The sequence below is a fragment of the Durio zibethinus genome, chromosome 28 (genome assembly GCF_047325235.1).
Source record: "Durio zibethinus cultivar Kanyao isolate XHJ-2024 chromosome 28, ASM4732523v1, whole genome shotgun sequence".
Lineage (NCBI taxonomy): Eukaryota > Viridiplantae > Streptophyta > Magnoliopsida > Malvales > Malvaceae > Durio > Durio zibethinus.
The window spans coordinates 4,453,480-4,563,705 of NC_143189.1; the positions used below are offsets into that span (position 1 = coordinate 4,453,480).

Consider the following 110,226-nt stretch of genomic DNA (forward strand, 5'->3'; position numbering starts at 1 on the left):
CGAAGTAAAGGTCCAGTCAGAAAAGATTCAACTAAAGATGGGGGATTGTTTACCAATCAATTATGCTTTTACCTTGTCTCAAAAGACATCTATCCTCATCAAACAAAATAATCTAAAGGATTTGGTAGATATATGGAAGAAGATGAGCCTATTAAGATAAGAGGAGTTTTGCCAGAGAGATAGGCACATAGCACACCTTCTTACAATAAATGTCGACAATCAACTAATTAGAGCTGTAGCGTAATTCTGGGATCCTGTATACAAGTGTTTCATCTTCAATGAAGTTGATATGACGTCAACCATTGAAGAATATTTGACTTTGTTGGGTTTGCACCTCAAGGCTCCTGACAAGATATATGTAAAAAAATATAAGTCAAGATTTTGTAAAGATTTGGCCCATCTCATAGGGATAGACAAAAAGATTATAGATTTTCATACAAAGAAGAAACAATAACATGTTTGCCTACCATGAAAGTTCTTTTATGATTTCCTAGTGCAACATGTCGATGAAGAACAAGGGTTAGACGTATTTGCCTTAGCCATATACAGAATGGTGATATTTTTAAAAGTTTTAGGTTATATTGAAATAACAGTGATTGACTTCTTTGAAAGTGTGATCAATGGTAATAACCTTTCAACTGTAATATTAGCAGAGACTGTCAGATCTTTGAGTTACTGTCACCAGAATGGAAGGCGTTTTATAGGCTATATACAGTTATTGTACTTATAGATGAAAAGTTACTTCAAGTGGAGAAAAAGTATTTTCTCAAAGCTTTATGTCCACAATCAAGCTCTGATCAAGAAATTCTGCATAAGTGGGTAGTCAGAACAAAAGTCTAAAAAAGAGTGGGTAGTTTTCTTACAAAAATTGATAAGTGCTGAAGTAAGATGGTTGGTCCTATGGATGAATCGTGAACCTATGCTATATCAATGTTGAGATAACACTGTGGTCCCATTTTTGGGTTTATGAGAGGCGATAAGTTATGCTTCACTCTAGTGAGGAGGTAGTTTGGGGTAGAACTATTTATTCCCATGACGCATAAGCTTCGTCAATTAGATTTTTCTTATAGTGAGCCAAAAGCATTTCAGAGGATAAATAAGATGATTAAAGCATGGAAAAACCCCCATAGAGTAAGTCCTGGACCATTCACTGATAAGGTCACTCAGCGGTACTTAGTTTGAAGAGTAAGATGAAGATAAAAAATGGTATTCACTTATGAAAGCTTTCAATCGCCAAAAAGAGAAAAGCTTCAAGAGACACCATTAAAATTGAAGCTTGCGACAAAAAAATTTGAGTATGAAAAAGATAGGCTAAAGCAAGAGATTTAGAAGCTTTAAAAGGAGAAAGATCAGTGAAAGGATAGAGCTAAAAAATAAGAAGCTAAAGTTTGCAAGATCACTAGAGAACGTGATACAGCTGTTGAAGACTTAGTGGAGCTGCACCAAGAACATAAAAGGTTATGTGTGAGGGTAAAAGCTAAAGAGATAATAATCGCTGAGCTGATAGATAAAAATAAGCATTTGAAGAAAGAATATGCTAAATTAGAGGAAAAAAATACCCAAGTATAGATAAATAATAACATGTTGAATAGCTACCTAAGTAAATTGAGACAAAAGTTGAATGAACAAGAAGACTACATTGCTGCATTGGTTAGAGAGCATAGAGAGTTATCATACCAAGTTTGGTGTGGTAAAAGGAAAAACCTAGGAAGACAAAAATGTATTGAGTACTTAACGACCCAAATTTATAAAGGGGTATGTAAGGCAAGAGAGATGGTAGGAGAGATAAATGTATTAAAACAAGTGGTGGCCCTAGTAAGAGAACATAAGCAATGTCTTTTGAACTTCATTGAAGAAGCTAGAGCCTAGTATGAACAGATCAAACGATTTTATGGTTATAACTCTAGGATGATAGATTTTATGTAAATGAAAGTTCTTTGAAATAAATGAAATATTTTTGTTGAACACTGTCTTAAAGTAAATGTTCTCTTCATGTATGCATTTTCATTCATTACATTCTCATTCAATACATTTAACAAAGTAACCATAAGATAGTCATATAAACTTACTAATTCTAAGATATGGTATTTAAAGTTCAAGGATAGCTCCATCCAGTAAGAACCCCATCTACCGATATAACACAAGAGCTAGAGCCAGACAAATAGAGTAAGAAAACTCTCATCGATTTAAGAAACTGAAAAAAGCACAGGAAAAGATTGAGAATGAGTTGAGTAGGATTTTCGATGCTCTTAACAAGTTGAACAAAAAAAATGGATAGAAGAGAATATAAACCAATAGGGCCTTTTATCACAAGAAGTAGTCGACCTTCTATATCCTCTAAGTTTTAGTCCACAACAAGCCCAGTCCATACAAGATATACCGTCACAGCAGTTCACATATCCCGTATACCTTGAAATGCCATCAGCTTCGAACTCAAAGCATAACCATAGCTATATGAACCCTGTCTTTACTGAAAAAATAGTAAAATTGATCCAAGTTTCTGATTTAGATGACTCGAAAAGAAAGAGAAAAAAAAGGCAAAAGTGATGGAATCTTAAAAAGATTCGAAGATTAGTACGCTTAAACAAAGGTTACGGACTGTAGAAAGAATTGAGTTTTATGGTTTTATCGATGTTGGTGGACTTTGCTTAGTCTCGGATGTAGTCATTTCAACAAAATTCACTAAAGAAAAAGGTAAATAAATCTTTTAAGGAATACGACTAGAGGTGGAAGGATATAATTTCTTAAGTGCAACCTTCTCTAACCGAAAAAAAAACTACAATATTGTTCGCCAGTACTCTGAAATCTTCCTATTATGAAAAGATGATAGGGAATGTAACCAAGAATTTTACCAACATGGTGATTTTAGGAGAAATTCTTGAGAATACCATCAAGAATGGTAAGTTAGAAGGAGGAAGGTGTTAAGTAAAAGAGCCCTAAAAAAAAAAGAGACTAAAGTTTAAGCTATGAGCTTTGATAGGCAACAAATTAGGAGTTATCAAACCCTATCCATCACAAAGATATCCTTCATATTATCCTGCTGTAAATAACATTTTCCCTTACCCATACCAACCAATCCTATAGTTATTTTATCCTCAAACATATCAACCTTCTTTTAGGTCTCAAAATACCACATACAGTCCTAATACTCAACCTACCTTTAGACCTTAGACCCGCCTAGCTAGCCTAATAGGTGGATTACGAGAGCAACAAAATACTTACGAAAAGCTTGTATTTGACCCAATTTTCATGACTTATTCAGAGTTATATAGTAGGCTTTATAATAGTCATCTGATTGCTCCTAGCAAATTAAAACCACTCAAGCTGCCTTACCCTAAGTGGTATGATCTCACAACCCATTATGATTATCACTACATGATTGCTAGTCATTTCACCAAAAATTACACTATCTTGAAACACAAAGTGCAACGGTTGAGTAAAGATGTGATGATTAACTTTGATATAGGAGAGGTAACTGCACCAAACGTTAGTGGCAATCATTTACCTAATCATAACATAAATGCCCTGAGTAAGGAACAAAAGCATCATCTGAAGAAAAAAATGATAGATATTAAGACACCTCTCAGTCAGCTGTTTGATGTTTTATGAAAAGCTGACATGATACAACCAATAAGTTCACACTGTTATCGTGGGGCATATATAGTAGGCACTAGTTATAAATATCATAGTGAGACAATTGGTCACTTTATCGAATCTTATGAGCAGTTTCATCAAGAGGTATAAAAGCTCTTGGATTTATATTAGATAAAAGTCTATGAAGAGGGAGAAGACTTAAAGAGTGTTAAAATATCTATGACTGATAAGCCTGCAAAGCTATTTTTAAAATCGATAATAATTCACTGTGGGAATAAGCCAAAGTCAGTCATAAATAAACTTATTCTCAGGCTGATAACTTTTAAAGTTTTGACTTCATTCCCATATAAAGATGATAAAGTTATACATTGAAAATATGGCTACGATACAGTAGTTCAGGAGTAAGAAGAGAATGCTTCTAAGATTGGCACTTCCAATATAACTGGTATAGGGGACATCACCTGAAATGAAAGATGCTACACTCTAAAAATACTGAAAAGGGTTAAAAAAAAGGTCAAGATAGGTGAAGAGCGAAATAACCCCGAAGTGAAACCTAAAAAGGATCGTCCTAAGTCAGTGTTAGAAAAATAAGCTTGTGAATTTCTAAAGCTGGTAAAACATAATGAATATTCAGTTGTTGAATAGTTAAACAAAATGCCAGCATGAATCTCATTATTATCATTGTTGTTAAACTCAGAACCACACAAAAATGCTCTGTTGAAGGTGTGAACCATTTAGCCAAGAACTCGATCATGCCAAATTATATATCATTCAGTGATGATAAGATTTTCCTATAGGAAAAGTGAAGTGCCAAGATTCTGCATATCACAGTCAAGTGCAAGAGCCATATCGTAGCCAATGTCCTTATTGATAATAACTCTGCTATCAATGTCATACCTATGTCAACTTTGGTAAGGCTATCTATCGACTACTCTTATATGAAGGACAGTCAAATGATTGTGTGAGCTTTTGATGATACCAGAAGAAAAGTATTAAGAGATATTAAGATGCCTTTACAAATTGGGTCGTGCACTTTTAATGTAAAATTTTAAGTGATGGATATATCTCCATTTTACAGTTATCTACTAAAAAAGTTATAGATTCACATAACAGGTGCTGTGCCCTCTACCCTACACCAAAAGATCAAGTTTAATGTAAAAGGTCAATTGGTAGTGATATTTGAAGAGAAAGACATGCTAGTGACCCAGTCATTGAATGCCCTATATGTGAAAACAGCTGAATATGTGATGGAATGCTCTTATCGATCTTTCGAGTTAGTCGATTCTATGGGTGAAGAACCTAAAAGTCAACTTTTTTCAAGATAGTGATGTACCAAGTCATCAATAAAGGTTGGTATCTAAGAGTAGGGTTGGGTAAGAACTTACAAGGAATAAAAGAGCCCCAAATAATGGTGAATAATAGTGAAAAGCTAGGCCTAGGCTATGAAGCAAAAGAATAGGAGATCAAGAGAAAACCAACAGGTAAAACAGTAAGACTAATGATCATTTCACACTTGTATGAGACTTTCAGGCCTGGAAGATTAATATACTTAAATGCAGAAGAAAGTATGGAAGAGGTTTTCGCCTAGTTAACCACTCATGCTATTAAACATGAAACGAGATTTGAACAAGAAGGATGGGTTCACCCTTGTCCGCCAAATTATGAGCTGAATAATGGAAGTTTCATTAAAATACCTTTTATCCTTGAGACTAATTCAATGTAATTGTACATCCTAATAGTTATTACCTAAGGCATTGAGGTGATTTTTTCTGTTTAGGCCATTTATTTTTTATTATTTTAATAAAAATTAGGAAGGATGTATTTTTATTCATTTTTTTATGCCTTCATTATTGCCATTTTTTCATTTTTTCAAACACATCTTGCCAACATATCCCATTTCATTCAATTTCAGGTCTTTAAATGAACAAGAAGATAATTATGATAACAATCAAAAGGTTAGTTTTGAGAATTCAATTAACACTGATGAACTTGACAATAAAGATATTTTAAAGAGTATGTTACACCTCCAGACCTAATGAGATTGATTAAATAAGAAAGTAAGCCAATTAAGCCTCATCAGGAGATAATTAACTTGGTGAATCTAAAAAATTAAGAGAATAAGAAAAAAGTCAGGATTGGCACTGCACTTTCATCGAGAGATAGGTAACGTTTGAAAGATCTACTTTAAGAATTCATAGATATATTTGCTTGATCTTATCAAGATATGTCAGGGCTGAGTACAGAGATAGTAAAGCACAAACTACCCCTAAAGCCTAAATGTAAGTCAGTCCAACAAAAACTAAGGTAAATGAAGCCTGAAATGCTACTAAAGATCAAATGAGAGGTGAAGAAGTAGTTTGATGCAGGTTTCTTACAAGTAACTAAGTATCCAAAGTGAGTAGCCAACATAGTACTAATTTTTTAAAAAAATAAAAAGGTATGAATGTGTGTAGACTATCATGATTTGAATAGGGCTGGCCCAAAAGATAATTTTTTTTTACCTCATATTAACACACTAGTAGATAACACAGCTAAGCATTCAATATTCCCTTTCGTGGATGGGTTCTCAAGGTATAATCAGATAAAAATAGCTATAGATGATATGAAAAAGACCATTTTCGTAACCATATGGAAGACCTTTTACCATAGAATCATGCTTTTTGGGTTAAAGAATGCTAAGACAGCATACCAAAGAGCTATAATGACACTTTTTTATGACATGATGCATAAAAAAATTGAGGTGTATGTAGACGATATGATTGTAAAATCTTATGAAAATGAAAATCATGTCACTAACCTCAAAAAGTTATTTAAGCGACTAAGAAAATTCTAACTCAAGTTGAACCCAGACAAGTGCACCTTCGGAGTAAAGTTAAGAAAGTTACTAGGCTTTGTGATCAGTGAAAGAGAGATTAAAGTCGATCCAGACAAAATACAAACCATTCAAAGTTTGTCACCTCTAAGTACATCAAAAAAAGTTCGAGATTTTTTGGAAAGGTTAAACTATATTTCGCAGTTCATATCTCAGCTTACTTATAAATGTGATTCTATTTTTAAGCTTCTTAAAATAACCCTGAAGAATATAACGAGGAATGTCAAGTGACTTTTGATAAAATTAAGCAATACTTGTCAAATCCTTCAGTGTTGGTGCCACCTATTCAGATAAAGCCTTAATTTTATAACTGATAATGTACGAAAATTCAATGGGATGTGTGCTGAGGTAGTAAAAAGAAAATGATCAAAAAGAGAGAGCTATTTAGTTTCTGAGTAAAAAATTCATTGAATATGAGTCCAAGTATTCTTTTTTGAAAAAAAATGTGTTGTGCATTAGCTTAGACTGCCAAAAGACTTAAACAATACATGTTTTATCACACCACTTAGCTTATAGCAAAACTAGATAATTAAATACATCTTTGAGAAGTTTTTTTTGTCTGAGAGAATTACTAGGTGGTAAGTAATACTCTTGAAATATGATATCATATATGTAAGCTAAAAGATAATAAAAAAAAAATGTTGTAGCTGAGTTTCTTACGGATCGTGCTACTAAAGAATATGAACTAATGAGATTGAAGTTTTTTGACAAAGATCTGATAACTATTTCCCAATTAGAGAAGGAGGAGCATGAATAAAGTGTTGAAAGATTTATTTTGATTAAGCTGCCAATGCCTTGAAACATGGAATTAGAGTAATTTTGATTTTTTTAGAAGAATAATACTACCCTATAACAACGATGTTAAATTTTAATTACATAAATAACATCAGAATATGATGTATGTGTCATGGGTTTACAAGCTATTATAGATAGAAAAGTTAAAGTATTAAAAGTGTTTGAAGATTCAGTTCTAGTTATATATCAATTGAAAAGAGAATGAGAGATGAGAGATTCAAAACTCGTTCTATATCATAAGTATATTTTAGAGTTGATAAAGTAATTTGAAGATATCTAGTTTGATCATTTACCTCGAGAGGAGAATCTGATTGTCGATGCCTTGGCTATTTTGGCTGTAATGATCTGAATTAGCGATAATACTGACATTCAACTTATCAAGTTAGATGTTAAGGATATGCTGGCTTATTGCTCTAATGTAAAAGAAGAGGAGGATAGGAAACCCTAGTTTTATGATATATTACAGTACATTAAGAACCAGCAATACCCAACCAAGTAACAGAGAACGATAAAAGAGTCATCCAAAGATTAGCTATGAGCTTTTTTCTAGATAAAAAAGTTTTGTATAAAAGGAGCCATGATCAAGTATTACTGAGATGTGTAAATAAGATAAAGGTAAAAAAATTCATTGAAGAGGTGCATGAGGAATATGTTGGGCATATGTCAATGGACATAGGATGGTAAAATAGATCATGAGAGCAGGGTACTATTGGTTGATAATAGAGAATGATTACATTGATTATGCTCAAAAATATCATAAATACCATATATATACTGATAAGATCCATGCTCTGCCATCTACTTTACATGTTCTGACACCATCTTAGCCATTCTCGATGTGAGGCATGGATGTTATTGGTCCTATTATCCCAAAGGCTTTTAATGGGCATAGGTTTATTTTCGTGATGATAGATTACTTCACGAAATGGGTAAAGGCAACATCATTTGCAAATGTAACACAATCTGTGATTTGTAAGTTCATAAAAAGAAAGATTATTTACAGATATGAACTTCTGAAGAGAATCATTTCAGATAATGTCAAGAATCTGAATAGCAAGATAATACAAGAAATATGTGCCCAATACAAGATCAAGCATCATAATTTAGTGCCATACCGTTCAAAATGAATGAGACAGTCGAGACAGCTAACAAGAATATAAAAAGAATTTTTGAGAAGATGATTGAGACCTATAAAGATTGGTATGAGAATTTACCATTTGCACTGCATGTATTCAAACGTCAGTGTGTACCTCTACTGGGGCAACTCCATTTTCTTTGGTTATGAGATGAAAGCTGTATTGCCATTAGAAGTAGAGATCCTATCCTTGAGGATTATAAAAGAAGTTAAACTAGAAAAGGCTGAATGGATTTGATAACGCTATAAACAGTTAAATTTTGTAGAAAAAAAATATTGATAGTGTTGTGCCATGGTCAACTATATCAAAAAAAAATGATAAGGGCTCATGATGAAAAATTTTAACCTCATTGTTTTTGAGAATGTGGGTTAGTTTTGAAAAGAATTCTTTCAAGTCAACACGATAATAGAAAAAAATAGACTCCGAATTGAGAATGGCCATATATGGTGAAATGGGCTTTCTCGGGTGGAACGTTGATACTAGCTGAGATGGATGGAAGTGATTTATCTCATCCTATAAATTTTGATGCTATGAAGAAGTACTATGCTTAAAAAAATGAAAGATAAAAAAATTTAAAAATTAAAAAAATAAAGAAAAAAAATTAAAAAAAGACTCATGACAAAAATCTCAAAAGGGCGATTTGAGTCAAAATGGGATTTATCTAAGTTGAAAACTTGAAAAGTTGCTTAGATAAAGAAAATACAGCATCTATTCTGAAAATTCATTGGCATGAAGGCTAGCATATTCTGAGGAACTCTAAGTTGTTAAAGGTATCAGGTGGTTGATTTTTTGAAAAAAACTTTCAAATGTGTTATCATGATTGTCCATTTGATCATTTTTGGGCATTGTCTCCCCATACCTATCCTTATAATTCTTTCTTAGCCAAAGTTTACCAGCATTTTTTGCTAATAAAAGACATTTTACTTCATTTTTTGTGTGTCCTTTCTGTTGACTATTTCCTAATCATTCCTATTCTTTTCTCCCTAATACCTTACAATGGAAGAAATGTGTGAAGGCATTCTTACTTTTTGATATTGAAATAATGATTGACAAATGAATAATAGCATGAAAGATTTCTACATTACATTGAAAGGGTTGAGAGTGATAAGGACAAATTTAAGATGTTCAGTTCCTGATAAATATATTAAATTTGAAAAGGAATTTCTTGCAGAAAGAATGTGAAAGAGATGATTGAGAGTTACACTAACTTGGTCTTTGAAGAATAATAGTTTCGAGGCCCAAGAAAAGAGCTCAAGAAATCTGAGTACCATAATTAAATAGGAATTAATTAGCCAGCATTTGCATAGCATGCATTGAATTTTGCATAGCATATACTGCATTTAGGAAAGTATAGTGCATAAAATCAAAAAAATTGAGGTATTCCAAGATCCCACATAGAGAAGACAGATGTGAAGACTTTTTGATGTAAAAGTTTCAAATTTGAGAAAAAACTTGTGAGGTAAGATTCTAATCCTTAAAAAAAAGATATCTCTCGATATCATGATCGATTTGTAATACCCTTGGGCATAATCTCCTGAAATTCCTTCAAACACGATTTTTTATTCCTCTAGACATGATTGTTAAGGAGCCTTATTTATTTTTTAAAAGTTGTTGAGCCTCTGATTAGAGGAGCTTTGTTTATTTTTCTCAAAGTTATGTTACCTCTATTTAGAGGAGCCATTTATTTTCTCAAAGTTATGGAGCCATTTATTTTGCCAAAGTTTTGTTGCCTCTATTTAGAATAGCTATTTATTTTCCCAAAGTTTTATTGCCTTTATTTAGAGGAGTTTTGTTTATTTTCAAAAGTCTTTGAGCCTCTTATTAAATGAGCTTTTATTTATTTTTCAAAAGCCATTAAGCCTCTGTTTATAGGAGCTTTGTTTATTTTCTCTAAAATCATTGAGCCTCTGTATAGAGGAGCAATTTATTTTTTGAAAGTCGTTCAACCTCTGTTTAGATGAGCTTTATTTATTTTTCAAAAGTCGTTAAGCCTCTGATCAGAGGAGCATTTATTTATTTTTTAAAAGTCATTGAGCCTCTGTTTAGAGGAGCTTTGTTTATTTTTTTCAAACGTTATTGAGTTTCTGTTTAGAGGAGCATTTTATTTTTCAAAATGATGTTGTCTCTGTTTAGATGAGCATTTATCATTGAGCCTTTGTTTAAAGAAACTTTGTTTACTTTTTCAACATAAAAAAAAAATAACACAAAAAGGTGCTAAGTTGATTGGGTTATCTACGTCTTTGCATAATTTTTGTTTCATAAAAAATACACAAAGAGGGGCAGTTGTAGACACTTCATTTTATCTGGGGGCCTACGTTTATTAATAAAAAAATAATAAAAAAATTTAAAAAAATGAAAAAAAAAGTTAAATTTAGGTTGGAATCTGGTTGTAGGGATTGAGTTGGGGATAAAGGTAAAGTTTAACATAAATTAGAATTCCTAGTCGAATGTGGATTCTTTAGCTTTTGATCCTATAAATAAAAACCCTAAGTGAGGTCAAAAGAACACACAGAAAGTATACGAAAGAGAAGAAAACAGAAGCAAAAAGGATTCTTGTGAGTTAGAAGCAATTTTAGAAATTTGTGAGAATTTTTCAAATTTTTTGGCTTTTTTTTTTTTAGAAAATTTTTGAAAAATCTAGATTTCGATGAATTTTTTGGCAAGATTCAAGTTTTTCGATAACTTTTCTAGCAAAAAAACCCAGTTTTCAATGATAAAACCCAGAAACCAGCAGGAATTCCATCAGAGTTCTTCATGGGTAGAGAGAGAGGGAGAAAAAATTGATGGAAAGAAAGAAGAAGGGGAGAAGCATCTAGCAAAAAAATGAAAGTCTTTGCCTTTTATACTATCGTAAAATGACGTCGTTTTGGGTGTTAATAAATTCAGGATCGATGCGTTTTACCAAGATCCGACTCGACCTGACCCTAACGTCAACCCACTTTTGACCCACGTCTGACCCAAGTGCCAGTCGACCCCTGAAGCCGAGCCGCACACTCTCGAACCGTCTTTTTAAGCCATTTTTCTTTCTGAAACTGAGTCGAATCTCAGTCGCTTAAGCCGAGCCACCTTAATGTTTTTTTTTCTATTTATTTATTTATTTTTAATATTATTATTATTATTATTATTATTATTATTATTATTGTTGTTGTTGTTGTTGTTATTATTTTTAAATTTGAATTATTTGGTATTCCTTAATTTTTTTATTTTTAGTTTTATTTTATTTTATTTTATTTTATTTTTCAATGATTTTCCTAAAATAAAATTCTCAAAAAAATATTTTTGAGGGAAAGTTGAAAATATCAATTTTTCTTGAAAATAAAAAGGTTTAAAAAAATATTTTTAGGGAAAAGTTGAAAGTATCAATTTTTCTTGAAAATAAAATTTTAAAAAACTATTTTTGGAGGAAAGTTAAAATTATCAATTTTCTTTGAAAACAAAAAGGTTTAAAAAATATATTTTTAGGGAAAAGTTGAAAGCATCAATTTTTCTTGAAAATAAATTTTTTAAAAAAGTATTTTAAGAAAAAGTTGAAAGTATCAATTTTTCTTAAAATAAAATTTCTAAAATAAAATTTTCAAAAAGAGATATTTTGAGGAAAAATTGAAAGTATCAATTTTCCTTAAAGTAAAATTTCTAAAATAAAATTTTCAAAAAAATACATTTTGGAAAAAAGTTGGAAGTACCAATTTTTCTTAAAAATAAAAATTATCAAGAAAAATATTTTAAGAAAAAGTTAAAAGTATCAATTTTTTTTTAAAATAAAAACTATAAATGCTTTAAGAAAAAGTTGAAAGTATCAAGTTTTCTTATACAAAAGCAATGAGTTTTTAAAATAAAAAAATAAAAAAAAAGATTTGTATCAAAAGCTGAATCATTATTCCTCTTTTTTATTTTTTCTCTTTTCTTGAAAATTTCTAATGTTAAATAATATGATGACACAGCCTCTGCAAGAAAAACAATAGTTTTCTTATATACTCTTGAGGTGGTGAGATTTTCTTAATTTTCTATCAAAAGTATTGGAGTCAATTAAGAATAATTTTTAATAATTAATTATTTGATAAATTTTTTAGGCTTAATGGATAATACGAAATCAAGTTGATACCATCTTTCGATGGGCGTTGTGAGGGTGCTATAGCCTTCCTCACACGTAACCGTACTCCCAAACTTTGTTCTGATTAATAAACACGAACCTATTCTTTTAGGGACTATAAGCTTAGTTGTTCCTTAAAAGGATAGATTCTTTAGGCGGCCAATTGCACCTAAATAAATAAAAAAGATTGGTGGTGACTCATTAAGTCAATGTCTAGCGATAAATCCTTAGATCTATTTGTTATGACAATATCATTTTCATATTTTATTTTGTATCGATTTTATCATATTATTTTATCGTATTTAAAATTATTAAATAGTAAAAATCCAAAATTACTTGCAAGTTGCCTTGTGTTTTTTACATTTTTCTCTTATTTCCTTTTTTTTACTATAGCAAAGATCAAATAACCTTCCTTTAATTTGTATATGTAGACATCAAATTTGTCCGACCTTGATTAAATTTACTAATAAGATAATATTATTATTAAATACAATAATAATACAAAAAAAGAAAAAAAAAAGATAAACAAAAAATACAAGAAAAGGAAAAAATAAAACAGGGGGTGCCTGGTGTCGTGCATAGCACCACTGGCACCACCCCCTACTAGGCCCTATGCCACCTACCCAGGCACAGGGCCACGACGAGAGCTCTATAAATGAGCTCCTGGTCGACCCCAAAAAAGACAGAGAGGAATGGGAGAAGATCTCGTAAAAAAAAAAGTTTCCAAAATAAAAAAAAATCTTTCTACCAAAGAAAAATCATTCAAACAAAAATCACAGTCCTTGTCGAATCGACGAGGAACCCAACCCCAAGCAAAACCTGTAAAAATAAAAAAAAAAAAAAATAGTTAGTTTTAGTTTTTTTTTTAAAATGGAGACCAAAACTTTAAACCCTGATCTACATCAATCGAGGCTATTTTTAATGAAAAATAGGTCAAATCCGATGAGAGGGGGTTGAAAGGAACGTTTTGGTGTTTTTTGAGTATTTTTTACGATTGACGGGTGACCACCGATGCCGACCGAAACAACGGACGGTGATCGACCGACGATTTAGAGAAAAGGGGTCTAAGAGTGTAGAGAGAGAGGCAGAAAAGGAAATGAGAGAAAAAAATTTTATTTTTATAGAAAGCTAAAAGCCAAAACGATATTGTTTCATTAAAGGGTTAAAATGTCATCATTTTAAGCCGAAGATCCGCGTGTTAGCCGGTGACCTTACCCAATGGCCCACTTCCATTTAACCTCTAACCGATCTAGTTGAATCAAACCAGACCAAGCCGGATCAACTCCAAATCACTGAACCGATTCAGACCGAGCCGGACCAGCCCCGAATCGCTAAACTCAACCAGACCGTCGAACCTCCCAGTCCGGTTCAGGTGATTTTTTTTTTATTTTTTTATTTTTTTAAATATTATTTTTGTTATTTTAAATTTTATTATTAATATTTATGCATATTAAAATGTTTAAATTTGCTAGAATAAATTTTGGTTATTTTATAATATTAATAAATAAGAATAAATAATGAAATATATAGTAAAAATTTGTGATAATATTATTTTTTTAAAAAATAAATCTTATAAAATAATACAAAAGTAATAGAAAAATAAGAAAAAAAAATTTTATCCGATAATAGGATTCTAAAAGTATTTCGAGTAGAGATGCTTTAAGAAAATCTCTAGGTGAGAAGATTTTTTTAAAATATTGTCTGTGTATTGAAATATTTATAAAAAATCTTCAACATAATAAAAATTTCTCTTTTTTTCATTTTTTAAATTAAAATAATGATAAAAAATTAATTAAAATTAATAAAATTTTTAAATAAAAAATAAAATGTGTGCATTAACATATTATCATTTGTATACATGACATAGTTTTTTGTAAAAAAATAAATTTGAACATCCAAAGATGAGATTTTAAGGTATTCCGAAAAACGATGCCTAAAAAAATCTTTATGTGAGAAAAAGTTCTTTCAATGTTACCAACGGACCAAAACATTTTAAGAATTATTTCAATAAAAATGTTCTAATTTATTTTTCTCGAATAAAATTTGAACAATAAACTTTTTAATATAGTTAAAAAAAACCAATTTTCAATAAATGAAAAAATAAAAAAAAATTATTTTTTAAACATCGAAAATGAGACTGTTTTTTATCAAAATCAAAGGATAACACTTAGTTAAGTGGTACCGTTTTTAAACGAGTGCTGTGAGAGTGTTAATCTTTCTCCATATATAACCAACTCTCGAATTTAAACTGTTTGCATACCATAAAATTATTTGTTTAATAAATTTTAATTAATTTTAAAATATTATTAAAATGATAAATTTTAATAGATGATCAATTATATTTAATAAAAAAAATCAATGACGATTTTGATTTTTTTTTTTTAAATTCGTCAAACGGCTCAAAAATTATTACAATAGTGTATATATATATATATATATATATAAAAGTTAATTTTGTAAGCCAACATGGTTTGGCTTGTCTCTATGATCAGCTAGTATATGCCAACATCGCTTTCGAAGTGCACCTTGCAAATGGGTATGGTTGGGCTTTTCACTTTTGTTGCATCTTTTGTTCTTTTGATTTTCCCTTCCTTTTCTAGCAATTTGAAGTCATAAAAACAAAACTTGCCCAAGTTTGTGGACTGTAGGACCCTTTCACTAGCTGGATTCCAGACTTCCAGCCACCCACACTCACTCGTCCGTACAATTAAAAATCATCTTCAAGTACTGCTTTCAGGTATATACATGTAAGTCATTTCATTTCATTCATTCTTCCTTTGGCAATCCCAAATGCATTACTAATACTAGCGTATTTAAGAAATCAAACAACAAATTGGTAAAATTGTTTTTCCGGATACTGTTAGGCCAAGCCTATATGAATTGTTGTTATTATCTATTAAACTAATTTCTGATGGAATCTCATATACTTATTTAAAAATATTCAAGAAACTCAATTGCAGTATAAATTTTTGAAAAAAAAAAGTGATCTGAGTTTTGCTGGCTAACAAATGTTTTTAAAGTATTTTTAAAATTAATTAATACATTATTTATAATAATAATAATTTTATATTAAATACAATAATTAATAATTTTATGAAAAATATTAATGTCATTAGACACTAATTAAAGTGATATTTAAAATTAATATATATATAAAATAATTTTTTAACAAATTGCAGTCCTTGATTGGATCATGCCCTTCATAGAAGATTGTGTAATGTTGCGAAAAAAGGATGGATCCTGCTGGAGAGCCTGGCAACTAGCAAGCCCTCTAGTGTTATGCTTTGCTTCCCTCCACTGCCCCCTATCCCTTCCCTCCACTGCACTCGCCCATTTGCTTTGCTTTGCTATGCTATGCTATGCTAGTTGCCTTTCCAATCCATTCCAGATCCATTCTGTGTATGTGACATGTCTTAAAAGCTGTTGTGGATCAGACATACAAAGACAAATGGGAAGGAATGACGTGGAAAATATCTTCCAAATGTAACACATGCAAATTCTATTAATTCGATTACCAATCAATTAATGATTCAATTGATTAAATTGATTAAAATCAAATTTTAAGTATACAAGAAGCACTACTTCACCACCAAACGTTGTGTTGTCTGGTGCAGGCTACTAGCCTTAAAATATTGCCAGTTTTGTCTTTCCATTTTTGGGAGCGTCGCCCTTGTCTCCTTATTTTTTCTCATTATTTTTCCTTTTTTTTTTCCCAAGTTTTTTTGTCTCGATATACAATATAGTATTGGTCTATTTAAAACAAAATGATTTGTCTCATCAAAAAAAAAAAATTTGGATCTTTTTGCTTGGAGAATTAAAAAATAAAAAATTTAATCGTTAAAATTAAACTTTTAATACTTTACAATAATTGAAAAGAAAAACGTTTGCTAATTAGGAAAGCATATTTCAAGCATATTTTGCTTGGGTAAACATGTTCTAATTGGATGATGTGAGAGGAAAGAGTGGATAGTTAGCCATTGGTAACAATATTTGAAAGAAAAGTGATCCAAATTCAATGTTTGAGAGACACTATAGAGCTCTTGATCCATCCAATATAAAACTTAGTTGAAGTTCATGCACCTTTTCAAATCTCTAGGAACACAAAATTTGTATATAAATCCCATTTTATATATATGGTTACTAAACAATTCTTCTCGTATAAACTATTGCATAATTGATCAAAGTGGAGTTGAATTTTAGATTTAGGTCAATTCATCCATGTAATTATAATTTTAAAATAATATTTAAATTTTTTATTTTAATACTTGTACTTTTTATTTTTAAACTAGGATTTTTTTGTGTTAATGACTTGATCATAAAACCCTAGTAACAATATTTTATAAGTTCCATGCTTATAAAATTATCATAATGTTTAATGGCATGATCAAATGGTACAATTTCATGAACCATGGGTAAAACTAGAGACAAGGCCTCTCACTGACTAATATTTTGCCATATTCAAGGGACAAAAACACAAAAAAAAAAAACTTTGCTTTTCTGAAATCTCCTCCAAGCAACTTGCAAATTGCAAGGGAAAAAAGAATAATAATAAGGTGATGTTGGCTATGTCTCCTACAATGTTGCAGTACAAATTAAGCAAAGGCACGTGATTTCGAGTACCTTCCAATCCAAAATCACGTGGGCATTTGAAACACCTAAATCTCTTTCCTTTTTAGGTGTTTCGACCACAGTCCTCTCTTGGCTTCGCTGCTTGTCAGATCAATCAACTTTCTCTCTTTTTCTCTTTCCTCAGTGCCAAATTTATCCAATGCTCAATATTAATATATACTTAATATAAAAAGCAAAACGGTCGGAGTCCTCAAATGTTTCAGAATCTTAGGAAGTGGTGCGCCCTTACGTGCATGTGTCACGAGTCGGAAGCTTATCTTTATTAATAGTATAATTTCAAAATTTATTGTTCAATATGCTTAAGTCAATATTTTTCAGACATTGTGCATTCTGTCACGCGATTCATTTAAGTTAAGACTTGCGTGTAAGCCGTGACATACCCAAAAAAAATTTTGCGTCAAAATACATAGAGCAAATTGCAGAAACAACAGGGGTGACTTTTGCATCATTTTAAAAGCCAAATTTGAACCTTTTTTTTTTTTGTTCAACTGAACCAAAAATAAAATTGGTAAGGAGTAGGCTTGATAAATTACTAACTTGACTTGACATAATCAATTCCTTGGCCCATTAGGAGGCCTACCTCATAACAAATGACAACACCAATTAATAATAAGGAAAATTTTCAAGAAACTTTAAGAGATAATGTTAATTAAACCTAAAATTTAGCCAGTTGGGTATCAAAGTGTTGTACAAATAGTGTATCTCAAAATAATACAACACATTTTATTACCGCTTCAACTAGGCTCAAGTTGGTCCAACTTTGATCTCTCGTTGAAAGGTATCATGAATCAAGAGATTTTTTTTTCTTTCAAATCTCAATTCCGATGACATTTTATTCTGTCACTTGAGTTGTATTTTATGATTCGTCTCCTATACAAGGTTGTCGCAGAAAGTCAATAACTGTAATAATAAATATTTAATTTTAATAATAAAAAAAATTTTTTTGTCAAAAAAAATTAAGAATAAGGGAAGTTATTTTATTTTATAAAATTTTAATCACTTTGGCTAATTTCTATTAGCTAATAATCTAAATTTAAACTTTAATGATTTTGATTATAAAAAACGTTGCCTTTAGAAACTAAACCTTCTGGATACATAAATCTGCAAAATATCTACTCCCTTCATCCAATCCCCACCGTCCATCAACCTTATCTATCACCCCCCCCAATCCCACCCTACCCCATACGTATGAAACACACTTATTTTTATTCCTTGTATTATAATGTTTATTTATCTATATACATTAGAAGAATAATTTAGCTTAAAAATTGAATAAATAAATAAATAGTACAAGAAACAAACAAACCATAAAAACTTAAATAAATGGACCGGTTTCTGGAGAGATCTTAGGCCTTGGCGTTGTTGGCAGAGGAAGGGGGACTCTTTCCTTTTCTTTTTCTCTCTGTTTTTCTTTTTTTTTTTTACCCTTTATTTTTCTCTTCAACGTTTCCCTTCACGGAAACATATGCTAAGGATTCCGTGTTGAAGCTCCATAAAAATGTGTCCTAATTCATGTTAGTCTTGTTTTGAAGTTTATATTATAGGTGGGTTTGGCTTGGTTTCAAGGTATTTTTTTTCCTTGGTTCCTGGTTTTAAGTTTTGTTGGTTTGGTTATAATTTGTCGACTAGACAAGGACTTTTGTTTTTGAGCTTAGTGTTGTTGGCTTTGGTTTTGAAGAATGGCAAATAGAGGAGAGAAAAACAATGATTTTTATGCAGTTTTGGGGTTGAATAAGGAATGCACTCCAACAGAGCTCAGGACTGCTTATAAGAAACTTGCCCTGGTTAGAATTTTAGCCATCCTTAAACTTTGAACCATCTTTTTTTTTAATTCTTGTTTTCCCTTTTTATCCCACAATTCAATCAACTTGGTTTACTTAAAATTAAGAAAAAAAAAAAAAAAAAGCTTTTGAAAGATCATGGCATTTTATTTGAATTGTTTCTGTTGTGGACTTAATGTATACTTATGCATTTTGAACCTGGATTTCATAATTGAGTTAAAACTCTTATCTGGGATTTATTCCGGTATTGAAATATGGCTTTTCCATAAGAAAGCAGGGAAAAGAGATATATTGGTTAATGAAGAAGGAAAATTGATTTAATTTCCATTTCCATAGCAGGGTAAGAAAAAGAAAAAATAGGTTGGAATTTTTCCTGGGAAAATTTGAACTTGAAGATTTGTTGTACTAAAAACAAGTTATTTTTTGTTTCATGAGACAGAGATGGCACCCTGATCGTTGCTCAGCTTCAGGAAATTCAAAGTTTGTGGAAGAAGCCAAGAAGAAATTCCAGGCTATTCAACAAGCCTATTCTGGTAAATTTCTATAACCTTATGGCATAAAGTTGATTTTATTTTTTTTTCTTTATTTTGGGGTATAAAGTTGATTTTTTTTTTTTTTTGGGTGGGTGGGAATTATTGGATTGACCATTCACGAGATGCTGCTTTTCTTTCACTCACTTCTTTTTCTGGCATGACAGTTCTGTCTGACGCAAACAAGAGGTTCCTGTACGACGTAGGAGCTTACGACAGTGATGATGACGAAAATGTATTTTTCTTTTTCTGCTCTGAAAGTCCTTTTTACTTTCCCTTTTACTTTCCTTTTAATCCCTTCCCATGATTTAAGTAGATGAGATTAAGGTTAATCAAAGCAAACTTGAAGACAAAATTATTTCCTTTTTGAATGGTTATTTGCAGGGCATGGGAGATTTTTTGAACGAAATGGCAGAGATGATGAGCCATACAAAATCTAGTGTAAGCTTCTGTCATTTGGATTCCATTGTTTTTCTTATCCAATTTCAGTCTCATTTTGAGTAAACTAAACAAACTGTAGTGCATGTCATAGGGTTAGGGTTGCTTTTGGATAATCCTAGGTATTAGCTGTTTTTAACCTTTATTTATGGCGTTGCTTCAGTTTTAGTTTGACAAAATAGACCGCCAATGGGCCAGTTAGAGGTCACGAGTCCAAAATAAAAGTGACTTTTTCAGTGTAGGCCCTTTTTTTTTTTTTTTTTGCTTTTTATGGCTGACACTTGATATGATCGTTTGTCTGGTTGGAATCCCATAAAATCTGTTGTAGTTTGGCCCATTTTAGGGATTAGCCAATGGTCTCCCTTCCCTGCTCTTTCCTACGGGAAGGACACTTGAAAGAAAGACTTGGTGTACCCTTGGAAAGTGGACTTGATTAATTATATTTGTATGTTCCAAGCATTCTTTTTATCATGTGTTTCAGGTGTCGGATATCGGATTCATATGAGAGGGAATTTACAAATAATAATCATTCCATTGCATATTTAAAGTAATGATGCCACTAGGTGCTATTTGATGGTCCTAGAGATTTCAATGTTTAGAGTGGTAATGCTCACCCCATGACATAATGAAAAGTTTATAATAGTGATTTGATGCTTTGGCTAAAGCTTAGTGAGAAATCTTAATCTTGGAGAAACAAAATATGACAATGATGAAGGTAAAAGATTGCAGATTCATGGGATAATACAATTTAAAGTTTGATCAAACTTGGTTATTTCAAAATGCCTAGGGCTGTAACACCAAGGAATTGATCAAATTTTTTTAGGAACTTGTTAAATATTGAGGATTGTAATAGTATTTTTTGACAAAGATTTTGTAATTTTGAACTAATAGGAAACTGGAGAGGAAAGCCTTGAGGAATTACAGGAATTGTTTGAAGAAATGTTCCAATCAGACTTTGATTCATTTGGGTCTAGTGGTCAGTCCACTATGTCCTGTTCTGCTTCATCTTCGTTTGCGCCTCATGGTGAAAGTTCTGGCTCCAACAAGCGGAATTCCTCTGATATGAGCTCTGGGGCGATGAGGCTGGAGAGTACTTATAGCTTCAATGTACAATTTCACGGTTTCTGTCTGGGGGTAAGTGCTATACTTTCTTGCATATTATCCAACTATATTCACTTAAATCTGTGAATTAGCATAATTAATCTTACTAATTTTTGGTTCAAAATATGTTGGAATTAATTTAGTTTACAAAACGTGCAGTTTGTTAATGCATGAGAAATAAACAGAATACAGATGTAATCTATTCTGTGCTTGAGTATATTGTGTGTTCTATTCATAAGCAGGATATGTTGTGTGATTTGGTACATAGAAACACATTACATAGCTTTAGTTCTCCATTTTGAGCTTTAGATTGGTATTTAAAAGCTCTAACATCTAGCCCAGTCTTCTGGTTAATCTTTGTCAAACTTTTGTGTCGAGGCATGTGTCATAAAATAACATTACCATTGAGGAAGCAAACAGTGGACTAGGCGTATGAGGTGTGGAGAAAGATGGTAAATGTTTGTATTTTGTTGTTTTTTTTTTTTTTTTAAATACTTGAAATTGTACTGATCAGTAGAACTAAAGGTTTAGCACTCTATTAATGGTTTACAGTATTAACTTATGCAATCTAAAGTATGCTCTGCCATTTTTTCCCCCACTATTCTTTCAAGTAAATGATGTAAAATTCTCATGGATGCTATTGTTTCTGATCGATGTTTTGAAGACAGGTGAGACACAACCAAGATATCAAGCAACAGAGAGAAGCCAGAGGAGGAATGCTAGGAATGGCCGGCGGTAGTAGTAGGCGGAGAAGTGGCAGGAAACAGAAGGTTTCATCTGGCCATGATGTTTCTTCCAAGGACTCTGGCATATCTGCTTCATCATTCACCAGTTTACTAATTGATTAATGCAAATTCAACCTTACCATTTTGGCCAACTTACCATATTGACTTGACCAATTAGGGAGACGACGGTGCATCCTGGGGCCAAGATGGAGCCTGTGGGTGAGATTTTGATGGCCATGGACAGTGCCAAAGGTACAAAATCACCACCACAAAGGAGGCCAAACTATCACAAGAAGATTAATTTGGATATTTTATTTTAGCATCGCGAAGAAACGAGGCAGCAATTACAGTTTCACCTTTGTTGTCATGGTCTGCCATGGTTTACCACTGTAGCTGTGGTAAGCATGTTAAATTTTCAATGTATTTTCATCTATAGCTTTGTTATGCTCTCTCTTAGTACTCTATATTGCTAATCTATGGGCTTCCCTTTTAGCCTAAGCTAAATTATTACTATATGCCAGCATATTTCGCCAATAAGATACATACTCTAATTCCAGCACAACAAAAAAATGGAAAGAAAAATGAAATCATGCTCCATGTTTGTGGTATTAAAACTGTTTCAATCAAGGACGAAATTTTGGGGTGCGGGATAGAAAACTTTCAAACCTTTTTTCTTTTTTATGCTTTTTCTTGTAAATTAGAAATAGCAAACAAGGAAACTGGAAACAGGGCAGTTCTTGCAGCTGCAACTGGAATGGTCAGCCGAGAATGTGTCAAAATCTTTCCTGTTTGCTCTTTGGTGTCCAAAAGTGAAGTGGCAATTTGGCTGGGTCCAACTTCATGTGGGTTTTGGACCTAGAAAAAGTTTTGTCAAATGCAGTGGTTAATGATTATATCCAACTTCAAGGCATACACCGCACGACTTTTAACCCGACCTCAATTCTCCCGCACCACATTTTGGTTTGATGAAGGAAAAGGAAGTCATGGGCCCCAAACCAGAAACCAACCTTGCAAGTTGCCAAAAAAAACTCCATGCCGAGTCCCAAGGTTCTACTTTTCTCCACATTTTCCATCACTTTCCAACTGCCATACAACTTGGGCAAATAGCATGGTTTCTGTCTGATTAGCACTACATATTATTTTAAAATTTTCAAACCAAGGGAACAAAAAAAAAATTGCTGGTCTCAATTCAAGGGGCTGTTTGATTCCATTTTAACGTGAAAAATGTTGTGGGGGGCAATAAGTTGAATGTTCATCAATCATCATATCTAACATTGAAGAATGGTTGAGACTTTTTGTTAAGTATTTTCTTTTTATGATCCAATAGGTTTCTGTCATTCAGTTGTAGAGATTTGTATGATAGGGATCAGATTGATTTTGGGTCAGGCGGTGCATTTTGAAATGCTTTACTACCAACTAGCCAGACTTGAATCTTGACCTAATCGAGTGTCTTGCAAAGGACATTATTATCTTCTGAAAACATGCTTTGTATGGAGGATTTTCAAGAACCCAATATCTAACCACTTTTTTTTTAGATATTTACCAAGTAAATTAATTTTTTTCTATAGCATATGTGAATCCATATATTGCTTTGAGTGATATGGTGGTAAACTATAAATTCTTTATAGATATATTATAATTGAAAAGAAGGTGTAGAATCAAAATGGTGGTTCTAACAAATTCAGACCTAAAAAATTGTTTCATGATTTAATAGAAAATACTATAGAACTCACATGGTCAATTGCTTTATTTTTTTTAACAAAAGAAATCATAATTTAAGAATAAAAAATTAGACGTATCATGATTAAATTTTATGATAAGTGACATTTTTTAATGTTGATTTCAAGAATCAATAAAATTAAATTCAAGATTGATATTCATGATTGTTGAGTGTTACTTTAATACTGTTTTGACATTTTCGAATTAGATTTTATGTTTTGTGAATGATTATTATTATAATTTATTTATTATTTCAAGAAGCACGTTACATTAAATATATTTTTTGTATTACTAAATTATTTTAAAAAGTTCAAGAAAACGACAAAAAAATACATCAATTTTTATATTAATTTGCCAAATATATATGACACCTTAATCAATTGAAACCATTTTTAGTTTGTAATCATTGAATGAAACCCTCATCCAAATTCCAATATACAAAAGCAATAGTTCTTGTTGCAAAGATTAAGACGTATGCTAAGTATAGGGTATCTAACCTATGTTCTTGTGCTAATGGTTTTGCCAAAGTAGCCCTACCAAGCAACAAATTTCAAGCTAAAATATTGTAGCATTATTGGCCATTGGAGAAAGTTATGATAATGATGGGAGCTAGTTGCTGTAAAATTTGGCAAAGTGGACAAATTGAGGAATAGTTGGGAAACAACAAATGTTTAAACAAAGTACAAGTTAATGTTAAGTTTTTTTTTTTTTTTTTTTTTGGGGGGGGGGGGGGAGTGCACATGATGTTAACCTTTGATTATTAGGGCCAACAAGTGGAGCATTTAAAGATAAAGCTGGTAAGGAGCAAGTTGAAATAGAATAATACTAGTAGAAAATCTGGTTAATTCCAGAAAAATCATTCTCCAAGCAGATGGTTTGGATTTAGTTTTATCATTGTCGACATGTTTCCCACTTGTGAAAAAAGAGACATTGGTAGTTTGGATACCCTGTTTTTCATGCAGAGGTTTGGTTCCTTACGAAATGACTCAATCTTTAATTTCATTATTATTTTTTTCATAACAGAGTTTTTGTGTGAATTAAATTTCATCACACTTTTAATATGATATAATTAAACTCATTACATCATCAATTGAATTTAAATATTAATTTCAATGAAATTTATTCAATATAAATTTTTTTATAAAATTTTTTTAATTATAATTATAATAAACTTTATTATTATTTTTAATCTTATCAAATTCATTCTCACCAAAAAAATCTTTCTTCTTTCATACAGGCAACATCCGGGGAAGGTCCAAACTGAAAACGTATAGCGCCCCCGTGAATGAAGGAGAGTAATGGACCTAAATGGGCAAATTGGATTTACATTCAAAATACAAAATGGGTTAACGACTGTCATTTTCTTTTGTGTCCTGTGGGTGAAAACTGGGCTTTCAAGGAGGTCACCAGCCAATGAACCAAGTTAAGCCTAATCTGTCAGGGGCATGCTGCGTGCCTACTTCAACTGCCCAAGCTCTTATCTGGGAGTTGGGGCAACAAATTTATGTCCCATGCTCAAGTACGGAATATTTTACATAGCAATTTAGATATAGAGATGGTATTTCATGTATTTATATTATATAAAATATTAAATTTTATATATTTATATTATATTTTATATAAAATTACGTATTATAATTTATATTGACATAATAATATGAAATATAATTTTTATATTTTGTTCAATCCATATATAATTATTATTACAGTTTTAAATTATGTTACCGTCATATCTTATATTTATATCATATTTATATCATATCATTATATTATATTTTAAATTATTAAGTCTATCTAAGTAGGATCTTTAAAGTTCACTCCTTTTGCCCCATTTTTTCTTTTGGCCAATCTTTTTGCCTGATTAATTGGTAGACTTATACCTATTTATAGCTCAGTAATAAAAATGAGAAGAGGAAAATACTTATTTGTACCAAAGTTACTTCTAGACTAAACAAGTAATAGAATCCAAAATATAATTTAATTAGTTCATACAATTAATTTTAAAAAATAATATTTTTATCCTTGAATAATGACTTTTTTGTATAAAAAATAAAATAAAAAAGTAGCAAATGTATACATTCTCTTATTAATAATTTATTATCTCCCTAAATTTATGTGAAGGGGCTAACAGGTCACAAATTTCTACTCAAAGTATATGTCATTTTTGTCATGTGCAAAGAGCCTTTGAAAAAAATACAACCACTAGTCAACAAGAAAGGGATTGTCTTCACATTCTTGCAAGAACATTAGCAACAATTTTCCTTCAACCACATTATGGTTGTATAATGAAAGTCAGTTAGTACATAATTCTGAACATTCCAAATATTGTTTTTATTGCAATAGTTACATCGTTAAAACAAATGTTTTTAATTGCTAGAGATCCAACAACACATTCATATTGTCTTTTAGCAAGGAAAGTAGATTAGATTTTAATTTTCAAATCTTGACATTATGAATAGGAGTAAATTAAAAGAATATTGAAAGAGAGTTAATTCTTACTATATCATGCAAAACCCAATTCTTTGAATCATTTAAAAAAAAAAACATAAGAAGAAAAATATATAAAATCTTGATTTTTTAAAATAAAAGAGTAACTAAAAGGAAAAGAAAACAAAAAGAAAGAAAAACAAGATGGTGTAATTGATAACCATTACTATCATCAAAGCTTACCACATTAAATTTTATTGTAGACAATTTCAAGCAAATTATATATAAGTCTATGACTTAAACATTAGTGTGCTTATTTCCCATATGGTAAATCATTGTTAAGAATGTATATGGATAGGGTTCGAGGAGGATAGAGTATTTTTTATCTCTGAAGTTTAATATTATATTCATCTATGTATTCATATTTATGGGTATTTAATAAGTACGAGTAATTTTTATATTTATAGTTTAAAAAAATAAAAAATTAGTTTTTTAGCTTTTTAATTTTTATATTGTATAATCTTTTATAAATATATATATTTAATAAAAGTATATTAATTTTAATTAATTAAAAATAATAATTTTATATTATTTAATAAAAATTTTTTATTAAAATATATAAATATATATGTAAAATATAAATATAGAATGAATATTATATTATCATCTTTATTTCTGTACTTAATAAAAATTTAAAATTTAATTTGTTTTATTTTTATATTTATAATGTAATATCTATTTTTATCTTCATTGAAATAAAATATTAATTTTTTTATTAGACAAGAATAAAATTCACATCCTCTGATTGAAGAAGGAAAGTGTTTGGGTGACCGTCTGCTGGGATCTGAACATAAATTTTTGAGCAATTATTGAAATTGCAAAGGGGACCATTTCTGATGATAAGTTGACACCCAATGAATTCAAGAATCAAACCAAAATTTATTGCCACAGTTCAATCACAATTTACAATGATTTTTTTTTTTTAACAGACAATTCACAATTTTAAGTACTGATAACAACTTTTACAAAGTTGTTTGTACTTTTTCTTCAATTCCCACTAAAATTTAGTACTAATTAATAGTTTTGCCAAACAAATATTTTATAATACTCCATGTAACTATATATAGCATATGTTTACTTGGGAAATGATTTAAGAAAGTGAGAATTTCTAATCATAATGGATGATGGATGACCTAACATTCGGTTCTAGTTAATAAAAAAAAAAACAGTCATTTTCCAAACAATGGGGTCTTTTTAATTCTTTGAACATTTAGACAAAACTAAGGTATAATATGATCCATTGGTTCATTGCTTGAATTTTGACAAAAAGAAAGAGAATTTTGAAAATTGTTGCAAGCTCCCAAAAGATAATATTTTTAAAGTTTATATTTGATATATTATAAGTAAATCAAATGATATCTCTTTATTAATAAATAAATATTAATTTTTAAAATAAATTTATAAAAAATTAATATTTTGTAAAAAACTTATTTGATGGTATCATTTGATTTATTTTATTAATAAAATAGTATTATTTAATTAATTGATAGTATATAAATTTTATATATTGATAATACATCCAATATAAGTTTATATTTTAATTAGATTTGATAATATAAAATTTAATATAGTGATATGATATGAAAATAATACGAATAAAAGACATAAAGATAATACTATTTAAAATTTTTAAAAAAATCATAAAGAGATTTAATAAAATAAAAAAAATTATATTTTATATTTTCGTGTCGACATAAATTATTATATGTGATTTTTGTGTAAAGTATAATAAAAATATAATATTTTATATTACACAATAATATAAATTATCATATCTAATTTTAATGCTATTAGTTAAACCAAAAGCAAAGTTAAAACCTACAAGCTAATGTTACTAAACCTAGAAATTAATATAAATATTAATCTGGTTTTTGATGCACAATCCTTTGCCACGGCCCACGAGACAGATAGAAAAAAAAAAAGGGTGTCCTACCGTCCTGCGCCTCGACATTCAGTGTTGGTGGATCTAGATTTGCTTCAATCTTATCCCTATTGACGTGTAAATAAATTTTAATTAAATCTATCAAAGTGGGAGCCATATGTTCCCCCACGCACTTGACCAAGTCCAAATGACTCCCACTTTTTAGCAAATGCCTCCCATTCCTTTTCCTATTCCTATTCCTATTCTTTTGGGGTTTCAGCTTCGAGGCTCACTTCATGTTTCTCCTCTCGGCCTAATTTTTTGCTTAAAAAATTTTGACTGGCCATTTCGATTTTACATTTTTGGGATTATTAATTGGGTTTGCTTGTTTATTCCACAATCAATTTCATTCAATTCTAATTTTAACAAGAATTGTTAGGATGCTATATTTAAAAAAAAAAATCGTAACTTATTAAAAATAAATATATATAATTATTAAATTTTAAAATTATTAAATATTTTTTAAATAATTATATGAATCAATTAAAATAAATTTTAAATTCAAAATGTTATACTTTTAGTAGATGAAAGTGATGACAAAATTATTAAATTATTGGTTGAAGTCTCAGGTTTAAACAAAAATAATATATTAAAATTCTTAAAACAAATTAACATCTTACTCATATGCATTGGTGGATCATATGTAAATATGAAGTGTCCAAGTGTACCTTAAATGAAAATTGAAAAATAAAAAAAAATTAAATGAAAAATATTTTTTGAACATTCAAAAAATATTTTAAATATATTTTCATTGATAAAATTAATAAATCTATCAACATATTTTTATATATTGTAAGTGGATATAAAAAAAATTCTAAATCAATTACTACTCATATCTATAGAATTTGATGAATTAAAGAATTCAAATATTTAAATTTATTTGCAACGATCATTAATTTCTCATGTACTAACAACAATTTTTTATGAAAATAATCTAAAATTAAATATAAATTATTATTATACTATGACAAAATATGACTATTTATCATATAATAATCTTACATTTAAGATCAGTGTTAAAGAATTAAAATCCAATGATAATAATCAAAATTATCAAGATGAATAAACTTATCCACTTAACCATTTTATTAATCTCTTGTTAATCATTTACTAATATATTAGTAGTTGATTTGAACACTTCATTCTTAAGACTAAGTTTTAGACTTTATCCCAATTTATCCATGTTTGTTTTGTTTGATGGCTCCAAATGGAGCCATATTAGCCGGAGCCATGCACCCCAAATTTAGCCATCAACTTCTCTCTTCTCAACCCTTCCTCTATAAAAACCCTAACCCATCATTTCTCTGAGGAAAAAAAAAAAACTCTTTCAACATATCCCCACCACCTCGCCAGATCTGCCCTTTTCCGTTTCGTTCCTTCCCCTCTCTTAGTAACAGTCGTTCTCGGCCGGGTCACAAAAGAACTATTGATTATACATCAAATAATTAATTAGTAATCTTTTGGTTGTTTGTTAGCGGCTTTTTAACGGGTGTTACGTTATAGAGAAGAGTTGTTCATATCGACCATGGGGTTCCTACACAAACTTTGGGACGAAACGCTTGCCGGGCCTATGCCGGAAACCGGCCTCGGAAAACTACGAAAGTATGATTCGTTTACAGCCACAAGATCATCGCCTGCTCCTCATGTTGTTGATGCTAAGATGATAACTAGGAGCATTACGATTCTTAAGAGTAACTCTGGTTTTAGGAACCAATCCGTGGAGCCGGGTTCGACTCCAGGTTCTCCTTCTGGGTCTAGCACTCCTGGGACACCTTTGTCACGTAAGTTCATTTTCGTGGTGGTCATTTAATTATCTGGTTTTCTTTGTTATTTTCTACTTTTGTATAGGAACAAAAGGTTGTTTTGGTTCTTTGATTAAAATGGGCTTGAAATGGCCAGATCTTAATTGGTACTTGTGTTAATGGTTGCAGCGGGGACACCGCGTGGGGATTTCAGGAGATGCACGAGAAGAAAATCGTCAGCTGAAGCACTTGAATCCGCTGAGTCTAGAAGTCCGACTGTTTACGATTGGTTCTCTCTCTTTTCCTCCATCCCTGCAAAAATTGATCTCACCCTTGAACTACTATGATCATTCAAATAAAGATTATAAAGAAAAACTTGGAACATGGCTTGAAATTAGGTGAATCTTGACTTAAAAGTATTTTCTTAGTAAAAAATTAGTCAATGATTTTCTAATAGACCCAAATATTATCAAAGAGAGAGCTACATACCTATGCTTGACTTGAGCCTGTCACTTAATTTGACAACATCTTCCCTAAGACTAATTGAGAAATGCAAAGGAAATAACTAAAAGTTTTGATGAGAAATGCAAATACTAAAATATTGGTACGTATTTAACTATGTTTTGTAATTTGTGTTGATATTGTAGGATTGTGATAAGTGCTTTGGATCGTTGAGAGAGGAAATTGGCGATTTTTCTTTTGAAGAATCAGTATACTGAAGAAGCTTTTGTACATATAGAGCAACTTTGGTGGAAATTTCATTATATATCTTATGCACACATATATATATATATATATATTGCTAATAAGTTGGTTACAACATTAAGATAGATTGGGTGATTGAATGAAGGATCGCAACCGATCGAGAAAGCATCACTGTTTCTTGGAGTTTCCTAGAGAGGAAAGACAGACGTAGGAGAGCTGTTTTGTGCATAAATCTTTCTTGTTCTAGCTTAGAGAATTTTTTCTCCCTTTCAAGTTTTTGTAAATATGATTTTCTGTTTTTTTTTTTTTTTTTTTGGTCTTGGCTTTGTTATGTACATATAGATCTGTGTACATCTGAATCCTCTTCTAATGAAACTTCTTAATTTGCAGCCTGAAAAACTTTACTTTACATTATTGGATTTTGCTGCCTACGTTCCTAAGTTTGTTTTCATTTTGAGCATTTTAACTCATCATTAACTGCATACTTTTCCTTGTATGTCTAGTCTCTTTCCCACTCTGCTATTGCCTGAATTGGGAAAGTGGGGGCAGGAAAAAACTGAACCAGTCACTGCCACCAGTCCTCCTCCTCTCCACTAGCTGGCTATGAGATAAATCTAAACGTGGGTCAGATTAGTGAGACTTTTGGACTTATAAGTTCCCTCATTTGTTTTTATGCAGAACTGTTAGATAAGCTGTCTCATCGTGCAATATAAAGTATATAAGCCCAGAAGAGTAGATCCAATTTGTAAAGGCACTTTTCCCACAAAATTTAACCATACAATCGACCCGAAAAACAACTTATCCTCTGTTCTGCTTTTCCTACGCCCAATTGACAGGCCAAACTGTCATTGTTTTAAATAGATTTGATAACTTATGTTATTATATGATGTAAAATATTATATTTATATTATTTTATATATAAAAATTATATATTATAATTTGTATTAATATGTAATATAATATTTACTTTTTATTTTTTAAAATTTATTTATAATTTTTTTAAAATTTAAAATTATATCATTATATCATATTTTAAATTATTAAATTTAATTTCAGTTCATATATAGTTTAGTTACTTTCAATTCATTTAGAACAATTGATCCCGATCTTTGCATCTCCAGCTAGGCAAGCTGATAAATAATGTTTTACTACTAGCAAGTAATTGATCGATATATATATCACATTGATATAATGAAATCAAACCTTTTGGTATAAGTGGGTGTACATAACATGTACTGTACCACAAATGGTTTGCATGAAGAGTTCCGTGGGAGAGGGGAAAAAGTTAAAATGAAATTTGTTTTGTTTTGTTGTATTTTATTTTTTAAATTTTTAATGTCATATATATTTATTTCAAGTCATTACTTCACGTGCATTTCATTTTTTACATTATAATATCACGTAAATGCCAGCTATCTCTGATAACCAAAGATATTTAATCCCTAATTAAGCTAATTAAAATATTTATGTAATTTTAAAACTATATGATTATAATTACGGCATTCATGTTAATAAACGTTAATTAAATTTAGTCTAACCAAGTAATGATTAATTGAATAATTATATCATTTCAAATAAAAATATTGAAATATTTTAAAATTCTGAATAAAAACTTTAAACAAAACTGTGATTTGTACGAAGGTAAAAGGAAATGCACGAATTTTTTGTACTTTAAAAGAAAGATGAGAGATGTTGAATTTGGAATTGACCAACAAAAGAGTAGATATTAGCTACTAGTAATTTGTGTACAAAAGGGTAATTTAGGTTCACGACTGGAAAGACAAGTGTACAATCGATAATTCAACACAATACGATGGCGTTTTCCGTCAATTTACAATTTTAAATAATCAGATAAAACAGGACGTTTCAACAACTAAGCCGGCAACCCGTTCACACCGGTGACGGGATCCCACATTTCCCCAATCAAATCCTTCCACCTCACCATCTGTTCTCCACGTGTCTCCTCGTCTATACATCTTTCACCGACGCCGTCATTACCCCCCTCTCCCCCACTTTCCCTCCCGTCAACCGGTAATAAAAAGCAAAGGAACCAAAAACCATAAACAAAAATACCCTAATTCCCTCTCCGTTGAAACCCTTTTTTTTTTTTTTTTCAAATTATCGAATTTTTTGGATCTCCATGGAGGAAGACGAAGAGATCCAATCGCACCCGTCCGCTGCAGCAACCGGATCTCCATCTGCGTCGTCACCGTCACCGACGTCCAACGGTCGTATAACCGTAACGGTAGCCGCCGGGCCTCCTTCCGATCCACCACCTCTAGAAGAGCCGCTACAACATGAAAACACGCTTACGCTGGCTCTTCCACCGCCGCAACAGCCGAAGAACATTGGCGGCGGTGGAGGCGGAAGAGAAGACTGCTGGAGCGAAGGCGGTACAGCGGTTTTAATCGACGCGTGGGGGGAGCGGTATTTGGAGCTGAGCCGTGGGAACTTAAAGCAGAAGCATTGGAAAGAAGTGGCGGATATCGTGAGTGGCAGAGAGGACTATACAAAAACTCCGAAAACGGATATTCAGTGTAAGAATCGAATCGATACGGTCAAGAAGAAGTATAAGTTAGAGAAAGCTAAGATTGCAGCTGGAGGTGGGCCGAGTAAGTGGGTCTTTTTTGAGAAATTGGATCAACTTATAGGACCCACGGCGAAATCCACGGCGAAGATATCTGTTAATGCTGCGGCCGTGGGTGGTGGTAGTGGTGGAAGTGCTGGCTTGTTGTCTAAACTACCCATGGCGATTCCAGTTGGGATCCGGTCCAGTTTGAATTCATTTAGAGTTTCTCAGGTTCAGGAAAGACAACAACAACAGCAAAAGCAACCTAGGACGGTTGTATTAAAGAATCAGAATAAGATGCAGCTTAGGAAACGGGGTCCGGTGGATATGGATTCCGAGGAGGAGGAGGATGATGAGGAGGAGGAGGAAGAAGCGGATTCGTTGGATAGTTTACCGCCACCTCCAACGGGGAAGAGGGCGAGGACTGTGGTTCACAAGGGTGTCAATTCAGGGGGGAAAGGAAGAAAATGGGGGAATTCAGTTAGGGAATTGACCCAGGCCATATTGAGGTTTGGGGAAGCGTATGAGCACGCGGAGAGTGCGAAGCTGCAACAGGTGGTGGAGATGGAGAAGCAGAGGATGGAATTTGCGAAGGAGCTGGAGTTGCAGAGGATGCAGTTTTTCATAAAGACCCAGATGGAGATTTCACAGTTGAAGCATGGGAGAAGAGGTGGTGGAATCTGGAATTCTAGTAATCATCATAGTAAAATTAATAATAGTAGTAATAATAATAACAACAACAACAACAATAGTGATAGTAGCAACTAAATTCAGTATGCTTGGAATTGGATTAGGGGTTAGATTTTATGTGTTTTCTTGGGTAAAGACCCTAGATTTGTATTGGAATTGGTAGTTTTCGAGTGTATTTCCATGCTTTCTTTATTGTACTTAATTTATCACAATTTAACTTGAACCAATGTTAAGATAGTCACTAGATGCTCAATTAGATTGTACCCAAAGAAGTTTCTCTTAAATTCATGTGAATGTAGTTGGATATTGTCACATCAAATCTGTTGATGGCTACATTGCTTGTGTGTGGTGAACCACTTGAAACTTGAAAGGATCAGTTTAATACTTATAATTTCAGGTCTATATATACTGTCACTCACAACTCTTAAGTTGCTTCCGAATTCTGGTTGCAAGGCATTGAATCTTCTGGTACCATCCGAGTAAATCTGGAGTAATATATGCTGGTTCAGACTTGGTTCATAAAAGGAACACTTGAGAGATTAGACATATTCAACAACTGTGGCATTCTGTGCCCTTTCATGCAGACATTTTTGGCTTCATATTTTGATATCGCTGGCACTGCTTTCCTGGTATGTTTGGTTTGTTAGTACACCAGAGGTTTTGGAATTGGTTAACACATTGGATGCAGAGATGTCTTAGTTGGAAGCAGCTCAAAGAACATATTCTCAGGTATTAATAGCCTTGATTTATAGCCTATAAGGGAAACTTTGCTTTGTTAATTTGATTCAGTTTAACTTATTTTACTGAATCTGGGAACTCTTAGGTTTCAGGGGGTGGGATATCAGCCTTCTGGCACATTAGGTGTGTTTTCTCTATCATGAATGATTTTTTTTTTAATGATTTTGTTGTTCTTTACTGTCACCAACGTAGAATCAAGTTTGTTTGTATTTGTGACTCCCTTATTTGTTACAAATTCTGCTTTAGATTCCATTAACACGCAACTTCAATATTTTTGTTTTACTATGTGCCTTGATGGTGGCAATAAAGCATCTTTTATTATGTGGAATTACGTTTGACAATCACTAGTTTTAGTATTTGTGTTAGATGACATGTTGCTGCTTTTTATTGCTTTTATTTATCGGGAAATATTAATGTATTTCTTACTTGAATCCTGGCATTGTGAAGTGAAGATTTCTTCTTATTATGGAAAATGATTATATCATGAACTAGTTCAAGTGTAGCATATCCCCAAATGCATTAACCATGTTGATGCAGCAAAATGCCTATGTTTATATATAATTATGTATGATTTGTCATAAATAGTAATGCATTTATGTGGCTTAGGAATCTCATTAAGAAGAAAATTATATGGTTGCTTATTGAAAAGTAGATTAGTAGCACACATTATGGTTTTGTTGAAAATGTGAATAGAATTTTATTAGGTGTGTATTAGTTGTTGGCGTTCATGTCAAGATTCTGCTTTGTCTATAATCTAGTAGGATTTAGCTGCTAGTATTCTGTTTTGCTGTTTGGGATCACTGTAACCATCTATGGGTCTTAATGTTTGTATGCTTAGTTATTTATTTGGTGAGAAATGTCAGGTATGAAGCTTCAGAATAATGGAAAAAAGCAACTACGATGTCAAAGAATTCCGAGTAGCTAAGATTACTTTGTAGGTAAAAGGTTTCTTTAGGGAGGGATGTCTCTTGAATTTAAAGACCATGACTTTGCTTACATAAAAGTTGCATCGCATTTGTTAATCGTGCAAATGGACAGAGTTGCTCTTGAGTGTCTGAAACGTTTCATGCTAAAGCAGATGTTATTCCTAAAATTGGATCTTCCATTTGCTTCATCGAGTAAACGTTCATGCTAAAATAGATGTTAAGACGATCAATTCACACAGGAAGGAGCTCTTAATGGCTATTGATGTATTTTCTTATTGCAGTTCAGCAGCACTTGGCTACGTCCCTTTACTAGTGCATTTGCTGCTGGTTTTAACTCTGACACCGTAACTGAACTCCAACAATTCGCAGATGATCTCCGTGCTCATTCCTTGAAGTAAGAACTCTAGAAATCCTTTTCATTGAGATACTGTATCACTGTCTGTGTCTGTCTGCCTCCTCTTGAGTCGGCTATTCTTCGCGTTAGCATGGTGCCTACGATTAAGTGGGCTTTGGTTGTGGGTAGGCACTAGTATTCCTGCAGCTGTACGTCTCCTATGGTAAATGCCACCTTTTGCAGTGATTTTGTACTGCCATGTCACTAGAGGTGAGACAGGAAGTTGTTTCATGAGTTTGGTGAGGCCTGGAATGGAAGCAATGAGTGCACAAAAAAAAGGATAAATTAAGCATAAGCTTAGTCTTAGAAAGAGATGAAGATGAAGATGAAGCTGGTCATAGGAAATGAGAACATGGATTATTAGTTCTAGATTTCACCCAAGATTGGTTAAGCTTTTCAATTGATGAGATGATGAAAATAAACAAGTATACCTGGCTTCCAATATTGTCCCGGGAATTTGAACTCTACCATGCTTGACAATTGTTTTCTTCAACGGCTAGAAACAGTCCATTTGGTGGAGAAAAACAACTCTGTTGTTCATCTAATGCAGTGACCATCTTTTGGTAATCTACAACTAGATTCTTTTGTTCAACACTTAATCCGTAATGCTGATGGATATAAACAAGAAACTTTTTTCAATTTGAAATTCATTTCTTCACTTTGCTTATCAAAATAAACAAGAAACTATTAGATAATGAAAATTTTACAAAGTAAATGAATCTAAGTATGTAAAAAATATTAGTCCATAAAAGTGAGAGACAGTGTAGTAGAAAAACAAAGCATATTCATCAAATTTGGATTTCATTTATTTGGTTGGGCAAAAACATTGTTTTTTAACGAAATATTATTAATTTTCTTATGCTATCTTCATATTTAACTTCATTTTATTTTTAATTATTTATTCATTTGTAGCAGAATAAAATGTAAACAGTACCTACATTGTTTTCAGTTCAATTTAGTCCACAATAATATCATCTTGAAATGAGAATTTTATTTTACAATGTTTTTTAACTCAATTATAATTTTAAAGTTTTAACCGTACGTAAAATCTGTGCACACACGCGTGCGCACACACACATATATATATATACAGATGCACGGCATTGATATGCAACACACACACACATATACAAACACACATATACAAATGTACGGCATTAACATGCAACACATATATATATATACACACACGCACGGCATTGACATGCAACTACTAAGGTTAAATCACTTAGGTAGAGTTGACCCAAGTGATAAAGAAAATTTTTTTTTTTTTTTTTTGTGATTCAAATTTGTTAGAATGTTGTGAGAAGATAATTTTTATGAATTTATTAAATTTAGTATAAATAAATCTACTTAAACTGATTCAAAAGAGAATATATTGGAAAAAACCCAACCACCTTTTGTTGCTAAATAAAAAAAAAAAAAACGAAAACAATCAAGTGCTTGAAAATGAATAAAAAAATTAGTAAATTATTAATCCATATTTTTTGTTTATATTTAGGAATGTCCATGGGTAGAGTATAAAGTGAATATAATTTTTTTATTTTAATATTCATATTTTTATTTTATGTTTGTTCCTGTATCCTAACCAACGAATTTTTCAAATCTATTCTCATTTCAATCCTCACAAGTAATGGTTATGAATAATTTTTATACTTATAATTTTTTCAAAAAATAAAAACTAACATAATTTTTTAAATTTTTTTATTTTTATCTTACATATTTATGTAATATTTTTATAAATATATATTAATATATATTAAATAAAAATATATTAGTTATAATTCAAAAATAGTAACTTGTATTATTTAGTTAAAATTTTATTTATTAAATATATATATGTAAGGTATGGTACTGCTATGAGATGGGTATTACATTTTTTTTTTCATCTTTGTACCCCATAAAAAAGCTTAAATCATCCCTATCTTCATTTATATTCGGATGAAAAATTAAAATTTTCATTTAATATAAGTAATATTGATATATCTATTTATATTGATATATTTTATTAAATATTAAAAAAATCAATATGACAGCAACTATCGAAGTGTCGGAGGCCATTACAAAATCCCAAACCTAAGTAGTTGTCGGAGGGATCTTACAAAGTGATGCCTCATGATTCAATCAGGACCCTCAAATTTTCAAATGATTTTAGATGGCCTACCCATTACCTGCATTTGATGGCTACTGATGGCGACCTCACCGAGCCTTCCTTCAACTCGTTGTTGAATCATAGCCGCTTGTTTTGCTTATCCTATGGCATGTTGTTTTGTTAAAGATTAATGTAACCATTCTTTGGTTAAATTAAACCCTTAATCTTAGAATCATATACATCCAAAAATTGTGGTATTTAATGTTTCATTGTCAATAATAATCTCTGTCAATTGGTACTAATCATACGTCCTTAATCATATGTTTGGTAGAAAACTAAAAGAATATAATCGCATGCCTTGTAAATGGTAAATTAAAGGTTGAGTAAGTAAGAATCAAATATTTTATTTGTAAAAATTAATCATTTCGAATGTATAATCTATAATAATTTATTTTATATTATTAAATACGGTATATTTTATCTTAATTTAAAAGATTAAATAATTTATTTATTTTTAAATTTTTTTGACAAAAAAAAATTTTTTATTTTAAAGATTAATTCGATTCCAACTGTAGTAGTTTCTTTTAATGAACATATTTATAAATTTAAATAAATTCTCCTTGTCAATATTCAATATGTCTTAATTCCAAAATAAAATAATCTCTTTTTATTTAAAATTTTCACAGCACCGAATACATATATTGTAATATAATGCAAAAAAATCATCTTATGAGAATACTTTTATCGTAAGAAAAAATTGTATAAAACAATTATATTATATCAGTATATATTTTTTTCATTTAAATCATATCAAGTAATCATATTATTAAAAAAATTAATCATTTATTATGCATTACATCTGATAATTAAATGATGAATATTATAAATAAATTATTCAATAATAAATAATTATTTTTTTTAATAATATAATTATCTGGTATGATTTGAATGGAAAAAATATATACCGACATGAGATAACTATTTCATGCAATCCTTTTTTTATTTGAACATATTATTATAAAGATAAAAATTATGGTAAGTACATTTAAACCTTAATCATATGGAGTAGAGTATAGTGCAATGCAGAATTAATTATATCTCACTTAACGAACAAACTAATAAGAAAAGGACATACAAAGTGACAAAAATTACTATTGGTACATGCCATGGAATCTATCTTTTACCCATTTCATAGTCACAAAAATATGGCTAATAGGTAAATTGAAAAAGACGTTACAATTATAAAAAAATTCTTGATTAAATAATTAAATTCACTTAAGTCATCATATATGAACTCTTTTTTGTTTATATAACATATGCTATAAATTTATACATACAAATATCATAAATTTTAATTATATTGTCAATAATTGTATAATTTATTAATAAAAATATTGAATTCTTAATTTTAATGATGAAAAATTAATTTTTTACGATTTAAAATACCAAAAAAAATTAATATATCAGTTTAATGATATACTCCAAATTATAGCTTGGCAACTTGAGTGCTTAAAAAAATCCCTGATTCTAGTAATTATTTGCTTGGCCAATTTTAATTATATTTGATATGTAAAGTCAACTTGATTTAGTGAATTTTTAACAATAACAAATTAAAATATTACAAGGAAAATAGAAACTATGAGTTCTGGTATAGTTTTTGTTTTTATAATATTTAATTCACAAAGAACTATAGAATCAAATCAGCATCATTCTAAGAATGGTTAAGTAACCAAGTTGCTTTAGACCAAATTATTTTTATGCATAGCCATGCAAATTATCGTATTTTGTAAAGTAAAGTTATATTTGATGCATAATATTATGATATAATAGAATAAGATAATATTATAAATAAAATTAGATTAAATAATATCATTATATTTTATGTTTGATATATGTAAGAATTATAATATGATAATTTATTTATTTGTTAAAATTATACTTTTTAAAAGTTTATATAATTTAAATTATTGATGTAAATTTTAATAATATAATTGAATATATAAATTTAATTTCATAAATTAAAAATAATCCTCTTTACTTTAAGAGGATTGAATAATTCTATATAAAAAATATATTAATATTCTTTACAGTATTTATCATTCTATTTAGATATAAATTAAATATGATATAAAATAATTATTATCTAATCTTACTAATAATTTTATACATTGAACATAATCTAAAGCGACAATCCTCCAAAGCTAAAATGTAATACTAAAAAATTATTCTTCTAATTATACATATATATATATATATATATTCAATGTAGTCTTAGGTTTAATGATGATCAAGATTCAATATTTGAGAGTTTTGTGATGTAGGATTTTTTTTTTAGGTAAAAAAATTTATATTAGTGGAAGTAAAGCAAGTTACTGACAAAAACAAATTTCCTCCAAAGGTTACACTTTGGGGTGTGAATTTTTTTTTAATTTTTTGACAACAAATATGAGAAAGAAAAAAGAAGAAACAAATACAAGAAAAAAAGTGAGAAAACAAAGAATCTCATGGTCCTACCAGAAGTTAGAATGTGGCCTTGGGATTCTTGATGTTGCTTTATAGTGACAAAAAATAAAAGCATGTGAGCTATGAATTTAATTTTTCAATTCATATTCCTTTACTTTGAGATTCTTTTAATTTATTTTTTTATTTTTTATTTATTTTTCAATCATTCAATAATAATCCCAAAGAGTGGAGTTGTTTAATTTTTTGGATGCATTTGCCTTGGGTTTCTCATGCTTTTATCATGATGTATAAGTTAAGGCCTTTAAAAATATGCTATATAATGATTTATAACACAGTTAAGGCTTAAAATTTAAAAAAAAAAAAAATTTAAAAGTAAAAATTACAAAGCTTACTTGATTATACTCTTCATTCCCTTTATTTGTGCTGCTTATTTTTCTTTCTTTTCAATCACCTATTACACTTTCATTGTTCATATTTAAACTTAAAACTATAGGGTTCTTTGAAAATTCTACATCACCTTATATATTAGATAATTAATTAATCACTTAATCTATAATTTGAAATGTTTAATCAAGTAGTGAAAATGAAAGATTTAAATGTTTAAAGTAGTTTGCATTTGATAACAAAATCTTATAATAATGCCTAAAGTATAATAAAATGGCTTTTTATTTAAATATACCATCAAAATTAAAAAAAAAATGAAATTAAGCTTTTGATTTTTTATTGCGTGTAAATAAAATTATAAAATTTTTAGTAATTATAATAAAAATATTTTAAAATGAATAAAAAATGATACAATTCAAATAACATAAAAACTAACATTTGTTTTATGATATTGTTGACAAATATGTGACAAGTCATAATTAGTCTTTTGTTATTTCAATTAAATTTTTTATTAAACAACTTAATTTATAAAAGAATGTAAAATTTGTTTAAATTGGACCTTTTCATTAATTTTAAAAGTTTGTGATTATAATTATGAAAAATAAAAAATTATTTTATCTACTCATAATAAAAGATGAAGAACTTAAATATTTGAGAATTCCATTTTTTTACTAAAATTTGAGAATATATTTAAAAATTAAGCCAAATAAAAGCATAACAAACATAACATTCACCAAATCAATATATTAGGAAATACTAATATTATTTTATAAGAAATTATTTGATATATTAATAAAAGAGCTTTTTAATTTTATAAGTGAGATTAATATAATAACACATATTTTATTTTAAAATAAATTTAAAAAATATGTATTATCTTATTAACTTTGCTATAAACGTTAAAAATTTAAACTACAATTTATTTGATAATTTTTTCTTTTATAAAGTGTTGGCAAAGTAATGAAATTGGCATTCAACAAAATGGGCGGGGACAAGTGTCAGAGGGTGAGTGGATCAAAGCACGCCAAAAAAGTTGAGGGCAATATGGTAAACTCAAAGAAAATAAAAGGGAAAATTATTTTTTATTGTTGATAAAACGGGGCAGTGCTTGAACCGCACGATACGTCCATTTTCCGCCTTTCCCTTTCAGTCTCATTTCCTAAACTTCTATTTTAAAAGAACCGTTAAAAATTTAGACAGTTGACCACACCTTAATCATTTTTGAAATGACCCAAATACCCCATCCCCTCTTTCAATCAATCACCCTTCCCTGGTTTATGGACAACTATATCCTTCATCGGTCCTCACTTAGAGAAGGTGTTACGCTTGTAAATTATGAGTTTTAGGTTGAAAGTGTGAATCCGATACAGTTGATATCAGATCCGAACTAACTGATAAAAAATTATAATGTAACGAAGACATTGTGTAATTGAATGAAAAAAAAATGATATCAGATTTATAAATCATAAGTCTTCCTTTATATATCTTTTGGGTTGAGAATGTAAATTCGTGACAACATATAAATTTATATTTTAAATTATTATTGTTATGAATTTATAATTTAACTTAATTTATTTATAAATTTATTTTTTAAAAATAATATTTAATATATTTAAAAGTAAAATTTTAATACTTTAATTTTTATTTTATCGTCATATTACAATATTATTTTTGTAATTTTTTTTAAGAGATCATTTTGTATAGTTGTCTTTATACTTGATAAATAAGTTTTTGAATATTATGGATGGTAGGTGGATTGTTTCTAAATTAAAGAAATTATGAGTACAAGAAAATTAAAATTCATGACCTCTATTTATCAAGTTCTACCAATAATTTTTTTTTTTAGCCAAGAACATAAGTTACTTTTGTTTGCAATATAAAAAAAATCTAGCTACCAAATTAAATAAATCTAAAACAATGCAATTAAAAGTAATAGTACCTAAGATTTTGAACACTTGTGCTTATTATCATGTTTTTAGTGATATAAGAAAAAAATTGTATGTGTTGTATTTATCTGAAATGCTGTTGAATGTATTATGCATACAAAAAATTAAATAATTTTAATAAATTGTATTTAACATTAATAAAGCTTATATGTAATTTCATATTTTTTTGTAAAATCTTCAATGACAATAAATATTGTATTTAAAATTAAATATTTGGGAAAATAAAATTGATATACAATCTGTAATAAGTAATTAAATTTAAATAATGGGTTTTTATTTATTCAAGTAATATAATAAGAAAAATTTAAAAATGTAATATAATCTAATTATTAAAAAATAAAGTTCAAATATTGTTAAAGAAAAGAATAAGAAATTCAAATATTGAAGCGCTAAAACTTAAAGGAGAAAATTGTAATTTCAAATGACAAATAATAAGCCCTTTTTTGTAAATAGACATCAGTAACGAAGCACAAAATACACGGAAACAACAAAAAGCTTTGTCCGAAAAAACTCATAATCTCTTTCTCAAGCCATGTCTGTGTCTCGCTCTACTGTATCTGTTTGGACAGAGAGAGCAGTGAAGAAAGAGAAAGCAAAGTCAATAGCCCTTAGAAAAAGAGAAGAAGAGATTGCCATTTGAGAAATGAGTAAAGCAAAAACCATCTTGTCATTTTGGGGTTTTCTTCAAACTTAAAACAATAAAATAGAATAAAAAATCCCCATAAAGTTAACTTCTTTAACTTGCTCAAGTAAAACTACAACAAAAAAGAAAGAAAAAAACCCAAATGCAGATACCCATTTGAGAGTTGATTCTCAGGATCCGATTCCCTATTTCAAGATCTCACCCTTTTTTTCTTCTTTGAGGTAACTCTTTGATTCTCAAACGATCCAACACTCCCATTTTCACTTCAAATATAGTTCAGTTCTTTCTCGAGGTTTTTTTTAGCATGCAATTTGTTTGCATTTTATGTTTTGATTAAATGGGTGGTTTTAATTTTGTTTTTTTTGTGCCTGCATTTTCATTTTGTTTATCTTGGGTTATGTGGACATGGTTTAGTTTATTTTAGCACTTGAAGTTGTTTCTTTTGGGTGGAACCAGATCTGGGTTGTATCTGATTTATCTATGAAGAATGGATATCTATGTTCGTGCCAATAGTTTATCTTTCCATGTGCATTTTTTGTTTTTCATCTGAGTTTTTAGATTGAGATCCATCCATTGTTTATTTTTGGTTAGTGTTAGGGGTCTAAAATTAGTATTTTTTTTCTTGCAGTTTTTGGGATTTCTAATCATCTTTATTCCAACTTTGTTATTGGTAGAATGTCGTTTTTAATTTAAATTGTGAATTATTAAGGTATTGGTTTCATTGTTGATTTGCACATTTAGGGTTAATAAGTTAAAATTTTAGTTGTAAGTGAAAGTTATTAGCTAATATAATCTTATTTGGGGTATTTTTTTTTTTTTAGTTTGTTATTCATTTATATCGATTTTCGATGTTTTTTACTCCAGAATCTGCATTGTTGCTTTGAGGTCATATGATTTGAAGTTATGCTGATTATGACACCAGACAGTGGCTTCTTGTTGTCTGAAGAAGTATATTTGCGTTGTGAAGTGTTAGACTAGAGAATTTTGAAAATATCATAGAGAGAAGATGAAATCCGACACACTTCTTGATTATGCTGTGTTCCAGTTGTCACCAAAGCGCTCTCGGTGAGGATATCATTCTATGACTTTTTCTATTGCTCCTAATTTTCTTTCTATTTATAACCATTGCTATTTTTCCCTACGGACAGATGTGAATTGTTTGTTTCCAGCAATGGAAACACAGAAAAGCTTGCTTCTGGGTTAGTAAAGCCATTTGTTTCTCATTTAAAGGTGGCAGAAGAACAGGTTACACTGTCACTTCAATCAATTAAGCTTGAAGTTGAAAAGTGTAAAAATGCCGAGACTTGGTTCACAAAAGGAACGCTTGAGAGGTTAGACACATGCAAAAACTGTGGCATTGCTTGCTGTTTCATGTGGGGATTCGGCTTCATATTTTGATATGATTGGCACTTGTTTCCAGGTTTGTGCGGTTTGTTAGTACACCAGAGGTTTTGGAATTGGTGAACACATTTGACGCAGAGATGTCTGAGTTGGAAGCAGCACGGAGAATATATTCTCAGGTATTAATGGCCTTCATCTGTAGCCTTTAGGGGAAGCTTTTCTTTTTGATATGATGCAGTTTTACTTTACAATTATACTGAATCTGGGAACCCTTCTGTTTCAGGGGGTGGCAGATCGGCCTTCTGGTGCATTAGGTGTGTTTTTTTATTTTCTATGATGAATGGGACTTTTAATGATTCTGTTTTTTCTTTTCTGTATCCAACATAGAATCAAGTTTGTTTGTATTTGTAAGTCCCTTATATGTTGCAAATTCTGCTCTAGATTCCGGAAATAAGAAGTATGCAACTTCAATTTTATTTTGTTACGAGCCTTGATGGAGGCAATGAAGTATTGTTTATCCTGTGGAATAAAGTTCGACAATCACTGGTTTTAGCATTTGTGATTGCTGACATATTACTGCTTGTTTTTGCTTTTATTTATCAGAAAATATTAATATATTTCTTACTTGGATCCCGGAAGATATTTTGAAGTTATATTGTGAAGTGAATTATGTAAAGTTACTATATCGTGAACTAGTTTAAAGTGTAGCTTATCACCAAATGCATTAACTATGAGGATACAGCAAAATGCCTGTGTTTATATATCTAAATAATATCTATCACATTCATTTATGTCGTAATTAGTAATGCATTTAAGTGGTTTAGGAATTTCATTAGGAAGAAAAGTATATGGTTGCGTAAAAAAAGTAGAATACATTTATGGTTTTGTTGAAGATGTGAATATTACTTTTTTAAGGCGCATATTTATGGAAATATGCATTAAAATGTTAATAATTTAAAACTGAGATTAGCTACAGCCTAGATATGAATATGTTATAAATGTTGTTGTACCATGAGATACATTCATGAAATGTGGTCGTTCTTTTGCATAGACTTTCTTGGAGTTTCTTTTACCTGATCAATACATTATATCCTTGTTGGAAAAATTATTTTTTGTGTTTGAGTCTCATATTATTGAAAAATATTATAGAAGGAAAAATTAAAAAAGAAAACATATTTTATTAGCGTTACAGGTCCCTATTTCTCAATGTTGATATGTACATAATGATGAATACTCATAACAGTACTTATGTTTGATGTGATTTTTAATGAAAAGAAATAATGATGTGCTTTATTAACTCTTAAGCATTTGTGTAAATTATTTGTTACTGCCTTCAAATTGAGAAAAAAATGTGGAAAAAAGAATAATAAACTAGAAGCAGGGATTTTCTCAAAAAAGAAGGAAAAAAAAAGAAAAGAAACAGTATTGTAGAAAAAGCCAAAGCTATCCTGATGCTTCTTTCTCCCTGTGCCTATTCCAAGGTAGAAATGGCTAGTTTTAGTTTAATTTTAGTTCATTTAGAAAGCTTAGAGAAGACTGATTGGATTTTAGTTGGTTCTTGATTTTTCCACCATCTAGCATTGCATTAGTTGTCAGTGGTCATGTCAAAATTCTGCTTACCTTTAATATAGTGGGATTGTAGCTGCCAAGTCTTCTGTTTTGCTGTTTGTGACTACTGTAACCATCATTGGGTGTTAATATTTGTATGTTTAGTTATTTATTTGGTTAGAAATATAAGGTATGAAGCGTGAGAACAATTAAAAAACCAACTGGGTTTTGAAAGAATTCCTTTTAGCTAAGATCAAGTTATAGGTGAAAGGTTTATTTAGAGAGGGATGTCTCCTGAATTTAAAGACCATGACTATGCTACATAACAGTTGCATTGCTTCTTCAACTTATGTTAATTTTAGCTGATTTGATGGCACATAATAGGTTTTTTTAGAGCTTGTGATATAAAGCGCCTTTGCCTAGCTAGTCTGGCTTCATTGTGAAGTAAGTGGACTATTATTTTGTATAAGAACAGTATGGTACTAAAAGCGCATACACGTTAGATGCCTTGGTTATGAGAGTTGTTGCTTGCATGCTGCAATTATGAGTCAGCTTATTATGGCTATTTGCTCAGTCTTAGGTGACTTTGTGTATGCAATTACAATTATTTTTTGGCAAGGTGAAATCAATAGCATAATTGGTTTAAGGAACGTATAGGGAGTAGCATAATTGGTTTAAGGAGCATATAGGGAGTTTTAGCTGTTGAATTGCCTAATCTTCAAGTGGTCTGTCGACATCCTTTATGTTTTTGTTTGAAATCTTTAGAAATGTAATTAAGGGGTCATGCTATTTTGTCTTTAGTGATTGATGGATAGGCTTCTCTTTTCTTCTAATTTTCATATTTTATAATGGACATTGCTTCTACAGAAGTTACAGAATTCATTTAATGAGTTATTGGTTTTCTTTTGGGTGATGTAGGAGCCTTCTAATATAGTTTGTTCTCAGTTGGTATAGTGTTGGCTTTGTTAGCTTTACAAGTTGTTTTGGTTTTGTCTCATGTTTCTGCACTTGAGATGATACTTTACAATTCACCTTGATTTAAATTATTATGGATGTTTCTGATACTTTCCATTAATCAGACACTTGATCTTGTGTTTGCTCTTACATTTGTCTATTTAAGGCGCCTATAAAAAGTAATTGAATTAGCGTTTCTGTTTTTTATACAACTGTTAACCATCATTCTTTTAGAGCTTGGTTGAGATGGGCGGTATTTGGGTTAAATCTCAAGTCTATAGTCTTGTTTGAGGAGTTTGTATCCCTGTTGCAAGTCATTGTTGAAAACTGACGGAGTTTTTGGATAATTTGTGATAGGTGGGGATGGTACTGGAATGACGGCAGCTGCTGATGCAACAAAGTAACTCTGTTTCCATTTTTAGCTTTTACATACCTGTGATGGTATAATTTGTTTGGTTAAATTGTGATCAATTTAAACTTGTGGATAACTGTGACATCAAGTACTCTTGCACGAACATGTTTTTGAAACTGTTAAGTTGATATCTGTTGAAACTTTATACCTCTAGACATTTTCCATGCTTTAGGCATGGTAGGGATTGTCAGTGAAGTTAATGATCAAAGATGGGCCCTCTGAAGATTGATGCATAATGACATGTTCAGGAATACAAAGCTGGCGTGCCTTTTCTGTTATTAGGAAGTTTGGAGTTGTCTTTGTAGAACTGCAGATAAACTATTGAAAAGATTAAGTTTCACTCTTCAGATGTGACCCGGTTGAGTAAAGCTTTGCTTAGGAAATATTGGTTTTAGCCATGCAGAAAATGGACAGTTAAAGAATATTGTCTGAGTTATTGCATCCAATAATCGTGGAAATAGACTGAAAGTTACTCTGAGTGTCTGTAAAGTTTCATACTAAAGCAGCTGTTATTGCTAAAATTGGATCTTCCATTTGCTTCACCAACTATGCTTTCTAATTTGATTGTTGTATGTCCAATTTACACAGGAAGGAGCTTTTAAGGGCTATTGATGTACGTCTTACTGCAGTCCAGCAGGACTTGGTGACAGCTTTTGCTCGTGCATCTGCTGCTGCTTTTAACCCTGACACTGTGTCTGAACTCCAACAATTTGCAGATCGGTTTGGTGCTCATCGCCTGAAGTAAGAACTCTATAAATCCTTTTCCATGAGATAATGTGACTCTCTGTCTGTTTGTCTGCCTCTTGAGTTGGCTATTCTTCATGTTAGTATGGTTGCCTATGTAAGTGGGTTTTGGTTAGGGTCAGACACTGGTTTCTCTAAAGCTGTATGTCTCTTATGGTAAACGCCACTTTTTGCAGTGATTTTGTACTGCATATTAAAGGTGAGATGGGAAGTTGTTTCTCGATTTTGGTTGAGCCTGGTATGAGAACAATGTGAGATGGGACAATGTTTCTTTTGGTTTGCTCTCGGCTTTCTTTGTTTTATCTTCAGGCTTTTGGTAAGTAAGAAGGAAAGTAGATGGAAAATTGTCCTATCTAATGGCTAGCATAAAATATAAGCTAGGCAATGGACAAACCTATCCATTAGATCAAACAATTTTGCGACTACCTCTCTTCATTTCCTTCGAAACATAGTGTAAAGGATTTGATGGTGTTCATCCATATTCCAATTAAGTGTAGAAATTGCACAAGGCACGAGCCCTTCCTCTGAGGACCAAAAAGGAGGGAAAAAAGCAATTTAAGGCAGAAGTAAATGTTGGTTCAAGGTTTTCTTCTATTAAACCATTTCACTACTCAATCTAAGTTGATATGTGTGTTTAGCAACAACCATGTCTGACATGGTAGATTCAATCTCTAAGATTTTTTTTTTTTTATAATTTTTTATTTTGGAGAGTCAAAAGTTGTAACCATACCATTTCGGGTGTTCAATAGGGTTTTTTTCTGGGTCATAGGTTTTCAATAAATATTTGACAACTAATGTTAGGATTAATAGAAGAGCTATAACTGACATAGGTCTTTATAAATGATTTTTTTTCCTTTTAAAGCATATATATTTTAAAACCATGTTTCATGGCAACATGGTTTTACTGTCCTTGTGGGGCTAGCTCAGCTACTAATCAGACATGTCAAGCTGTTTTGAGTTATAATCATTATTAGTAGGTTGGAGGTCTAAAAGTTGCCTGAAATCGTACTTAGTTAAAACATCATCTAACTGCTATGCTACTTTGAAAATGAAGTCTTACCATGTGCTTAGTAGCAGGCAACCTTCAGTGAATTTAGATGTCCTAAAATGACATCCCTTTGGTATATTTTTGTTCTATTTGATTTTCATCAACTGATCTAAATAGCCTGCTGCTCCATGTAGGTCTAATAAAAAATGATTGTCTTCCATTCCATTTGTTGGGCATGGAAGGTCCCTATGGTAGTAATGTTTATTACCAACAGATCCCAATGATTTCAGCTGTTGACAGTTAGAAAACTCGCCAAAATTATTTTTTTTCTTTTTGTTTTCTTCTGAATATTTGGTTCTGAGAGCATTCAGTTCCCCCTCAAAGTCGATTATTTTATGATGAGGTAAAGAACGGAAAATGTTCAAATTGTTAATAGGCAGCAAGCAGCAAGTAGATCTGAGGAATTCCCTCATAATTGTGGACGGTACTTTCATATTGGGACCCTTATGGTAACAAAGGGCAGGTCAAGTTTGCCTTGATATCATCACATGCTGCCTGATATTTGGCTATAATGTTTTGAAATTAAGTTTGTCAAATTGTCCTTACTGTTAAGGACAAGGTGGGTATCATAAATTAGTGAGATATGGCCTAATTCCCTCCACTTTGGAGGTAATTTAAATTAAAAAAAAATCCAGATCATTTGTGGATAATTTAGATTATAACTTACTGGTATGGCTGTTTCAGATTCCAACATGTTTGTACTTCTCATCTTTACTTTTCTATCAGTATTTTTTTTATTATTATTATTAAGAAAATGCTACTAATAATTATTCTCATGCGAGTTTTTAATACTTTTGCAGTGAGGCTTGCACCAAATTCATATCACTATGCCAGAGAAGGCCAGAACTGGTTAGCCGGTGGAAACCAGGTGTTGATGATCAAGTGGTCAGAGCCTCATGGGGATCTGACATGTCAATTGATGACCCCAATGAAGACCACATTGGGTCCAATGTTAACAGCAGGCCCTGCCAAACTTCCCAAAATAAACACCAAGAACAACTACAACCAAGCACTATGCAGACCCAGCACCATATAGACCAATCAAAGCCAGCCACATCTCAACAACCAAAGCCCTCAAGTACTACACAGCTACGTTCTCAAAATGAAAACAAGGAAGAAGAGAAGAAAGAGGAGGGGGTGACTGAGTCATCACCTAGCCAAATTAGTCAACCTACTAGGCGGCTTAGTGTGCAGGACAGGATCAATCTCTTTGAGAACAAACAGAAGGAGAGCTCAAGCTCTGGAGCCAAACCCATTACTATTGGAAAATCTGTAGAACTGAGAAGACTTTCATCTGATGTATCATCTGCGCCGGCAATTGAAAAAGCTGTGTTAAGAAGATGGAGCGGTGCAAGTGACATGAGCATTGACTTGGGTAATGACAAGAAGGATGGTAATACAGATAGCCCCTTGTGCACACCCTCCTCCTCATCTTCTGCGTCTCAAGGTAAAAGCAATGTGTTTCAAGGTTTATCCGAGGATAAAGAACAAAAAGATGAGAAGGGTTTGAGTGACAAGGTAAGTTTAGTTAAAGTTGAACCTAAGAGTGGTCCTGGTGGAGCTGCTGATGATACGTCAAATCAGGGAGAAGTGCAAGCACAGGTTGGTAATCTTTTGGGGATAGAAGAGGATGTTGGGTTGAAGGGGCGAATGAATTGGAAGGATCAATTGGGATCACAGAACTGCCAATATCAGTCTTTTACAGGTAAGTCAGAACAGGTTGAGATGGGCGATCAAGGGGCTTCTCAGGAGAAGGTTAACGGTTCCTTAACAGGAGAGAGGGGAGGTTCAGAGGTGCAGTCTCGAGTTTTTCCTGATAGAGCTGTGATTGTGGGGGTTAAAAATCAGCCCACTTCTCAGTTGCAGGTTGGAGTTTTTGCAGATGCAGTGGGGGATGCCACACCTGAGGGTGAATTAAAGAATAGAGTGGAGGCTCAAGGCAAAGACCAATTGGTAACACGATTGCATCTTAGGGCTCAAGGACACTCCAGAACGTTATCAGGGCAGTTTGAAGGTCGTATGGGACTAAAAACTAAGGAGGCTCAGTATAAAGGCAGTGAAGGTGAGCAGTTCACTCAGCCACAGGTGAGCTCTTTTACTGGGGGGGTTGAGGAAGTGGGAAAGAAAGACTTATCTTCATCTGAGAAGCAAATAGGGAAAGTCGAAGATTCTGGAGTCCCTAAAATGAAGTTTAAGAAACAGATTCCAGTAGGTTCTGAACAAAGCAAGAAGTCACAGGGTAGGAGGGATGATGAAGGTGGTTCTGTTTATGCAAGTAACAAGTCTCTTATTGGTAAAAAGGCTCCTGAGAGTGAAGAGAGTTTAAGTGCCCCAATGATGCCAGTAGATCAAACTCAGAGGATAAGGCAGTCAAGGGGAAACCAGGAGCTGAATGATGAGTTAAAAATGAAGGCAAACGAACTTGAAAAGCTTTTTGCTGAGCACAAACTTCGGGTTCCTGGTGATCAATTCAGTTCTGCAAGAAGAAGCAAGCCTGCTGATGTGCACATCGAACAGGAAGCAAGCTCACTATACAAGAAACCAGCGGTAGTAGATTTATCTCCTGCACAGATGCCTGACAAAAACTCATTTTCTGAACCAATGGGGAGTTTGAGTAATATGGCTAAATTTTGTACCCCTCCAACAAAGATGGTAGATAACCAGGACTATGTTGATAGTTTGAGGCGGAATTTCTCTGCCATCAGCTTTTCAGATGATTCTAGAGGAAAATTTTATGAGAGGTACATGCAAAAGAGAGATGCAAAGCTGAGGGAAGAAGGGGGTTCTAAAAGGGCTGAGAAGGAAGCCAAATTGAAGGCTATGCAGGATATCCTTGAGCAAAGTAGAGCTGAGATGAAGGCCAAATTTTCTGGTTCTGCTGATAGACAGGATTCCTTATCTATTGCTCGTCAACAAGCAGAGAAAGTGAGGTCATTCAATTTTCGATCACGGAGGGAGCAGGTATCTCCTATTGCAGTTATGTTTTTGGGAAATAAATGCTACAATTCATTACTGGTAGAATTAGGCCTTCATTTTTAAGTTCCGGGAATCTCAAAAACTTGTGATTGAATTATTTATTACTAATTTTTATAATGTTATGCATTTGGCAGCATCCAATGAGTTCAATTCAGAGTGAAGAAGATGATCTTTCTGATTTTCCAAAGCAGAAGTACTATGGACAGGATAGATCATATAATGAGGAATCTTTCGTCGATGGTTCTTCTAGGAGCTCCAACACTAAGAAGCTTTTGCCAAATAGAAATGTGTCTTTATCCACTCCTCGCACCACAGCAGCTGCAGTTCCCCGCTCAGCAGTCAAAGTTTCGAATCCTAGTTCTGGAAGGCGAAGAGTGCAATCTGAAAATCCTCTTGCACAATCTGTTCCCAACTTCTCTGACCTCAGAAAAGAAAATACAAAGCCCTTTTCTGCCGCTGGCAAGGTGGCCTGCCGTTCCCAGGTAAGAAACTATGCTCGGAGCAAGAGCACCAATGAAGAGATTGCTCTTGGTAAGGATGAACAGCCTCGATGGTGTCAGTCCCTTAGGAAGAGCTCTGCTTGTCCTGCAGAATTTTCAGATTTATCTGCCTTGAACTCTGATGGCATTGTTTTGACACCTTTGAAATTTGATAAAGAGCAGATGGAACAGAGCTACAATGAGAAATTTGTGAAGAATGTGGAAGCAGAGCCTTTCCTCAGGAAACGAAATGGTAAAGGTCCTGGTGCTGGAGTAAATATTGTAAAGTTCAAAGCATTGGAGGCATCTGAGACTCCAAAAGATAAAGAGTCCGATGAGCTAGCATTTGAAGCAGATGATCCCATGGATATGGCTAAAGAAGATGAAATGGATGAGCTTGAAACAACGGCAGTTGATGATTCTGCTAACTTCAAAAATGGAAGATCAAAACTGAGCCAGGAATCTGACAAGTTGGATAATTCTGGATCAGAGAATGGTGATTCCTTGAGGTCTCCTTCTCAGGTTGACCCCGCATCAGTTGCTGAGCTGCCTGCTGCAGTGCCCACTACATTCCATACTGCAGTATCCCTGCAGGATTCACCAGGAGAAAGTCCTGTGTCATGGAACTCACGCATGCATCATCCATATTCTTATCCTCATGAGAATTCAGATATTGATGTGTCCATGGATTCCCCCATTGGGAGCCCTGCATCTTGGAATTCTCACTCACTTGCTCTAACAGAGGTGGATGCTGCTCGAATGAGGAAGAAATGGGGAAGTGCTCAGAAACCTTTTCTTGTTGCTAATGCAACCCATAATCAGTCACGTAGGGATGTAGCAAAAGGGTTCAAAAGGTTGTTGAAATTTGGACGGAAAAGCCGTGGGGCAGACAGTTTGGTGGACTGGATCTCTGCTACAACTTCTGAAGGAGATGATGACACAGAGGATGGCAGAGATCCTGCCAATCGATCATCAGAAGACTTGAGGAAGTCAAGAATGGGATTTTCACAAGGTCACCCTTCTGATGATGGCTTCAATGAAGGCGAGTTTTTCAATGATCAGGGTAACTCCTATTTTTCCTTATATGTTAATTACCTTGTTCTTACTTGCTTAGAATGTTCGTTGACTATATTTTTTCCTTATCTGTTAATTCTTTTGAATATTCATTGATTGCATTCATGGTTCAATATTATTGTTCTAATAAAAAATTGTTCCTGACTTTCTACTTTCACTGAATATCTTCCCCTTCTTGTAGAGTTATAGGACATGCTTTTATGCTCTCTTCAACTATGGAAAAGTGTCTTGTTGATGAACACACATGTTGAACGGTTTAAGCTTATGAGAGTTTATTATAGAAGTTACTTTTTAAAACTGAGTTGGATTAAAACCAGTTTCAAGGTGTTTATTTCAGTCCTTACGGGGTCCATTTTCCAGTCATTAAGGAAAAGAAAAACCTATTTGCTTAAAGGATAGACCCTTGAATATTTTCTCCTGCTGTAGTTAGAATAAGAAACCTTAATGCCTATTGGTTGATTGCTAACTTATGTCAGTCAAGAAGGTTGTAATTGTTTTTAAGGAGAAAGTCACCTGGACACGAGAGGGAAAGGATAGTTTAAAAGTGGGCCTACTTCATGGAAACAAACTTAAGTGTACAGTTTTCAATGTTTATGATACATACATGCTAATATTTAAATTTATTTTTGCCTTGCTAATTTAACTTGATAATGCATGTTTCTTTTCTTTGTTGCAATTTCTTCCATTTCTTTTGTTGTATATGTGAACCTGATTTTAATATAGAGTCATCAATGGTCCCTTGCAGTTCAATCCTTACAAACTTCTATTCCAGCACCACCAGCAAACTTCAAATTAAGGGAAGATCATATGTCAGGAAGCTCCATAAAAGGTGACACCTTATTAATGTTAATCTAGTTATCTGACGCTTCTCTTTCTTGGAACTAATTTATGAAGGCATTATATTGAACAAGTGCTATCCTTTCGTAGATTGTTGTTAGAAACCTATCCCTTTCATGACCAAGTCTGGCTCTATTTGATGTCAAAGGACTTCCCTTGAAAGCAATAACTGCATCTTGAACCAAAATAGCATACTACATGAAAATTGCCTTTGTGGAATCCCAGTCTTTTCATTGAATTTTCATGTAACCTTTAGTTGCTATCCTATTCTTGCCTTAGAAAAACTGTAACCTAAAGCACATATGCAATGAAGCTAACGCCATTGCTAATTATTTGAAAACTTCTTTTGAGCAATATTTAAGGACTTCAGTACCATTGGACTAAGCCTCTACTAACATATTGGAGATTATGCATATTCAGAAGGAACTTTTAGTTTGTTCTTGTGTTGATTTCATGGTCTTTATTTGTAATGTTATACTTAAATCGGAATAATTTTTGCAGCACCACGATCATTCTTTTCACTTTCATCATTTCGAAGCAAGGGTAGCGACTCCAAGCCTAGATAAATTTCTTCTTGAGGAAATTCCAGGACAAGTGCTGGGAATCATCTTAAACAGTAGTTTAAAGGAACGTGTATAAGATACAGATGCTTGAGGTAGGCACTATACAGTGAACACTATCACATCTACAATGGGACTTGTAAATCTTCATGGAGTCATGAGGCCCTCATGATCTAGTGAGTAATTTTCTATAGTTGTGTCCTAGATATGTTGTATATTGCATTGAAGAAGAAATCGCCGATTGGCATAAAGTCAGTGTGATTTTGGTAGTTCAGAGGCATTCTTTTTGTCCTTTCATTTGCTCTTGCCATGTGATGTATATCAAATTGAACGCTTTGTTAAAACCAGAGTTATTGACAATGCGGAGTAAAAATAAACTACTTTTCATCCTAGTAGCAGTATGTATTATTCCTTTCTGGGTGATGAAATTCCCTTATCCTCTTTGCTTCTGCTACTATATATTTTTGGCCACATGCTCCTTGTGATCATTATTATCTACACCAAGGTTCATATGACTTACAGGTTACATCAATCCCACATTGATGGGACATTTTGTCTTGTTAAAGGTGCAGTTACTTTTAGAGCGATGTGATTTGCACTCCGATCTTTTTCTTTTCACGCTTATTTTCTCTCCTTCTAACTGAAAATTTAAAAATTTTAAACTCTAAAAAAATATAAAAATCAAGGTAAATTATTTTTTTTGTTTAATTTTATAAAATTTTATGTTAAAACATTTGGATGTGATCCAAAATTTTTTAAAATGAGTTTTTGAAAGTTTTTAAAAGTTTATCAGAATAGATTTCAAGAAAAATTTTCAAAAATAAATGAACGAAATGAATTGTGAAAAATAAAAAAATAAATAATTAATAAATATTTAAATAATTTTATTAAAAATTAAAATTTTGGAGGAGGGCGACTGTTTACACTTCAATACTATTAACATCAATTTTTTTTTCATACCTTAAATTAAAATATTAATTTATTAAAAAATCCAACCACTCCACACCTCCTCTCTTCTTTTTCACCAAAAACCTTAAAATATTTTAGGGATTAAGCTCCAAATCAAGATCCAATCACCCATTTAATGTTAGATAATTTAAAATTATAGGTAAATCATTTGTTTTTTTATTAATTTTTTATTTGATTTTATGTTTGATTTCAAAAAATTTAAAATTTTAAGTTTAGAGGTGTGATTTGGATAATAATTTAAGTATTTTGAAAAATTATTTTTAAAAATTATTGAAGGTTTCCTGAAATGAACGTTTAGAAATTTCTTTAACCTGTCTAAAATTTATTTTCAAAATCTTTCAAAATCTTTTAGATATTCACTTTTGAAAATCTTTGAGAATTTTTAGAATTTATCAATAGTTTTTTTATATTTATTTTCAAAATCCTTCAAAAAAATTTTAAAATGAATTTTCGACACACAATAAACTTCGACTATCAATAAAAATCAAATAACTTTTTAGTACACAAGAATTAACCCTATTATGTCATTAGTAATGAGGACCTCTAATCTTGCAGCTATCAAACATTGTTCGTTTATAACGTTTGTAACATTTTATTTTTCTGATAAATATGCATATAATAAGAATCGCTAAGTGTGAATTGGTTGCTGCACCATATGCAATGGAGCATGATTGTTTTATTGCACATGATGCAATACCCACTTGCACAAGTGCTCTTTACAATTAGCGATTCTTTTCAAATAAATATTTGTTAAAATTGATAAATATTTCAAACGTTATTAATTGGACAATATCTAACCAAAAAATTAAAGGATTTTATTATTGGATTTAAACATCTTATGTCGAAAAAATTATTCCATATCTGTTTGGATATTGCAGCAAGAAACATTCGATATTTTCGTGATAGACATTAATCAAGAGATCATAACAAAAAAATTGAAGTAAAAAATTATTTTTAAAAATATATTTTTGAATAATTAAATGTTTTTTGAAAATACATTTTTAAATAATTATAATATTTTTTAAAAATAAATTTTGATATAATTAAGAAGTTTTTAAAAATGAATTTTTGGTATATTAAAAAAGTTTTCGAAAATTCATTTTTATTAATTTAATGAGAATTGATGTAAAAATTAAAAAGATAATTAATTAATAAATATTTAAATAATCTTCTTATTAATTAAGTTTTTGCTGTGTATCGAGAGTTTTTTTTTGGATGCAAATAACATCTTTCCATATTCTCGGACTAGTAGAACCTTTATTATCTCTGTTTTTGGGACTAGTAGAAACTTTAGTCAGTGGAAAAGAACCTGTATAACAGGTTCCATATTCTTCCTAGTTCCTAGTCAGTTCTCATCGTAATCATCGCTCTTGTAACTGCTTTACTGAGATCTTGTATCCTCCTTTTGTCGTCCTCACTCCTCGCAGTATCATGGTTTTGCTCCATTTTGTAACCATACATCAGGTAGGACAGCGGGATAGAATCAAATATGTCGAGCCAACCAGAAAGGTAAAGATTTTTTACAATTTGATATAATTAATCAAGTCTTAGAGAGAGAGAGAGAGAGAGAGAGAGAGAGAAAGGATGTTTTGCATGAACCTTCTTGTATCCAGGTGGAAATTTGTTAAAATAAAAAAAAATCCAAATTGACGTTAGTCTGCTCAACAAAACAATTGTTGTTTATTGTATTTGATGAACTTCAGACAAATGGAGAAGCCTCCTTGTTTAGCATTGATTTCATTAGATAGGACATTGTATCAGATAGATAGGGACCTGTTCATTATGTAAGCCTTGTGACTGTATCCCCACAACTACAAGAAAAAAGTCAAACTCCCACTAAAGTCTTTGTCCGGAAAAGGATTTCTGACACGAAAAATGTCCTCAAAATACTTAAAAGACAGATTTGTGTTGAGGGTAATGATTAATTTTGAGTAGGAATTGAGATGGCACCCTTCCATGTCAAAGTTTCAAGCAGGATTGACAAAACCAAAAACCATAACCTTTCATTTTTTAAAAATAAATACGACCTTAATTTGTATAGCATGCCGGCCTGGCCTGGCCTGGCAGGGGTAAATCAGAAGCCACTATCATATGAGAATCCATTGTTGTATGACCCTTGAAACTTAATCAGTCTGGGTCGCCCGCAATTTTTGTCTTTCTGCCTGATCTTAAGTAAGCTATATGTTTGTAAGGAGAGCAAATACTTGATGATGATAGAAGACAAGCGGAATAAGCAAAGCTCGTTGACTCCTAGGACACACCATTGCTCCTCCAAAAGTAGAATCTTGTTTCGTTTCATGTTTGTCCGTAGTATTATATCCCTCGTTCTTCTTTCATGTTTCATCACCTTTTCTTAACACTTTAATTTCACATTTTCCAATATTCCATCTGACCCCTATCTTCAATCTCTTCCATGGCTGATTCCTCCTTTGAAATCGACTACTCCTCTTCCCTAAACTACCACCACCAACGCCATAACACGCTGGCTTCACCCTATGCCTCAAGTTCTTCCACGCCACTCCACTCTGCCCGAGTGTCCCGCCCCACTCCAAGGAGGCTCCATCAGCGCACTCCTGCCACGCCTTTTGCCATGGACGATGACATGTCATGGCAAAGTGAAGTTTCATGGCAGTTTGAGCCTTCTGGTTGGCATGACAGCCGCAATTTGGGTGCCACCCTTAGTCCTTGGGCGGCATCCAGCACCTCATCATTAAACAGGAGGGTATTTCGTCGACGCTCCGCTAGTGAATATTATCTTTCTCACACCTCCGGAAGGTTTAGAAGCTTTGCAAATCCGTTCTATGAGCTTTCACGTTATGGAGCTGTGCCTTCAGGAAGGCTTGAGCTTCAAAGCTATATTGCTAGAGATAATGACAGTTCATCACATCACCATCTGGGAGATCTTATTAAGTCTCATAACGAGATTTCAAGGCTGGCTACTATTAGAGAAGGGAGAAGTAGAAATGGTGCTAGTCCGTTGGCTGAACATGATGAGCTTAGCACTATAGATTATGACACTCCAGAAGATGTTGAGAGACAAATACGCCTATTAGGGACTGATCCTAACCTTCATACAGGCGCCGGTGCGAGTCGGTTTTCAGTTTCACAGGCTTATATGGATGCTGATCAGGACGTTAAGCTTGGAGGACATCATCATGGTCGTGGACTATCACATCAGAGTAGCCATGAGCATGGTAGGAGTCATTACACTAGGCACAATGTGGACAGTGATCTTGATTCAGTAATACTGCATAAGCTTGACGGTCATGGTGCTTGGCAATCAACTAGTCATCATTTTGGTGGTGATCATCGGTATGATGATCTTGGTGGGCATGATAATGAAGGGCATGGTCATGGATTATCACATCATAGTGTTCATAGTGACCTGGGTGAGCATCTTCAAATGAGACACAAGTTGGAAGGTCTTGACCATAAGTTGCATCAAGGGCATCATGATCGTGACACTTGGCAATCGGCAAGCCATCAATTCGGTGGTGATCACCTTTATGATGACTTTGTTCTGGCACCAGATTTCAATGAAGATGATAATGAAGAGGAAGAGGGTGGAGAGCCACCAAGGCCGGTTGGTTTGTTCAGTTTGTTCAAGTATTCAACAAAATGGGATGTGGTACTCGTGATTTTGGGTTGTTTAGGAGCCCTGATAAATGGGGGTTCACTTCCTTGGTATTCTTACCTTTTTGGTAAGTTTGTCAATAAGATTGCTAGAGAATCATTGAAAAGTGACAAAACCCGGATGATGAAGGATGTAGACAAGGTAAGAATTGAAACAAGAATTCTTACGTTATTAATACACAGCTTTTCTCGTTCAATTTTTCCAAATAGTATTAATGATCAACAATCGTTAGAAATTGAACATTCTTGTTTGTTGCTATCAATCGAAGATATAGTTAATATATAAACTCTTATGTTTTTCTTTTCCTCCTGCTATATATCTTCAGATATGTATACTTATGTCTGGCTTGGCTTTAATAGTGGCGGTTGGATCATACTTAGGTAATGACAACATAAACAGGCAGAACTTCTCTCTTCTTTGTATCTTCATAAGTATTAGAATGATTTTTCATCAACAAATGGCAGAAATTACCTGCTGGAGGCTAGTTGGGGAACGGTCAGCTCAACGAATTAGAACAAAGTACTTGAGAGCAATTTTGAGACAGGACATCAGCTTTTTTGACACAGAAGTAAGTACCGGTGACATTATGCATGGTATTTCAAGTGATGTTGCTCATATCCAGGAAGTTATGGGAGAGAAGGTTAGCCCTTGATTTAATTTGCATCTCAATTGCTTAGGACTCTATCTATTTCTTTTCCAGAGGGTGTTTCATTTGTCTGTAGACCCAGAAAATTCGACTTTGTCTTACAATGGAAACTAGAACTGATGATGTGTTCAATACTTGAATTGTAATTTGCAGATGGCACATTTCGTTCACCATGTATTCACCTTCATATGCGGCTATGCAGTTGGGTTTTCGCAGTCATGGAAAGTGTCACTGGTAGTTTTTGCAGTTACCCCACTAATGATGTTCTGCGGTATTGCTTATAAAGCTGTTTATGGTGGTCTCACGGCAATGGAAGAGGTAAGAAATATCACAGTCACTGGAAATGTTTTCTGTGTCAGCTTCTTTGTCATTGTTTTTATGAACATTTAAAGTGTTCATATTTTTGGACTGCAGGTTTCTTACAGCAGAGCTGGTACCATTGCAGAGCAAGCAATAAGTTCAATTAGAACAGTATTTTCTTTTGTTGCTGAGGACAATTTGGCTGCAAGATATGCTGAATTATTGGCAAACTCAGTGCCTCTTGGTGCAAAGATTGGCTTTGCTAAGGGTGCGGGAATGGGGGTTATTTATTTGGTCACATATTCAACATTGGCATTAGCTTTTTGGTATGGTTCAATCTTGGTTGCTAGAAAAGAGATTTCTGGCGGCGCAGCAATTGCCTGCTTCTTTGGTGTCAATGTGGGGGGAAGGTATCGTCCTCTCTCTCCATCGAGCACAATTACACCTGCAACAGCTAGTGCATATTGTGTTAAAAAAAAAAAAAAAACTCCATATACATACTTGAAACAAATTGAACAATTAAGATGAAAATTTGCTTGTATTCTGATTCCAATATGTTTCCCTTTGAATATTTCATTCTCTCCAAATAAATGAAGTAACAAAAGGTTGTCCTGATCTTTTTTCAGGGGCTTGGCGTTATCACTCACGTATTTTGCTCAATTTGCCCAAGGCACTGTAGCAGCAGGTCGTGTATTTGCTATTATAGACAGGGTTGCGGAGATAGACCCCTATAACCCTGAGGGTAGGACATTATCCCGTGTTACAGGAAAGGTAGAGTTTAAGGGTGTCACTTTTGCTTATCCATCTCGTCCCGACACTACAATTCTCAGTTCTCTCAATTTAGTTATTCCATCAGCAAAGACTCTTGCATTGGTTGGGGCCAGTGGAGGTGGCAAGTCCACCATCTTCGCCCTCATTGAGAGGTTCTATGATCCTGACAAGGGTGAGCTCATTAATTATCTCATTCTAATAGTTTAATTGAGCTTAACAATGAGTTCTTGGTAAAAGCATTGTGTATTTAGTTTCTAATCTGGCTGGGTCTTTTAACCGGTAGGAACCATCACCTTGGATGGCCATGACTTAAGGACACTGCAAGTGAAGTGGCTAAGAAGGCAGATTGGTATGGTTGGGCAAGAGCCAGTTCTCTTTGCCACCACCATATTGGAAAACGTCATGATGGGCAAGGAAAATGCCACCCAGAAAGAAGCTGTTGCAGCTTGTGTCGCTGCTAATGCCCATAGCTTCATCTATGACCTTCCACTAGGATATGATACTCAGGTCAACAACCAAAACATTGGACATCCATATTAAGGAAATTCTTTATGCACCACTCAACACGGATATATAAATGAATAATTATTAACATGTTTCTCACTCAAGTTATGTTCTGAGTTCTGGCCTTGGAAACTGGATTGTAGGTTGGAGCTAAGGGAACTCAGTTATCAGGTGGGCAAAAGCAGCGAATTTCTCTAGCTCGTGCCTTGATTAAAGATCCTAGAATCCTTCTCTTAGATGAGCCTACTAGTGCCCTGGATTCTGAATCAGAGGCAGTTGTCCAACAAGCCATTGACAAGATTTCTAAGGGCAGAACAACAATTGTCATTGCTCACAGGTTAGCAACGGTAAGAAATGCTAACACTATTGTTGTTCTTGATCATGGCTCGGTTGTTGAGACTGGTAACCATCATCAGCTAATGGAGAGAAAAGGGGCCTATTATAAGCTTGTCAAGCTTGCTTCTGAAGCAGTTTCAAAACCTTCATTGAATGAGACAAATACTCAAAAGGGAATTGAGTTTTCCACATATGAGAACTCAGCGTATGAAGCATCAAGATCACCTTATGCGTACGAAACAAGGTCAAAGTACTTAAAGTCCATCCAAGAAGTTAACCAAGTAGAGAAGGAAATACAACAAAGGCAAAAGCCTAGAAATTTTCCAATTTCAGACGTATGGACTCTACAAAGACCAGAGCTCTTCACGCTTTCGCTAGGTTTCCTGTTGGGTATCCATGCAGGCGCTATTCTCTCCATATTCCCCTTGCTTTTAGGCAGAGCTCTTCAAGCTTACTTTGATGACAGCGCAAAAGCCATGAAGAGAGAAGTTGGGAAACTCTCCTTAGCTCTGGTTGGCCTAGGCTTTGGTTGTATAATTTCTATGACCGGACAACAAGGCTTCTGTGGTTGGGCTGGGACGAAGCTCACAGTAAGGGTAAGAGACCTCTTATTTCGGTCAATATTGAAACAAGAACCTGGTTGGTTTGATTTCGAGGACAATTCCACTGGAATCCTTGTTTCAAGACTCTCTGTTGATTGTCTCAGCTTTCGATCAGTCCTTGGGGATCGGTACTCAGTCTTGTTGATGGGTGTGAGTTCAGCCGCTGTGGGCCTTGGCGTCTCATTTTTCCTCGAATGGAGATTAAGCCTCTTGGCTGCTGCTCTTACTCCTTTCACTCTTGGTGCAAGCTACTTGAATTTGATTATAAATATTGGACCAAAGTTAGATAACAAATCTTATGCCAAAGCTAGCAACATCGCTTCTGGTGCAGTTTCAAATATAAGGACAGTGACAACATTTTCTGCTCAAGAAGAGATAGTTAAATCCTTTGATAAAGCTTTATCGGAGCCTAGGAAACAATCGGTGAAAAAGTCACAACTTCTTGGCCTGACATTTGGTCTTTCTCAAGGTGCCATGTATGGTGCATATACTTTGACACTTTGGTTTGGTGCCTACCTTGTAAAACAAGGCAAGACAGATTTTGGTGATGTATATAAAATCTTTCTCATTCTTGTGTTAAGCTCATTTTCAGTTGGACAACTAGCTGGCCTTGCACCTGATACCAACATGGCTGCCCAAGCAATTCCTGCTGTTTTTGATATCATTAATCGTAGGCCATTGATTGGTAATTTTCAAGAGAAAGGTAGAAAAATTGAACACTCCAAGTCATTGGATATCGAATTGAAAATGGTGACATTTGCTTATCCATCTAGGCCTGAAGTGATTGTGTTCAGGGACTTTTGTTTAAAGGTCAAAGGTGGTAGCATGGTAGCAGTGGTAGGTGCAAGTGGGTCAGGGAAATCAACTGTGATATGGTTGGTACAAAGATTTTATGATCCAAAAGAAGGGAAGGTAATGATTGGAGGCATAGAGTTGAGGGAGATCAATCTGAAATGGTTAAGGAAACAAATGGCCTTGGTAGGTCAAGAGCCTGCTCTGTTTGCTGGAAGTATAAGGGAAAACATTGCATTTGGGAACCCAAATGCCACATGGGGTGAGATTGAAGAGGCTGCAAAGGAAGCTTACATTCACAAGTTCATAAGTGGTCTCCCTGGAGGCTATGAAACTCAGGTATGATCTATTTAGCCCAACTTAATCATTAGTGTGTCTTCATTTTTTATAAAAAGGAGGTGGTATCATGAGAATATGGGAAAGGGTTTAGGTACTGGAATTTGAATTCCATATTTGCTGAATGTCATCTTTTAAAGATGATTATAACTAACTAAACTAAGCTCTAGATTTGTGGTCTTCAATTTGTCTAAGACTAAAAATGAAGACAAGTTAGAATTTGGTTGTACACATGTTAGAATTGCCTAATCCTTAGTTCAGATATTATACAGATGTATAGCTTACTGCACCATATTTAATTGTCTAACAAATAATTTATTTATCTCGCTATAGGTTGGAGAGAGCGGGGTCCAGCTATCAGGCGGTCAAAAACAAAGGATAGCAATAGCAAGGGCCATACTGAAGAAATCAAGAGTGCTGCTGCTAGATGAAGCAAGCAGTGCACTGGACTTGGAATCAGAGAAACATGTCCAAGATGCACTAAGGAGGGTTTCCCAGCGGACCACCACAATTATAGTAGCCCACAGGCTTTCTACAATTAGGGAAGCCAAAATGATAGCTGTCGTGAAAGATGGTGCGGTTGTGGAGTATGGTAGCCATGATACTCTTTTGGCTTCCCATCTTGATGGTGTGTATGCTAGCTTGGTTCGTGCTGAAAGAGAAGCCAATGCCTTTTCTTGAGATGCTACTTTTGATTTAGCCCAATAACAGTCCATCTAAGAGTTTTTGCCTGTTGGTCATTTCTGTTTCTGTTATTTACCTCAACAATTGGATTCTAAAAGGGAAAATCGTTACTGAATTTTTTGTAGTAAAGGTTTTCTAGGCTTCAGCCAATAAATTTTTCTACTTGAATCAGTTCAATCAAATTTATTTTCGTCGAATCTAACAAATTCATGAAAAATTATGTTCTTACATATTATTGATTTGATTATAATGTATTCAATAACTTAATTTACAAGTAATTAATAATTTTGTATGCGGATTGCAAATGCATAAAAGAAAAAACGTGTCATTTATACACTTTTTATTACCTAAAATGACATTAATGGTTCAAATGTTATAATAATGAAATGGATTATATTTAAAATTTGGTTAGATAGTCCCCTCCAAACTCCACCTACCTAACATATACACATCTAAAGTTAGAGGAAATTAATCCCCATGAACTTGTGTAAAGACTAAGCTATCTGGTTTTATGGGGATAAATGAACAAATTTTTTATTCATTTCATGACAAAACCAGAATTACAAACTCAAGAAAACCACCAATCCAACCATAAAAAAGATAAATGAAAAAAATAATCACAACAAAAGGCAGCAGCTGAGCGTTTACATTGGCACATAGTTACAACTAGAGAAAAAAAGAGCCTTCTTGAAGGCAATCAAAATACATTACATTTTTCTTTGGATGAATTAATACATTTTCTTCAATCATAATCTATAGATTTTTTGGGATGAAATTGAAGGAGTGTTTTTCAAGGAAAATCTTTGCCAACAAATGTTAACATAATGTAAAGAAAAGATGATTATATGATTAAGCTGAGTGATTTGAAATTTAGCATTCAAGCATGGGTGGCCTTAATCAAGTGATAAAAAGTCTTAAAAGCGCACCTAATTTTTATTATCCACAGTTCCACAACAAAAGTTTCGGTCCATTAATAGAATAAAATTATGGCATGCAAATGAAGAAGAAGAGGACGTTTAGAAGACCCTCACCTTCCATTTAAAACTCCATTCCTTCTGCTTCTAAAAGGAAATGCCACCATGAACAGACCCATGCTAACTTTACCAAAGTACCCGTTGGATATAACAATGGTAGTGCTCAAAAGAAACTATTTTCGATGGGGCATTTGAGTCATTGTGTGCCACATTCAAAAGAGAAAAAAGGCCCCAAAGTTGAAATTTCTCACACGAAAACATAGAAGTCAAGAGAAGTTGATGATTACGTGCCTGGCATGCAAAGCTATAGAGATTCTTGCGAGTTTGCAACAATGGCCACTTCACCAAAAAAGACCTGAACTCTCATTTGGTTGCTGAAACTGTAGCCATACGTAAAGAAGTTTTCTTTTTTTTTTTTTTCAACCTGTTCCTCAGCTCCTCTCAGGTTCTTGATTACTTGCATTAACATAAAGTTCTATTACCTAACAATTTTAGAGTTTAATGGCTGAATCAGGGAAAATATCCAAGTTGGAGTAGTTAGAAAATTCCAGGCTGGAGAATTCATACACTGGAAAAGAAGCAAAAGAATGGCATCACTTACACCAGGGGTGCTATTAAAGGTTCTTCAGAGTATGAATTCCAATGTAAAAGTTCGAGGGGAATATCGATCTGTGCTCCTGCAAGTAATCAGCATTGTGCCTGCTTTAACAGGATCAGAGTTATGGCCTAACCAAGGTTTCTTCATCAAAGTATCCGACTCCTCGCATTCAACTTATGTTTCCCTGTCACAGGAGGACAACGAGTTGATCTTGAATAACAAATTGCAACTTGGTCAGTTTTTCTATGTTGAAAGAGTGGAAGCTGGAACCCCAGTTCCAATTCTTGTTGGGATCAGGCCAGTTCCAGGACGGAATCCTTTTATAGGCAATCCAAAGGATTTGATGCAGATGTTGGTGCCATCGGAGGGTCCAGTGGCGGTTGATAATGAAGGGAATAATTGTTCAAAAACAAAGGAGCTTGTGGAAGTGAAAGAGGAGAGCCAGAGACAGAAAATCGTTATCAAAGAGGAAAAATCAGGTGTTGCATCAAGATATATGCAGGGTATTTTGCCATCAAATCCTAAAGCAAGTGGATCAGATTCGAATAGTAGTGTGAAAAACACTGAGAATGAGAATGGTGGAGCAGGTAAAAAGGCAAAAAACAAGCAACAGGAGACAAAAGGTCAGGTAATATTCTTGTTTAACATACATTTTCAGGTGATAATAAATTTATGAAAAAAATTAAATGCATATACATGGTTCATGTCTTTACAAATTACAGCAATGTGTATATCACCTAGTGAAAATTATGAGTACTAGCATTACAGGCACGCCTGGTAACTCCTTCCCGTCGTAGGCCAGAAGTATCAGTATCAAAGCCAGAGGTTGTTGCATCTAACACCGAGGAAACTATGGTGCCTCCAAAGAGCACAACCGTAAAACGCTCTTCAAGTAAACAGAAAAACATGGACAAGAAAGAGAAGAATAGTTTGACTGAAACAGGTTCGTGGAACTCTCTGCCTGCCAGTCTCTTGAAGCCGGGAAAGGTAGACACCTATGCTGAAAGATTTTTATGTTTAATTCATACATTTTCAACAATCTGGATTGTACATCGCATTTTATTTAGCCCATTTCTTCCATTAGTTTGGAGTCAAAGCATATTGAATAAAAATTCAATAACAGCATAATTCTTGTTTCTCATCTTTGATTATCAAATTTACAAGGGAATGCTGAGAAGAAGAAATTTAGCTTCTTTGATTGCAGCAGATGCTCAGAAGGAGGCATCTATGGCTGCAAATCTTGTAAAGTGTCTTAGGTAGGTACATTTTTTTCAATCCAAAATTCTCCATAGCAATTGGTTCCTATTAGTAAAAAAACATGATGAATTGAATGCTATATATGTAACAATGATTCTTCTAACTTCCATATTTTCTTCCAGCATGTTTTCTGATCTATGCTCCTCTGCCTCACCTGAGAACCCTCACCTCTCTCTCACCAAGTTCTTCACCCTCCAACATCTAATTGACCAACCAAGTGTCACGACACATTTAAAAGATAAGCCAATTCAGTTGTCTATTCATCCATCTGTGCTAGACACAGAAAAGTCTAACAAAAGGAAAGGTCTAACCCATGGAAAAAGTACATTAAAGTCTCCAAAACCTTCGATACAGTTGAGTGAAGCTGAAAAACTAGAATGGACCAAAGGAGATAGTGCAAAAGAGATAAAAGAACTGAGGGAAATTTTGCTGCATGAAACAAGAACTTGGTTTTTGAAATTTTTAGAGGTAGCATTGGATGTTGGATTTCGGATCGGTACCCAGGAGAAGAAAGGAAAAAGCGCCACAGGGCGAGTGATGGAGCAGGACAACCATATTGCTGTCACATTGTCACAACTAAAATATGCAAATGAGTGGCTTGATAAAATAAGAAACAATTTGAGCTTAGATGATAATGGATTGATGGAAACTGTTGAACGGTTGAAACAAAAGGTTTATGCTTGTTTGCTTAGCCATTTGGACTCAGCAGCCTCAGCTCTAGAGCATCGGCCTTGACCACAGTTGATTCAGCATGAAAGCATGATTTCACAACGTTTTTGGTCACCTAATGTTTGTAAGAACTTATATGTATCTAAGGTGATACTGATTTTCTGGAAGACATGAGCCAAACAGAAGTATAGACAGTTTGGCCAACCATATTTATGTTGTGGTTGTACTGTCAGCAAACTTATGAATACAAGTCCTTTGTGTATTACAATAAATTCATTGAAAGTTCACTTCAATCCACATTATTCATTTTTAACATTTAAGCCTGCAACAAATGTATAATTAAAATTTTAAATTTCGTGTTTCAAGAGGAAGAACTGAGAGAATCACCTTTGCGCCGAAGGAACTGCTCAATGCTTGATGTTTATCATTGAGCGAGAAAGGGAGAGAAAAGAAGGCGAAGAACCTGGAACATGAGAAGTATATGAGATTCTACTTGCTCTAACGATATCAGAATGTAATAAAGCCTCAAGAACCTGCTAGATGTTTGCAGCCTTGTGTTTAGGAAGGGAGAGTGTCCAAGCTCGAGAGCCAGGGCACATGCAAAATTTCACAGATTCTTGTCTGATAGCTTTAGCATTTGCCCTGCTTCTCCAGCATGGTTTACCCTCTCTAATATCGCATTTCTGGTTACCAAATTTCTGATAGAAAGAAACTGATAAAACATCTATCCACTTAAATCTTATAGAACCAGAAAAGATTTTGGCCCCAAAAAAACATATAATAATAATAAGCCTAGTGACAACTGAAAAGAAGGCTCAGTCGACCATAGAAATTAAGCATGATGTATGGACTTTAAAGAAACATTGGGCATTGATAGGCAATGAGAATGGGAGTAATTACAAGGGATTTTATAAGGGTTGAAGTGCGGTTAAATGTAGGACAATAGCCATCAAGCGTGATAAGCTGGCGAAGACCCGACAAGGGAGCAAACAACAGATTGTTGGTGGCAGCCGACTGGTTGGTCTTGTGGGTTTGCTTAGTTAACAAGCCTTGGTTATGTGACTGTTGAAGTTTGGCTGCCAAAACGTAGGATCAGCGCAGAAGCCAGAAGCAACCCATTGCGTTTAGGCACAAATGGGGTCTACGTTACCATATCCCAGATTATGGCAGACCACCCACCACATATGATTCGGATATCAAGATCTCAACTTCTAGAGCCAACAATCAAGAAGAACATGGAATTGGGCTTTTAACTCGTACGACTGTCAAATTCAACAGTACGAGGTAAGAAATACAATTTTCCCAGAAATATCTGGTATTTTTCATCTTAATCTTTTCTTTAGATTAAAAGAAGCCCATTATCTTACAAGACCATGTAATAATACTGTGTGCAAGACAGTTTTTATTGCCTTCACAATAAAAGCAGGGGGGAAAAAGCCATATCTAGAATTACTAATTAGAGCTCAACTGTCTATACAGGATTTTAATACTCTCTAAAAGTCAGATTTAGACGCCCTGGACGGAGATTTGTTTCTTCCAAGAGACTAGTTGGTGCAGTGTTTTGCTTAATAGCAGTCACGCCATGAAAGATGTGTCTAGACGTCCCACCAAATATCAGGACATCCCCAGATTCAAGTTCAACCTTTTCTGCGTTCTCCACATCCCTTTGGTCACCGTATAAAAATTCTGCTGAATCTCCAATGGAAAAGGATACCACAGGTGATCCTTTACGTAGACTTTCTGGACTTTCATTCCGATCCTGCAAACAGAACAATCCAAGTTTTCGATGATATGGATAGGAAATAGCCAAATAGGGGTAAAATAAAAAAAAAATCATAAAAATAAAGATGTACACCATAAAATCATGCAAAATAATGAGTCAGATATCCTTTCTTTGATCATCAAATTTGTATTCAGCATGATAAAATGCAGAACAATGTTCCGTAAAACAGAAGAAAACTCATTATGACTCAATCAAAACCGAAGGCGTTGGATACTGGTTTGTGAAAAAAAAATGTATGAGAATTAATTGTTGCAGCAACATAAAGGCAAGATTTGCTAAGACAAGGACTTTCTATGATGTCATTTGTAGTGCAAGGATGAAAAAAAAGGTTAAAGTTTGGACCTGGTGTAGACCCAGCCGACCACTTGCTGAGTAGAAATTCACAATACAGATATTTGGAGACATCCATGGGAGAATGTCTTCTACGTGGCTTGTTCTAGCCTTTTGTTGTATGAGGGAATGTGAATCTTTTATTGCCTTTTCAACCAACTGATAGAATTCGTGAGGAATAACTGGGGGTACAGCATTGTCAATCGATCGAAGATCTCCATAATTACCTGTCTCTGGATCCCAATTTTTACCAAGGCACATCATTTTCAAATGCAATTTTGCTCCATCACGGTAACCCGGTTCATAGAAACCTCCAGAAGCCAAACCAAGCTCTCTGCAAGCTTTTACAATTTTGACCTAGAAACATATGAAGATGCCAAGTAAATTAACAGTAGGCATTGTCCCAGATGCAATTAACCTTTTGTAACATGGTAAGGATTCATTTTTAATCATATAAAAAAACATCAAAAGCATGGTTGATACACCCAAAACCACTGGATGTGGGGCCATTGCATCCTCAAAGTTTCATCACAAGTCAAAAGATGACTTAATCCAATGGACAACAGGCTAGGAAACACTCTGCCTGCAACCCAAATTTAGTAGTAGAAACTGCATGCTTTAGAAAAATTTTCGATATAAAAAAGAAGTAGAACTTCAGCTGTAGACTGATTGCTGCCTGTTCCACCATGGTTAAATTAAAACCAACCATAGCTCAGAGACAAACTAAAGTAAAATACTGGAAACGGTTTTTATACATATATCAACAAGAGGGAAACACAAGTTGTTCATGAGTGAAATGGACATCTAGCAATTATTATGAGAATTCTTTAAAAGCAAACATAGCTAGAAAATTGACAAACAGTAATTAGCAAGCCTCACCTGATCACTTAAAGACAGATATTTCTTTAGAAGCACCATCCCAGATCTCAATACATTTCGTTTTTGGCCTTCCATAGATCTTTTAATTTCATCCCGCTTTTCTCTATTCTTTACAAGCAAAGATGGTTTTAGCATGACAGGAGTTCCGATTTTGGTCAAGCAGATGTCAAAAGGCTCAATCACTGCATGGCACTCGGCCTGACTCAAATCATCAATACCTGCACTATTTTGGGGACTCCTTTCTTGGGATGGTTCAGATTGCTCAGACTTGTCTAGCGGACAGGAGATGTTCACCTTGTGGGAGAGATCATGATGCAATAGAGATGCACAACTCTCTGTCTCCTCAGCTGGGGAAGGTTCAACCTGTGTTATTCCTGCACCAGGGTTTAAGCCCCTAGAACCCAAGTGACAAGACAATGAGGGAAAATCACTGTTAAGGTCTGCACATGAAGTGTCCCCGGCTTCAGGAGTATCATTTTGCCCTTTAAGTCCTTCACTATCAGGCAAAGACGTTTTCAGCCTATATACATAACCGGGGGCATTGTCATGCTTAGAATACCTTGACCCACTGGCCGGAGACATGCTATGCAAATGTCTCCCTCGGCTTTGGGATAATCCATCATCCTGACTGAAACAAGAACCTTCAACAGAATACCCAACCTGAAGATGGTAAAATAAAAATGCATTTTAAAAAAAGAAAAACTTTTTCATCAACTATAACCTCATATCCAAACATTAGCACCAGAAAAATATGGCAAGAAATTTGGACCGTCCATAAAAATCAAAACTCAGGATTTCGTTGCTAACACAAAGGATTTCAACCTGACTGTCTACGATAATGATAAACATGCAAGATAAATCTAACTTTAAAAAAAAATTAAAAAAAAAAGAAAAAGTGATAATTAATTGTAATTGCATAAATTAATTGAATATGGGTATATAAAAATTCTCCAAATTTAGCCACCGAAGCCCTTCAATTTTTACCAAGAGCTAAACCCTACACGTAATTTTTTTTGAAAAAAGTAACAAAAAAGAAACGCAAAAATGAGTAACTAGTAGAGTCAGGGAAGAAAATTACAGGGCTGCGACCTTGATCAGAATAACCTCCGCGACGCGAAGATCGGCCACCGCGACCAGAATAACCTCCACGACGCGAAGATCGGCCACCGCGACCAGAATAACCAGGAGTAGTTCGACCGCGGCCCCGATTCATGTTTTCCGGTGGATCAAATGGAGAGAAAATGTAAGGATACTGGCGGAAAATTTATTGAGTAGAATTTTTGCGACTAGCTTCTTATTTTTAATTTTTTTATTATTAAAGTGATGAAGACAATCAGGTGCAGAGGAATCTTAAAAAGGGCGAGAAATCTGAAAAGGAAATTAAAGAGGATTTAACAAGAAAAGAATTTTGGGTTTCTGACCTTTTAGTTCAAGAAATTTCATTTTCTAACAAATATTAAGTTTTTATTTGGATGTCTAATTTTTTAAAAATAAATAAATTTTTAGTTGAAATTTTTTTAGTTTACAATAAATTATTATTTTTCATTGGTGCATACAATAAATTATAAATTACCTTTTGCTAAGTGAAAATTGGGTTAGACTTCCATTATTTTTTTTTCATTAATTTTTATTACATTCATTAGAATATCCATGTATATGTCTAAGATTAATAAATTGTATTAATATTTGATATTTTATTAATATTTATTTTTTAATTTTACGAACGATATTAAAAAATTAATTTTTTATTTTTTAATTATATTTTAAAAAGCATGCATTATTTTTTTAATTTCATTTGTAGAGTTTAAAAATTTTATTATTAATATATTTGATAATTTTCTTTGTTAAAATTCATAGTGAATTATTTTTGATTGTCTCAATTTTGAATATTGAAAAAATATAAAAAAGTAATTTTTTGTTAATTTATTAAGCTCAATATAGATAAATTTACTTAGATTGATTTAAAAAAAGAATATATAAAATAAAACTTAAGCATCCTTCTTGTTCAACAAAAAAAAAAAATCATATTTGTTAATGGTAATTAAAAAGCTAAAATATTAAATAAAACCTTTGAATTATTCATTTTTTATAAAACCAATCATTTTATTTTTATTGTAATTAAATAATTCTTATTTTTTATTTATATCTAAATAAATCTTTATTTTACGAAAAATTTACGTTAAAAATTTATTTGAATATAATAAAAATTTAAATATTTATTTGAATCTAATAAAAATTTATCTAAATAAAATAATAAAATTTATGAATTTTTTTTATTATTTGTGCTTAATTAAAACTATATTAGAAAGTAATGACAAAATTAAACTCGTGAAAATTGAGTACTTACCTTATAGAATAGAAATTAAGAAATAAAAGTAATAAAATTTGATTAATGAATGGAAAATATTAAGTAAATTTGTTGATAAACATTTTGATTAAAATTGTTTAAAATAAAAAAAAAATTTGATGAATATCATCAAACAAACTTTGTCTTGAAAAACGTGATGCAATTTTTCCTTTGCAAAAAAGCTTGAACTAAAGAAACTTAATGCCTAAGCCTTCCAAATGTGTGAAATAATATACAAATTGCTTTAATCATTCGATAACTTTATTCATTGTTTATTCCACGAGCGTAGACTTTTTTTCTCATAATATTAGTAAAAAATATTTTCAGTTTTTATTTAAATGATTTTAAAAATGATTTAAAAAGAAAAACAAATTTAAATATGCATTCTTAATATGGGTCTCAACTTAGATCGATTTAGATCACAAAATTTCACTAATAAAAGGGCATGTGTATTATCATAAAACGAGGAGGATTTCGATAAGGTAAATGATCAACATAAAATAGACATTCTTCTCTTAATTTACAGGATGTTTGGATCGAGGGGAATTGAATGAAAGGAAAGAAAAATTAAAAAAAAAAATTGTTTGGATAAATTTTTAATTTAAAGGAAAGTAAAGAGATGAAAACTCAATAACTTTTAGTTTTTCTTATAGTCTTTTATTTTTTTAATACTCCAATTTAAGAGAAAAGTTGAGGAAAAGAAAGCTAAAAAAATTTTATTTTTGTAAAAGGATTATTATATCTAATTTTTTATTAATGCCAAAAGTCTAGTAAAAAAAACCTAACTACATCGTAATCTTTTTATAATATTTTCAAAGTTATCTTTTTTTTTTTTCAAATAAATTTCATGTGTCTCTTTCAATATAAAAAATTTTTATAATTTTTTGATAATTTGATCTTGATGAATAATTGAATATGAATAGACATATTTTTTAAGTTTATAAGATGTCAAAGTGATAATGTGCTGAAATTTTGATAATGACCAACAAATCCATTAATGCATGTTTGTAAAATATTTTTTTATTTTACTTGATTAAAAATTACTAATATAATAATAATTGTGAAGTTAGATAAGATAATAAACATATTATGATTTAGAAATACATTATAAAATCATAAACAATGAAATATTATAATTGAAACAAATTATTATAATGAATCATTTTTTTTTTTTAATTTTTTGTTTAAATAATAGTTATTAGAATTCATTTTATTTTTTTTTTATTAATTTTAATTATCCAAACAATGAATATGTATCATTTAAAAAAAAAAATTTTTTTTATTAATATTTATTTAAACATAACGTTAGTGATTAAAAGATCAATTAAAAGTCATGTAAGGGCACTAACCCCCTTTGCAGCCAAAAAAAATGATCAACATAAAATATATTCAAATTATAATGAGAAGTCAAATAAAATTTCAATAATTTTTTTTTGAAAATTCAAAATTATTCAAATTTAAGAAATGACTTAACCATGTTGTACCTCTGAATCGCATGGCAATCTGAAAGGTACAATCCCTGACTAACACGACACCCTGAAAATCATAGATAAAAAAAAAAAAAGCCATAATTTGTTTTTCTGTTGTCTTTCTTCTAATAAAAACCCTATTTTCAACTCTCTTTCTCTCTCCATTTAGTTAACCTCTTAAGACTTGTTGGACCAGCGGTCGTTTACTCTTCTTCAAATCGTTGAAATCTACAAAAATACAGAGATCCATATGCTATAATCAGGTATTGGTTCTGTAAAACCAATAGTTTTTGCTTCATTTTGTAAATGGATTGTAATTGTTTGATGTAAATCGTTCCTTTTATTTGCAATGGTGTAGAAATTCTCCATGATATGAGATTTTTTTCTCAACTGAGTTTATGGGTTTTGTTGGAATTCCAGAAAAAAGTATATATTTTTTTGTTAGATCCTGATGATGTCGATTAGATGGGTTGTCTTTGGTTACATTAATGACCATTTTATTGGAAAAGAATAACTGGGTCGATCTGGGTTTGGATCAACGATGAGAGACTAGTGAATATGAGAATTATAGAATTATTAATATACGAATCGAGTTTTTTTTTTTTTTTTGTTTATTTGGTTAATTTTAATGGTTTTAATAATAATTGTGGAACTGAAAAGTGTTGTTTTGTCATCATTATGGTGTTTTGTTGTACCATTAAGATTTTAGAATCAATATGCTGAAATCTAGTCAATTGGTATTTGCTGCAACTCTTTTTTAAATTAATATTTTAATATAGAATTTGGGTTGTTAGTTTTGACTTAAATTGAGTTTTTCTTTTCAATGCCTAATCAGGATGTTAATTTTGCTTTTATATTAGTTTGAAGGGATTTTGTGTAGCTGAGAAATAGGGGAGTAAAGATGGTGAAGATGACAATGATTGCTCGTGTTACCGATGGTCTTCCTCTGGCAGAGGGACTAGATGATGGTCGTCATTTGATAGATGCTGAAATGTACAAACAGCAAGTTAAGGCTTTGTTTAAGAATCTCTCCAAGGGCCATAACGAGGCTTCAAGGATGTCTATTGAAACTGGCCCTTTCGTATTTCAGTATCCTTGTCCAGGTGTCTATTTTTTGGATGCCATATTTCTAGAGTTATGACATAGGTTTATACTTTCTGGTATCAGTTGCAAGTGCATTTAAGTTTTACTGTTACCTTGACCTAAGTTGTTAGCTATATCATTGAAGGACGTGTTTGTTACTTGACAATGTGTGACCGTGCTTATCCTAAGAAACTTGCCTTTCAATATCTGGAAGACCTCAGGAATGAATTTGAGCGTGTTAATGGAGCTCAAATTGAAACAGCTGCCAGGCCTTATGCCTTTATTAAATTTGGTAGGTTCCTTTTCTTTATTGTTTGGCTTTTCCTGCTTTTCTTATGCAATTAGTATTTCTTCCACTTTGTTCTGAGCTGCTTCTCTGACTGGGCTTGATTTTTTTAATCTTTTCTTTGTCTTTAAGATACATTCATACAGAAAACAAAAAAATTGTACCAGGACACCCGTACTCAACGGAATATTGCAAAGTTGAATGATGAACTCTATGAAGTTCACCAAATAATGACTCGCAACGTACAAGAAGTTCTTGGTGTTGGTGAAAAGTTGGACCGTAAGATATTCCTTTCTCCTTTCAAAATAATATTAGGCCATTTTTACAACATTTAATTTGATAATTGATTGAATTTTGTTTGAATCAATGCGCCACAACAATGCCGAAATTTACCATCATGAACTAGGTAACTGTTCTTTTACAATTTTAATGCATCTGTTTGTATTGCATGTACAGTTAAAAGGGGGAAAATCTTTTAGGTGAGACTAGCCTGTTGATTCTATATCTGGTTTGGCCCCACTTTAACTTATATAAATTACCCCTCAATTAGGTGATACATATTGGAACATGGACTGATAACTGGATGATTTTAGTTTATATATATATTATATATGTTTTTAAAAGGAAATATAATGCTTCTTGTGTGAGTGCATGTGCAGGTTTTGTAACTTTTGTTCCTTTGATAGTCAGCTTTAGCTGTTCATAAAACATTGATTTGCATTAATCATAATAAAGCTTGCTTTACTTGTCTTTGCTTCTCATTGAGTGTTTCTGGAGTGATGTACCTTGTATATCAGTTCACATTATGCCAATTAACGTTAGAACTCTGCTTCTAGTCTTTTATTCTTTATTAGCAATTGGCATGCAGTACAAAGGCAGAGTTGATTAAGGTTGCACCTTGTTGCTGCCTTATCTTCCTTCTAAGTATTGCCCTTAAATTGAACTTACCTAATATTCTTCTTTTCTGATTGTTTAATATGCTATATGTTCTCTCCCTCTTCTTTTTCACTGGCTGATAGATTGTACTTTTGTATGTCTAACCAAGTGTGCATTTCACTCTTTCTTTTTTTCCTGGATAATATAGAGGTCAGTCAAATGTCCAGCCGTTTGACATCTGAATCTCGCATATATGCTGACAAGGCAAGAGATTTAAATCGACAGGTTAGTTTTCTCTGATTAGTGAAGAGCGTAGACTCATTATTTGGGGACATTTCTCTCTCTCTCTCTCATTTTTTTAGGTTATGATGTTTAGCTTTTGCTATTTGACATTTTTGTTCACGATACTAAAGGTTTGCTGCTAAGTCATGATGTTCTTGGTGGAAAACATAGGTGATTGATATAATATTCTTGATCTGTGTCACAATGATTCCCTGAGCATGGACTGACTTCTCTGGATAAAAGAAGGGAAATCAATTTGTTTGTGTTGGGCAATTTAGTGCATCACTTAGTTTGAGTTCTAGACTTTATTGATAGGGATGAAGACAAACATGAGGTAGTTACATAAGTATTTCTTTGTTAAAATTCATTCTGAAGTTTGAATGCTCGCTTTTTCATCACAAGGAGTACATGTAGCACCGAAATTTGATATGATTTATATCGTATAGTTTGAGTGAAGTTACCGTAAATAAGTACAATGGATTAAAGATGCTTTGACTAACTTTGTTGCTTAGTTTCCTTCTACTCAATCTGGATTTCTTTTTCCATTGTAATGAAGGTCTCTTTAGCAAGAGCTTAAGTCAATTTTCCATATCTTGTTGTGGCTGGATTATTTTTGCAATCTTTCTTGATTCGTTTTGGAGATCATAATTGTCAGCAATACTGAAGTTTGAAAGTTCTTTATCTGTTTCATCAATTTGCCTGTAGGCTTTAATTCGGAAGTGGGCTCCTGTTGTCATTGTGTTAGGAGTTGTCTTCCTCCTCTTCTGGGTGAAAGCAAAGTTATGGTGATTCAACTGTGCTTCTTATTTTTAAGAATTCATCATGGAATTTCTTGGGTTTCTCTTTGTTGCTGTGGGTAATTTGTTGTCCACACCTGGAGACCAAACATTGGAGTGAATTCTGGTTTTTGTTAATCACACAATTCGCTGAAGCATAGCTACAAATTTGCAATGGGGAATTGTGAAAGAGGGACCCTACCTTATGAGCATATGATCAAGACAAAACTATTCTTTCTATATGTAAAAGACAGAATACAATAGCAAAAATCGTAAACTGCTTAAAAGCTTCTTGTGGTAATTATTCTAACTACTATCACATTGTTGCCATTTTCCTTTGGACTTACTAGTGTTATTTAATTTTAATCTATGGCGCATCATGATCATGGGGCAATATCTATGAAGAAGATCTAGTTAGATATATCAAATTAGTTTTACACTATGACATAGCCATGTTCTCATTATGATTTATTTGCATTTATTTACAAACAAGGTGGTAGCAGCTGAGTTTTGTGCAGTGGACAGGATTAGATGCATAGCTCTTTGCCAAGCAATCATGTCAGTGGCTTTGTTGACGGTCTTGCTCTCTATTCACTTTAAGGGTGCAAATAAGATAGATGAGTTCTGTCCACCGAAGGCGAAGGAGTTAGACAGTGCTACCTTAACGTCTAATCTTTCTTTCTTTGGGCCAACAAGAAGATTCATGTCCTGAAATGGCACATTTTAAACTCTCAGGATCATATAAAATTCAAAGGTATTAAGCTAATCTAGTGTTTCACCTTGTTCAAGTTTTAAAAGACGAAGATGCTTTAGGTCATAGTTCATACCACGGCTTTGTCAGGATTATCAAGATTGATATTTGGATGGATCCACCCTGTTTGTATTGCCTACATTTGAGAAGGAAAACCAAGTTTAGAATTTAACCATACCGGTAGAGCCACTTTTTGTTGTTTTGGGCTCGTAGAAAGCATTAACAGGAGATAAAGGACTATTGATACAATTTCGGTGTCTGATAATTGCATTACCTTAACTGCTGCGATAGCTTCTACAGCACCTGTAGCTCCCATCAGGTGGCCGGTCATGGACTTCGTGGAGTTAATTCTTAGCTGCAGAAAATACTAATTAACAGACGTTTCCATACAGTAATAATGATGACTCAAGAATCAAAGATTAAAAAGAGCCATTGCATGCAATGGTATTTTTACCACAGGATTGTTGCCAAAACAACGGACCAACGCTCTCAATTCTTTCAGATCACCAACTTGTGTAGATGCAGCATGTGCATTTATGTAGTTTACATCTTCTCTGGCTACTCCAGCATTAGCCAATGCTATCTCTATACAAAGAATCATCCCTTGCCCTGAAGGCAAAAAATAATCTGTTAAGTGCTTTTCACATATAAAATACATATCACTAAGTTAAAAGTAGATACCATGATATTTCTAAATTTACCATCAGGATGGGGCTGAGTTATGTGATACGCATCTGTAGCAAAGCTTCCGCCCAGAAACTCCGCATAAACTTTTGCATCTCTTCGCTGCCATTTTTACAATTACATAATAAAGCAGGCCTCCTCTGTTATATCATGATATAGATGAGATGTATGTTTGAAATTATACCCAGCAAGTGTACCTTGGCATGTTCTAACTCCTCAAAAGCAAAACCCCAGCTCCTTCTCCAACGACAATTCCATCACGATCCTCATCAAATGGAAAAATCTTACTCAAAATGCAGACTAGAATTTAAGAGAAGTAGTTTATGAAATTTAAATGTTGTGCAGGAAGCTTTACAGTGTCCCATGGGCATGAAGCTTTCGTCGGATCACAATTCCTCTGTGAGAGAACTCTGCATGATCCCACACCTCCCAAACCTGCAACTCAATATTAAAGAAAATAGGTAAATCCATGAACTAAAAATATTTTCCCAAATCTAGGATATAAATGGCGTTTGACTTTTACCTATTGGATGAAGTCCTGCATCAGAGCCACCAGAAAGCATCACGTCCTGCAAATCATCTTATATTAGAGATAGTAGCAGCACTAACTTAAAATGTTTGCGTGTTATCACAAGTCATGTAGGAAACTTATTGTTAAAAACAAGGCTTCGTTTGATCCCAATATCAATGTAGAAGTGAGATATTCACTGTCTCTCCCTCGACAATATGAGCAGCCGCACTAAGTATACAATTATTACTTGTTGAACAAGCTGCTGAGATCACATAGTTTGGACCCATCCAACCCGGTAATTTTGGCATCTAGTAATTAACCTTGTAATCAGGTTTACTCTCGCTGTTCTTCCACAAGGAGATTTGAGTTTAGTGGTTTACCAAATCCGTTGCTAGTACTGCAGAACCCGTGCTGCCAGAGGTACACTGAAAGGATTTGTCGTCTTTGATGGAGTCATCTTGTTATCAAACCATTCGTGGAAAATCTGTTTGAAATCCGCCAAAATACGGTGAGAAACATGAGCTAAGAAGAAAAATTGATGCTATGACTATTGAATGAGTTCCATTCAACAGTTTATTTAGTCTAAGCTCAAAATTAATCTTTGGCACTTCAATGGCACAAAATTACCGAGATTATGTGAAAAAAAAAAAGGATTTACTTACCCTCAAACCTCCCAGTCCAGAGCCAATTATAATTTCACATTTAGTTTTATTAAGCTCTTTATTAACTTCATCTGTAATCCCACCGTCTGCAAGAGCTTTCTTGCCAGCAGTTGGAAGGTAAAGCATAAACTTATCCGCCCTCTTTGCAAGCTTTGATGAGACAACCATTTGCTAAGAAAGACCTAATCTCTCCACCAATTTTCTGTTAACACAAGAGCTAGTGTAATATTGTTCAATATTCAGCGAAGTTACTAAAAAGGGTTAATGTTTAGAATGGTTCATGAATTATAATAAAATGTTTAATATAATTTTTGAATTTTAAAAATTTTTAATATGATACTTAAATTATAAATTTATTAATTAATATAGTAATTGAAAGATCGATTAATCGATTATAAATCATCATTTGAAGTTAGCTACATTAAAGGTGAATAGTGCATTGGTTAAAAAATTTATAATTCAATTAAACATTTCATTATATTTCAAAGCCCTATCGAGACATTAACCCTACCATAAAGGATATTTATAATTCACTTGTAGCAAAAGCACACACCGTTGGAAGCTGAGAAGTGTCAAACTTTTCTATCTTACTTATGCCACTAATACCTTGAAGAGCATTGTTGTAAAATATATCTGGGTCATCACCAAGTGCGGTTACAAGACCAATCCCTGTCACAACAACCCGCCGCTTTTCCCTTTGAGACATTTCTTGTGTCACTGGTTTGCTTGCAGGTTGTAGAGACGAAGCCATTGCTCTTCCTAAAAGCATAACAAACTAGTCAGGAATTAAGACTTGGATAGATAAACAATTGAAATATTGAGTTCATTACCACTGTTGCAGCTTATTAACAGAAGTTTCTTGGGAGTGAGCCCCTGGTTCTGTCTCTTTGGAGATTGAAACATAGGAGAAGTTACAGGGTGGTCTCTCCTTTTAGGCCTAGGCGTGTAACTAGCAACAAGCCATGCACAAAAAGGAGAGGCAAGAGAGGAAGCAGCCATGGTAGAAACCAATGAAATAATTCACGCAGCAAGCAGATCAGAGTAGAAAGTGCTGCAACAAACAGGAATTATAGAGAAGAAAAAAAAATGCAAAATGCATGCAACTAAGTATTCATTGCGTAAAGGGTGAAACAGTTGAAAGAATTTATGTTGGACATATCATAACAGGTTTCATTATTAATTAGTAGTGATTTCTACAATGTTAAAAAATCGTTATATTTCATAATTTTTGGAGGAGTTTTCTCCTTAAAAGAGGCATACTTTCTGCTAAAAAAAAGGCAACTGAACAGTAAATTTACAATGAATGTAGTATTGCATGCAATAATAAAATCTAACACGGGGATACAAAAAAAATTTCAAGTTTAATGCGTGCAGCGCAAAATCAAGAGGTTTTAGGAGTAAAACTAATTACTTAATAGCCTGTAACAACATGGGATGATGCAAGAAGCTCATGTTCCAATCAGTCCTCAAATTTCCTCTCGTCACACATTTTGTGTTAATTTATCAAGTTCCAGAAACAAGTTTTTTTTTACCCCATTTAATGCAAAATAATCACTGGCAAAAATAAAAAAGATACCAGTTGATTTTCTCAGGATGGGTCGACTGAATTGTCTTGACTAAAAAACAAAATTAACTATAGCATCGGACAATACCGATTGTGCATGTTATTTGTTGGGACCAAATCACATGATTTTGATTTTGGCCATGGCATGCTCAAAGGATTTTTTTTTTTATTACCACTGTTATTATTGTTGGTATCCATCCAAATCTTGCCCCTTAATTACGTATACACATAGTAAAACGCTACTAAACTTTCAATTCTGAATTCGGGTATTTTCCTTGGATGGTTGAAACTCAAACTCCTCCATAAGTGCTTCAGCAATTTAGCCTTTTGCATGTCCTATGTCAGAATGCCAAAAGTATCATCCTTGTCCAGGCTAAAATAGGCCAAACATCATGGGGCAAAAGATCTAAGACAAACCCCTGTACGTTTTTCTTGAGCTACTGAAGAATGAAGGTTGAGAATTTACACATAAATTCACTTGTATGGTGCAAATAAGATTGATGAGTTCTGTCCACCATAGCAAAATGAGTTGAAGGGTGCCAACTTAATGTCCAGTTGTTCCTTTTTGGGGCCAACGAGAATGTTTGTGTCCTGTGTTCCACATATGAAGAGTTGAGTAATTGAGAACAAGTATGCTTTTGGCAATATAAAATTGCTCAGGTTGGGAAGCTGTTCATATGCTGTATCCGAAGGCTATGGTTACACAATTCGATGTGAAATAGAAAATAAAACATACCAAGCCCTCACCAGGACTATCAAGATTGATGTTTGGATGAATCCATCCTGTCTGTATTGCCTACATTTGAAAAGGAATACCTTGTGGGTTAGAATTTAAGGATAGACATGGACATGAACTGTTAGAAGCTTCAGAAATCAGTTACCTTAATTGTTGCAATGGCTTCAACAGCGCCTGAAGCTCCTTGTAGATGACCGGTCATGGACTTAAAGAGTTTATTCTTAGCTGGGGCATAGGAATAGTGTAAAAAGATAAGTATGCATAGAGCAGATTGAATTAAGGGAAGGAAATTCTATTATTACCCAAGGATTCTGGCCAAAACTACCAATCAAAGTTTGGTATTCGCACTGATCAACTTTTTGTGTAGATGAAGCAAATGCGTTTGTGCAATTCACATATTCTTTGGCTACCACAGCTCGAGCCAAGGCCTTCTTTATGCAAAGATTCATTACTCTCCCTGATATTATATGGGAGAAATTCACCTTTTTATGTTAAATATATAAAGTCACTATCTGTGGATGATCAGGGCCATCATGGAAGTTCGTATAAGTAGAAATAAAAAAAAAAAGGAAAATAGGGTAAATAAAATGGAAAAGAAGCTAATATCAACTGGCTTGTTGGTTTGTCCTTCAAGGAAGTTCAACAAGCTTGTTTACCATCAGGACGAGGATCAATTATGTGATAAGCATCAATGTAGACACTGGTTTTGTCCGGGTCTACTAATTTCAATTTTTGTTAATAATAATTTTTTTATAATAATAATATTGGTATAATTAAAACTAAAAATTAATTAAAACAAAAACAAAAACAAAAAAAAGAGAAATAGAAAATGGCAGAAAGCAAGGCGGTTGATGCCTGGCACCAGCCACCTTGCAGCCGCCACTAATCGCCCACGCTCCTACCCGATCAGCCTCCTGTCCAGCCACCAAATCAGACAGTTACCCTATAGCTACCCTGCCATTCCTATAGCCACCACCTGTTCCCCTTTGAAGCTCTTTAAAAACCCCCAGCTTCTTCCTTTTAGGCTCTCCTCTCGAACACATGAAGAGCTTACCCTTCATCACTGCCCAGCCCCCCTTTCAACAAGCTCAATCCCCATACTAGCACCCCAATTCGAGCCTCAACCCTCACCAAACTCATACCCAAACAGAAACACAAAAACAGAAACAAAAAATAAAGACAAACAGTCATTCTCATAGGGAGGAACCTCAATGCCAGAAAGCCCTGTAAACAAGCAAAGAAATCATCAGTTTCTTTTTAAAAAAAAAAGAAGAAAGAGAAAGGAGATCGAAAGCTTTAAGGCCTGATCTACGTTGATCAGGATTATTTATGACAAAACGGATGTTGGATCTAGAAAGAGGGCATAGAGGTGAACGATTAGGAGTCTTTTTGGTGTTTTTCGTTGACCGACGACAACCACCGGTGGCGGTCAAAACAGTGGCTGGTGCGACGATAAGAGAGCCGGTGGTCGGATGCTGGCAGAGTCCACAGAGCTCTCCTGGACCTCTAAAAAAATTTTTTTTGGCAAAAAGGATGAAATGAAACAAAAAAAAAGTTAACTTTTATATAGAAGCCAAAGCAGCAAAATGACGCCGTTTTGCTTAAGGAGAAGATTCGCATGTATACCCGAATCCAACCAAAGATTCGTGTAACCTGACCTGTGACCCGCTTTTACCTCAGCTCAAAATCGGTCTATTTGAACCGGTACAAAACTGCCAGTGAATTGGTCGAATCGGTCTGAACCGTTGGACCACCTGAACCTTAGATTGAACCGTCGAATCGGTCCAACCAGTTTAGACCAGCTTTGATCGGACCGTTGATCGATCCGGTTCAGGTAAAATTTTTTTTTTTGGTTTTTTATATTTTATTATTTTTGTTATTTTGAGTATTTTTTATATTTATGCATGATGAATTTTAAATTTGTTAGGATAAATTTTTAATTATTTTTAATAATAATAAAATTGAAAACAAGTAATAACTAAAAAAATATTAAAAATGCTTAAAAAAGAATAATAATAATATTTTTTATTATTTTCCTTGCCTAAATGTTGGAGAGAATGAAAATATATTCCTAAAAATAATTTCGCCTAGATGTTGGAGAATTATTATTAATAAATTTTCATAAAATAAATATATGAGAAATTCTTGATTAATTTTAAAAAATCACTAAAATCGAACTTGCTCCGAAAATCCGCCCAAATGTTGGGGATTTTTAAAGATGTTCGCATTTTCTTAAAAATGAAACTTCAATTTTTAAAACCAAAACCCTAGGATTCTAAAACCCCTAAAATCCAAAATTCTAAAACCTTTTAAATCCAAACCCCTAAAATCTAAAACCTTAAAATTCGAATCTTCAAAACCTTTAAGCCCTAACCTTTAAAACTTTTACTCAAGCCCGTACTCAAAACATCTTAAAAATCTTAAAGACACGTGTGAAAATTTCACTTAAAGTAATTTGTTCTCGAATGCTGTCTAGATGATGTGGTGTTTAAGAAAATTTATTTCATTAAGTCTTTCATACCCGTCCTTAATTAGTCTTAATAATAAAATTAAAACTCTAATAAAAAGTAATAATAAATTGGGATCTTAAATATAAATAGTCACACCTAAGCTCTGCCTAGATGTTGGAGAGTTAAAGTGATCTCATTATATTCAAAAACCCTACTCTAAATTTATATGTTATCACTTTGCATAACATCATCATCATGTTATTCGTGTTGCATTTCTCTGTCTTTAATTTTTATTTGCTACCTGACAATATCATCATTTATTTCCTCATATAAAATGTTCTACAAAAAAAAAATACATATTTTAAAATTTTGATATTATAAAATAAAAAATAACATTTCGAATGAAATAATTCTTGGTATTTTGCCTAGATATCGGAGAGTCACTAACAATTATCTTCTATAAATATTGTTATTTTATTTTAAGGATTGATGTGCTAAATCTTAAGTGAAAAGAGTTATTTTAAATTCTGCCTAGATATCAAAAAATTTTAAGATAATTCTTAAACTTAAAGATTTTCTCAATATTTCTAAATAAAAATTTTAGCAAAAAAATTTTTTTAAACGAAGGGAATTAGTATTAAATTTTAAGACAAAACCATTTTATCAAACATCGAAAATAACGCATGATTAAATGGTACCAATTTATGGGCGTTGTGGGGGTGCTAATCCTTCCCACACGTAACCGACTCCCGGACCTAACCCGATTTTTTGTAGATTAAAATTTATCTTTTTGATAAACTTTAAACCCACTTTTAAAGTTTTATTAAGAAGATAAACTTTTAGGTGATCAATCACATCTTAAAACAGATTGGTGGCGACTCCCCTCATTTATTTTAATTTTAAAACTCATTTACGTCTGACGGTCTCAAAATCGTTACGACAGCTTGGCGACTTCGCTGGGGACTGTTTGAGAGTCAGGCTAAAATTTTAATTATGCGCCATGAACAATGGTTGGATTTAATTGGTTTTATTTGATATTTAATTTAATTCCTTTTATTTTATCTTTCAAAAATATAGAAGTTAATGAATAAAATAAATTGCATGCTAGTTTTTACTTTATTTTGATTTTATGTTTATGATTTATTTATGTTATTTTAATTAATATATCTCTTTGCACACACTTTGCATATTCATCCGCATTCATGAGCTCTAGACCTAGGCTCTTATCCTTTATAGGAGGGAGTGAAGTAGCTATGCTATCGTGAGGTGATAACTTCCGTATTTTCTAGTAAAACACTTCCACTTAGATTGAACTATTCTTGTTAGTAACCTGTAATGGGTGAGGATCAGAGAACCTTACTAGTCTATAATGGATGATGATGTGAGGAATAGTCTGGGGACCTTTAGACACATAATCCTAACCTGACATATAGTGAGTTGTAAAGCCTAACCTTCGATAGAGCATTATCCTTTTGTGGAAATAACAAAAAAGCATTTTCTTGAAGATTTTTTTTTCTTTTCTTTGGTAGTTATCCAAAATTTGCATTTCCATAAAATATTTTTGAATTATTTTTAGCATTATCCAATAAACAAAAAGTGAAAACTTTTTTTAAATTCTTTATTTATTGGCTAAATAAAAATTAATTTTTTTAAGTCCTAGTTATTCCATGTGAAAAAAATGATTTTCCTTTAAAAAAAAAAAGATTTTTTTTCTTTTTTTGAATGATGTTTCATTTTTTGCATTTTCGTTTGATTTTTAATCCCATCCCATACGCATCATAATAGGATAATGTGAGCATTCCATCCCATCCATATCAATGTATAATGCATGCATCCCATGTTATGCACATGTTGATAAATGATACATGCCTTTTATATGCATCTTAATAGGTAGTGCGCACATTCCATTTCATTACACATTTGAAGGTAGTGTTAGTTCATTAGGATGATATAACATAATCATTTCATGTAAAAATATAACGTGCACTTGATAGGTTCATGCATTCCATACAAGTATGTTGTATTATTTATAGGTATGCATCTCATCATTCATGTAAATATGTCATTGCATTTCATGCATATAGATTCATGAATAATAGGGTTGTATGAAACATACATTGCATTTAATATCCCACTATCCCTGCAACATGACATTATATTCCTTGTATACACATTCATGGTTGACGAAAATTTTTATTTGGGTCCTTGTACATATAAAAATCCATTGTCATAGGTATATATGTATTTCATGATATTTTTTAGCCATCATACTCGTGTTCATAAACATACTTTGTATGTCATTATTTTTGTGATATTCATTCAATAAGGTTAGTAATCTAAAATTTTTTATCTAAGTCCCAGAATAAAATGTCTGTCTTGGTAGAAATTAGAATGGCAAAAATGAAAGATTGATTAGAAGCAAGGATTAGTACTTTGGAGTTGAATCAAAAGAAATTATGGCTTGAGCTTCGAGAGATGAAATAGCAAATGGCTCAATTGATAGAAATGGTTAAAGGTAGTGGTGGAGTTGCGTTTGTTCCTTCTCAAGGATCGTTGTCATTTTCGATTCCATCAAGTCAAGATCAATCGACTCCTGTTAGTCTTAGCATTTTACTAGAACAAAATAAGGCATTGGGTGATTTGAACAGTGACCAAAGTTTGGGCAAACTCAAGAGAGGAATGGGTGAACTAGTCACGTAAATGACTGAGCTCAAAAGTTTAATTTCCAATAAGGAGTCACCTGGCTTCAAACAACCATCACTAACTATCCCGAGTCCTAACCCATACCTAAATCCGTCTTATGACTACTTCTAACCTCCTTTCCAATCACTTAGAATTAAGCCCCCAAGTGTCATGCAACCTTAAAAAATTTCACACTTGAATTTATGTCCTCCACTTCATATTTCACAATCGCTTGTTCAGCATGCTATCCAATCACCATTTTATCAGCCCAATCTTCAACCCAGAGTTTTTCAATTCACCTCGAGACCAACTATACCAGTATCTTTTCAATAAAGTAAACCAACCATAGGATAAAAAAACTCTGGTAACACTAAATGAAAAACCCATATTGATCTAATACCTGTGTCTTACACAAAGTTATACCCATTGCTCTTAGAGAATTACCTTATCGCCTCTTTCCCTGCTAAACCTCGCAAACCACCTTTCCCTAAATGGTATAACCCTAATCCCAATGTGAATACCATTTTGGTGTTGTGGGCCATTCTCTGAAAGACTACACAACTTTGGAACATAGGGTGTAGAGATTGATGAAAGTCAGATATCTGAGTTTTGATACTAAGATGAAGTCAGTTATTCATAAGAACCCTTCTTTGATCTATGCCAAAATAGTAGGTAGTGCTGTAAGCAACAGTAAGATTGGTCAGGATGATGAAAAAAAGCTTTTTAAACAAAGAGTTGTCCCCCTAGTAATCATAGTCAACTATTTTTTAGGTGAGACAAAGGGAAGTGGAAGCAAGTCTGACACTTTTTGGCCCCAACCCTAGAATGATTTATGATGTGTAAACTTGATACTTTTGGAATGAATGAAAACTTCTTTTAACCTAAATTTTTTATGAATTGATTCTTCTGTCCACCTTTAATAATTGGAGCTAGTGAAAAAGAGTGATGGTTGTGAATATACTTTCATCAAACTTTCGAAGAAAAAAGGATGTCTTTAGATAACTCAGCCAAAATATATGTGGAACTTGAGTTTTTCTCTTCTTAATAATAATAAAATTTGGCTTACACATCATACATCATCTGTTTGAATTCATTATTTTTCATGCTAGTTAAAGATAAAAGATGATGATTATGAATATGCTTTTGTTAAACCTTCAAAGCCAAAATATTTTTTATAATAAAATTCATGTTGTGCATTTTGACTTCTAATAATTAATAAAAGGTTCAAGGATAACTATCATAGGAAACAAGGTCACACTTATAGCACTCGAGTCTGTACTAGAGTCATGAAAAATAAAGATACAGATCGAATGGACAGAGTAGAAAAGGCTCATGGAGAGATCAACGAAACAGTCACAAGAATGCAATAGAACATGAACATATAACTGGTAGAATTAAAACAGATGATAGTAAAATTGATAAAAGAAAAAAGAGTTGTTGAGACGCATATGATAAGAGAGGAAATAGCTGTTGAGACATCATTTTATCCATCTGGGTTCACATATGTTCAAGATCCTTATGTGTCATAAGCACCTTCAACAACTCATCAACCTTATATTGGCTCTTTTGTCAAGTTACCATCAGTTCAGACAAATATCAATTTGAGCATACCCCTCACAACTTCACTACTGTGTCTAATGTGGATGATCATAAAAATTTGAAAAAATTGAAAAATGGTGCTAGATCCATCAGAAGATATAGTAATGAAAGATAAGTATGATTTGTTGGAAGGGAGACTGAAAGTAATTGAAAGCCATGATGTGTATGAAAATGTTGACATCAGTGAACTTAGTCTAGTACCTGATCTTATTATTCCATCAAAATTTAAAGCCTCAGGTTTCAAAAAGTACGATGGAACGAAATGCCCTTTAACACACATCATCATGTACTATCGAAAGATGACAAGCCACACTCATAATGATAAATTATTGATTCATTATTTTCAAGATAGTCTCACTGGGTCTATAATAAGATGGTATGCTCAGTTAGATCGAAATAAGATTTACTCTTGAAATGACTTAGCCAGGGCCTTCTTAGCGTAATACAAACATGTTGAAGATATGGTGCTAATTATGTTATCCTTGTAGACCATGAAAAAAAGATCAACTGAAACATTCAAAGAATACACACATAAATGGAGAGACAGCATCTCAAGTACAACCTCTTTTGTCTGAGAAAAATTACTGTTTTGTTTGTTAATTCTTTGAACACTCCCTATTATAAAAAAATGATTGGGAATATCTCTAAAAACATTTCAGACATGGTGATTTCTAGTGAACTTATAGAAAACATAGTAAAGAGTGACATGATTAAGTTAAGAGAAGTATATCAGAAAAGAATAAAAGAGAGATGCAAGCATTCACAATGGAGGGGCATCTACCTAATAGCTTTATCCCATATAATCCTTATCTTACTTATCAACCCTATCACCCTACTATAAGCCATATCTTTCAAAACCCATATTTTTGCCAACCAAGCCAGCATTTGGGCTTTCTAGCAAACTTTTATCCTCAAATGATCATTCATGATCTTGTTTTACATTTGAATCCACCACCCGACCAATAAAAAATCGAAAGAGACCAAAAAATGATTAAGAGAAATTGCCCATCCCCATTTTTTACTTTTTACCTTTGCTAATAGAAGGTCGATATCTCACTCCTGTGCCTCTAAAGATAACATCAGATCTATCAATAATGAGTTATGATCCCAATGACAAGTGTGATTACTATATGAGAGCAATTGGCCACTCAACTGAAAAATACAGACAATTGAAAGAAAATGTTAAAGATCTTATCAAGAATGACATTCTGACTTCAGAGGCAATAGAACAATGAAAGTTGTTGACTCTATCCAATTTTTAAATGTGAGAAGTTAAGATGAAGAAAGAGGTGTCAAGTTTTGAAAATCAGGATAGGATGATTTTTTTTTAAAATTTTTTTACTATGTATGTATGACATGTGCATTGTGTCTTTAGTAGTTATCTAACTTATTTTGAAAGAATTAAATGTTTTGGATTTTTTTATGAAATTTCTCTTTATGCATTTATTTGAATAAAAAGTTTTACATAAGTAATTTTCAAGATTTCAAAAAAAAAATTAAAAAAAGAAAAAAAGTTTTCTTTTACAATAAAAATTGAAGGGTTCTTAAGGGAAATGGTGATTACTATTAGGAAAAAGCTCATCAAACACCTTCACACCTTTTCAAATACTTTCATGCCTTTAATCACTCAAATGATTGAACTTATAAACCATAATCTTTCAAGGAATGTGAGTTTGAATTCATACCTTAAAAGATCGATGATCTTTTCTTATGCAAAGAACAAAAGAGATTAATTTTGAAAGTTCATTTTGAATTTCAAAAATTAGATATGCTTTCAAATTTTCAATTGATAATTCAATGTGTGTCAAAATTTTGCTATGACTATAGAAACAAAAATGCTTGAGCTTTTTTTTCTTAAATAACTTTTGTTCTATGTCTTAAGGCACATTGAGAAAAAGAAAAAGAATCCCTTTCTGTCTAAGATGATTTATACCTTTATACATTTTCTTTTCCTTTCATTAAAAAATGTCAGAGTACAAAGAGCCTTTTGAACTATATGATCAATCTTATATGACTTGATCATCATTAAAACCTTGAGTAAAAAAAAAAGAAGATGAGGCATCACAGTAAAAAAAAAGAGGACATCTTCAATGATTTGCTCTTCTAGCCAAGTGATCATGTTTGAAATAATGAATGACCATCTTTCTCTATCCTTTTCATACATAAAAATTATCCATTTACTACCCATTTGAGTCTATTAAATTTTTTGTTCTAAAATAAACCCTAGCCAATGATCATTTTCTACATTGGGGGTAAAATTAAGATATATTCAAGATCAACTTCAAGAAAAGTATTCAATAATTGAAAGCATCTAACATGCCTTTCGACGGTGAAAGTCTGAGATAAAAAGTGAATAAAGCTTCAATAAGAATTTCAAGATTAAAAAAAGTGAACAGCCAAAGATAAAGTTAAGTATTTTTAAGGTAAAGCAAAGAAACCTTAGAAATAAGAATCTAAAGCTTCAGTTAGAATAAAAAAAAAGTAAAAGAAAAATAAGAGAAAATATGTACTTTGAAAATGAGAATTCAAGAAAAAAAAAAGGGTGAATAAAGTTACCGAAATTAAAGCTAAATGTTTCAAAAAAAAGTAAAAGAAGAAAGTCAGAGAATGTTTTTCAAGATCCTTGGCCTAATTATCCTGAATAATATATTTTGAGCCTATTTATCCATTCTTTCAGAAGCCCTAACCTTGGCCTACATTACACACCTTGAAAAGTTTATTTTGATCAAATGTGAACATTTGGATTGAAGAGCAGTGTCCTTGAATTTGTATATACTTGTTGAATTCTTCATTGACAAAAAAATATAGCTCTAAGATTAAAACCCCAAGAGGGTAGTTTAGAGCTAAAGTCATTTTTTAGGCCTTAAAATGAATTTCAGAGTTCCAAGGTTCTATTCGAAATAAAAAATCTAGATGCAAAGCCTTTTGAAAGACCAGTACCCATTAAAGACCTTTTTTCTAAAAAAAAATAGCCTTGTCTTTTTTTTAAATCTTATTTGAAAAGTAATGACTAATTTTGACTCACATTGAAGTATCACATTTTCAATAAAAAAAAAGTGTTTTAAAAAAATTATCTCTTTTGCGAGTCCAAGAGAAATCCTTGCAACCCTCGTCGAGCTTTTCTATGAGATATGTCCACCAGTAAAATGAGTTGAATTGTCAATTACCCTTCCATCTATAAGTTTTTCAAATAGTAGTCATCGACTTTCAAGAGATTCGGAAGTCTTGAGTTCTAAATTTTTCATTAATTAATAAGATACTTTATGTGGGGTAATTTTTTATCACTTTTAAAAATTTTCAAGATTATTTGAGTATTTTGTACATAATACTGAGATCATTTTTTGGGTGAAAATGAGACAATGACAGTTTAAATAGAAAATTTAAAAAAAAAGGGGCAAGAAGAGTCTTTGCATTTGCATCGCTTGCATCTCCATCACAAGAAAGACATTCATATTTGTATCATTTGCATTCACACCATAAAAAGAATTTGCATTTGCATTTGCATTTGCATCATGGCATTTGCATCCTAAGAAAAGATAGTTGTAGGGGCATTTACATGAAAAGAACATTATCAATTGCATTGTGAAAAGGTCAAATGTATTTGCACCAAGCATTCACATTCTTGCATTGGCATTTGCACCGACATTTTCATTAGTATCATTTGATGATAATGGACATTTGTATCATGATTGCACATTAGCAGTAAAAAAATATATATATATAAAAAAAACAGAAAAATAGGATTTTAAAATTTCAACACCTCTATTTAAGATGAACCTTTTTCAAACAAAATTTTAAAGCCTCTGTTTAGGAGGAACCTTCTTCAAACAAGACCTTTAAAGTCTCAAAAATCTCTGATCATGCGAATGTCATTTTTAAAGTTTCATTGCCTTTGATTATGAGGAGCATTCAAAGATTTTGAGATTTATAAGACCTTCGAATATAATCTCTAATACTTTCGAGCACAACTTTCAAGACCACTAGGCAAAAGATTTTTAAATTTTTAAAAGTTTCATTGTCTTTAATTATGAGGGGCATTCAAAGATTTTGTGATTTGTAAGACCTCTGGGCATAAATTCAATTCTTGGTGTTATCCCGGTCAATTCTTGATTTTTTGACTTGCGGTGTTGTCCTAGTTGATTCTATAAGACTTTCGGACATGATTTCTAAGACCTTTGGGCATAAATTTGATTCGCGGTGTTTTTTCGATCAATTCATTATTTTTTGACTTGTCGTATTATCCCGTTAATTTTGTAAGACTTTCGGACATGATTTTTAAGACCTCCGGGCATAAATTCAATTTGTGATGTTATCCCAATCGATTTTTAATTTTTTGACTTGCAGTGTTGTCATAGTTGATTCTGTAAGACCTCCGGGCATAAATTTGATTCGTAGTGTTATCCCGATCGATTCTATATTTTTTGACTTACGTGTTGTCCTAGTCGATTCTATAAAACCTCTGGGTATGATTCCTATGACCTTCAAACATGATTTTTAAAACCTCCGGGCATAAATTCGATTCGCAGTGTTATCCCGATCGATTCTTTATTTTTTAACTTGCAATGTTGTCCCAATTGATTCTGTAAGACCTTCGAGCATGATTCCTAAGACCTCTGAACATGATTCCTAAGACCTCCGAGCATAAATTCGATTTACGATGTTTTCTCGATTGATTCCTTATTTTTCGACTGACGGTGTTGTCCCAGTTGATTCTATAAGACCTCCGGGCATAAATTCTATTCGCGGTGTTATCCTGATCGATTTTTTGATTTTTTGACTTGTAGTGTTGTCTCAATCGATTTTGTAAGACTTTTGGGCACGATTCTGTAAATCCTCTAGGCATGACTCTTAAGACCTTCGGGCATGATTTCTAAGACCTTCGGGCATAAATTCGATTCGCGATGTTATCCCGATCGATTTTTTATTTTTTGACTTGCAGTATTGTCTCAGTCGATTCTATAAGACCTCCGGGCATAAATTTAATTTACGGTGTTATCCCGATCGATTTTGTAAGTCCTCTAGGCATGACTCCTAAGACCTCCGGGCATGATTTCTAAGACCTCCGATCATAAATTTGATTCGTGATGTTATCTCGATCGATTCCTTATTTTTTAACTTGCAGTGTTGTCCTAGTCGATTCTATAAGACCTCCGAGGATGATTTCTAGACCTCCGGGCATAATTTTGATTCGCGATGTTCTCCCAATCGATTTTTTATTTTTTGACTTACGATGTTGTCTTAGTCGATTTTCTAAGACCTCCGGGTATAATTTCGATTCGTAATGTTGTCTCGATCGATTCTTTAATTTTGATTCACGGTGTTATCCCGATCGATTCTTTAATTTCGACTATCAGTGTTGTCCTAGTCGATTTTTTATTTTTTGCCTTGCGGTGTCGTCCCGATCATTTTCTTTATCACTTGACTTGTGGTTAAAAAAAAAACTTTTGAAAAATCCACGATTTGCTTTTGAACAAAATCGTCGTCTTTGTCTTTGTCTTATTTTTTATTCTCAATAATATGCAAAGAGAGGCAGTTGTAGACACCGATTTTATCCGGGTCTACTAATTTCAATTTTTGTTAATAATAATTTTTTATAATAATAATATTGGTATAATTAAAACTAAAAATTAATTAAAACAAAACAAAAACAAAAAATGGCAGAAAGTAGGGCGGCTGATGCCTGGCACCAACCACCTTACAGCTGCCACTAGTCGCCCACGCTCATATCGATCAGCCTCATGTCCAGTCACTAGACCAAACAACCACCCTGCCACTCCTACAACCATCACATGTTCCCCTTTAAAGCTCCTTAAAAACCCTCAGCTTCTTTTTTTTAGGCTCTCCTCTCGAACACACGAAGAGCTTACCCTTTATCACTGCCTAGCCCTCATTTCAACAAGCTCAGTCCCCATACTAGTACCCTAATCTGAACCTCAACCCTCACCAAACCTATACCCAAACAGAAACATAAAAACAGAAACAAAAAATAAAGACAAACAGTCTTCCTCATAAGAAGGAACCTCACCGTCAGAAAACCCTGTAAACAAGCAAAAAAATCATCAGTTTCTTTAAAAAAAAAAAGATAGAGAAAAGAGACCAAAAGCTTTAAGCCTCGATCGACGTAGATCAGGGCTGTTTCTAACAAAACGAACTTTGGATCTGAAAATAAGGCATAGAGGTGAACGATTAGGAGTCTTTTTAGTGTTTTTTGTTGACTGACGACAACCACCGATGGCGGTCAACACGGTGGTGGTGCGACGACAAGAGAGCTGACGGTCGGACGCTGGCGGAGTCCACAGAGCTCTCTTGGAGCTCTGAAAAATTTTTTTTTGGCAGAAAGGATGAAATGAAACAAAAAAAAAAGTTAACTTTTATATAGAAGCCAAAGCAGCAAAACGACGTCGTTTTGCTTAAGGATAAGAATTGCGCGTATACCAGGTTCGACCTGGGATTCGCATAACTCGACCCACGAGCCGCTTTTACCTCAGCTCAAAATCAATCCATTTGAACCGGTATCGAACCACTAGTGAACCGGTCTGAACCACTGGACCACCCAAACCGTAAAATTAAACCATTGAATCGATCCAACTGGTTTAGACCAAGTTCAGGTAAAAAATTTTTTTTTTTTGTTTTTTATATATATTTTTTGTTATTTTAAGTATTTTTTATATTTATGCATGACAAATTTTTAAATTTGTTAGGATAAATTTTTAATTATTTTTAATAATAATAAAATTAAAAACAAGTAATAACTAAAAAAAATATTAAAAATGCTAAAAAAAAATAATATTTATTATTTTTTCTGCCTAGATATTGGAGGGAATGAAAAAATATTCCTAAAAATAATTTCGCCTATATGTTGGAGAATTATTATTAATAAATTTTCATAAAATAAATATATAAGAAATTCTTAATTAATTTTCAAAAATCACTAAAATCGAACTTGTTCCAAAAATTCACCTAGATATTGGAGATTTTTAGAGATGTTCACATTTTCTTAAAAATGAAACCTCAATTTTTAAAACCAAAACCTTAGGATTCTAAAACCCCTAAAATTCAAAATCCTTTAAATCCAAACCCCTAAAATCCAAAATTTTAAAACCCCTTAAATTCAAACCCCTAAAATCTAAAATCTTAAAATCTAAATTTTCAAAACCTTGAAGCCCTAACATTTAAAACCTCTACTCAAGTCCTTACTCAAAACATCATAAAAATCCTAAGGACACTGTATGAAAATTTTACTTAAAGTAACTTGTTCTCGAATATCGCCTAGATGATGGGGTGTTTAAGAAAATTTATTTCATTAAGTCTTTCATACCCGTCCTTAATTCGTCTTAACAATGGAATTAAAACTCTAATAAAGAGTAATAATAAATTAAGATCTTAAATATAAATAGTCACACCTAAGTTCTGCCTAGATGTTAGAGAGTTGGGGTAATCTCATTATATTCAAGAACCCTATTCTAAATTTATATGTCATCACTTTGCTTAACATCCACTAACGTACATACATCATCATGTTATTCATGTTGCATTTCTCTGTCTTTAATTTTTATTTGCTACCTAATAATACTATCATTTATTTTCTCATATAAAATGTTCTACAAAAAAAAAATACATATTTTAAAATTTTGATATTATAAAATAAAAAATAACATTCCGAATGAAATAATTCTTGGTACTCTGCCTAGATGTTGGAGAGTTACTAACAATTATATTTTATAATGATTGTTATTTCATTTTAAGGATTGATGTATTAAATCTTAAGCAAAAAGAGTTATTTTAAATTCTGCCTAGATGTCGGAGAATTTTAAAATAATTCTTTAACTTAAAGATTTTTTTAATATTTTTAAATAAAAATTTTAGCAAAAATATATTTTTTTAAACGTTTGGAATTAGTATTAAATTTTAAGTCAAAATCATTTTATCCAACACCGAAAATAGTGCATGATTAAATGGTACCAATTATGGGCATTATGGGGTACTAATCTTTTTCCACACGTAACTAACTCCCTGACCCAACCTGATTTTTTATAGATCGAAATTTATCTTTTTGATAAATTTTAAACCCGCTTTTAAAATTTTATTAAAAAACTAAATTTTTGGGTGATCAATCATACTTTAAAACAAATTGATAACGACTCTTTTCATTTATTTTGATTTTAAAACTTATTTATATTTGACGATCTCAATACCGTTACGACAATAAGATGTCAAGCTTCCACCTAAAAATTCTGCATAAAATTTTCCTCCTCTCCTCTGCATATTAAATGATGAAGCATAATGGAATTGTGTTGTAAGAATTTGACCATATATATGAGATGATTAATTATAATGGACTAGTGTAAAAATTCAGAACTGAATAACTGAGCTTATACCTTAGCATGTTCTAACTGTTCCAGAAGCAAAACCCCAGCTCCCTCTCCAATTACAAATCCATAATAATTATGTGGTCAAACCTAATATTAGGCGTTATGACATTATAATTAGAATAATATCTAGAATTACATATGATTACAATATCATATGTGGTCTTCTATATATAAATAGAACACTTCTATATGGTTGCAGAATTACTTCTGTCAAGCCAGATGGTGGATGAAAGAAATTGGTCCCTCGACATATAGCATACATTATAACTCTGCCCAGGAAACTTTCTTATCTAAATTAACCCTTTCTTACATGAAGTAGTCTCTACTCAATGCACTTAATCCTGATCTTTTTACCTTCGTGATTGAAGATCTTTTATCATTTATGAGTAGTTGTTTTGTTTAGCCCAAAGGGTACGTCTGCTGTTTGTAGTTGGTATTTTTTTTTCTTGAAAATCGAGTTGGTATGGTTTAAAACTTTATTGCTGAATAAATCAGTACTTTTTTTAGTGATTTGGAAAAGTGCAGGAAGATCATACAGGACTTACTAAATCAAATGCTTATCAATCGTGTCTATGTTGTGTTAAAATTTTGACACTATTGTTTATTTAAAAAATTAGCATTTAGATCATGTCATGTAATGCTAATGTTGTTGACACAATTATTAATTATGTTGAATTTGTAAATTCTCAATTTTTCTAATTTCTAGTACCCAGATTTCTGCACAATAAAATTATAAGCCACAACAGAACAAAAGTATAGGTTTAACTCTGATATCTACAGTACATCATTGCTGGTTTTCTTATTATTATTATTTTTTAATGTTTTAACCGAATTTGTGTTACCATACTGTCCTATGACTAGAAGTGTAAATGGAATATGGTTTCAAGTTTTCCAAATGATTCTATTTGATTTTTTCACTTAAAAATGGGATAGATTTCTCGGACAAGTAGAAAATTTTCACGAGCTGTTGCTTTCCATTACAAAAATGATAAGGATTTATTACTTTTCTCATAAAAACTTGTTCCAGGGTTCATTGAATAAGCTCTTTTGTCTGTTTCCAGGATTTATGGTCGTGAATCCAGATCACTTGATGTGACTATGAAACAGACAGGTAGAATTATAATAGTATTCATCCAAAAAAAAGAAAGAAAAGTAGTAGGGACAAGAGGACATAAAAAATGAGGAAAATGACCAATGACACGGTGACGGAGGTGGCAAAATCAAAGACGCAACTCAATATTTATTACTAAATTCTCTGTCAGTTCTTCCCCGTGAACATTTTGTTTTCAATGCAATTAGTTAAAATAACCAAGAAAACTAGTAAGTACAACGCCTTCTCTAACATTCACAAATAAGAATTCTGGAGAGGCTTTCAACTCTCATAGGTATGTTTTGTTTTAATCCTTGCTTTGACAATAATGATCTGAACTTAAACCCATGCTCTGATGGGTCACCATGCACTGGTTTTCAACTTTTGATGGCATTCAAGCACTTTTCAATTGTTCTCATGTATGTTATCAGACGATATCATGCTATATATTGGCCTGCAAATAAGATACTGATATTTAAGCAAGAAAATGGGGTTGCTAAGAATAATTAGCTCCAATTTGTGTACATACCAGCTTCTGTCTGCTTGTCTGTACCTGAATCTTGCCATAGCCTTCCATCCCAAATCTATCAATGAATAAAAGTTGACGTATCATTTGAAAGTTCTGTTTAATTTAGTGCCGTAGTGCCGTTTTCCAATTTTCAATTTCTCATCGTTGGTATGTAAATGATCCCTGATATGCGTGAGAAACCTTTATTTGATATAACTTATGATCTCATATGGTCAACAACAAAATTTTTAGAGGCCTCAAACAATGGTTTTGCCCATTGTAGGAAATTGTAGCAACAAGGGTCTGTATATCACAACTCTCCTAAGTTCTAACATTTATTCCAGTACTTATGCTATGGTTTATTATTGAAACTGCAGTTGCAGTTAGAGGTAGATGTGGCAGAATGTTAAAATACTGTCTATGTTTCTAGGATAATGGAAGCAGAACCCGTTAATGTCATTGAATTTCGAGAATTAGCTAGGCAATCCCTTCCAAAAATGTACTATGATTTCTTCGCTGGAGGAGCAGAGGATCAATACACCGTAAAAGAGAATGAGGAAGCATTTCACCGAATCACGTAATGCCTTAAATTGCTTATACTCTGAGACTGAGCAAATAGGTTTCATCATTATAACTAATTATTATCTCTGACTTCTTAGTATTCAGCCTAGAATTCTTCTAGACATGAGCAGCATTGATTTATCAACTACAGTATTGGGTTACAATATCTCAATGCCAGTTATGATTGCTCCAACTTCTAGGCATCAGCTGGCAAACCCTTCAGGTCTAAGTCCTCTACGAAGAATTCCTTTTAACTTATTTCAAACTTTTATTCAATAGCTGTTTGTTTTATTTCCAGGAGAGATTGCCACAGCCAGAGCAGCATCTGCATGTAACACAATAATGGTACAATATATATGAACTTTTCGGTGCCTTAGATTTTATAGTCTATTTCACTGTTAATTCTTATTCCAGGTTTTATCTATCTCATCTACCTGCTCTTTGGAGGAAGTAGCTGCCTGCTGCAATGCTGTTCGCTTCTTCCAATTATGTGTATTTGGCCTTGCCTGAGCTCTTTTAACATTACCATGTAGACTTTATCTTTAGTTAGCCGCAGCAATTTCTTCCTGTTACTTAAAATATCATTGCTAAGAACTAGACTCTACTTTGGTTTTCCTCTGAATAGGTGTATAAGAGACGGGATATATCAGCTAAGCTGGTGCAAAGAGCTGAAAATAATGGATATAAGGCTATTGTCCTAACTGCTGATTCTTCACGACATGGTCGAAGGGAGGCAGACATTAAGAACAAGTGAATTATGATCATTCTCTTTTTCATTGAGTTTCTGGGCAATAAAGATCCATTTGCTTTTAAATGTTTGGATTAATCTGCTTCATTGAGATTAGAAACTGATGCGGTTTTTACCATGATAAGAAATAATGTTCACAATTTACGTGGAAAGCTATGACTTGCATCTCATTTGAAACATTACTTTTGAGAAATCTTTGCAGAATCATTGTTCCTGAATTGAAGAATCTGGAAGGTCTATTATCAACTAAGATTGTCAATGTGAGTAGAATAGTCCCAACTCGCATCTTTTAAGTTGTGTGGGCATCCAGCTTCTTAAGCTAAAACCATGTTTTAATAAATGCACTATGCATCTTTTTATCCAGACTGCAGAGAATAAAATGGAGAAGTAATGAGCTTATATTAACTGCCAAATTCATTGGACTGTCTCTTACTGGATAAACCACACTGTTTTTATGAAAGTGTTCAAAGGAACACATCTTGTATTTTCTTTTGTTTTGTCTTGGTCTTGTCTTTTTCTCCAATACAATGTTAATTCTACACTCCCACAGATATTTGGCACATAAAACATGTCCCCTTTTCTTTTAAAAGGCCAAAGGAAATTGATTGGAATTAAGGGATTGGGCTATATATCTATTAAGCCTGTTTGATGTTTTTGATCATGGAATATAGGTAACATGTAATTGATTTTGCAGGATGAAGGTTTAAATTTAGAAGCTATGGCCAATTGGATCCGTGATCCTTCTTTTTGTTGGGAGGTAAAGATGAGTAAATCATTCAAGTTATTTTGTAATATGTTCAAGGATATCTATTACAGAAGCAGTAATCTCAGGCTTATTCCACCTTACTTCCTGTTTCTCTTTACATTGCTAATCACATGAATAATTATATTAGTACTGTAACACTCCCAATCTTATATTTAAAAAATGTGTGGATAAAAAATAATATATATGTAAATATTTAAACTCAAATTTGTAAGTTGCTTTTTATGATATAAAATTGTGAAACTTTCGAGTCAAAACAGACAATACCTCTCAGATTAAGTGTAAATTTTCACAAATAGTATCAGAACGACTTACGTCTCTAATTTCACATTTGAAAAATGCGTGGATAATAAATGATATATAATTATAATGTCAGTTAAGTTTTAAAAGTAGAGAGATTATAATGCTCTTAATCTTACATTAAAAGAACGTGTGGATAAAAAATGATATATAATTTTAACACCCTCAATCTCACGTTGAAAGAATATGTGGATAAATAATGATATATATATAAAGATTTAAACCCAAATTTATGTTAGCAAAACTGATTTTTTGGACAAGAATTGTGATTTCAATCAGATTCACCTTAAGCTTGAGTAAAAGAGTGGATTTTACTATGGTTTCCGGGCCAAAAATTTTCAACCACCCTGCAATTCCAAACTAACCTTCGTTGTTTATTTTAGTACTTTGCTTAGCGGTCTTTACAGATATTAAAGAGCAATTTCTTTTTCTCTCTATAATATTATTAGAGTCGTCTGGGAAGAGTGAGGTGAATATGAGAAGCAAGAACCATTGTTGTGGACCTCCGGTGCTATTCCTGGTTTTTAACTAGTACATTGTCATTTCCACGCAGGATATCGGATGGTTGAAATCTATTACAAAATTGCCAATTCTGATCAAAGGGGTTCTCACTCATGAAGATGGTAAGGTTCAGGCATCACCTTTGTCAGTTTGGGTTCCCCATTGAAGTCTTCGACTCTAGTTGAACATGCTATTAGTCAGCTATTTATATATAGTCCCTTGCCCTTCAGCAGATTCATTTAGATTCTGTTAAAATAAAAGAAGTTTTAGTAAACACATCAGTTTGAATTTGTGCCTACATACTTTCTTTTGGCTTTGGCTGCTGAGTACTGATTGAGTATTTTCAAAACTTGGCGCTACCATTCACAGCAATAAAGGCACTGGAAGTTGGTGCTGCTGGGATTATTGTCTCCAATCATGGAGGTCGTCAGCTGGATTATTGTCCTCCCACGATTTCTGTTCTGGAAGAGGTGCCCTCCTTGCATATCATTGTTCTTTTAATCTATATAATATGCAGTTTTAGAATATAAAGAATTTAAAATGTGCAACTGCCACCTTATATAATTAAGCAAAATCACCCTCAGTTTTACATTTTTAGTTCTTTAAGGAAAGCTGCATTAACTTGCACTAGTACTTGAGTGTTTGTGTACAACTTATAATGAGGAGAATCTGAAACATTTTCATTAAGTGCTGATGCATGCCTTGCCTGCATAAGATTTTGTACTCGCAACTTTTGCTTTTGTGAATTTTGTGCTGGCTACTTCCCAACAAAATTATTATCAGTAAGAAAAAATTCTCTATATTCAGTTCATATTTGTGCACAATGAGATCACAGGTGGTTCATGCTGTTGGTGGAAAAGTTCCAGTTTTCCTTGATGGAGGAGTGCGGCGAGGAACGGATGTTTTCAAGGCAATAGCTCTTGGTGCACAAGCTGTCCTAGTAAGCTCTTAAACCTCCCTCTATCAGTTCTGTCAAGAGATAAAATAACTGCCATGTTTCGTTTCTAGCATCTGATTGCAATTGGTTATCTGGTTTCATTCTCTTTTTCCCTGTGACATTCACTTTCAAGAAGACTATTTTGCTTGCTATGTACTTTTTAGGTTGGAAGGCCAGTGATCTATGGACTTGCAGCAAAGGGGGAATATGGAGTCAGACGAGTCCTTGAAATGCTTAAGGATGAGCTTGAACTTACCATGACCCTTTCTGGTTGTTCTAGTGTGAAGGAAATTACTAGGAGCCATGTCAGAACCAAGCATGACCAGAAGCTTCTATCTATGCTTTAATGGTATCCAGTAGAGAAAATCAAACATATGTCGTGCAGATCGATATAGAAGTGTCGTAGAATCCTTATCGTATCATGGTTGCTACTGAGAATGAGACGTTGTAGTAGTCTAAATTAACACTATCGTACCCTACTTTTATTAATTGAAACTCGTGAATGATATATTTTGTTGCTTGCCTTCACTCGTGATGGTACTCAATATTGCATAAATTTAAAAAAAAAAATCTGTTATTTTATGAAATGATTTGACTACGAAATATATTAAAATAATCAAAATTAATTTTATTCAAAAAATCAATTTAATTTGTTTGAATTTGATTTAATCCGAATTGTTTTTTTTAATAAAAAACTAATTTGAAATCAACTAAATTTGAACAAAACCAATAACACTAATATTTTTCATTTAAAAGAAATAAAAATTAATAGTTTAAAAAATGCAACTCCAGTCCATTTTCACTTCTCTTAAAAAATATATATAAAATTTTGGAAGGTGGAACAAAACCTTGTGGGCCCATTGGACACCCCAACGGTAAAGAACACAGAATTTCAAAAATCAAATTCTCTTGCTGTAAAACGCTATTCCCCAAAATTGAAACAAGGAAACTATGACTGAGAAAGCTCTAAAGGTTAGTAGTAACTATGGATCCTACCCGTGTTACGATCCGGTACTGACCCAAGTTACAGCATTGAAGAGGACACCCGCGCCAAGATCCAGAAAGAGTCCATCAAAACAAAAAAAAAAAAAAAAAAATCAAAGGTGAGAGTAAGTCCCCATGTCCTTATATGAAGGAGTATTAGTAATTAATTAGTTGGGTTTTCTTTAAAATTTAGTTTAACTTGATGGATAGCGTTAAAAATTTTTATTTATCCTTGTGGTGTTGCTAAAGATTTTGAATTGAGTATTGAGAAAGACCCAGAAGACATGCAGATGTCAGAGGTGGATGATAAAAGTTATGAGACTGTTCAAAAGATTATAACAGGTTAGTACTTATGATCTCAATAGAAGGCAATGAGAAATAAAAAGAATGATCAGGAAAGATTTTCATTTTCATTTTTCGCTGAAATTAAATATTTTTCTGGTTGTTTTATTTTGGAAATTTGATTTTCTTGTTACAATGGTTGGCAGCTGGGAAGCTAGAGAAGCTGAAAGTCGATGAATGTAAGGTTTATCCGTGGAAAAATGGACTTAGATTGAATGGAAATAAAGATATGCTTATTTAGAGTAATCTCCATTTTCTATAGCAGCATCATGATTTTGTAGACTTGCATAATTTTTCTTTCTTAATAATTTTATTATCTGTTTAGGATTTTAAATGGTGGTGGGAAGAAGAAGTATCCGCCATCCAGCTTCGTATTGAACTGTAAAGTACATATTTTAACTCATGTTTTACTCATGAATTCGGAGTTTGTGAACCAGCTTAACAGTGAATAAAAGCTCATATCAGTTTGTAATTTGTACCGTCTATACTACACGAGCTAATGGAGTTAGTTTCCATTTTTTTTTTATGAATAAGGTGGTATAGATTTGTGCCTTTTTTCTTTATAGATTTGTTCTGAGAATCAAAGGAATCTGGTGCAGGTGATGCATGCACTGGTGATGTCGTTTTGTTTGAGCAGAATGTTTATGAAACGTAAGTATTAGGATTATTCTTTTATGGAAAAATATAAGAAGCATGCACGCAAAGTAGCCCTTCATATACTTCTGATCTAGACAGCGCTTAATACTGTGTTAATTCAAGTTGATATAACTATGATATATTTTCCAACTCATTTGTCTAATTATGCTTGTACTGGATTTTATATTTGATTAGCCCTCTCTTATATGTATACTAATTATTTCAGGTTGATATAGCATCGCAAAGTGCTTGTGGTCCTTCATGTGGTACAAGAATAGTTGCTGGCCGCATTGTCAAAGAAAGCTATGGCGCTGCCAAACAGCAGCATGCATTTACAGTGAGTCAAAGAAAATCTATAATACATGTAGACATCTAATTTTGTCTGAACACGTTTCAATTAGTTTTGACGCTTAAAAGTCGGGCCCAATTCATGTCCAATATTTCTTTAAGATTTACAAATTTTTGAAAATGAATTTTGAGCTAAAATTATCAAAATGTTTAGCGGTCAAACATGATAAAAAATAGTTAAACTCGATCAAATTTGATCGAACTCAGGTCAACCTTTGGAATTTATAATTTAATAGGATTATTAAGACTTAAAATTAATAAAATTATTATTTGAATTCTTGAAAATCTTGATTGCACCTCAAAATGGTGCAATTATCAAAATACCCTTTAGGGGTAATTTGGTCTTTTTGAGGTTGGCTTCTCCTAGAAAGCTCCAAATCATATTTAATATTATTCTATGAATTTTGATGCATTGAAATCTTTATTTGCACCTCAAAAATGATGAAATTACCAAATGCCCTTTGGGGATATTTTTGTAACTTGACCTTCTTGATGTTGGTTTTTTATAAAAAGCTTCAAATCATATTTTTATATTATTCCATTAATTTTGATGCATTAAAAATTTTGATTGCATCTCAAAAGGAGTAAAATTACCAAAATGCTCTTTAGGGGTATTTTTGTAATTTGATTTTTTCGAGATTGGTTTTTTATAAAAAACTTCATATCATAATTAAATATTATTTTATGAATTTTGATTCATTAAAATCATGAAAATGAAAATTGGATCATAGTATTCAAGAGAAAATCATGAAAAATACTTAAAACACTTATTAGGGCAAAATTATCATTTCACATGTCAAGAAGGGTTGACTTAAATTTGATCGAGTTTGACTATGTTTGATCACGAGGCATTTTGATTATTTTAACTCAAAACTCATTTTCAAAAATTTGTAAATCTTAAGAAATATTGGACAGAATTGGGCTAGATTTTAAAGTATCATAGCTAGCTAAAATGTGTCCGGACAAAATTAAATATCTACAATATATGATAAACATGTTTAGATTAGAAAAGAGGACAAGACGTTAAAACTATTTATTGTTCTTCCTAGTGAAGCTACATCTAAGTATTGCTTAAATAACATTTCAAGGCAATAATTTGAATGAGAAGAGCATTGAAGGAAACAATCAGTTTATATTTACTTGATGCCTTTATTTTATAAAACTTTGAGCAACCTTGATACATAGTTTCCTGTGTTTAGGTGTAGAAGTTTTCCAACTTATTCCTGGCTGTGTATAGCAATCACCAAAATAAAACTCAGATCTAATGTTCTTTGTTGTTTTATAAGTTTCTCAAAAGTATGGTCAACTTCTGTCATTTGCTTAATTAACCTCTAATTATGTTATTAGACCAGAAATGATAAGGGTCTAATTAATGTTTATCCTACAACTTCATGTAGAAGGTACACAGTTTTGATATGACCCATGTAAGAGGATGAGATATTAATCTCAAAGTTTGGTAGTAGTTAACATGATATTTGTGGCTAATGTGATCAGATAGAAGTCCTCTGGAGTGAAGGGAAGAAACCGCTTCCACTTCACCCACTCCTAATTAAGGGTCGAAACCTTTACTGACTGAAGACTTTGAGACAGGTTTGACTCATTTCAGTGGTTTTCATTTTCAGCTGCCCAACAATTGCTGAATATAATGCTAAATTATCTATACTATTCATTAGAGGTGGGAAGATGAAGGGGAGAGGCAAAAAGTTTTGATGGAAAAGCATTAAAGGGGTTCACTTGCCAGGTCAGATAGAGAAGTGAGGATCCAGGAAAAGGAAAGGAGGAAAATGCTCAGAGCAAATAGGTAAATTGGTTCTGGTTGCCCTTCAAAAGATTCAAAATTAGTTACTCTTATTCAAAATTGGTTCTGATTGCACTTCAAAATATTCAAAGTATGCTGAAATAACTAATCAAAAAAAGATGCTAATTTTAGTTATTCCTATCATTGGAATCTCATTTTAGTTACTCTTATCATGTCTGGACTTTAGGATCTTCAAAAAAGAAGAGAGAAACAAGAATCAGTCTGAGTTAAGTTCAACAACAATGATAGAAATTCAACCTCAACAGCCTGCTTCATCTATTAATTCAGGGATGGTAGCACCCCAATATCATCAGTCAGGTTTAACTGTTGTAACAGGAAAACTAACAAGTCAAACTTGTGGATCAGGATCACTCTTTGATTTAGAGAAACCAACAATTATGTGTCAGCAATCAGATTTCTTAGCTGAACCCTGGCAGCTGGCAATTCAACCTCAGCTGTCTCGTTTATCAGTTGCTCCCATAGAAAAAATGATTCAACTCCCTGAACAGCCAGGTTTTTGTCCTAATTTCAGGACTAGAAGTTCTCAATCAGAATGTCCATATATTCACATATGGAACAGTTATCCAAATCAAATTCTTCATGATTCAGTCAAGAGCGGTGGCATTCAGGAGGATCGGCTTCAACATGGTGATAAATTTCACCTAAACAGCAAGCATCCTAACTTTGATATGAATAGATACTGGAATTGTATCAATGACAAATCCATGACAATCGGAAAAAATAAATTGCCTGAGAGGAATTCTCATAGACAGCAGTTGAGAAGCATCAACCATTGTCATCCAGCAACTCTGCCACAGAGACAAGTCTTCCATTCACAACAGCTTTGCCAATATCATGCTCAAGGACGATGCTATTACTGAGAAAACTGCAAATTTTTGCATGAACCAGTAGAGGTGAAAGGAGCAGAAGAAAAGAGATGCTGGAGATAAAGTAAGTAAGAAAGATGGCGTGCATTATAAACGATTCTTAAATTTAGAGTGCACAAAGGTTTATGTCCAATCCTATTGATGGATTTCAAGGAATTTATGGAATGTGTGGTAACTGAGCTTTTTGTCAGTATTATTTTGTGTTTGCTGTATACCAATGCCTGTAGAATGCCACTGTCTTAGTAGAAGTTGGTGGAAATATGCTTAAAATTTTCTCACTGCTGTTATACATTGATGTTGTTCAGTTTTTGGTATCAACCAGATCATGGCAGAAAACTCAATCTCCATGTCTATTTTATTTTGTTTTATTTTTTGGCTGAAGCCAATCAAGTTGCATGATGCTGGAGATAAGCCAAAAAAAAAAAATGACAGTAGGTTAAACTCTAACATGTAGAGTAACATGTTTGCATGTTTCTGGTGGCTTGTTTGGAGGTTTTCTGATGGTTTTCTTTCTAATTACGGGAAAGAATTACTATAAAATAGTTACTTCATCTCATGTAGCAATTATCACTTTCATAGTGTATTATTAATGGTATTGTATTGTCAACTAAATGTATATTTCATATTTTTAAGTTACTAGGAAACAGAAATTACGTGTGGCAGAATGTTATTTGAATTTCATGATCTGATACATTTAATTAAATTTCCTGAAGGCATTAATAATGCAACATTTCAAAATTATGATACATTTAAATATTGTCTAAATAGAATTGAAGTTATTCATCATAGCGAATGATTAAATAAGAGATTGTATAATTTAACATGCATACCTGTAAAATTCTATTTTATATGTTTCATGTGTACATATTTCCTTATACGTTAGACTCAAATATACTCTTTCTATATTAGATTAGATGGCATAATCATGGAGTTTTAATTCGTATGCAAGCCTGATGCTCTAGCTTGGGGAAAATTTTAAAATTGGGTAGGAACAATAACATGTCCTGTGGGAAGGAATATTGGAAGAAAATCAACAGGAAGACTAGTTTTAGAGCATTTGTTAAATCCCAACTGTGTTTCAGTATTAGCATCCACATTTCTTGTTAAATTGTGATCTAGCAAGATTAATGAGTCTATCTATAAACCTTTTCCCGTCAATGTCTAAAATTAGTCCTCTGTCTCGCCAACGGGCCAATGAACTTCCGGAGGTGTGGGTCTTAAGATTTATGGTACCGTTTCCTTGCTCTGGTCTTACTGAAAATTGAGATGAGTTCGGCCTAAATCCACGGGATAGAAACAGGTAGACCTCTGTTGGATCATGGTGTCATGGATGAGGTTTCGTTTCATTATATAAGAGTTGGGAGGATGGTGAAATAAAACAAACTGCCAGAAACAGCATAAATTGTGAAAGCATCAAGGATGGCAGAATGGACAATCCGTTAGTCATCTTTACTATGTACTGTTTCATATTATTGGAATTGCAGTTTTCACATCACTGGGATCTGCAGTGTCAATTTGATATAGTTCAGTCAGCAAAGGTACAATG

General features: G+C 32.7%; 9 protein-coding genes and 3 pseudogenes across 23 annotated transcripts; 9 read left to right on the forward strand and 3 right to left on the reverse strand.

Annotated features, from left to right (window-relative positions):
- The first annotated feature begins 18,377 nt into the window (after positions 1-18,377).
- On the forward strand, positions 18,378-23,027 carry LOC111281273 (uncharacterized). 4 transcript variants are annotated; one of them, XM_089757362.1, is made up of 8 exons: positions 18,379-18,682; positions 18,795-18,900; positions 19,337-19,430; positions 19,595-19,662; positions 19,812-19,868; positions 20,757-20,999; positions 21,631-21,736; positions 21,870-23,027. In XM_089757362.1, exons 2-7 carry the CDS (start codon positions 18,796-18,798, stop codon positions 21,703-21,705), a joined length of 642 nt encoding a protein of 213 aa, XP_089613488.1. In that variant the 5' UTR covers positions 18,379-18,682; position 18,795; the 3' UTR covers positions 21,706-21,736; positions 21,870-23,027. The 4 variants fall into 4 exon arrangements, with proteins under 4 accessions (XP_089613489.1, XP_089613488.1, XP_022724717.2 ...); XM_022868982.2 differs by having other exon boundaries at positions 18,379-18,900; positions 21,635-21,736; XM_089757363.1 differs by lacking the exons at positions 21,631-21,736; positions 21,870-23,027 and adding an exon at positions 21,345-21,583 and having other exon boundaries at positions 18,378-18,900.
- A 6,082-nt stretch (positions 23,028-29,109) lies between these two features.
- On the forward strand, positions 29,110-30,705 carry LOC111280997 (dormancy-associated protein homolog 4-like). Of its 2 annotated transcripts, XM_022868561.2 has the most exons (3): positions 29,112-29,599; positions 29,750-29,849; positions 30,208-30,705. In XM_022868561.2, the coding sequence occupies exons 1-3, from the start codon at positions 29,344-29,346 to the stop codon at positions 30,233-30,235; spliced, it is 384 nt and encodes a 127-aa protein (XP_022724296.2). In that variant the 5' UTR covers positions 29,112-29,343; the 3' UTR covers positions 30,236-30,705. The 2 variants fall into 2 exon arrangements, with proteins under 2 accessions (XP_089613286.1, XP_022724296.2); XM_089757160.1 differs by lacking the exon at positions 30,208-30,705 and having other exon boundaries at positions 29,110-29,599; positions 29,750-30,201.
- Positions 30,706-32,140: 1,435 nt separating this feature from the next.
- Positions 32,141-33,843, forward strand: ASIL2 (sequence-specific DNA binding transcription factor). The gene has a single exon (XM_022868744.2). The coding sequence runs from the start codon at positions 32,406-32,408 to the stop codon at positions 33,600-33,602; it is 1,197 nt and encodes a 398-aa protein (XP_022724479.2). The 5' UTR covers positions 32,141-32,405; the 3' UTR covers positions 33,603-33,843.
- Positions 33,844-42,966: 9,123 nt separating this feature from the next.
- On the forward strand, positions 42,967-55,475 carry LOC111280356 (uncharacterized). Its single transcript, XM_022867653.2, has 11 exons — positions 42,967-43,331; positions 43,975-44,175; positions 44,259-44,441; positions 44,531-44,630; positions 44,735-44,765; positions 47,311-47,353; positions 47,954-48,106; positions 49,958-52,118; positions 52,268-53,675; positions 54,432-54,515; positions 55,025-55,475. The coding sequence occupies exons 2-11, from the start codon at positions 44,117-44,119 to the stop codon at positions 55,087-55,089; spliced, it is 4,287 nt and encodes a 1,428-aa protein (XP_022723388.2). The 5' UTR covers positions 42,967-43,331; positions 43,975-44,116; the 3' UTR covers positions 55,090-55,475.
- A 1,952-nt stretch (positions 55,476-57,427) lies between these two features.
- LOC111281069 (ABC transporter B family member 19-like) lies at positions 57,428-64,834 on the forward strand. The gene is made up of 9 exons (XM_089757470.1): positions 57,428-59,827; positions 60,012-60,066; positions 60,151-60,326; positions 60,486-60,650; positions 60,747-61,042; positions 61,259-61,575; positions 61,687-61,910; positions 62,051-63,976; positions 64,307-64,834. Exons 1-9 carry the CDS (start codon positions 58,466-58,468, stop codon positions 64,652-64,654), a joined length of 4,869 nt encoding a protein of 1,622 aa, XP_089613596.1. The 5' UTR covers positions 57,428-58,465; the 3' UTR covers positions 64,655-64,834.
- A 446-nt stretch (positions 64,835-65,280) lies between these two features.
- Positions 65,281-68,427, forward strand: LOC111280925 (protein CORTICAL MICROTUBULE DISORDERING 1-like). The gene is made up of 5 exons (XM_022868469.2): positions 65,281-66,023; positions 66,146-66,857; positions 66,998-67,216; positions 67,394-67,485; positions 67,609-68,427. The coding sequence occupies exons 2-5, from the start codon at positions 66,219-66,221 to the stop codon at positions 68,219-68,221; spliced, it is 1,563 nt and encodes a 520-aa protein (XP_022724204.1). The 5' UTR covers positions 65,281-66,023; positions 66,146-66,218; the 3' UTR covers positions 68,222-68,427.
- Positions 68,428-69,452: 1,025 nt separating this feature from the next.
- On the reverse strand, positions 69,453-72,608 carry LOC149510673 (DNA N(6)-methyladenine demethylase ALKBH1C-like). 2 transcript variants are annotated; one of them, XM_089757106.1, is made up of 4 exons: positions 72,226-72,608; positions 71,148-71,807; positions 70,281-70,625; positions 69,453-69,914 (listed from the first exon to the last, which is right to left on the reverse strand). In XM_089757106.1, exons 1-4 carry the CDS (start codon positions 72,358-72,360, stop codon positions 69,639-69,641), a joined length of 1,416 nt encoding a protein of 471 aa, XP_089613232.1. In that variant the 5' UTR covers positions 72,361-72,608; the 3' UTR covers positions 69,453-69,638. The 2 variants fall into 2 exon arrangements, with proteins under 2 accessions (XP_089613232.1, XP_089613233.1); XM_089757107.1 differs by having other exon boundaries at positions 72,237-72,583.
- A 2,376-nt stretch (positions 72,609-74,984) lies between these two features.
- On the forward strand, positions 74,985-79,266 carry LOC111280730 (25.3 kDa vesicle transport protein SEC22-1-like). Of its 3 annotated transcripts, XR_002689050.2 has the most exons (7): positions 75,001-75,226; positions 75,824-76,052; positions 76,178-76,338; positions 76,465-76,611; positions 77,417-77,493; positions 78,196-78,563; positions 78,760-79,266. XR_002689050.2 is itself a non-coding variant. In XM_022868165.2 (6 exons), the coding sequence occupies exons 2-6, from the start codon at positions 75,865-75,867 to the stop codon at positions 78,277-78,279; spliced, it is 657 nt and encodes a 218-aa protein (XP_022723900.2). In that variant the 5' UTR covers positions 74,988-75,226; positions 75,824-75,864; the 3' UTR covers positions 78,280-78,632. The 3 variants fall into 3 exon arrangements, 1 of the variants encoding a protein (XP_022723900.2); XR_016334977.1 differs by lacking the exon at positions 78,760-79,266 and having other exon boundaries at positions 74,985-75,226; positions 76,465-76,738; positions 78,196-78,235; XM_022868165.2 differs by lacking the exon at positions 78,760-79,266 and having other exon boundaries at positions 74,988-75,226; positions 78,196-78,632.
- On the reverse strand, positions 78,760-82,208 carry LOC111280729 (3-oxoacyl-[acyl-carrier-protein] synthase II, chloroplastic-like; annotated as a pseudogene). The gene is made up of 13 exons (XR_016334978.1): positions 81,705-82,208; positions 81,428-81,633; positions 80,875-81,076; positions 80,619-80,696; positions 80,410-80,520; positions 80,225-80,270; positions 80,057-80,136; positions 79,899-79,966; positions 79,719-79,803; positions 79,472-79,626; positions 79,292-79,372; positions 79,094-79,153; positions 78,760-78,974 (listed from the first exon to the last, which is right to left on the reverse strand). The product of XR_016334978.1 is annotated as a 3-oxoacyl-[acyl-carrier-protein] synthase II, chloroplastic-like (transcript).
- A 273-nt stretch (positions 82,209-82,481) lies between these two features.
- Positions 82,482-84,235, reverse strand: LOC111280563 (3-oxoacyl-[acyl-carrier-protein] synthase II, chloroplastic-like; annotated as a pseudogene). Its single transcript, XR_016335035.1, has 7 exons — positions 84,128-84,235; positions 84,037-84,088; positions 83,831-83,890; positions 83,477-83,631; positions 83,320-83,399; positions 83,175-83,234; positions 82,482-83,029 (listed from the first exon to the last, which is right to left on the reverse strand). The product of XR_016335035.1 is annotated as a 3-oxoacyl-[acyl-carrier-protein] synthase II, chloroplastic-like (transcript).
- Positions 84,236-99,524: 15,289 nt separating this feature from the next.
- LOC111281106 (peroxisomal (S)-2-hydroxyacid oxidase GLO4-like) lies at positions 99,525-104,211 on the forward strand. 5 transcript variants are annotated; one of them, XM_089757022.1, is made up of 12 exons: positions 99,525-99,662; positions 100,306-100,452; positions 100,535-100,659; positions 100,735-100,781; positions 100,851-100,928; positions 101,062-101,186; positions 101,387-101,444; positions 101,879-101,941; positions 102,801-102,870; positions 103,118-103,218; positions 103,584-103,714; positions 103,850-104,211. In XM_089757022.1, exons 2-11 carry the CDS (start codon positions 100,310-100,312, stop codon positions 103,698-103,700), a joined length of 927 nt encoding a protein of 308 aa, XP_089613148.1. In that variant the 5' UTR covers positions 99,525-99,662; positions 100,306-100,309; the 3' UTR covers positions 103,701-103,714; positions 103,850-104,211. The 5 variants fall into 5 exon arrangements, with proteins under 5 accessions (XP_089613148.1, XP_022724453.1, XP_022724454.1 ...); XM_022868718.2 differs by having other exon boundaries at positions 103,584-103,688; XM_022868719.2 differs by having other exon boundaries at positions 99,579-99,662; positions 100,253-100,452; positions 103,584-103,688.
- A 425-nt stretch (positions 104,212-104,636) lies between these two features.
- LOC111280564 (uncharacterized) lies at positions 104,637-109,216 on the forward strand (annotated as a pseudogene). Its single transcript, XR_016335036.1, has 9 exons — positions 104,637-104,751; positions 104,871-105,011; positions 105,158-105,272; positions 105,337-105,397; positions 105,598-105,666; positions 105,874-105,984; positions 107,490-107,585; positions 107,669-107,796; positions 107,981-109,216. The product of XR_016335036.1 is annotated as an uncharacterized LOC111280564 (transcript).
- Positions 109,217-110,226: the final 1,010 nt, after the last annotated feature.

Excerpts from the sequence above, each read along its gene's own strand:
- LOC111281273 (XM_089757361.1), top strand. The coding sequence starts at position 18,796 with ATGGCAAATAGAGGAGAGAAAAACAATGATTTTTATGCAGTTTTGGGG. Across the intron at positions 18,901-19,336 it reads CTTATAAGAAACTTGCCCTG|AGATGGCACCCTGATCGTTG; the intron begins GTTAGAATTTTA and ends TTCATGAGACAG. Across the intron at positions 19,431-19,594 it reads TATTCAACAAGCCTATTCTG|TTCTGTCTGACGCAAACAAG; the intron begins GTAAATTTCTAT and ends CTGGCATGACAG.
- LOC111280997 (XM_089757160.1), top strand. The coding sequence starts at position 29,344 with ATGGGGTTCCTACACAAACTTTGGGACGAAACGCTTGCCGGGCCTATG. Across the intron at positions 29,600-29,749 it reads TCCTGGGACACCTTTGTCAC|CGGGGACACCGCGTGGGGAT; the intron begins GTAAGTTCATTT and ends TAATGGTTGCAG.
- ASIL2 (XM_022868744.2), top strand. The coding sequence starts at position 32,406 with ATGGAGGAAGACGAAGAGATCCAATCGCACCCGTCCGCTGCAGCAACC.
- LOC111280356 (XM_022867653.2), top strand. The coding sequence starts at position 44,117 with ATGAAATCCGACACACTTCTTGATTATGCTGTGTTCCAGTTGTCACCA. Across the intron at positions 47,354-47,953 it reads GCAGCTGCTGATGCAACAAA|GAAGGAGCTTTTAAGGGCTA; the intron begins GTAACTCTGTTT and ends CAATTTACACAG. Across the intron at positions 48,107-49,957 it reads TTTGGTGCTCATCGCCTGAA|TGAGGCTTGCACCAAATTCA; the intron begins GTAAGAACTCTA and ends ATACTTTTGCAG.
- LOC111281069 (XM_089757470.1), top strand. The coding sequence starts at position 58,466 with ATGGCTGATTCCTCCTTTGAAATCGACTACTCCTCTTCCCTAAACTAC. Across the intron at positions 60,067-60,150 it reads GGCGGTTGGATCATACTTAG|AAATTACCTGCTGGAGGCTA; the intron begins GTAATGACAACA and ends AACAAATGGCAG. Across the intron at positions 60,651-60,746 it reads GTCTCACGGCAATGGAAGAG|GTTTCTTACAGCAGAGCTGG; the intron begins GTAAGAAATATC and ends TTTGGACTGCAG.
- LOC111280925 (XM_022868469.2), top strand. The coding sequence starts at position 66,219 with ATGGCATCACTTACACCAGGGGTGCTATTAAAGGTTCTTCAGAGTATG. Across the intron at positions 66,858-66,997 it reads AACAGGAGACAAAAGGTCAG|GCACGCCTGGTAACTCCTTC; the intron begins GTAATATTCTTG and ends CTAGCATTACAG. Across the intron at positions 67,217-67,393 it reads GTCTCTTGAAGCCGGGAAAG|GGAATGCTGAGAAGAAGAAA; the intron begins GTAGACACCTAT and ends CAAATTTACAAG.
- LOC149510673 (XM_089757106.1), bottom strand. The coding sequence starts at position 72,360 with ATGAATCGGGGCCGCGGTCGAACTACTCCTGGTTATTCTGGTCGCGGT. Across the intron at positions 71,808-72,225 it reads CTGATCAAGGTCGCAGCCCT|GTTGGGTATTCTGTTGAAGG; the intron begins GTAATTTTCTTC and ends TACCATCTTCAG. Across the intron at positions 70,626-71,147 it reads ATCTGTCTTTAAGTGATCAG|GTCAAAATTGTAAAAGCTTG; the intron begins GTGAGGCTTGCT and ends ATATGTTTCTAG.
- LOC111280730 (XM_022868165.2), top strand. The coding sequence starts at position 75,865 with ATGGTGAAGATGACAATGATTGCTCGTGTTACCGATGGTCTTCCTCTG. Across the intron at positions 76,053-76,177 it reads ACTGGCCCTTTCGTATTTCA|CTATATCATTGAAGGACGTG; the intron begins GTATCCTTGTCC and ends CTAAGTTGTTAG. Across the intron at positions 77,494-78,195 it reads CAAGAGATTTAAATCGACAG|GCTTTAATTCGGAAGTGGGC; the intron begins GTTAGTTTTCTC and ends ATTTGCCTGTAG.
- LOC111281106 (XM_089757020.1), top strand. Across the intron at positions 100,929-101,061 it reads TTCGCTTCTTCCAATTATGT|GTGTATAAGAGACGGGATAT; the intron begins GTATTTGGCCTT and ends TCCTCTGAATAG. Across the intron at positions 103,219-103,583 it reads CGATTTCTGTTCTGGAAGAG|GTGGTTCATGCTGTTGGTGG; the intron begins GTGCCCTCCTTG and ends ATGAGATCACAG.